Below are 124,985 nucleotides of genomic sequence, written 5' to 3' on the forward strand. Positions count from 1 at the left end.
GGATGACCCAAGTGTTTTCCATGTAAGTCTTTCTGATGAAATAACATGGCTCCTTATGCCTAACCCCCTCTCTGATCTCTTCCCAGTCTCTGTCTGGCCTCTTATTCTGGATGGGTGGAGAGTACCCCCTTCCCCCATTTCAGCCCATGTGTGTGGGGTGGAGGAGGGGAAGTGTCTCAGGAGGGGTGTCAGGCAGGGCTTCCTGGCAGACCCAGCTGTCCTTTCCAATCCACACTGCCTCCCAGCTCTCTCCCAGCAAGCACACCCAGCAGCTGCAGGAACCATCCAGCCTGGCCCACCTCTAGTCCCAATATCCCCTAGCTCAGGGGAAGTGGAGTTCAACCCGTTCTTCCCTGATGGCTCCTCCCAGACCTCCACTAGGGACCCGGACCCACCACAGCCTGAACCCAGGACATCCACTGAACCCTTCTCTCCTTCCTCACAAATTGCTCTGTCTTGAGGGTATTGGGGAAGGCTGCCACAAGCCATGTTCTCACCCCACTGCCCCCAGCCTGAGCCCCAAACCCAGCTGTCAGCTCCTGAGGTCACAGCCCATCCCCACTGAACACCATCCCACAGTGTGGGTGGGATCTCATCTCCACGGAGGCCAAGCAGCTGGCTGGACCACCTGCCTCAGGAGAGACCAAATGGAAGGCCGAAAGGAAGGGCAAGGTGGGGGAGGCTCTGAGGGAGAGGAAGCAGGGGTGAGAGGGCTGGGGCCAGGAAGTCTAGGCAGTTAGAGTTGGAAGTGATCTTAGTGATCAACCAGTGCAGTCTGGACATTTTACAACCCTCCCCACAGAGTCAGGGCATCTGTGGAAAGTGCTCTCCCTGGCCCACTGTAGTCCCCTTCATTATGGGTCTTCTTCCAGGATTTATCTTTCTTTTTATTTTTAAAAAAGAAAATATATTTATTTTAAATTTATTTCTCTCTCTCTCTCTCTCTCTCTCTCTCTCTCTCTCTATATATATATATATATATATATAGATAGATAGATAGATAGTTTAAAATAAATAAATATATATATTATTAATTTCAGAGAGGAAGGGAGGAGAGAGAGATAGAAACATCAATGATGAGAGAGAATTATTGATTGGCTGCCTCCTACATGCCACACACTGGGGATCGAGCCCGCAAACCAGGCACGTGCCCTTGGCCAGAATCAAACCTGGGACCCTTCAGTCCACAGGCCAACGCTCTATCCACTGAGCCAAACCGGCTAGGGCCAGGAGCTTTCTTTATTAACTCTGCATTTCTCCTCCCCTATCACTCATTCTACTATTGATACTTAGTTCATTAGGTCATCTCACATTCACTCCATGCTTATACTTTTTGTATGTCTTTTTAAAAATGTATATATTTTATTGATTTTTTACAGAGAGATAGAGAGGGATAGAGAGTTAGAAACATCGATGAGAGAGGAACATCGACCAGCTGCCTCTTGCACACTCCCCACCGGGGATGCGCCCGCAACCAAGGTACATGCCCTTGACCGGAATCAAATCTGGGACCCTTCAGTCCACAGGCCGATGCTCTATCCACTGAGCCAAGCCGGTTTCGGCACTTTCTGTATGTCTTAGGAGTGTGTGTGTGTGTCCGTGTCCTGCCTCCAGCATCAGACGGAGGTTTTCTCCAGGACAAAAGCTATGTCTCTACCATCAAACTAGGTGTTTCCAGAGGACAAAGATGTCTCCCTTCCATAGAAGCATAGAAGCTTCCTGAGGGCAGGGGCCATCTCCCTCATTAGACTGGGGTTCCCTAAAAGCAGAAACTGAGCGTCCAGAATTCTTGTGGGCCTCCTTCTCACCTCCACAATTCTCATTAACAGAGACAGCCCTGGTGTTAGTCTCTGAGCCATGTAGCCTAGGACCTAAGAGCAGTGAGGCCCTTGGACAAGGAGTACCTTTTATTTATATATTTATTTATTTTAAAATATATTTTATTGATTTTTTACAGAGAGGGAGAGAGAGGGATAGAGAGTTAGAAACATCGATGAGAGAGAATCATCAATCAGCTGCCTCTTGCACACCCCCTACTGGGGATGTGCCCGCAACCAAGGTACATGCCCTTGACCGGAATCGAACTCGGGACCTTTCAGTCCACAGACCGACGCTCTATCCATTGAGCCAAACCGGTCTCGGCAGGAGTACCTTTTAGAGTCTGTGCCTAAAATGGCTAGAGGCACTTTGGGACATGACTTGGGAATTCTCAGACAGCTGTTCTCATTCCTTGCCCATCCCAAGATTCCAATCTTTTTTCTCACAGTAATTACCACCCTTGGTGTTCTGTAGCTCCTGTCCTCCTGGGCAATTCTCAGAAGTGTTGAAAGGAGCTCACCATACCTGAGCTGGAGACCCTGTGAGGGAAGGGAGACTTGTGGGGAATGAAGATGAGGGGAGAGACCCTTCTTCCTTCCCTTGGCCAAGGCCCCTGGCCCCTGCCCCTCACTGACCTTCCCTCTCCCACTTGCCCTAGCCTCACCTCAGCATGTCCCTGAAGAGTTGAGAATGTAGTTCAGGAAAGGCATCAAAGCTATCCCTCTCTAAGGAAATGGTCATAGTCTCCCTCCCTGTTCCTTGGAGAAGGCATTGGGATTTTTGTCACAGCTCCCATGCTACCAAAGTCCTAGTAGAGTTCATTCAGGAGCCTTTTTGATATTATTACCCTGAGCATTCAACAGCCCCGACCCCCAGCCTGAGCTAGGTCTGAGTGAATGCTTAAGAACAAAAGGACCTCAGCTCTGACCCAGAGGATCCTCCCACAGCCTCTCCCACACTGCGCTGGACCTTATCCTATACAGGGCACCTTTACAGGGTCATCCCAAGAACACATATGTAACAGGATAGCCAGCAGGGCTTCCTCTTCCACTCTCCATGCCACAGAGTGAGAGCACTTTGCGCATTTATACTATGTTTGTACATGTGGCTAATTCCGCCCCATACTAATAAGGATGACATCTAATGGCCAGGTCCTTATTTGCTTTTGTGGACTCAGCAGAGTTTATGGCATATGGTAGCCATTCAAGTTTGTGGGGTGGATGGATGGATACACAGACAGATAAAGGAACACAATCAGTACAATAACCCTATAAGGTGCATCGGACAGACCCTATCCCAACTTGTGGCTGTCGTGGATAAAAGAAGGCTCAGAGAGGTTAAGAAATGCGTCTAGGGCCCCACAGCTGGTCAGTGGAGCTGGAACACCATGCCAGGCTTTTTTTGGTTTCACTCTTTGTACCATATCCTACGGCAGCGCTAGCTTGGAACCAACCCAGGCTCCCAGACTCTACACCCAAGGCTCTGTGTGTGGGTTGAGCAGGTTGCACACTGGAGTCTCCTCACATTGGAGACTCTGTTAATGGCATCCCTCGTTGCTGCTGCAGGATATGACCTCTGTGGTGGCCTCCACACTCACTCCTCAGCCCTCTTTGTGCATATATTCAAACACTTGAGGCATAGGAACTCATCTCCTCCTCCTCTTTTCCTGCTAGCTAGGGTGCCAGCGGGAACGTGTGTGTGGTGAGGGAGAGGGGGGTTGGGGGGTGAGGGCCCCTGAGGAGTATACAGTACCCCTTCAGCTCCACTGTGTGCCTCCTGTCTCCCCAGGTAGAAGCACTTCTGTCAAATTTCACTATGGCCCCTATGGGCCCCTTACATGTGCCAAACGCCCAACTCCCCACACACATGTGCACCACACAAGCGAGGTGCAGGGCCCCAAGATCTCCAAGCTTCTGTCTGAGATTCAACCAAGCAGGGGGCTGAGGGCTGGGAGCTGGCCTCCTGTAGTGGAGCCCCGTCCCCCTCCACTCGTGTGCAGGGCCCTGGCCCCTCCCAGGGAACAAGGCTGGGATTAATAAGCGGCCGGGCTCCCTCCCCTAATGGGCTCCAGCTGCACAAACATTCCCAGAATTCAGAGCCGGCTCTGTCTGGGGCAGCCCAGGCCTCAGCCCCAGCATTCCTTTCCTGCCCCCCGCCTCCCACCCCCCAAGCCTGGGACAGCTGCTCCGGAACTCGGACAACTGGCTGGGGATCGAATCCCAATTCAGCTTTTCCAGAGGCGGGGGACATTAGAATGGCTGGAGGTAGCGTGGGGTGGGGAGGAGATTAGAAGGGAAAAGGTAAGCAACTCTGGCGGGACATCTCAGTTCCTGCCCTACCTGCCCCTCCCCCTCCTGCTCTGCTGCCCAACCTCCCCCAACACTGCTCACACTCTTAGCAGTAGGTACCAGGGGCCCAGTCAGTCTTACCTAATTTGTCTCACTAGGCAGTGCCCTTGGCTGGCAATGCCCAGGAGGAGGTGACAGTACAGAACTGAAGGAAAGATAAACATTTCCCCTTGTGTTTTAAGAGATCCAGCTGTGTCTCAGATGGAATCCATGGCCTGGCAGGAGTTTCATTCATATAGATTCTTATACAAGAAGGGGGAGAGGGGTGGCAATAGAGCAGGAAAAAGGTAAGTGGGGTCCTCACCCTCCCATCATGCACTCAGGGAGGGACATTTAGGGACCCGGTGGCAGAAGTCCTAAGTGGACAAAGATGTGCTGTGGTGATGACAGCCCTGAACCTGTCTGTCTTTTCTTTCCCACCTCTGCAGCAAGGGCCAGGACGGGCCATTCAGCTGTCTTTACCCAGTTGCCACCAGTTAGGCTTGTTTGTAGGACACTGAGGGCTTTGGCCAGGCGAGGAGACCTATGGCTTGTGTTTGTGCCAGGGTCCATCTGAGTGGGGGGACTAATGGATAGCATCGGTGACTCTAAGGAAGGTGTGTGTGTGGCTTTCCCTGTGTGCAGGTGCCTTGGTTCCCAAGCACCAGCAATTGTGTTAAGTTTGGAAGTGGATGAGCATGTGGGCACACACGCACGTCAGCCTCTGGTGTTCAGAAATGCTGGAAGTCCCACACTCACTAGGAGAGACTGCCTGCTGACCACCCCGGTTGGAAGTGACCCTACCATGGGCATGTGCTAGAGAGAAGGTGAGAAGAGAAAGAATGGTAAAAAGAAAAGAGAGGGCCCTGGTCAGGTACCTCAGTTGGTTAGAGAATCATCCCGATGCACCAAGATTGCGGTTTGATCCCTGGTCAGGGATCAACCAATGAATGCATAAATAAGTAGAACAACAATAACAACAAAAAATCTGTTTCTCTCTCTCTCTCTCAAATCAATTTTTAGAATAGAAAAGGGAGGTGGGTGAGGGAGAGCCTGTAACAGGCTGTGTAGGCAGCAGAGGGCACCCACTTGGGAGCTTAGAAATGTGGGGGTCCTGGCCTCATGAACCAGCTGGGGACTTTGGACAAGTGACTTCTCTGACGTAAGTCTTGCTTTCTTTTTTTTTTTTTTTTTCTTTTTTAAAAAAATATATTTTATTGATTTTGTACAGAGAGGAAGAGAGAGAGATAGAGAGTTAGAAACATCGATGAGAGAGAGTCATCGATCTGCTGCCTCCTGCACACCCTCTACTGGGGATATGCCTGCAAGCAAGGTACATGCCCTTGACCGGAATCGAATCCGGGACCTTTCGGTCCCCAAGCCGACGCTCTATCCATTGAGCCAAACCGGTTTCGGCTGGTCTTGCTTTCTTTATCTTAAATATAAGAAGGCTAGACGAGTGTCCCCTGAGTCCCTTCTTAGATTCTTTTGTGACTAGAGTTGGGTTTGAGGGCACAGGGGAGAAATGGGCTCTGGGCAAGTCACAAAGACCAGTCAGCAGGAACTTTGAGACCCCCTGGGTCTCCTGGCCCTGGAGGGGCAATTCGGAGGAAGGGGGATGATCCCTGCCCTGCAGAACCCCAATTTGTGGGTAGGTTGAGTACACTAGACATGGAGCCACATAACAGCAGATTCCCAACTGAGTGAGTTTTTGGTGGCAGCCTGTGTTAGAGGAAGAGAGGGCCATCAAGTAAGCATGGGTTCTGTTATCCCCTTTCCTTCATGTTTACATGGCAAAGACTCACCCTCCCTCCCCAGGTCCCTGCTGAGGAATACAGACAGACCTCCTGTGGGCCCTGCCATTTCTCCATGGAGGTCCAGAGGGGATGGCTGACTGATGGTGTCTAAGCCCTCTAACTCATCATTACCATACATCTCTACCCGAAGCTATAGGATCAGTTCGTGAGGTTGAGAGAGAAGGTGAAGTGAGGCTTTCTCCTTGCATGAATGGAGAAACTGAAGCGTTGTGGTTAGTGGCAGAAACTCAGGAATTGGACCCAATTTAGGATTCTCTCCAAATGAGTCTCATTAGTCATTCATTTAGCACTTAGCAAACAGCTACTTTATCTTTAAAGATAAAGGAATGCAAAGAAATAACATTTCCCCCAAGAGTATGAGGTCAGAATTTTTAAGAAAAAATTCCTTCCTGAGACTGAAGGTGGAATTGGAACCAACCCTGGGCTAAACCAAGGAAATGGTAACTAACCTGCAATTGGATTTCAGAGCAGTTGATGTGGGCACTGGGCAAACAATAGACAAGGACACCTGAACCTCCTAGACAGAAGTTCTGGATCATAAAGCTGCAGGTGTTTAGCAGATATATTTTAAAAAAGAAAAAGAAAGAAAAAGAAAAAAAAAAGGAAGAAATAAAGAGAGAAAAACAGAAAAGCAGCAGTCCATGGTATGGAACTCTAAAGTAGGGGTGCGCAAGAAAGGGAACTCCTAGCCTCTCTCCCCTGCCCCTCCCCATGTCTTCCGGTTATCTGTTGAGTAAGAACCCACCCCAAAATTGAGTGGCCTAAAATAAGAAAAATCTTTTATTTGCTCATGATTCTGCAATTTGGGCAGGGTTTGGTGTGGACAGCTTGCCTCCACTCCCTGTGGTGTTGGCTGAAGCCTGGGCAGCTCCACTGGTCCTGGAGCATCCAAAAGGCTTTACTAATGTGTCTGGCGCCTCTTCTGGCATGGCTAGGAGAGCTGGGCATCTCTCTTTCCCTTCAGACTCTCTCATCTTCCAAAGCTGTCTCACTCCCTCTCTTTCTACATAGCCTCTCCCTTTTCTGCAGGGTGGTTGGACTTCTTTATATTGTGGCTAGCTTCATAATGAGAACAGTTTTACCCATATAGTCATCACCCATCTACCTGTCCCTCCACTGGTTTTCTGTCCTACAGCATAAAGCCTGGCTTCCTTGATCTGACATTAAAAACATTCTACTACCTTCCCCCTGCCCACTTGCCCTTCTAGTATGTTTGGGGACTTACAGGTCATCCCATGTGGCTGGATCTCAGAGTACTCGAGTTTAGGGGAGGCTGTCAAGTTTGACCAGGCAGTCAAGGTGCTTTTGGCTTTTATCCTACGTAAAGTGAAAATTAGGTAGATTTTAAGCCAATGAGTGTGTGATGAGATTTGTTTTTAGAAAGAGAATTCTGGAAGCAGTATGTACATGCAGCTCTTACCAACTGGAATGCCCTTCCTCTCATCTGTCTGTCAAACCCCTACTTATTCTTCAAAACCCAAAATAAATGTCCTCTCTCTGAAGCTTTATTCATATCTCCAGGCAGAATTATTTTATCCCTCTTTTGTGTTGCCCGGTACCTTGAATCTTCCCCTATTAGCATTTTTCACTAAAATTTTAATAATTCAGTTACAAGTTTGCCTCTCCACTAGACTGAAAGCTCCTCAATGACAGAAATGGTATCATTCATCTTTGTACACCTAGGGGTGAAGCAGATAAAAGCATGTTGAAAGAACAAGTGAACAAATGGATAGATAGACTGAGAAAAGGATTTTCTTATATCTATTTCATGCTTAGTGCATACATTGTTTATACCCCAAAATTCCCTCAATGTGCAGTTACTGGCTATCTATTACTATGTAAAAAAAATTACCCTAAACTTAGTAGTTTTAAATAACAAATATTTATTATCTCATAGTTTCTGTGGGTCATGAGATTGGGCACAGCTTAGTAGCTTTAGTCCAACATATCCATTGAGGTTGCAGTTCAGCTGCTGGCTGGGGCTGGGGTCCCATCCAAAGACTTGACTAGGATAAGATGGGGAAAAGGAGTCTGTTTCCAATCTCACTCACATGGTGTTGGCAGGCCTCAGTCCCTCACCACGCAGGAAAGAGATTACACAAGGACATGAACACTAGGAAGCAGGGATCATTGGGCACCAACTTAGGAACTGCTGAGCACATGTAGTCATATAGTTTTTATAGTTTAAATGACATGAAGAAAGAATGGAAAAGAAGGACAAGAGAAATTCTTAGTGTAGGACCTTGAGTCAGGTTAATACCTTTGAAAGCAAAGATCCCGATCTCTGAGATGGTATCAACAGAAATTTTACCAAGCTCTGATGAAAATGAATGTGTGTGTGTTTGTGTGTGTGGATGTACACACCCAGAAGTCCTGAGAAGGAGCTAGTCATTTGTGTACATCTACAGTGAATGGCAGAGATTGAAACAGAGATTTTTAATACAGTGTCCTAGGAGGGGGGCAGGTATGGTGGTCCACAGGAAAGGGGTGTTGAGAGAAAAGGATGTTTCATTCTGTTGTTTTCCTCAAGAATTTGGGTAGGGCTTACTTGTTCCACAGGTGATATTAAGGATACTTGAGGATATTCAGCTGGTGAATGGCCTTGTCTGGAGGATTCAGAATGGTTTCACCCATATGTCTGGTGCGTTAGTAGAGATGGCTGAAAGGCTGGACTTAGCTGAAACTATTAACTAAGTGTTTTCATGTGGCCTCTCCAGCATAGTGGCCTCAGGACAGTATGACTTCTTACCTGGCAGCTCAGGCAGCTTGAATGAACAAGGTTGCAATTGCATGGGCTTTCATGACCCAGGCATGGAAGTCACAGAGCATCACTTCCACCATATGCAATTGGTCAAAGTAGCCCAGATTCTAGGTGAAGTGACATAGACCCCACCTCTCAACAGGAAGTGTCAAAGAATTTGAAGTTTGCCTGCTGGTGTGGCTCAGTGGTTGAGCATTGACCTATGGACCAGGTGGTCACGGTTCAATTCCTGGTCAAGGCACATGCCCAGGCTCGATCCCCAGTGGGGGTTTACAGAAGAAAACTGATCTATGTTTTTAGTGCATCTATGTTTCTATTTCTGTATCTTACTCCCCTCTCTCTCTCTAAAATAAATAAAAATATATCTTAAAAAAGAATATGAAATTATGTATTAAAGCCACCTTACTTTTGACCCTCCAGAAAGTTTATTATGTGAATCCCAAAGGGATATAGATGAGAGCATGTGTACACTCACATGTATATCCATCTATATACACATACAGAGGCACAGTCACACGGTCAGATCTGGCACATACATATAGCCACGCCTGTCCTTATCTCTAGCCATGTCTCAAGTCAGGGAGACCCAAAGTCCTGCCTAGAATTATTTCCCAGGAAGTTAAACTTCACTGACCATTCCTGTTGGTGTGAGAAGGGGGAGGGGGTGTTTATAGGGATGGAATCCAGTCAGTTGTTGATTAGAGAGAGGGCATAAATCCAAAACCTACTAACGTTTGGCTTTAACAAGTCCTTTGGTGTGTGTGTGTGTGTGTGTGTGTGTGTGTGTGTGGGTGGGTGTAAATGTCTCCTTATTCTGATTGGCTCAAATCACCAAAGAAATGAGATCTGGTGTTGAAAGCAGGCAGGGTTGGCTCAGACGTGTGCTGCAGAGCCAAGCCAGCGTGAGATTTAATTTTTGCTGGGGATCAGCCCAAATCCTCACTTAGATCAGCCCTGCCACTCTCCTTCACACTCATTCTGTGTCCGCACACTCTCCTTCTCACTGTTGTCTGATCATGCTGTGTTCTTCCATTGCTTCGCCCATGATGTTTGCTCTGCATAGAATGCCCTTGTTTTTTTTTCCTGACAGTCTCAGTGTCTGCCTCTTCTATCACATGATACTGCAATTATCTGCTTACATGTCCACTGTCTTTAAGAGTATAGACCAGGCTCTAGTCATTGCTGCATCTCCAGTGTCTGGCACGGAATAGTTCCCAACACTACCAGTTGAACCAATGATTAAATGAGCAGCTATTGCTCTCAGAGTCAACAACTATTTCCCCTTCACATCTCTGCACTGTCCAACTCCACTCCAATCCACCCAAACTCCCTGAGCTCCTATGAGAAGGGGCAAAGGTGCCAAAGGCTAGGGTGGATGGTTTGGGCTGGATTCCTGAGACCCCAGGGAGACTCAGAAAACAGGAAAAGACGTGGTGTTGAGTTACAGCAGTGTCCAGCAGCCCCAGAGGCACTCATATTCTTAGTGGGAAAAGTCAGAGAATCCTGCAAGGTTTTATAAGTGTGGGGGAGGATATCTCAAGTCTTCCTGCCTCAGTTGAAATAGTCTGTAAACCCACCTGGTCCTGTTGGGTTAAGTGTTAGGGCCTATTAGGAATATTCAGACCTGGGCCTGAGCCAGCACCTTCTTCGAAGATACTTCTGGCTGCTGAGGTGGGGGCAGGTGCAATTGAGGTGGAAGTCCCCTAGATGCATAGCATTTTAACTTCCCTGCCCACCCTCTGACTCACACTTGAAGGTACAAACAGATCCTCTGGGAATCTTGTTAAAATGCAGCTTCTGATCCAGTAGGTATGAGGTCAGACTCAAGATTCTGCTTTTCTAACAAGTACAGGGTTGGGACTGTTGGGGAGTCAGGGAGGACAGGGGCGAAAGGAGATGGAATCACACTTTGAATAGCAAAATTCTATAAAATTGGCAATAAGATCCAGACACTGAAGGCTCAGGGTTCAGGTCTTAAAGGGAGAGGCTGCTATCAGGAATGTAAAAAAAAAAAAAAATGTCCAGAAAATAATGCAGGTGACAATATAAAAAAAAGCCAGCCTGACAAATACCTAATGTGCTTGCCAACCTTTACATTCTTTTTGATTCTGTGACCAGACATCACTACTGGATTTCAGCACTATCTCCCACTAAATCAGAACTGAATCCAACTGAACACAATACTCCAGGAAGCCACTACCAATTATTACAGTTGGCATGTGAACAGACCCCATTTGTATTTCTGGTATTGTGGTTAAGAGTCTGATTGCCTTTGCTCTGCTCTGACTAGCTTAGCTAGATGCTCTTGGAACAGCTGCTTCCATGAACTTCAGTTACTTTAATATGCTATAATTTGAGGTAAAGATAGAACTCATTTCATAGTTCTTTTGAACATTAAATGCTATTATGAATATACAGTGCTTAGCACAGTGTCTAGCACATAGAAAGTATTCAATAAATGTAATTATGCTCTAGCCTATTTGGCCCAGTGGATAGAGCATCGGCCCTCAGACTGGATTGACGGGTCCTGGGTTCTACTCTGGTCAAGGTCACATACCTTGATTGTAGGCTTGATATGGTAGGCAACCAATCGATATGTCTCTCTCACATGGATGTTTCTCTCTTTCCCCCTCCTTTCCATTCTTTCTAATAATCAATGGGGAAAGAAATATCCTCAAGTGAGGATTAAATAAATAAATAGTAATTACCGCGTAGGGGGTGAATGGATTGGCTGTGCAATTAGAGGGAATGTGAGTGGTGGGATGGAAAAGAGGAAGGCAAGGGAGGGAGGAGAGAGGAACAAGGGTTGGGAAGAATGTTGGACAAAGGCTGTGCCAACATGGGGAAGGCTGGAAGCTATCCTGCTTTCTCTGGATAGAAAGGAGCTTCCTACTGACACTAAAGCTCATAGGTTGGAAGGTATGCATAGCACTTGTCATCTTCAGGTATCTGAGTTTAGAACTTCTTATTAAGGAAAACTGTTAAAGGACTTAAAAATGGTCAGAGAGAAGACTGTGTCCTTGCAGTTTATCTCTGAGTTTTATTATTGTACAGTTATTTCACAACCCAGACAATTGATAATGAAAATGATTTTTGTCCATAAAAATATAAATTGTGTCTGGTAGAGATGCAATTGATTATTGCCCACTGGATATTACCTGCTTTTAAATTAGGCAAATTTATTTTAGTATTCTTGATGGCCTAGCTATGTTTCTGTTCTTTGAGTTCTCCTTTGAACATCTTACTGTTTCCTTCATTAATGAATGAGTTAAATAAAAGTTTTGATGTGTTCAGTGTATATTTGTATGAGAGTAATTATTCTGCCTTGTAGGAAAAAAAAAAAAGTCTTTAACATTCTCATCAGCAGTGAAGATTAAACAGAAGACTTCCAGGACCCTCTGTCCTAGACAATTTCCCCACATGTTCCAAACACTAGATTACACATGTCAAGTTTATAAGGGATCATCCTCAATTTCATTCCTTGTTTTACACTATCCAAATAGATTCATCACGATTCCATGTTTGAGCCTGGACACACTTTCAAACAAAACACATACCAAACAGCTCTGGGTGGTTAGCTAGGTTGCTTAGAGCGTCGTCCTGATATGCCAAGGTTGCAGGTTCCATCCTTAGTCAGGGCACATATGAGAATCAACCAATGAATGCATAAATAAGTGGAAAAATAAATCGATGTTTCACTCTCTCTCTTTCCCTTTCCTCCTCTCTCTCTCAATAATAATAATAATAATAATAATAATAATAACAAATGTTAAGAATTTAAACAAACAGCCTGACCAGCCAATGTGGCTCAGTTAATTGAGCATCATCCCATGCACCAACAAGTCATTGGTTTAATTCCCATTCAAGGCACATGTCCTGGTTTCCAGCTTGATCCCCAGTAGGATGTGTGCAGGAAGCAGCCTGTTTCTCTGTCATCAATATTTCTCATCAGTGTTTCTACCTCTCGCTTTTCCTTCCTCTCGCTCTAAAAATTAATAAAAACATTTTTTAAAGCCTCTAACGTTCATGAGCCCTGAGCAAGGGTACAAATTAATGAAGGCTTGCACATTAAAAACCAACAACTTAAACAAACAAACAAACTAAAGACACATATCAAATAAACTCAGAAGCACCACACCTGATACTTATCCATTCATTCATTCCACAAACTACAATAGATGATAAGTCTCCATGTGGGCAGGGGTTGAATTTGTGCATCTCTAGAGCTTAGCAAGTTCCTGACTCTTGGTGAGCAGTAAATACACATCTACAGAGCCAACACATAAATGAATAAGCTTAACTAGCAATTATTAAGCACTTACTATGTGCCAGGCACTGCTTTAAACATTTTACTTGAATTTGTTTAATTTCAAACCAGTCTAGCCAAGTACGTATAATTACTTTCCCTGTTTATAGACAATGCACAGAGAGGTTAATTAACTTGACCAAAGTCAATAGCTAGCAAGGGGCTGAAGCAAGATTCAAGCCCAGGTAGTCTGGCTACAGAGCCTATGATCTTGCATACCTATTATGTGCCAGGCATATTGCTAGGCTTAGGGAAATAGAGAGAAAAGACCAAACACAGACTCCCTCAAGGAGGTCACAGTTAAGAAAGGAGATGAGCACTAGCTGTTTGGCTCAGTGAATAGAGCATTGGCCTACGTACTGAAGGGTCCCAGGTTCACTTCCAGTCAAGGGCACATGCCCGGGTTGTGGGCTCAGTCCCCAGTAGGGGGCTTGCAGGAGGCAGCCGATCAATGATTCTCATCATTGATGTTTCTGTCTCTCTCTCCCTCTCCCTTCCTCTCTGAAAGCAATGAAAGTATATTTTTAAAAAAGAAAGAAGGAAAAGGTGACGAATAACAATAATGGGATGTGTTGTCACAAGTGAGAACACAATGTGGGGACAGGATAAAGGCTATCTATAGAGGGGCCACTTGGCCATATGTAACTTCTGAGGCTCCAATAGCTAATGGCCAGGCTAGGGAAAGGGAAGGGCATTGGGGCCACAGGAACAATATGTGCAAAGTCATGGAGGAACATAAGAGTTCCAGAGGCTGGCACATACAAGTGTAGGGAAAGACATGGGACATTAGTCTAGAGAAGTAGAAGCCAGATCCAGATCTTGGAAAGCTTTATGTGCTGAGTGAGGGAGGGGCTGAGTGAGGGAGAGGCTGAGTGAGGGAGGGAGTTGGAACACTTCTTGGAGGCCTGGTATGATTTTAAGCAGGAGTGTTAGAAGCTCAAACCCCACAGTCTGCCCCTTCCCCACCCTCAGGACACTAAACCCAATACTCATATTCAGAATTCCCTAAAAGCCACATTTGTCCCCAGAGAGTTCCCTGGGAGGCCTAGACCTAGAGGGAAATTCACTTTGAGTCTGGGACACACGCAGTGCCACCTGGGAGCAGTGGCTGAGAATCCTCTCACCCTCCCGCCCCCACAATTCCTATTATCACCTCCCACCCCCATCCCAGCATGGCCACTTCAGACCTACTCCTCCTCTCACATTTCTCCTGAGAGTAAGGCCAGCGATGAGAATTAAGCATCTTTACTTCCCTGCCCACCCTCTGACTCCACCATCTTAATCAGCTTCAGAGCCTGGCACATCCTAGGCCCCAGTCATCGGAAAAAGAATAGGGACCGGGGAGCTTCCTGGGGGAGCTGTGGCTCTGGGCTCTACCCTCCCTTCCACCAGGCTGAGGCTGGTGATTAGCTGGGTTAATTACATCCAAGCCATTTCCGATTGGCACAAGCCCACCCACCCACAGAGCCTGTCCAGAAGGCCAGGGTCAGGATGCCAGGGCACCAGCTACTCTGGAAGGGGTACTGACCCCTGCGATGGTCAAATGGGAGTGGCTGTCCTGCCCCTAGCCTCACCAGGACCTCTGCTTCTCCCCTCACCCCAGGTTTTTCTCATCCCCATCCTCCTTTTTGTAAGTCCCCACACAAATCCCTTCCCCTCCCTTCTTCCCCCAGGTTTGGAATGAAATCACGGGGCTCTGAGTTCCGCACGAGGCCCCGACATAAACATTCTGATTGGGGCTAATTACAAGGGCCAGGTTGGGAGGCTGGAGCCTTCAGAAAGCTTGGCTTTCAAACAAAGGACCCAGGGCTCAGCCCCCAGCCCAGGCCGGCTCCTCTCCAGGCTTCATTAGAATAAGGAGGGGGCCTGGGGCCATAGGCGGCCCTCTCTGAACCCAGTCAATGGTCTCTGAGCTTGTTCCATGTCCCAAGTCCCATCTTGTCCTTTCTTCCGGCCTCCAATCCCGGCCTTTCCCGTAGAACCTGGAAGCACAGCACGTCTGCATTAGAAGGCAAGGCAGCTCAGGGAGGGGCACTCGGGCTGTGAGTCTGGGGACGGGGCAGAGCAGGGGGAGGGGGAGGCACCGGGGAAGCCAGCTGTGACAGCCCTAGCCCTAATTAGCCAGCTTCAAAGCCAGCTGGAGAGAGAGCCCGCCCACCTTCGTGCCCTACGCACTCAGGCGGGTAAGACATTTCTGTCCTAATCAGGGGAGAGGGGGAGAGAAACGCGGCCCACTACCACCCCAAGGAGCCTCCAGACTGGGAGCTGGCACCCTGAGTCAAGTAGAAAAACTGGAAGCGCAGAAAATCATTCTAGTCTATTAAAACTGCCAGGAACAAAATAGGTTAAAAAGTCCTCAAAGAATGCACATCCTTTGACCCAGGGATTCTCCTGTATTTTTAGGAGTTTATCCTAGATCGGAAGAGTGCTAGAGTTTGTTGAGCTTCTACTATGTACTGGCTTCTGTAGGTGCACCATCTGATCTAATCTTTGCAACAACCTTGCTGGGACAGTCACTCTGGGTTTTTTTACAGATGAGGGCTGGGACTCAGAGCTGGGCACTTTCTCATGTCAAAGCCTGTACTCTACACATGGCTGGTCTGTATGTTTCTGTCTTTCTCCTATTTCTTTTCTCTCGCTACACATATTACACACCCATCCCACTGCTGCATCTAGATAACTTGTTCCCGGTGAGAGAAACGGGATCGATGAATAATCTGGTTTCGGTGGTCCTGGTTTTGTAGGCCTGATGGCTTCCCCTGCTACATACCCTTTCCCCAGCAGAGGTGATTGGAGAGTGGGAACACGAGCCTGAGAAGATAAAAGCTGCCCCTTGGAGAACTGGAGATACCCAGTAATCAGGACTAGGAAATGTCTAAACTAGGAATCAGAAAATTTGGAAAACTACCTTTGGGGCAGGGTATTGGGGGGGTGGGTTACAGCTAGAAGGTCCATAAACTCTCTAAACTTAAATGCAAACTTGTGTGTTCTTGGGGGGATCTGACCATTTTATCCCCAGAGGCCCAAAGATTTTTCAGGTGCTCAGAGGGGTTAGTGGACCCCAGTTCAATCCATTTAGAGGAGAGGAGGGTGGGTCTGGAAGAGGAAGGGCCCTATTCCAGTGAGCAGTGGAATTACCAAAGGACAGGGCCTAGGAAGTGGCAGGAGCTGGGACTGGGCTCCCCTAGCCAGACATGTGCCTCCTGCACCCCGGGACAGCATCTCCCCACTTCTGGAATCCATCCCAGGCCTGAGGTCCCCAACACACTCTTGGAGGGGCTTTAGAAATTACCCAGGAGGCAGCAGCTCCAGATTCTACCGGTCCTCGTTCTTTGGAGATGTTCAGAAGAGTTTTGTTTTGGAAAACTTTCCCGTCCTTTCCTGTTGCTGGCTCTTAAAGGACCAAGGGTTTGTAGCTAAGGAGCTATTTTTTCAGGAGGGGAGTTTGGGGAAGGGGAAGAAAAGCCCAAGTCTGATCAGTGAAGGCGGAGTCCGGAGACAGATGCCCTGAATCTTGCGGACGAGCAGCTTTGCTGCTTTGTGGGAGGGGAGGGGAGGGGAGGGCAGGTAGAAAGCAGCTGTGGTCTGAGATCTGTCCCAGGCCCGGGGCCTCAGGTGAAATGTTTTCCTTCTGGGGTTGAGAAGAATAATCTTTACCAAAACTCTCTCCCTCTCACCCCTACTCAGGGAAGGAAGAGGTCAGTGTGGCTCATCTGCCATCTCCTGCTGATAGCACGGGTGTCCACTGACAAATGCCCACAGCACACAGAGCTGGGATGCTGAGGCCTTAGAAGTGGGAGCCCCCCCCCCCCCCCCCCGCCCAAATCTTCAGCGCTCCTCTTCCCACTGGGTTCCATCCAGTCACTGCAAAATCCATCCCCTCCCCCCATACACACACCCCTTCACAGGCTTTCACCATTCTTTCCAGGAGGGGCACGAACAATTTGTTTGTAATTTAACTCTTTCCTGCAGGCCTTGTGGGGTTCCTTTAGAAATCCTGCAACAAATGGAGCTGCAGCCCGGTGACACCCTACCCGCATATTTCTTTGATAGCTGAGGGAGTCTTACGTTGGAACTTCGCATATGCCCTTAGGGGAAAAGCTAGTTTTAATGTAGGATTCTGGTCATCGGCACAGACGGTTTGGGAGAAGGTTCTGTATTTTGGGAAAGGGGCTCAGCTGAAATCCTCAGACTTCATACAATTCCAAACAAAGCCCCACATACGACTTCAATTACCACCAAACATTTCCAGATCCCCTCCCCCAACATAAACTAACACTTGGAAGTAGGGGTTCTAACTTACTTTCTCCCTTGTCCCAAACATTCAACAAAGGGTAGTCAGGCACCATTTTCCCCCTCAGCATCTAGCGAAAACAGCAAAACCCCAAGCAGGGGGCCTCTTCTCTCCCCCAGCCCCAACAGAGCAGTTGTGGGTAGAGGGGAGGGGGAGGTGTGGTTTGGTTAAACTAATAAAATGTTACAACCCTGTTAAATACAATTAAAGGGCTAGATCTCTAGAAGATAATTAAATGCACTTTATTATTATGATTATTAGCTTTTAATTTGCACTATTACCAAGAAACAGAAGATGGTGAAAAATTGAGTTCTGTGGCATACTTGGCCCACCCACCCCACTTGGTCCTCAAATCAATCCTTTAGAATTAAAGTTCTAAAATATTCCAAATAGTTGAGGGAGAGGATGTGTATTGGAAACTGCAATTCTCATACCAGTGTCAAAGATACTTTTAAGAAAAAGTCTTGACTTTTATTTGAGGGAGGTAGGGGGAAGATAAGAAACATCTGTTATAAACATTCTATCAATCTTGCGATATAGAATGTCATGTAAACACTCAACCCCACCCCCACAGCCACAAAGAGCCTGCCCAGAGCCTCCTTCCAAAGCAAAGTTACCCACCTCCCTCCCCCCTTTCTGGACAAGTTTGAAAAGAAACCAGTCTTTTGTCAAAAGAAAACTAAAAATCCCACCAGCCCATCTCAGCCCATCTGTCCCCTCCCTCCAACCCAACCCATTTTTTATTGCTTTTAGAAAAAAAAATAACCCTAAACAACAAAACCCCACACATAACACACAAACCACCCCACAAACCTGAAGCTAGGGAAGGTATTTGGTTGAGGGAGTGGGGTTGAGGCACAGTCTGCGGGGGAAATGAGGGGAGAGATGCAAGGGCATCAGCAAACCTTAACGTTTGGGAGCTAACGCCCCCCCCCACCCCCAAATGTAAGGGTTCAGGATGGGTACTCAAGGTAGTGTGTGTGTGGGGGGGAGGGGGGGTTATTTCAAAACACACTTCACAAAGCACTTTTGGCTCACTCCAAGGACTTGGAGCATCAAGTTGAAAAGAAGAAAAGTTGAGGAGGAGAAAGATCTTCCTGCCTGCAGGGGAGTGGGCCGGCGGGGTGGAGGCCATTCCGCACACGCTCTCCGCCCCTCCCCACCACCCCACCCGTTCCAAAGATCTAGTGAAGGAAACAAGACAAGTGAGGAGAGAAAGGGGGGAAGGGAAATAAAACAAGAAGAATCCAAGCCTTGTTAAAAAAAAAAAAAAAATCCACCAGCTTCCCCAGACCCAGCTTCAGTGAGAAGGCCCACCAATCTGACGTTAGAAGCTGAATGAAACAAACTAGCCAACACCTCTTCCAGCAGGCTCAGCCCTGCCAAATCACCAAAAACTCGGAACCAGAGTGCGGCGTAGTGTTTGAAAGGCAAGAACTCCCTTTCCCCTCAGTCCTCAGCCCTGGCGCCCATTGCTGTTCCTTTTTTTTTTTTTCTTTTTTTTTTTCTTTTCTCTTTTCTTTCTTTTAAATAGAAAATATATAATTAAATTTACAAAGGCTATTTACAATTTTAATTACAAACCTGGCGGGGGGTGGGGTGGTGGGCAGAATGATCTTTAAAAAGCGACCTAAAAAATAAATGGTTTCGATTGTTCTTTATTTAAAAAAATAAAATAAGGAGTCTGTAGGAGCCCCCATCCCGGAGAGGAGGGAAGCGCGGCGTGGCCCCGGCCCCTGGGACGCCCCCCTCACACGGTGGTCTCGCCGTGCCGGCTGTTGGTGAGGCGGGTATAGAACTTCCTCCACGAGTGCAGCGTCTTGCCGGACCAGATCCAGAAGCCCGACGTGATGCCCACGATGAGCGTCATGAGGTATTTGATCATGTAGACGGTGAAGTCGGGCGACATGCGCGGCGTGTAGTGCGCTGGGCACGGGATGGCCAGGCTCTTGCAGTGCTGGCTCACCCAGGAGCGCTCCCAGTGCTCGCGGAAGGCCTGCTCGTAGAAGTAGCAGGCGATGACGATGGTGGCGGGCACCGTGTAGAGCACCGAGAAGACGCCGATGCGCACCATGAGCCGCTCCAGCTTCTCCGTCTTGGTGCCGTCGTGCTTCATGATGGTGCGGATGCGGAAGAGCGACACGAAGCCGGCCAGCAGGAAGGACGTGCCGATGAACAGGTACACGAAGAGCGGCGCCAGCACGAAACCCCGCAGCGGGTCCAGGCTATTGAGGCCCACGAAGCACACGCCGCTCAGCAGGTCGCCGTCAATCTGGCCCATGGCCAGGATGGTGATGGTCTTGACCGCCGGCACGGCCCAGGCGGCCAGGTGGAAGTACTGCGAGTTGGCCTCGATGGCCTCGTGGCCCCACTTCATGCCGGCCGCCAGGAACCAGGTGAGCGACAGGATGACCCACCAGATGGAGCTGGCCATGCTGAAGAAGTAGAGCATCATGAAGAGGATGGTGCAGCCCTCCTTCTTGGTGCCCTGCACCACCGTGCGGTAGCCGTCCTCGGAGAAGCGCTCGTTGCACACCACGCGCTCCTGGAGCACGAAACCGGCGATGTAGGCCACCGACACCATGGTGTAGCAGCCGGACAGGAAGATGATGGGCCGCTCGGGGTAGCGGAAGCGCTGCATGTCCACCAGGTACGTGGTGACGGTGAAGAAGGTGGAGGCGCAGCACAGCACGGACCAGGTGAGGATCCAGAGGCGCGCGAAACGCGTCTCCTCCTGCGAGAAGAACATGGAGCCGTCGGGTCTGGCCGGCTCGCAGGGCGCCGCGCAGTCGCGCTCGCCCAGGAACTTGTAGCTGAGATAGGACGGCACCTTGAGGACACGCGGGCAGTGGAACGGGTGTTCCAGCGTGGCGTAGCGCGGGGGCGAGACGCCGCCGCCCGGGCCGCCGGGGGTGCCCCCGGCCCCCGGCTGCAGGCCCGGCGGCGGCGCCGTGGTGAGCAGCGCGGGCGCGCCGTCTTCCGAGTGGTTCTGGCCCACGCAGATCTGCTCGGCGCCGTGGCGCGGGAAGTGCTCGCAGCGCAGGCGCTCGGGCCACTGGAAGCCGAACTTGTTCATGAGCGCCTCGCAGCCCTGGCGCGCGCGCTCGCAAATGGAGCGGCACGGCGGGATGGCCTGCTCCAGCACGGTGCACACGGGCGCGTACATGGAGCACAGGAAGAAGCGCAGTTCGGGCGAGCACTGCACCTTCACCAGCGGGTAGAACTGGTGCACCTCCAGCCCCGCGTCCTCCTGGTTCGTGTGGCCCAGAAGGTTGGGCATGATGGTCTGGTTGTAGGCGATGTCCGTGCACAGCGGGATGGAGATGGGCTGGCAGAAGCCGTGGTCCGGGATGGAGATGCCCTTCTCTCCGTGGAACTGGGCTGGCCCCGCGGCGGGCAGCAGCAGCAGCGGCAGCAGCAGGCGGGGCAGGGCGCTGCGGGGCCGCATGCTGGCCGCCGCCCCCCACCCGGCTCCGGGGCGGCCCCCGCCCCCGCCCCTAGCCCGGAGACCGCGCGCCTTCCCCGCCGCCGCCTCGCCCCAGCCGCCGCCGCCCGCGCCTCTCTGCAAACTTTGCTCGGGGCCTCGGAGTCGGGGAGGCCGGGCGGGGGAGGGGGCGGCGCGCCTGCCCGCTAGCTCGCCTCGGTCTAACTGAGCAGCTGGAAGCACCGCGCGCGGCTGTGCTCTCTCCTCGTCTTCCTCCTCCTCTCGCCTCTCCCCTCCCTTCTCCGCCCAGCGACTCCTTTGTGCCTTCCTCCGGCCCTCACCTCGGCCTCTCCGATCCTAATTAGTCGGTTTCAAGGGGTCCCCGGCCGGCGGCCCCGCCCTCGCCTCAGCCCCCCAAAAAAGGGAACCTTGAAACCGCCCCGTCGAGCTCTAAGCACCATCCCAAAATGTGCTCTGGGCCAATCAGATTTAAACCCGAGGACCAGCCCCGAGGGCTGGATTGGTCGACCACAACATAATGAGATCAGAAACCAGATGCCAACAAAACTTTCCCCCCCCCCCTCCTTTTGCTTTTTAAAGAGACATGCTATTATATTAAGGGCTGTTTGCCCAGCACGGGGTTCTATCCCGAGTCGCGGAGGCGAGGTCCGCGGACACGCATTCCCCAGCGCAGCCGTGGACCCAAGCCACTCTCGCTTGGATCACTTTTTCCTCCGGGGGGCCAAGGCGCTCTCCAGGGTAGGGCCTCTTTAAATCCTTGCCTCCGCCCCTGCTTCTCAACCCCACCTATTCCAGTCCAATTTTACAGATCAAGTGAAAAAATTTCAAGTTAAAGATTTGTTTCAAAAGAGAGACTTAAAAAAAAAAAAAAAAGCTAACAGTTAATAAAGACTTTACTCTCAGCCCCTTCTCATGAGTCCAGACAAAAGTTTCACTTCACCCAATAAGTAGACCCCTAGGAGTTTTCCTCGCCCCTCCCCTACACACACACCCTTAAATAACCCTCTGAAAAAAACGAGAGCCTGTCTCTTTAAGAGGCTCTTAAAGGGGCCTGGACTCCGGGGCGTAATTGCCCCGTAGCGAGCACAAAGAAGCCCATTATGGTTCTTTGTGTTCGGTGGCACCTCAAAGTGAGAAAACTCAGGAACTTAGAGGCCCAGAGCTGGAGGGTTCGGCGGGGGTGGGAGGAGGTGAGGTGAAAGAGAATGGCCGGGAGCTGCGGCTTCTCCCTCCCCCTTCTTCCGAGGCAAATCTTAATTATGCAAAGTTTAGTTGCCATAACGAGGAGGTCTTAATCGAAAGTGGGGGGTGGGGGGTGACGGGCAGTTTTAAGGGAAGAGATGACTTTCTTAGGCCGTTTGGGGGAATTTTACTCCTCTCTCCCCGCTCTGCCTCCGCCCACTAAAAGCTTCCAGATACCGTCTCCTGGGAAGAGAGTTTTACCCAAATCTTAAGTGATTCCACACCAGAAAGGGATGGTGTGAGTGGGGAGGGAGGAGGCTGGGGTTGTTGTGGATTATCACCCCCTCCTAACTCTCACCTGGTTTGGGGTGGGTGACGGTGGACCAGCAAGGTTCCTGCTAGTTTAAAAGGGTTTTCTTTTTTTCCCCTTCTGCGATTTTAAATTTAAGTGGGGAGAGAGGGGGTCTGAGGAGAGGGAGGATTTGCATGTAAATCTCCTGGGCCTGGTACTGGATGATGGATCAATTATTTCTATTGTCTCTCCTGAGGGAAGGGGGGTCATTTAAAAAGGAGAAAGAAAATTGAGTTGAGAAAACCCCTTTGCTTCTCAGTATGGGCCAAATCCTCCCAGCCAGGGGAGCTATTTCTTGCTCCAATCTAGAAAATGGTTGCTTTAAAAACAAAAGAACAAAATGAAACAACAAAAAGAAATGTAAGGAAAGAAGAAAAGAGTAAGGAGAAGGAAAGAAAATTTTACTGGATGCATAGAATGGATCCAGGTTTGACAGGATTTCATTTTTTTTTTCTTAATTGAATGATATGCAATACAGATTTCCCAGGTTCTTTACAATGTGACAATGATCCTTATTGTATCCTTGAGAAGTTGCCTTTTAGGTACTTTAAGAAAAATGTTTTCTTTCAAAACCAGGATAGTCCGCTTTTGTCTCCAAGCCATCTGGGAATGGGAAGGTTGTGCTCTCCAGCCCTACCTGGTCCGATCGAAGCCCAGGAACTGTTCCTTCAGCTCTCCCCTCCTCCCTCACCTCCTCCAGGACATCTTTAGAGTGGGTGCCAAGCCTCAGAGCTGAGCAGTGAAAACAAAAAGAATAAGATAGGCTCCTATACTCCACCCAGGAAACCGACAACAAATCTCCCATGGAAATGCAGCATCTTCAATTTCCTTCCGTGACAAGCTTGTTTTCCTGCCCTACGGCCAGGCTTGAGTGACAGTTACCCTTCCCCAGCCACCCCCAACTCAAAGGGAGAGCTGGACCTGGAACAAAGAAATAAAAGACGTTATTTCATTCACTCAGTCCACCTTCCCTTCCTTCAGCACACTTTCACTGAGTTTCCTGACCTCAAACCACGGCGGTAGATTATGAGGGATGTAGAGATAAATGGCAGCATCCTTGCCCTTGAGGAGTTTATGGCATTCCAGAAGGAAGTGATCCTATGAAGATCTCCCATTGATCTAGCATTTTAAAAAAATATATATTTTATTGATTTTTTATAGAGAAAAGGGAGAGGGATAGAGAGCCAGAAACATCGATGAGCTGCCTCCTGCACACTCCGCACTGGGTATGTGCCCGCAACCAAGGTACATGCCCTTGACCAGAATCGAACCCAGGACCTTTGAGTTTGCAGGCTGACGCTATATCCACTGAGCCAAGCCAATCAGAGCTTATCTAGCATTTTTACATGAAATAAGAAGCCATGGTATTTCATGATTACTCTGGCCTTTCATGTGAGGGGTTTGAGCGTGAACAGGACCAGAACCTGCATCTTCAGACTATAGACCTACCCAAGCACTTTCCATTTCACCAACTTGCCTTTTGATTAAAGCAGGTCTGTAACGAAAGGAAATTAACATACTCTCTGTTTAAACATTTCATGATATCTTTTTATTGTGCTGTTGTTGTTTTTTTTTTTGGGGGGGGGGGGGTTGAGAGAGAGAGAAACATCAGTGTTAGAGAGAAACATTGATTGGTTGTCTCCTGCACGTATCCCAACCAGGATTGAGCCCAAAAGCCAGGTTTGTGCCCTGACTGGGAATTGAACCCAACAGATTTTTAAAATATGAAACTACAGCCGAAACTGGTTTGGCTCAGTGGATAGAGCGTCAGCCTGCAGAATGAGGGGTCCCAGGTTCGATTCCGGTCAAGGGCATGTACCTTGGTTGCGGGCACATCCCCGGTGAGGGTGTGCAGGAGGCAGCTGATCGATGTTTCTCTCTCATCGATGTTTCTGGCTCTCTCTCTCTCTCCCTTCCTCTCTGTAAAAAAATCAATAAAATATATTAAAAATAAAATATAAAACTACACAGCCAAAATAATTTCTGAATGACAAAGTTAAATGTCATAATAGTAAAAAAAAAAAAAAAAAAAAAAAAAAGTCCCTTTCAAAACACGAAGATACATGAATTACTATTCAATCAGCAAAGCTCCTTGGATTCATAAGGTAATTGCTACCATTCATTGAACTCCTACTGAGCACTGCACATACATTATGTATATGCCTCCAAAGTAGGTGTTACATTTTGTTTGTGGATGAAGAATTTGACCTCAAGTGAAATTTGGCCACTTTCTCACCGTCATATAGTAAATAATAGAACTAAGATTTAAACTCAGGCCTGTTTGGTCTTAAAGCTGTGTTCTGCCCGGCTCCAGTGGTTCAGAGATTGAGCCTCGGCACATGAACCAAAAGACTGAGGTTCAATTCCCAGTCAGGGCACATTCCTGGGTTGTGGGCTTGATCCTCATTAGGGGGCAAGCAGGAGGCAGCAGATTGATTATTTTCTCTCATCATTGATGTTTCTATCTATCCCTTCCTCTCTCTGAAATCAATTAAAAATTTTTAAATTTCTTTATTGATTAAGGTATTACATGTTAATTTTTTTTAAAATACCTGTGTTCTGTCTCCTACACCACATAGCCCCTAATGTCTATAAGAATTGTGTGCTTTTATGCACTTAACAAATATATGTTGACTGCCAGACCCACCCCTGTTCTGTGGAGCTTATATTTTAGTGGGAGAGGCATTCATCATACAGTCACTTAAATGGGTGTAAAATTGCCCCAGGTTTCAGTGCTATGAAGGGAAAGTCCATGGTGCTGGAAAAGCATAATGGGAGAGGGATCTGAGTGGGGGAGGCAGTGGAGGCCTGTGTGGTTGGAATGAGGAGTAAAGCAGGATGAGGGAAAGAAAGGCCAGTGGGTATCAGACCCATGGGGCCTTACAGACCTTATGTGTAAGGTGCTAGGTGTAGAAATATGAACCCACCATCTCAAGGCAGGGAAAGGCATTCCGAACACCGGGAACAGCGTGTGCAAGGGCATGGTGGGTGATAAATGGAATGAGAGGGGTCACAAGTATTTAAGTATTTGGGTCCTGTTAGAGCCCCATGTACATCAGGGAGTAATGGCAGAGAAAGTTTTAAATAAGCAGGGACCTTATATACCATGTTCACAATCTGGACTCCTAGAGATAGAGATATATACACTAGAGTGTTTAGGGAAGGGAATTGGTTACAGTTAAGTTTTAGACAGTGCATTTGGGCAGCTGTGAGGAGCATGACTTGGCTGAGTCAGAGACACCAGTTAGGAATAGCTTGCAAGACTCCAGGTGAGAGATGGCAAGGGCATGAACTGGCTGTGGCAGTGTACACGGAGAAGAGAGGGAGAAGGGAGAAAGCCCAACAAGGTTTCTGACCAGATGACCTGATATCATTAACCAGGCTGGGAAACACAGGGGCAGGGTGAGTAGTGAACATAATCAAGCCAGCCCAAACCCATGGTATGTCCACGGGCAGGTGTCCAGAACACAGATAGATCTTTCTGATCCAGTGCCCGGGAGGAAGCTCTGAGCTAGATTTAGATCTGGTACATTTAGCCTATGATTGGAGCTGTCAGAATGGCTAAGATCACCTAGGGATTGGGTGGAAAGACCAAAGCTTTGGGGATGCCAACATTTAAGGACCATGAGACTACTGAGGAGGGAAAGGGAAAAGGAGTGGGAGCGCCAGAGGAGAATGTCACAAGGCTTGTTATTCCTGGTCAAGCCTCAAATCAGAATTGTTATTTACCTTGCTTCAGTTGTGAGCATTAAATGATATAGTGTATAGCACTCACTTGATCTGACCCGAAGCTGAAAGTTTGGTAAATAATAACTATTATTTTTATCCAACAAATTATTGAGCACCCACTGTATACAAAGCAGACAAAGTCTGCAGAGAGAGACCTAGGCTCCAGCTTCTGGAAGCTTACAGTCTAGGGGGAGCCACAGTTTGCTGGCAAATCTGGGCCACTATTCTCCCGTGATAAACATTTCTGGTGTCTCCTACTGTGGTCTGGGCGCCGAGGTGTCTCCAGTACCCAGTGCCAATGCCACTTCTTCCCCAAATCCTGGGGCACTACTGTCAATCATATCTCGGCTTACAAATCTCATATCTGGCATCACTGTTGAGTGCCCACAGTAAAGATGCTACATATTCCATTCCATGGGAGAGTCTGCAGGAGCAGAAATGTCAACCTAACAGGAGAGCAGACCAAATGGAAACCTGATCTGGGGCTCAGAATATCCAGGCTGCAGGCTTGGCTCCATCCCATACCTGCTGAGTGGCCTTCGGCAAGTCATTTTTCCTTCCTTAGCGTCCACTTCCTCGTCTGTATAAGAAGATCATAAGAACGTTGATTTTAGCTTTGGGCCAGATGTAGGGGGCTGTGGGAATAATGTGTATGGACCATTGAAACTGTCCTTGCTGAATGCCACCTGAACAAGGTGAAAGGCTAGTGTGTTGCTGATGAATACAATGACAGCCTGTCAGTAACATCCAGCACACCACAGGCATGCTCAGAGAGCATGGGGAACTCCTCCCAACTAAGGAAATCCGGGAGCTCTGCACAAGGCTCTCCACTCTTCTGCAAAAGTCCTCCTGTCTGTGGCCTTTCCCTTTGCCAAGGGGGTGAGATCTGTTTAGGATGGGGAGAGGTGAGAAAGAGGACATAATTTCAGGTACTTTGAGATCCTCAAATGTTTTATTCTTTGAGTAGCAAAACACTCTACTCTGAATGGGGTAGGTCCTAGACACGTTGTGGAACAGAGGTTGAGCCTTCTGAGAATCTAGTTGGCTAACCCCTTCCTCAGCCCACAAGGTAGTCCTCTCCTCTATAAGAATCTCCCCTTTCCTGCTCCCTCCCTGATCCTGGCCACCAAGAGCTGGAATCTACCTTCAGGTGAGACACCAAATTCCCTCTCCCTGAATGCCATCCGCCTTTTAGCTCTCAGGGAGCAGGCCCTTAGAATGGGCCGCAGAATAATCAGGTCTGGGAATCCTGGGACCCCTACTTCCTGCTCACTGTAGGCCCCTCAGTGCACCTCATCCCGCCCCCTGCCAAGTTCCAAGGCTGCTCCAGGTTCTGGGGATAGAGGGGGAGGGGGGTTAGCAGAGAACAGTTGTTATCCCCTTTATCGCTTCAGCACCCTTCCCCAAGGTCTCCGGATGGCAAAATGAGCCATAAAAGGATTAAACCGATAGAACAGATTATCTCTTAATTAAGGACTTTAATTAGCCCAGGCCTAGGTCAAGCAAAAGCAAAACGTGAGCTGCTCCGAGCCGACTGAAGAAAACAAAGCTGAAAAATGAGTACTGTGTTTGGTTAGCGAGGTTCTGAGGGGTGACTATGCCTTGTTGGCCCCCAAAATAAGCATCTCTGGGAATGTATGAGTCAAACATTTTGTCTCATGGAAACTTCTAGAACCTAAGGCCAAGAGAAGAGGCATGGGAGAGCTTGGATGTCAGACTTGTAGATGTGGAGAGATCCTCAGGTGTGGTGAGTGTGGGGGTGCTCCCTGAGACAGGTTTGCTTTCCAGTTGGGGTCCCCTCCTGCTCCAGCACAGCACAGGATTTCATTCCGGGCTCTGCACCCAGCTCCTAACTTTCTTTCTTTCTTTCCTTCCTTCTTTCTTTCTTTCTTTCTTTCTTTCTTTCTTTCTTTCTTTCTTTTTTTTCTTTATTTTCTTTCTTTCTTTCTTCCTTCCTTCCTTCCTTCCTTCCTTCCTTCCTTCCTTCCTTCCTTCCTTCGTTCCTCTCTCTCTCTCTCTCTCTCTCTCTCTCTCTCTCTCTCTCCCTCCCTCCCTCCCTCCCTCCCTCCCTCCCTCCCTCTCTCCCTCTCTCCCTCTCTCTCCCTCTTCCCCCCTCTTCTCCCCAGTCCCCTTTGCCTCTCCCAGAATTTCTCTCCTTTTCGTCCAGGCTGGGCCACTCACCCCCTCCCCTTCTCTTTCCTGTAACTTAAGCTGTTGTTGGGAGCTGGAGGAACTGGGCTGGTTTGAAAGGAGGCCCCACTGCTTTTCCGTGAGGAATTGAAACCATGGAGCTGGGGGTGAGGGAAGGCAGGGGGGAGGGGGGCGACTTAGAAATCAAAGCGGCTGCAGCTCCATCTGGGAAACCAACTTTGATTTACTAGCAAGGACCTGGCTCTCTAACCACCATCCTTCCCTCCCACCCCCCAGCCCTGCCCACTCCCCTTCTTCCCTGGACTTTGCTTTGTGGCGTTAACTGGGCGGGGGTTTGTGGAGGGGGGACGCTGACTCCCTCCCCCAGCCTGAAAGCCTGTTTTTGTCCTGGGAGAACCAGCCCCGAGAAGCAAGGCCTGGGGGACCCCGGCTAAGCTGGGCTGCAGATGCTTCTAAAGGGGCCCTCGGTTTCAGGAGCTGGGTGTGGGGAGGGACCCCCGGGGGAAGGAAAGCCCCTCCACCCAGACAGCCTGGCCCCACAGCCTCAGCCCTGCTCTGGCTTGAGGCGACCCACTTCCCCAGACATGTGGGGCGGGGTATCCAGAGGAGGCCAGGACTTCTTCGTCCGTCTATGGCCTTCCTCTAGAACTGGGGGGCTGGGACCAGGAGTAGAGAGAAAAAGCCAAGAACAGAAAATGGCTGATAAAAATAATGAAATTCTATTTGAATAAGACTATTTTTTAAATTTAAATTCTCACCCAAGGATATGTTCATTGATTTTTAAAAAAAAAATTTTTTTTTTAGAGAGGAGGAAGGAAGAGAGAGAAAGAGAGAGAGAGAGAGAGAGAAAGAGAGAGAGAGAGAGACATACATCGATGTGAGAGAGAAACACATCGGCCCGAACCAGGAATTGAACCCCCAGCCACCCAGGCAGGGCTTCATAGATTCTTTTGTGTTGCGATGCAGTGTGGGGCTATGGACAACAGTGGGTTCCAGCGGGGACTAAGGCCATTTTGGATGTGCAGTTCTCTCTTCCGTTCCTCTACTGTCCCATTTCTGTTTCACTTTGCTCTTTCTCTGTCAAATCCTTAAGCTCCCCAAGGTTTAAGGTGTCTCTAATGGGAACTCTACGATCAAAATAGGGCCCTGAATGTCAGTGCCAAGGGCCAGAAGGGAGAAGGAAGCGGGCCGAGACTGCAGGCAATGCTTGTGCATGCTGTTGACTAACCACCTCGTCCTCCTCAGTGAAAAGGTGATGCTTTAAATCCCTGAACGCTTGGGTCCCAGGCAGAGCCCCCTCCCGCCCACCTCACTGGGTATTTTTCAGGGATCAAGCATTCAACCTTCAGGACTAGCTTTGAGGAAGGAGAGGAAGGGATCAATTCGGCATGTGCCCTCTACAAATCAAACCTTTTTAGAGCTCACAGCTCTATGTGAGCTCCTACCCTAGGACAATGTTCTTGAGAGCTTAGGGTCCATGCATTAGAATCATGGGGAAAGGGGTGCTGGGGCAGGGTTCGCCTATTAGGAATTCAGACTCCTGAGTCCTCCCAATGATCTGAATTCATAATCCCCAAGTGATTATTTTTTTTTAAATAGATATATTTTATTGATTTTTTTAGAATGAGGAGGGGAGATGGATAGAGAGTTAGAAACACCAATTGCCTGCCTCCTACACACCCCCTACTGGGGATGTGCCCTCAACCAAGCTATGTGCCCCTGACTAGAATCAACCCTGGGACCCTTCCATCTGCAGGCCAAAGCTTTATCCACTGAGCCAAACTGTTAGGGCCCAAGTGATTCTTATACACTAGAACTCTCTGCTTTCCAGATCACTCTTTTAACTTTCAGAGCCCTGGTTAATCCTGGCAGCTGCCCAGTCCTGCTCTGCTCCTTACTCCAAACTCATTCAACCACCCTTCAAAATCAAACCCCAATGAATCTTCCCAGCATGAGCTCCTGCACTCGCCATACAGCAGTGGACAGAATGAACTGCATCCGTCCCACTCCCTTCTAGGTGAATTCCTGTAAAGCAGAAGTCTGGAAGCCAAGAGTCTCATCTCAGCCTCTCTGGCAGCTAGAGTTCAAGATGCAAAAGGCATTCATTTGATCCTTGGAAGGTGGAGGGGACACGAGGTCATGTTCTTGCTGTTCTGGCTATTTCTGCTGGGAGAGAAGGTCCTGGAACGGGCTTTTCCTGGCAGCGGCACCAGTGCTCAGTGTTCGTGACAGCAGTGGCACATGGCACTGATTCCCACGGGGCTATGGGGTTACATCCTTGACCTTAGTTCCAGTGGCAGCCTTCTGATTCTCCCTGCCTGAGGGTGGCAGAGGCGGTAGCTCCTCCTGGAGGACCATCTCCATGGCTTCATTATAAAGTTTACTCCTCCAGTCCATCCAACATTTTTGCAAGCACCTAATTCCCCATTGGCTTAGTCGAGTGGTTGGCAAACCACGGCTCGAGAGCCACATGCGGCCCTTTGGCCCCTTGAGTGTGGCTCTTCCACAAAATACCATGTGCGGGTGCACACACAAACAGTGCGATTGAAACTTTGTGGCCCAGGCGCAGAAGTTGGTTTTCGGCCTGGGAGAGTCTATTTTGAAGAAGTGGCATTAGAACAAGCTAGGGGCCAAAGAGCCACATGTGGCTCTCGAGCCGCAGTTTGCAGACCACTGGCTTAGTCTACTCGGGCTGCTGCAACAAAATACCATAGGCTGAGTGGCTTACACAACAGACATATATCACCTCTGTTCTGGAGGTTGAAAGTTCAAGAACAAGGTGAACTTCTTCCTGGCTTAGAGAAAGCCTTTCCCTGGTGTGTGAGTATAGCAAGAGAACTATCTTTCTCTTTTTCTTCTTATAAAACCACCAGACTAGGGTTAGGACTCCACCTTTATGGCCACACTTCACCTTAATTACCCCCTAGGAGCCATATGTCCAAATACATTCAAATCGAGGATTAGAGCTTCAACATATGAATTGAGGGCTGCACAGTTTAGTCCTCAGCACCTGCATTAAATATCCTTCTGCACAAAGCACCTAGAATGGTTTCTGTTTCTTGTACCAAAGCCTGACTTTACCAGTGAACTAGATAGAGCAGAACACTTGGTACTTTCATATTCCATGTCCTTGCTCCAATGGGCTGTTTTAGAATGCTCTCTACCATGGTAAATCCTTTAGGGCTCCTTTTTTTGTGGTTACCTGATCCCCTCCCCCCACCCCTTCCTTTCTCTGGGTTCATGCTTATGGCATTCAGCATTTGGTATATATTATTTATGTATGTCTAACAACCCCCCCCCCCACTCTCAACAAGATACTCTTGAGAGCGGAGGCTATATCTTAGTTTTTGTGTACACCCTAGTGCAGTGGTTCTCAACCTTTCTAATGCCATGACCATTTAATACAGTTCCTCGTGTTGTGGTGCCCCCCAACCATAACATTATTTTTATTGCCACTTCATAATTATAATTTTGATATTGTTATGAATCATAATGTAAATATCTGTGTTTTCCGATGGTCTTAGGCTCTGCAGCAGCAGTTCTCAACCTATAGGTTGCCCAAGACCGTCGGAAAACACAGATATTTACATTACGATTCATTAACAGTAGCAAAATTACAGTTATGAAGTAGCATGAAAATAATTTGATGGTTGGGGGGCACCACAACACGAGGAACTGTATTAAAAAGATTGAGAACCACTGCCCTACTGTCTATAATAGGTGATATATAGTAGGTGCTCAGTAAACATTTATTAAATAAATCAATGTCCTTTACAAGTAGGGCAGGGCCTGACGAACTCCCTACGTTGGGTAGTCTAGAGACTCAAACATCTGCCTTAGATGCCCAGCCTGACTCCCTGACTGCTTGGTCCACCTCTGGAACCCACACTTAGGGAAGGGGAGAAGCTAAGCTCTGAGGAGGGGAAATGAGCAATCCAGGTCTCTAGGGTTCAGGTTTCAAGCCTCCTGTTTGTCAAGATTATCCAGTTCCTTAAAGCCATATTCAATGCCAATCTGAGAAGATGCGAAGGAAAAATCAAATTTAATATCCTGGGACCCTACCTGGTTTGGCTCAGGGGATAGAGCATCAGCCTGTGGACCGAAGGGTTCCAGATTTAATTCTGGTCAAGGGCACATGCCCAGGTTGCAGGCTCAATCAATGATTCTCTCTCATCATTGATGTTTCTATCTCTCCCTCTCCCTTCCTCTCTGAAGTCAATAAAACTATATTTTTAAAAAATTTAACATCATGGGGAGATCCCATGGAGTGGACCAAGGAGATCTGAGTGCTTGGGCCCTGGCTTTGGCACTTACGAGCTCTCTGACCTTCAGTGAGTCATTTTGCTTCTCCTTCTCTGAGTATCGGCTCCCTACTTCCTCACCGTATTCCCCTGAACAGGTCAGGTCACTCAAGCTCTTCGAAGGTCAGACCCTTCATCTCTAAATTGCAGGTGCTAACCTTCCCTCTCAAAGGGTCTGGAGAATCAGGTGAAGTGGCAAGTGAGCAGTGACTTCGATTAACAGACAGACACTCAAGTCTTTTGTATTTGTTTGTCCTCCTCTCCCTGGAACAGGTAGAGGCAGCAGGAGAGGAGGTTTTCCAGGGAAACTGGGCAGGTGACAGACTTCTAAGACCCGAGAGCTTCAAAAAGCTTCCCCCCTAGCCCCCCCAACCCCGTCCCTGGGCTTGGTCACTCTGGTTAACCTCTGAGGAATTCTGTGGCCTGAGAGCTGGGGGTAAATATGCTAATATTTGGCTAGATTCAAAATCGATAGATGAATTCAGTTCTGGGGATAGCAACACAAGGTCTCTTTGAAGCTGGGGCTGACCCAAGTCACTCTCCAGGCATCTCTCTTTTGACACCTTCCCCAACTCTTTCAAACTTCTCTAATCATCCCCAAACGAGAGAAGCTGACTCATTAGGAAGCAAAGAAAGAGAGAAAAACCTTAGCTGAGCCCTAACTAATTTGGCTCAGTGAATAGAGCATCGGCCTGCGGACTCAAGGGTCCCAGGTTCGATTCCTGGTTGCAGGCACATCCCCAGGTGGGGGTGTGGAGGAGGCAGCTGATAGATATTTCTCTCTCATTGATGTTTCTAACTCTCTCTCCTTTTCCCTTCCTCTCTGTAAAAAAAATCAATAAAATAAAATAAAATAACCCTTAGCTTATCCCTCTGAATATCTGCTTTTGTTGGGAGGGAACTTAATGTTGAGGACAGAACTGGGAGAAGCAGGTTTACCTCGTGGAAGGGAGTCATTGAGAGGAGAAAACACACTTCTCTCCTCTCTCCAGGAAGCTCTCCTTCCCTGCAGCTGGTGCCCCAAGGATCCCGCCTCCCCCCACCCCCTTTTCCATCCCAAGCCTTTCCTTAGAGAGAGCCTGCTGAGCCTGGAATGAGAAGAATCTGAACTACAAACAGACCTCCCAGAGGCACCCCCAACTCTCCTCTAACCACTCCAAGCCAGCAAAAGGCTGGCTTCCTGGAGTGGAGACTAAGAGGCAGGGCTGGGGTTTGGGCTGTGGAGAAGGGGCCTAGGTGGGGGGTACTCCTTTCCTGGAGAGGGAGGGAGGAAAGGAAGGACTGAGGCCCCAGCTGGTTTGGCTCAGTGGATAGAACATCGGCTTGCAGATTGTGGGTTTGATTCGGTCAAGGGCTCATGCCCAGGCTGCGGGCTTGGTCCCCAGCGGGGGCATGCAGGTGACAGCTGATTAATGATTCTCTCATCGTTGATGTTTCTATTTCTCCTCCCTTTCCCTCCCTCTCTAAAATCAATAAAAATATATTTTAAAAGGCAGGGGGTTGGGGGGGGGGGAGAGGAGAGAAAGAAAGGAACTAGGCTATACGATGACCATATTTTCTAAGCCAAAAATCAGAACCAGTAAAAGTGTTCTTGCTGGGACCATGGGTTTTTGGGGGATGAAGTCAACCTGTCCTAGGATACTGTGTTTCCTACCCTAGGAGTGGCAAGCAGACACCCAAATATAACCAACCCAGGAGGAGAGAACCCAATCAGTTCCCTCCGCCTCTCAGCCCCTCCTGGGCCGCTCTGCTTGGCTTCTCTCTGCCTCTGAAACAGTCAGCCAGGGAGGGGCTCCTGGTCCCTGCAGGAGCCGGGCCCCTCTGTCCTCAGTCTGGGCAGCATAAGGGAGTCTGAGAAAGCTGTGAATGAGCTCTGAGGCGTTGGGGGCAGGGGCTGGACTCAGAGGAAAGGTGGAGAGACCAGCCAAAAAGACTGAAGGCACAGAGCCAGAGGGGCCCCTCCTGCCTGCCACACTTCCCCAGACCCTGGCCTCCTGCCCGCCGTCCCCGGTATCCGCCCACCTGGACCCAGCCTGGGGCTTTGATCTGAGTAAGCCCGGGCTGTTCGTGTCCGCGGACGGCCAGGCAGTGGAGCGGAGGGGGGACCCTGGGGAGGTGACCGGGGAGGAGAGGCCGCTGGAGCTGGAAGCTGCCTCGGGCAGGATGACCTCTTTGCGGGGGCCGCTCTCTCCAGCTTGTAGAACACAGCTCCTGCCAAGGCTGGTATAGAAAGGCACAGAGCCCTCCGCGGGCTGGGGAAGGCCGCTGAAAAGGCAGCTTACGGGCTTCCTGCTGGGCGAGATGGATTAGGGGCCAGTGGGGAGAGAGCCAAGGAGGGAGAAAGGCACTGGCCCGGAGCCAGAGCGCCTTGGCCGAAGGCCCTCTGGGATCAGGAGCCCCTGGGTGTCTGGCGGGGAGGCAGGTGGGGTGGGGGAGCACTCTCCTCCTGGCCGAGGAGCCCAGCCAGGGCGACATACTGGAATGAGGAGACACTGCGGAGTCCCCAAAATAGAAGGGAGTAGGAAGGGGAGGAGACACTCCTGGTAAACCAGCAAACTGCCAGGAGGAAGAGGAGGAGGAAACGGAGTGAACTGACTAACCCAGCTGCTGCACCCGGGTCTCCCTCCCTGCTGCCTCCCGGAGAGAAGGCTTCGTCTCAGAGGTTCCGGGGTGGGCAGGGAGGGGACCACCCTTCCTACTCTCCAGCCAGCCCTCCGCTCCTCAGGGACCCCGATGTGGAACAGAATGAGGGGGAGCCAAGATGAACGGTGCAGCTGAGAAACGCTGGGTGGCGTCTGGACTGAGACAGCCAGGGCTGGTTTCACTCGGGCCTTGGGCTCCACTGTTTTATCTGAGAGATGGGACCGCTGAGCCACGTGGTGGAGTGCGATGAGCACTTGGGGGAGAAGCCCTGGGATCTGACTTGCCCTCTAAATTTTGAGGTCACCAAAAGAAAAAAAAATCTATTCCACGTAGCATATTGTCAAGAGCTGACGTGCATTCTGGAAACTGTAAAGCACTATAGGAATGTGAAGTATCAAGATGTCATTATCCCTGGAGAGAGAGAGCGAGAGAGAGAGAAGAGAGAGAGAGAGAGAGAGAGAGAGAGAGAGAGAGAGAGAGAGAGAGAGAGAGAGAGAATGAATATGGGTGTTCCCAGAAAGGGAGAGAACACACTGAGAACCAGGGGCTGCTATGTGGGGTGCTTTTCATTTCTTTATATCTTGACAAGGACTTTGAGAGCATGATATCATTGCCTCCCCGCTGCTCCCCCCCTCCCCCACATTTTATAGATGAAAAAACCAAGATGCAATAGATTGTGTAATTTCTTGCCCAAGTTTATAGAAACTCATAAAATGGGGCATCCAAATTAGAAGGCAAGACTCTCTGGCCCTAACCAGTTTGGCTCAGTGGATAGAGCGTCAGCCTGTGGGGTCCTGGGTTCGATTCCAGTGAAGGGCACATTCCCCAGTTGTGGGCGTGATCCCAGTAGGGGGAGTGCGGGAGGCAACCAATTAATGATTCTCTTTCATCACTGATGTTTCTCTCTCTCTCTCTCTCTCTCTCTCTCTCTCTCTCTCTCTCTCTCTCTCTCCCTTCTTCTCTGAAATCGATGGAAAAAAAAAAAAAGAAGGCAAAACTCTCTGGTCTTTAAAGGTGCTGTAGCCCCAGGCTCTGGACGCATTATTCCTACGTTTAGAGGATTTCTCCCGAAGTTTGATTTCTTCTCCTCTCTGGCTGGGCTCAGGCAGGAAGCTGGCTTGACCCCTCCCACTCCCCACAGCACAAAATGCTGTAAGGGTTGGCAGAGGGGACGAGGAAGCCCGAAGGGGGGCCTAGCTGACCAGATAAGGTACACGTGGCCACTGCGGCCGTTCCCAGGGGGCAAGGGCTCTGCCATGGGCACCTGAAGCTTTGGGCATCCCTGGATCAGCACTGCCCAGTCTCCCAGCTCAGCTGAGCCAGCCCCCTTCTTTGTGCGCAGCTTTTTCCCACAGCCTGGCCAGGCGGGTGCTGGGATCCCAGGCCCACCTCCTCCTGCTGGGGAGCACCCCACCAAGCCCCACCATAGAAAGCCTGAGCGTGGAGGGAAGGGAGCTGCCCTCACTCCGAGGAGGCCCGGCACCCTTCTCCCTTTCTGGGGAACAAGAAGCTTGCTAATGGGTTGGGCCCCTTCTCCAGCCCCTGGCCCCAGCCCTGGCTCCCCCAGACAAAAAGCTGCTTTACATGAGAAGAGCAGGCTGGCCTGGCCTTACCCGGGCACTCAAAGAGGCGGTAGCCCCTGACAGCCGAGAGACTGCCCCTTCCCCCACGCCGAGGCCTCATTTAGTTGCAATTAGCAATTCTTTGCAACCCACGGGGCTGAGGGGACAAATGCCCTCACCTCCCAAACCTGGCCTCTGGGCCTCAGTTCCTTATCCTCCTCCTCTCCCCCCCTCCCTTCAGCCCCTTCTCACTGCCCCACCCCCCGCTCCTGGACTGGTGTGTTGGCTTCCTTGGAGTTGCCCAAAGACTGAAGCACCCAGAGAGGCCAAACCAGCGGTGGGGGTGGGGTGAGGCTGCGCTGCCCCTCTTCAACCCACATCGCCCTTTCCCTCTGCTCGTCCCACTTGCCACCCCCTCTCCAAACCAGGCCTAGTGGAGGCGACAGATGGAAGGAAGAGAAGTTTTCAGAGAGCTGAGGACAGACAAGAGGGTGAGCTGGTGGTATAGGGCATGGGGGGTGACGGAGGGGAGGAGACTCTGTCTCAGATGAAGTCAGGACTCACCTCTTTTTCTTCTGCCCTGGCTGGCCTGACCCTCGATACTGCAATTTGGGCTCCCCCTTTATTCAGGGGGCCTTAGAGTAGGGCTGGGGGCCTGGAGCCTTGATTCAACGGCAGCCAGGCAGCTTGGAAAATGAGAAAGTAGAGATAGAACCCCAGGGCCCTTTTTAGGCTCCCACAAATCCACTCCTTGGTGTCTGTTCTCCATAGGGAAGGGGTGGGGTACAAGTGAGGGGAGAGGTCTCCAAACACTTTATTCCCCGTTTTTTATTGTTTAAAGTGTTTATATGTCTCCCTTTCCCCCCATGGAGCCCCTCCCCCCAACCAAGGCCCACCACCCCCCTTAGTAGTTTCCAAAGTCTCTGGTGGGCTTTTTCTGTCACCACCAGGGGGAGTCCTAGGTACAGAGGGGGCTCTCAGGTGGCGTGGGGAGATCCTGCTAGGTGAGCACACTTCCCAACACCCCCTGGACTTCCTTTCCCCATGGAGGAGCGTGAGCATCCCTGGCTGAGAAGAGCCCATGTTCTAAGGGGGTTCTGTCCCAACTTTAAAGGGTATGTGGGGGTGAGATGAGATGTCCAACATGTGGTTCAGCTGGTGATCAAGGAACAAGGTGAAGTTAAAGGACTAAGACTCCCCTGGAATCACCTTAGCACCCCCTTCCCTGCAGGGCTCTTTTGGGAAGAGTTGGGGATTCCTGGTTGGAATGGGGGGGCAGGGGCATCTCCTAAGGGTCTTCAGGATTTATGAGAGGAAGAGGACAAGGGGACTTAGAGGCAGAGCAGGAGGTTCGTGGTTGAGTTGAGATGAGCTGGGTTGTTTTGGGGGGTCATGTTCAGTATTGATATCACACCACCCAGGTGACTGTGGAGGGGGGCACAGTTTAAGCTTCAGTGGGCTCTCAAAACTCCCATCCTTAGACCCTCACCTCACAGCCAGGGAGGAAACTGAGGTTAGATGGAAGCCCCAGGTGTTTCTAGGGAAGGAATCACCGAGCTCCCCTTTTCCTTCAGAAACCCCCCAATCTCTGGAAAGAAAAAGTGCCCCCAAATGAAGAAGGGTTGTGAGTTCCCACTCAGAGCGTCAACAGGCCAAAGGAAAGTGAGGTCCTTGCCCCAGGGGAGAGCCGGGGTTGGACTCCTCCACAATCTGTCCCAGAGGAGTTCCCTGTCCCGCCTGGGTTCCGGGTCCTCAGAAGGGCTGGGGAGGCTAGGTGTCCGGACACCTGGGATTCTGTCTTCTTCAGCTGCTGATGTGCTTGGGTCTCTAGACCTGCAAAGCTTGTGAGGCCCCCGGGGCACCTACCTCCCCTGGGAGGAAAGAATTTAATGGGGGTCAAGTGCTGGAGCTCCGAGCAGGAAGCAGTTGTGAGCCAAAGGCAGGAAATGCTCCTCAAGAGCCATCCTCCCACAGCCAGCCGCCTCTGAGTAGCTTGTTCGCTGCACTCCCCTCCTGGTGCAGCGAGGAGGGGGACCTGGAAGGGGAAAGAAATTGGGTGGAGGAAGAAGGAAGCAGGGCCTGCCACTCACTGCCCCACTCCGCTCCCATCCCTGCTAGAGCCTCTTGCTGGCAATTTCCCCTGTCCCTCCAGGCCCTTCCCAATCTTGGGTGTCTGAATTCCATCCTGCCAAGAGCCTTTGACCCCACAGTCAAAGCCCCCCCACATCAGAGGCCTGCCCCCTTGGCTTCCTCTACTTACCCTGGGAGCACTAGATGCCCCATCCTTCCTGGTTGACTTGGGGGTCCCTCTTCTTTGCAGCTTTGGCCTCTGCTGTCCCCATAGCTTTTCTCTCCAGGGCCAAATCCTACAGACCCTTGAAAGCTGCCTCCATGGTGAAACTTCCCTGGTTTCCTATGCTGCTTTGTCCTCACGTCTCAGGGCACAAACCACACGCTCCCTTGCTTTAGAATTATTTGAGATCCTGTCTTTCCACTGCGCTGAGGGCTCCTAGAACTCCACCCCACAGAAACAGAAGGTGAGCCACTTTATGCCATTTAAAACATTCTAGTAGCCACATTTTAGAAAGTGAAAAAGAAGCAGGTAAAAGTAATTCTAATAATGCTATTAAACCAATGTAGCCAAAATCTTATATTCAAATTAAGTCTTTGGAATTTAGTGTGTATTTTACTCTTACAAGCACAACTCAGTTCGGCTTAGTCCTGTGCTCAACTAGTCACGTGACTAGTAGTTACCATATGGGACAACACTATATTGAGATCAGGAATGGAGGCCCAGGTTTACACTAAAAGTCCAGGTAGCATCTGTTTAAAAAGCCCAGTTGTGCCTTAATCGATTTGGCTCAGTGGATAGAGCATCGACCTGAGGACTCAAGGGTCCCAGGTTCGATTCCAGTCAAGGGCATGTACCTTGGTTGCCGGCACATCCCCAGTAGGAGGTGTGCAGGAGGCAGCTGATCAATGTTTCCAACTCTCTATCCCTCTCCCTACTCTCAGAAAAAAAATCAATAAAGTATAATTTTAAAAAATAAAAATAAAAAGCCCAGTTATTGGAACAAGATAGTTTGAGCTTGAGTACTAGTCCAACCACTGTGTGACCTTAGATGGATCCCTTAACCACTCTGTGCCTTAACTGCCTCGTCTATAAAATAGGTCTTAACAAGCCCCACAGAGTTGTTGTGAAGGGTATGTGCATAAAACAACAGCTGGCACATACTAGGCACTTAATAAAGAGAATATGAGGTGTTCTTACTTAATAAAGGTTGCGTTGTCTTCCTCTCTGTATGCTGCTGACATCAGCCCCAAACAATTAACTGAAAGACTAAATGAAACAATTAGTCCTTTGCTCTGCAACAGATTGCGGCAAAGTGAGCTGGGTGGAGTGAGATTCGTCTGGAGAAGTTGGAACAGGACTGAGAAGGAAAGGCTGTGGGTGGCTGGCAAAAAGCTCCGTAGAGGGCCAGGTTTACAGATGTGCTGCCATGGAATTTGGAAACAGTAACAGAGCAACATAAGGCTGGGATGATTCATTGCTGAAATGAAGCTTCTGGGGTTCCAAGTAGGGAGGTCTGGAGCCCTGGAGCCTTCACAAAAGGCCCCACAGAACAGGGTGAGGTTTGGAAAAACCAGCCGGCAGCGGTGATGGGAGTTTGCAGAGTGCGTGGAGAGAGGAACTAGTGGAGACAAACTATAGTTTGATTGGAGTCAGGCCCACACCCCTGCCCCTCTCCTCCCTCCCTTAGAAGAGATCTCCTCGAGGGAAGGGACTGAGGGCTGCATTTTTGAGGCAACAGCGCCCTCTGCTGGATTTGGAGACCTGGGGCGGCAGCAAAAATGAGCGGTGCTGTAGTTTAGGGGAGGGGGTGACAAAATTCTGTACAGGGAAAAAAAATCTGTGTCAGATACAGACCTTCCTCATCACCAGACAGTCCCGAGAAGTTCACACAATCAAATTAATAAAAATTTGGGAAATTTATGCAAAATGAGCAGTCCCTGACGGTAATTGCCTATTGGATCATCATTATTTGCTCAGTTGTGGAAGATAAATGTGTACTATATTCATTTTACCTCGTAATCCTTTGGAGTTTATAGTGCTATGAGTTAGAGGCAAATAATAATAATAACGGTGATAATAATAACAACAACAATAATAGTAGCAAATGCTTATATAGCCCTACTATGTGCCAGGTACTATGCTTTTATTGTTTTATAGATGATGTACTAAGGCACAGAGAGGCTTACATCACTTGCTTCCTGTGACACAGCTGACAGATGGCCAAGCCAGACTGCACACTCCGGCTCCGGAGTGTGTGCACTGAAACGCCACGCCACCTACTGCTTCTCTGAGATCATCAAGACCACTTCCTCCCTTACGTGAGAGATGGTGCGTCTAGGTCAGTGGTCGGCAAACTCATTAATCAACAGAGCCAAGTATCATCAGTACAATGATTAAAATTTCTTTGGAGAACCAAATTTTTTAAACTTAAACTTCTTCTAACGCCACTTCTTCAAAATAGACTCGCCCAGGCCGTGGTATTTTGTGGAAGAGCCACACTCAAGGGGCCAAAGAGCCACATGTGGCTCTCGGGCCGCAGTTTGCCAAACACAGTCCTAGGTGCTCCATGAATCTAGACCTTTCTAGTTCTGATTCTGATTCTCTGAACACTGCTCAAGAGTGTTTTGGTTTTTTTTTTAATCAGGGTTAACATTTGTTGATTTTGTGTGCACTAAATACATGCCAGGCACTGTGCTAAGCATGCTGTTTGGGTGATCCCACTGAGGCTCCATAATGGCCCTATGAGATGATTATTTCTTACACCTGATGGGCAGGTGTATTCAATTTCTATAGCTACATAACAAGCGACCACAGATTCAAAGGCTTACAGCAATACTCATTTATTATCTCATAGTTCCTTTCTTTCCCCCCCCTCCCCCCCCCCAATAGATTTCAAAGAGGAAGGGAGAGGGAGAGAGATGGAAACATCAATGATGAGAGAGAATCATTGATCGGCTACCTCCTGCACGCCCCCTACTGGGGATTGAGCCCACCTCCTGGGCATGTACCCTTGACTGGAATTAAACCCAGGACCCTGAAGGGTCAGTCTGTGAGTGTAGGCTGACGCTCTATCCACTGAGCCAAACCAGCTGAGGCTATTAGCTCAAAGTTTCTATGGTTTAGAAGTCCAGACATTCTCATCACAAGGAGAATTTTTTTCTTTTATTTTTCATATTGTATCTGTATGAGAAGATGGATGATAGCTGAAACTCTTGTGGTAATCATTTCACAATATATGTAAACGAAACCATCATGGTGTATGGCTTAAATTTATGCATTTATGTATGTCAATTATTTCTCAATAAAACTGGGAAAGAAAAAGAAAGTGCAGGCATGGCTTAGCGGGTCCTCTGCTCAAGTCTCACAGATGCAATGTAGGTGTTCTTATCTAAGGTTTGACTAAAGAAGAAATGTTTCCACATTTAATCAGATTATTGGCAGTCATTTTTCCTCCAGGGCATAGGACTGAGGACCCTGGCTTCTTGCTGGCTGTCAGCTGAAGGCAGTTCCTTTCTACCTGGAGAATAAGCACCAGGTGTGTGTGTGTGTGTGTGTGTGTGTGTGTGTGTGTAAAAAGGTATTTTTATTCCAAGGAATTGGCTTTGGCTGGCAAGTATGAAGTCCACCCACATTACCAAGAATAATCTCCTTTGCTTAACTGATTGTAGATATAAACTGATTGTAGATATTTTTTTTAACAAATAAGTGATTTTATTTATTTATTTATTTTAAATATATTTTATTGATTTTTTACAGAGAGGAAGAGAGAGGGATAAAGAGTTTGAAGCATCGATGAGAGAGCATCATCCACCAGCTGCCTCTTGCACACCCCCTACTGAGGATGTGCCCTTGACCGGAATCGAACCCGGGACCGTTCAGTCCGCAGACTGACGCTCTAGGGGTCTTCAAACTACGGCCCGCGGGCCACATGCGGCCCGCAGAGGAGTCTGATCCGGCCCACCAGGTTTTTTGGCAGTGAGCGCAGCCGAGGTGTTACAGTAGGAATTAGTAGTTCATATAGTCCGGCCCTCCAGCTCTCTGAGGGACCGTGATCTGGCCCCCACTTTAAAAAGTTTGAGGACCCCTGTCTGAGCCAAACCGGTCTCGGCTGATTGTAGATATTAACCACATCTATAAAATATCTCCACAGCAACACCTAAGTAAGGGTGTGATTAAATAATTGGGTACTACAGACGAGCCAAGTTGCCGCATAAACACCTGACATCGCTGCTGGCATCACCAAGCCAGCAACTCACTCTAGAGTTGCGAGTTCCCTTTGCCACTGCAGCATCAAACCCCTACCAGCCCCAAAGGACCTCTTTCCTAGAGCTGGAAGCTGTTGGGAGAGGGAGCTTCCAGTCTGGAAACCCCATTTCTGAGATATTATCCTGGGGGCAGGTGAGGAGTCCCCATGGCCTTTGCATTGCCTAGGTACGACGGTAGGTGGCAGCACACACATTCCCATTGCAGCCCTTGGAGCTGTGCGCGCACTTCCGGGTTGGGACAGGACCTAACAAGGCACAAAGGAATGTGGTTGCCTCAGATTGGACCTCCTTTTAGTCCCCAGTGCCCGAAATAGAGTGCGGTAAACAACCTCCCCTCCAACCCTCTCCCTGTCCCTCTTCCTCTGGGCATAGTGTGAGGCAATCCCCAACAAATTCCAGTTCCAGGTCCAGCACTGCTTTGCGGGACGTCTGGTCACCTTAGCTTTCTTGCCTGCTTACTCTTTGCCCTTTCTGTACCACCTGTTGAAACGCTCTCCCTTTCATTCCACTCTCCTAATCATTCTCAGCTCAAAAAAAAAAAAAAGGTTGTTGTTCTTGTTTTTTGAATTGGTTACCATGATCTTAAACTTTACATATGATAATGAGTGCCAAAAAAAGTATGACAAAGAAGAAAGTGAGCATTAACACAAGCATAGCCTTAGCCAGGTTGTCTCAATGGTTAGTGCATAGGCCTGCATACTGAAGAGTTGCAGGTTTGGTTCTGGTCGGGAGTGTATGAGACACAATCAGTGGATGTGTCTCTCTCACATTGATGTTTCTCTCTGTGTGTCTCTCTCCCTCCCTCCCATTCTCTCTAAAAAAAAAATCCATGGAAAAAAATATCCTTTGGTGAGGATTAACAACAACAACAACAAAACAAGCGTAGAATTCTGAGTTCAGAGCCCTGTTCAGTAGGCCTGTGCCTCTGCCTGGAACTGTCTGGCCCAGTTTACAATACCCTGTTCTCAGCTCAAATGTCACCTCTTTTAGAGGTGTCACATGATTGTTGCTGAATTTAAAGTAGCCTCACCCAGTTCCTCTCTATTGCATCACTCTATCACATCATCTCCCCAGTACCTGGCTGTGTCTGAAATAATCTCACTCACTTGTGTATTGTCTGTCCTCCCTCAACCCTCTCCATGAAGGACCCTTCCTGTCATGCTCACTTCAGCATCTCCAGCATTCAGAGCAGGGCTGTTTCAGCTGGGCACATAATAAATATTTTATGAATAAAGGAACGAATATGCTGAAGAATGCACTCCAGGAAGCTGGGCTAGCGTATTGGACACCTACCACATGGCCAGCAGGTTTTCCCCTCTGAATTGTATTTTAATGCCGTTGGGCATTCTAAATACCATAGGCTCCTTTATTCCCACTGCCTTAATTCGATCCCAATTCACACACTTAAGTTCCTGTCTCTCCTCCAGGTGAGCAGGGATGGACAGGCCACGTTAGAATCTGATTAACTGTGTGACCGTAAACAATTTATGAGACCTCTCTGAGCCTTGCTGCTACATCTGCTCCAGGAGGGTAATTATGCTACCAGCTATTTGGATTATTTCCAGATTAAATAAAACGACACCCACAAACTGCATGTAAATACTAAAATGTTTACGAAATGTCATTATTACTAGTTTAAGAGAGGCAGTGATGAATGGGAGGGATACAGGTTCTGGTTCCAGCTCTTCACATACTATCTGTGTGACCTTGGCCAAGTGACTCTACCAGCCTGACACTCCCTGTCCTTTTCCACAAAACGGTTGTGATAACAGTGACGGCTATTTCACAGTATTGTTGGGATTACCAGAGAAAGTTCGAGATGAACATATGAGGTGTTCTTACTTTTCCCGGAGGGAGCACGGGGAGGGGAACATAGTAGGAGCCCAGGGACAGCCCCACATGGGGCATGTGGTCAGTAGGGGCCTGTTCTCATTTGCATTATATCCGGACTCCCCAGGAGACAGAGCTAGTTCCACGGGCCCGAACAGAGACAGCCCTGCCTCTTTCCCTAATGAGAAAGAACAAACGTCTGATTTCACAGATAAGCAAGTTACCCCCCCCCCCATATGTGTGTTTGTTGTTGTTGTTTTAAAGCTAACCTTTGTGCCTTCCAAGATGTGCAGCTGAAGGGTTCAGACCATGTTATCTCCAAATATGGCAGTGTGACATATTGCATATTTCAAGCTGAAGGAATTTAAGAAATGGCATGTGCAGGACTTTCTGACCTTCAGGTCATAAAACTTTCATGTGAGAGGTGCCTTCTCTATGCCAGGAAGAGAGGAGCACCCTTATTTCTGAAAACCAAGGGGCACAGAGAGGAATCTGAATGAACAGATCTTGCTTGCTAACTTTCTCCCAGTGTACTATACTTACCTCATACTCTTTGTCCTGTCACAACTTTCCATTCTTAATCCAACCTCGCTTAAAACCACTCAGGTTTAACCATGCCTTTAGGTTCTCATTTCCTTATGAAGCTCCCATACCCCTTAAAACTTATACTATGTAAATGTGTGTGCTTTTCTCTTGTTCATCTGTCTTTTGTTACAGGGGTCCCAGTCAAGAATTTAAAAGGGTAGAGGAAAAAGATAGTTTTCATCTCTGGCACAGCCCTCTATCCACACTTATTGATCCTATACTTTTGTGGGCTGGAGGTTCATAGAGTCAGTCCTACTCTTGCCATTTGGCTGCCAAGAGTCTGACTTTGGGTGAGGGGTGGGGATGTCTGGAAGAAAAATGGCAATTCTAAATTCTTTCCTTTGTTCTTCTTACCACTGATTCTTGTTATTTGGAACCAACCACTTTCAACCGCCTCCCCCGTCCCATCGCCCCCATTTGCTTAGTTTTGTATATTCTTTCTTTCTTTTTTTTTTTTTTTAAAGATTTATTTATTTATTTTTAATCAATCTTTATTGTTCATATTATTACAAAGGTTCCTCATTTCTTTTCTTTTTTTAAAAATATATTTTATTGATTTTTTACAAAGAGGAAGAGAGAGGGATAGAGAGTTAGAAACACCGATGACAGAGAAACATCAATCAGCTGCCTCTTGCACACACCCTACTGGGAATGTGCCGGCAACCAAGGTACATGCCCTTGACCAGAATCGAACCCGGGACCTTTCAGTCCGCAGGCCGACGCTCTATCCACTGAGCCAAACCGGTTCCGGCTGTATATTCTTTTTTCTTTTTTCTTTTTTTTTTTTCTTTTTAATATTTTTAAATTTATTTCAGAGAGGAAGGAAGAGGGAGAGAGCGTTAGAAACATCAGTGATGAGAGAGAATCACTGATCTGCTGCCTCCTCCATGCCCCACACTGGGGATCGAGCCTGAAACCGGGGCATGTACCCTGACCAGGAATAGAACTGTGACCTCCTGGTTCTCAGATCCACACTCAACCACTGGAGCCACCAGCTGAGCAAGTAAGTTTTCTATATTCTTATCACTGATTCCTCTCTCTCTCCCCTGACACACACATTCTAGAGAGGTATAAATCTCTCTTTCAAACTAGATATTACATCAGATTTCTTTTTGTCTTGTTAACACTCTTCCTGGGGCCTCTGTCCTCCCATGTCCTCCTATTCTCATCCGGACTGGATTTTTTAAAAAATTTTTTAGGCCTACTGTACAGTTGTTATCCTGCAGGTCTCTACATTGTCACCCTGGGAATTCTCTTTGCCTTTCTGTCAGGTTCTATCTCTGCTTTCTGGATCTCAAGTCTCCCCTTTTCTTATCTTACTCCTTTGTTTTGCTGTAGAACATTCTCTAGTGGCTTCCAAAGAATGAATAGGTGGGAAATGTTCCTTTTGAGTGCTTGCAGGTCAAAAATATCGTTTTTCTCTTTCAAGTTTATGAATAGTTGACTGGATATACTGTAGTTTCTAGGTTGGAAACCATCCCCTCTTAAAATTTTTAGGGCATTACTCCTTACTCTCCTTCCCTCTGATGTTTTAGAGACATCATTTCAAATCCCAGTCCTTTATTTGTGACCTACTTTTCCTGTGTGGAAACCTTCAGGGGCTTCTCTTTGATCCACGTGTCCTGAAATTTCACAACACTGTACCTAGCAGAAAGTTATTTTTAATTCGTTGTGTTGGACCTTCTCAATTTGGAAACTCAGGCCCTTAGTACTAGAAAGTGTTTATATGCTATTTAAGAAAGAACACATATATACTAGTAACCTGGTGCATAGATTCCTGCACATTGAAAGGAAATTAATTAGAAGGTGGCCAGCAGGATGGGACTGAGCGAGATAGACCGGACACACCCTAAAGCCAACATCTGCCAGTCCCTCCCCTGCTGACCACACCTGGGGTGGCACAATGGCTCAAAAGGCACCTGCAGAGTGAGTGGGGTACTTCAGCAGATGGGGTCCCTTGGCCTGGCTTGGATTGGGCCAAAATTGGCTCTCCTACATCCCCCAAGGGGTCCTGGAGTTTGAGAGTGCACTCTGCAAAGTTGCTGTTGTACAGGGTGTGGAACGCAAACACAACTGTGCAGTAAACCAGATTCAGGGCCAACAGTACTCCAGCAACAACATAACCCATGGCTGAAGGTGGAATCGCATGACCCTGCAAGAAATGGGGCTCCTTCCCCTTTGGTTTCAGGATGCATCACCTGAGAACTGCCGCTGCCAAGTCACTGCATCTCAGCAGCTCCTGCATTGAGTGTCTTCCCCTTGGTGGTCAGTGCATGTCATAGCAATGGGTTAGACGGTTGGACACTTAGCATATATATTTATATATATTTTTAATTGTTTAAAGTATTACATATGTCTCCTTTCCCCCCGATTAACCTCCCTGCCACTTCCACCCCCTATATGTTATTTCTTCAATATTCTCTTCCTTCCATTTCCCCTGTTCATTCTGGAAATTCTATTATTCAGATATTGAATCAATCCTCCACATTTTCTTACCTGTTATTTCCCATTTCCCCTCTTATCCTTATTTAGTGACCACTATGTGCTGTTCATTATTCTAAGTGCTGGGGATATAAAAGGGAACAAAACTGAGAAAAGCCCCTGCTCTCATGGAGTCTAAATTACATTTTAGAAAGCGATAAGTATTATGGAGAAAAATAAAATTAGGGAAAGCCCACCTGGTATGGCTCAGTGGTTGAATGCCAACCCATGAACCAAGATGTCACTGGTTCGATTCCAGGTCATGGTGGCACATACCTAGGTTGTGGGCTGGATGCCCACTAGGGAGCGTGCAGGAGGCAACTGACTGATGTTTCTATCTCTAGTCCTCTCTCTGTCTCTCCCCCTTCCTTTCTCTCTCTATATCTATCTATCTATCTATCTTTATTTCTCTATCTCTCTATCCCTCTTCCTCTCCCTCTAAAATCAATAAGAACATATTAAAAAATAAAATTAGGGAATGATAGGCAGAAAGAACAGCATATACATAAACCAGTAAGTGGAGCAGGTTGATGCAGGAACAGTCCCATGGGATGAAGGTAAAGCCAGTGAGTCCAGAGAGGTGGGAAGCAGAATGCAGAGAGGAAAATGAGGTCTGAAAGGTGAGGTGGTGGTAGGTGGACTTTACTCTGTGAATGATAGGGAAAGCTACTGGAGGTTTGGACTGATGTGATCTGACTGACCTTTTTACAAGATCACTATAGCTCCTTTGTTAAGTGTAGGAGGTCAGGGTGGAAGCAGAGCACTTAGTAGCTATTGCAATAAAGAGAAATAACGATGACTTGGTCCACCTTTTTACTGTTTTCTGGGAGATTTCCACAACTTTATTTCTTTATATATATATTTTAAGTATATTTTATTGATTTTTTACAGAGAGGAAGGGAGATGGATAGAGAGTTGGAAACATCGATGAGAGAGAAATACCAATCAGCTGCCTCCCGCACACCTCTTACTGGGTTTGTGCCCACAACCCAGGTACATGCCCTTGACCGGAATCGAACCTGGGACCCTTCAGTCCACAGGCTGAGGCTCTATCCACTGAGCCAAACCGGTTTTGGCTCCCCAACTTTATTTCTATTCTTCTATTGAATTTTTTATTTCTGCTTGGGAAATTTGAAATTCCATAACTTATTTTTTTCCTTCTTTTTTTTATCTTCAAAATTTTTTTTTATTGTTGAAGGACCAGAAGCCCCTTACAAGCCCAAAAGCATAAGAATTAAATAGAACAGATAACTTTTATACACAGTTTTCTATACAAAAGTTTAGGAGGGGGTTAGGGAGCAGAGGAGCTGCAGGCCTGCCCTTCAGCCCCAGAGCGAAGGAAGGGTGGACTCTGCACTGAATCTGCCAGCAGAGCCAAGTGCAGGGAGAGAGCAGAGGCCACCTAGGAGCCAGCTGGGCGGTGGCCGTGGAGACAGCTGGTGGTGAAGGCTCAAATGCCTCAAGAGAGTCCTGGGCCAGGTATGAACCCAGGCTGGTGTCCTGTCTGCAGTGTCCTGCCTTCTACCTCAGAGTGGCTGGTGCCCAGGGGGACTGGAGACTCTGACCCTGAGGAGGCCCCATTCCCAGGCTGGCAAAGCTCCCATGGAATGTTTGCAGCCAGGGCCCCTGGGTTCTTACAGCTGGTGCCTCTGCCCCAGGGGGTCATGATTCTCACCTGTTTCCATCTCTAGTTGACTTTCTATTGCCAGCAGTTATGTTAAATACCCGCACTCATAGTCACATGATATTTGCAGGGGATTTATGTGCAGGAATTTGTACCTGAGATGTCTCTCGGGAGGGGAAGTGCCTGATAAAACCAGGCAGATGGATGTCCCCTTGCCTTGGGACGTAAATGATCACAGCTGTGAGCTGGGCAGGTAGCACTGGAGCTGGCAGGTCCACCACAGCATTGTGCTCACGCCTGTCCTTCCCCCCGCGGGTGATGGTCTCTAAGTGGGTCCGGTCCTGCTGAACTGAATGGGGCCCAGTGAGCCATCTCCACTATCCCTGGAGCTTGGCGGCACTCCCTCAGATAATCTGAGGCACAATTGTTTCAGAAGCCTCCTCAAGAGGCTCATTGATGGGGGCCTTTGCTTCTGGGGAGCCTCATTTGAGTCGTGTGTGTCATCCTAAATGCAAAGCTACACTGAACGGTGTCTGTCTGCAGCTGGGGATGAAACCTGGGGGTCAGGGTCCTGATGTCTGAGGGTTTGTTTCCAGGGTAGGTGTCCAGGGGCAGAGCTGAGGGTCGGAATGGCCTGGAGCCCTGACATATGCACCCTCGTCTCTACCTGGAGCCCTGTTTTTCCTGTATTCCCCGAGTGTGCCAGAAGGTTTCAGATCTCAGTGCATACAGGGCATTGTGGGGTCTCCTGTAGGGAAAACTAAGTCAGAACCAGCTGACACGTGCAGCCTGTTTGCTGTGTGAGGTCCCATCCCTGCTGTGTGCATCTGGTGCCTGGAACAAGCATCTGGTCTCTCGGCCTCCGTTTCCTCATTTGCAATGGGTGATGTCTACCGTTTCTTCCTGGTCAAGGATGTGAGAAACAGCTAGCCGGTGGTCCTGGCCATGGACCCCGCATCATCGGCTCGGGCACCTCTCCGCAGCCCTGCGCGACTCTGCGCTTCTTCAGCGTCCTCTCCGCAGCAGAGCTCCAGCAATGGCCACCCTCATCATCTACTTTTTTCCTTCTTATTGAGTCTATTGGGGTGACACTGGTTAACAAAATTATACAGGTTTCAGGTGCACAATTCTACAACACACAACCTGTACACTGTATTGTGTGTTCACCACCCCAAGCCAAGTCTCCATCCATCCATCACCATTTGCCCCTCCATAACCTCCTCTACTCCCCACCACTCATTTCTGGGCAATCAACCCACTGTTGTCTGTGTTCACGAGTTTTTTTTTCTCTTTTGCTCTATCCCTCCTTTTAATCCTCACCTGAGGATGTTTTTATTGATTTGGAGGAGAAAGGGGAAGGGAGAGGAGAGAAAGAGAAACATTGATGTGAGAAAGATTGATCAGTTGCCTCCTGCATGCACCCTCACCAGGGATTGAATCCTCAACCTGGGTATGTGCCCTGACCAGGAATAAAACCCGCCATCTTTTGGTGCAGTGGATGATGCTCCAACCAACTGAGCCACACCAGCCAGGGCCCAAAAGTTATTCTATTTTTTGCATCCCTTGTTCCCCTGATGTGCTCTTATGGTTTTGAGAATACTGATTCTTTTTAAAAGATCTTTCATTTTATTTATTTGTTTATTTATTTATTTAGAGAGGAAGAAGAGAGAAAAAAAACATTCACGTGAGAGCAAAACATCTATCAGCTATCTCCTGTATGCCCACTCCTGGGTATCGAGCCCACAACCCAGTCATTGGCATGTGCCCTGGCTGGGAGTGAGACTGAAGTACACGGGAGGATATGCAACCGACTGGGCCACATTTTCAGGGCTGATTATAATTTTTTTAATGGTTTCTTTGTATGCTTCCATTATCTCTGACTCCTCTGAATTCCTTTTCCTGTTTGGTTTTGGGGTGTGGGTGTCTTTATCTTTCTCATTACAGGTTTCCTTTAAATGTCTGATAATCCTTGGCTATCCATTCTTTTTATTTTTTTATTTGTTTAATATATTTTTATTGATTTCAGAGAGAAAGGGAAAGGGAGAGATAGAAAAATCAATGATGAAAATCATTGATCAACTGCCTCCTGCACGCCCCCTACTGGGGATCAAGCCAGCAACCCCAGGCATGTGACCTTGTCCAGAACTGAACCTGGGACCCATCAGTCCACAGGCCGATGCTCTATCCACTGAGAAAAACAGCCAGGGCTTGGCTATCCATTCTTACATAACAAACAACTGAGTGGGAGCTCTGTGTAAATGGGGCTTCTTGAATGATGGACTCTTCTGTGGACTATTAGGGCAGGAACATGACTTTTATGTTGGGGAGACCTTACCTTTCACTCCATTTTTCTGTTACGTTTTTTCTTTGTAAGCCAAGTTCCTAGAGAGGGATCCTGTGGCCTCTTGTTGGAAGAAACACCACTCTCTGACCATAATGTGGGCTGTTACCGAATCTTCCCATTTCAGCATGGTATCTCCTTCCTTTACTGTGCCAAATATGTTAAAGGTTTAGCTTTTCCCAGCAGAGAACCCTCCAGTCTGCTGGGCGAGGGATTTAGATTCTAACTGCTCTCCAAACTGCCTTGTAACTAATCCTGTTTTCAGCCCCATCTACACCCTCAAGGTACCTGGTGATTCCAATTCTTGAGCATTTCTAGTATACCACAGCATTAATCAACTTGTTTCCTGGTTTCCCCACTCAGGAACTTCATTTTATGTATTCTGTTAAAGCCATTTCCATTTACCTATGCTTTTCAGCTTCCAAAATGTTGACATCTCTTGTCTGCTATTGTCCCTTCTTCAGGTCTCTGTCTTTGTGAATTTATACTCTTTTCATCTTTTTACTGTCATTTTAGTGGGTTGGTAGAGGGAAATGGGTAATTTTGTTTTGCCACATCAATCTGCCTCATTTATCCTCAAGTCTCTTTACAATATATAAATTGTGTGTTGTGCCTCTTCTTAGTAAGGAGCTCTTTTCACTACGTAGAACTGTATTCTGTTTGGACTGGGGTAAGATGAGGCGGCGGGTAACAAAAGATACACACCCTTCCTCCAAAAAATTACATTTCATTCGACTCTCTCAGGGTAGGTAAGGGCCATTTTTCCATTGTGTGATTTCTCTCAACTACTATTTTCAAAAGTAGGGAAGTCCTGCTACCCATCCTGTGTTTTATATATTTTGGCTAAGAGAGCAAGAAGGCTGGGTGGGATTCTCAGGAAGGTCATAAAATAGGAAAAATTGATTCATAACCCATACAAAATTAGTGCTGGGCGTGGGCAGTAGAGAGTACCAAATCCAATTTCCTTACTTCATAAAAAGAAAACTGAAGCCCAGACAGCTTTAGTTCATTTGGATCAACTTCAGTCATTCCAGAAGTAACTCCTCCCAAACGATCACTTGAAAAATGCCAAGTTCTTAGCTGTCATTGGGTCTTTGGTTTCCTCTGCCCTAAGACGTGAACTCAGGGGAAAAGGTCGTTTCAGAGGTCGTCCCTATCCTCACTGTACCTAGTCTTACTTCATGTAGCACTCGCTAATACCCGAAATTATGTAATTATTTTATTATTTATCTGCTATTCCTCACTGGAATGTGAAGCCCTATGAAAGATGTTATCCTTCCTGTTTCGTTCACAGTTTAATCCTCAGGGAGAACTGGGATTTGAAACTAGGAAGTCTGGCTCCAAAATCCGCGCTTTCAGCCACTCTATGATGCCACTATTTGACGAAGAAAGCAAAGGCGGGGCTTCTGCAAACAGGAGGTTAATGAAAGATACACACAGGAAAATCAGCAGGTGGAAAACATCCGGAGGCGTGCGCGCCGCGCCCCCTGTGACCTTTCTCTCCGGAAGCACTTGCCCTCCCCGGCGCGAGTGCGCATGCGTCGTACTGGGGTCACCCAGGGAGGTGCGCCCAGCCGGCCGCGAAAGGGGGAAGGCTCCGCCTCTCGGGCTGAAGGGCGCATGCGTCTCGGGGGCTCCGCTTAGGACCCACCTTCTCGCTTCCTCCCTCCCTCCCTCGCGGCGCGCGCTGGGTGGGCGTGGGAGGAGGCGGGGACCTGGGGAGGGGAGCGAGGGGGCGGGCGTCGCGGGAGAGAAGGAGCGAACCGGAGAGCGTCGTTCCGAGAGCAGTGAAGGCGGCAAAATGGCGGACCGCTTCTCCCGCTTCAACGAGGACCGAGACTTTCAGGTAAACACGGGTGTCGCCGAAGATCCGGGCGAGGCGCCGGCCGAGCGGGAACCTTCTCCTCTGCTCCTGGCACCCTCTCCGTCCAGGTTCTGCTCCGGCTCGGGCTCGCTCCTCTCCGCCTCCGATTCCTCCGGGGGGGCCTCCCAGCTTGAGTCGAGGCCGCATCTAACCCGGTCTTCTGTTGCCTCTTCAGCTCAGGTCGCCGTGTTTGCGGCTCTGGCCTGTTTGGGCTCCGGAGCCCCGGCCTGACCGCCGGCGGGGTCCGTGCTTCGCGGGGTCTTCCCTGCCTGGGCAGGCGCCGGGCTGGCGCCCCGGGGAATGGAGGGTTGGGTCGGAGGGGCTGGGAGAGTATTACTAGACCAGAGCTTCCGAACCCCCGGGCTGTGCTTGCACGGCTATTTTTTTGGGGGGGGGGGGGCGGTGGGGGGGGTGTCCCTCCTCTCTTTAATGAATAAATTACTTTCATTGTCTTTCCAATTCCTCACCCGCAAAAGGATGCTTTAGTTATTAGACGCTTTCTTAGTCAAAAATTGAGGTTTCCCGGGCCTAAATGTTTTGTTATTAGTATTAGGCCGTTAATTGAGCCTGAAAAACAGTAAGTTATAGGACCTGAGTTTCGCCCCAAATTTTACCTCGAAAGAAGATTCATAAGAAGCAACATCATGATGGACTGTCCAAGCGTGTGATAACGAGTGCCAAAGCTTGATTTTTCGTTTCACTTGCAAATGCCGTATAGAAAAATGCCCTTGTGCTGGCAAGCATTATTGAGGGGGGGAAATAAATAAAGGCAAATTAGAAGAACTCATTTTTCGGCTGTTTAAAATACCTTCCTGGTGAGCATTGTTACCACAGAAATCCGGGCTTAAGTGGAGATTTAGTAGAGATTGGCTATTTCTAGGATAAAATATAATACATCCTCAGAGTCTCAAAGAAACCACTGCATTACTACCGCATATCCTGGCAACAGCGATTTGAGTCAGGGGATGAACCTCTGAACTCAAGTTTTTTTCCTGCTGCAGATCTTCCTCAAAAGTAATAAGGGAATATTCCAGATAGTGCTTCAGAAAGCAGTTTGAAGGGTTTGGATTCCCTGAGGTGATTGGGTTGGTAAATAAACAGGTTAACCCAACACTGGACAGTTTAGTGCATAGAACGCTTAAGAAGTTTTTGCAGCAGTAAGGGATCTGGGGGCCTTTGAAAAGCCTTGTGAGCATGCGCCTGCTGTACAGCTAGCTGCAGCACAATACAGGATCTCGGGGTGGGTAAGTAGGGCATTGGAAATGAAACCTTTCAGACAATTGCAAGATGTTAAAAACATCTGCTATTGATCACTATTATTACTTATACAGATTATATAAAGTTCTTGGGTAATTTTTATAGTTTTATTATGACCTTTAAGATAATAGGTATTTTTCTCTTTACCATTCACTATTATCATAGCTCCTTTCAGTAGAAATCTAGTGCAGCCTGGCCGGTGTTGTGCAGTGGTTGAGCATCGACCCATGAACCAGGAAGTCACAGTTGGATTCCTGGTCAGGGCACATGCCTGTAATGGGCTGAATCCCCAGAAGAGGGTGGGCAGAGGCAGCAGATCAATGATTCTCTCATCATTGATGTTTCTATCTCTTTCTCCCGCTCCAGGAAGGAAGGGAGGGAGGGAGAAAGGGAAGAAGGGACTTAATGCACAATACATTCAGAACATGATGTAATGAGAAGCTCCTTTAAATCATCAGTCTGCTGAAGGTATACAAACTGAAGAACATCTCCTCACTAGTACTGAGCTGCATTACCACTAGTAGCTGTGCAACCACTAAATGCTAAGCTGTATATTTAACACAATACTGTTGTAAGTCACTGTATAAGCAAAACTTTCTTTAGTGAACCTACTAGTCAAAGTGTTGAATACCATCTATATCCTAAATTTTAGTATGTATTTTCCTATAGTTTGCATAACATTTCAATCTGTAAATAATATGCCTTAACCTGATAAATGTAGGCAAAAGTCATATCTCATTCAGAAACAGGACAGACTCTTAAAGTAGTTAAAACTGATCAATAGCAAAGTCATATATTTTATGTGAAAGTTTGTAGGATTCCTCTTTTTTTAATATATATTTTATTGATTTTTTACAGAGAGGAAGAGAGAGAGAGAGAAACATTGATCAGCTGCCTCCCGCACAAACCCCACTGGGTATATGCCTACAACCAAGGTACATGTCCTTGACCACAATCGAACCTGGGACCCTTCAGTCCACAGGCTGACGCTCCATCCACTGAGCCAAACCTGTTTCGGCTATAGGATTCCTCTTTGTGTTTCCTATATGATATCAGGATGTTACCTTCAGATAATTCTTACTCGAGACCATTAAATGAGGGTGTTTACAGTTTAACAATACTTACGTCACAAAAGTGTATCAGAATATTTTCTTTGTGGTACTATAGAGTTGGCACTCTGATTAAGGAGGCATGCTAGAGATGACACATGGGCAAGTGCTCTAATCTCTGTTTTCTGGGTCTCCCATGATCTGAAAGAGACACCGTTAGCAATGAGAATCAATGTTAGCTTTGCTTGAGATACTACAACTGATGCAAAATCAATTCTATTCTCTTTCTCATGCATGGTAGGTGGAAAGAATTGGAACAAAGGCCATTCAGATTTCAAAATACTGATGATGAATCAGCATGATTATAAACAAATTCAGAATTATTGGTTACTATATTTTCAGGGGATCAGTAGTGACCAAATAAGGTCAGCATAAGGAAAGGCTCCCTGGTGGTGATTTGAAGGGTAAAGGATACATATGTTAAAGATAGAAGGCACTTAAAAACATGGGACATATCTAGAAATAACATCAGAGAGAGAGAAGTTGTGCTGTTGGGAGAATGGGGTTGACAAGAACTGCTTATGGGGCTGCCTGTGCTGGTATGCTTGTTTTCAAGGTGGGCATGAGAAACCAGAGCTAGACAGAAAAACTTACTATTATTAGGCTGATTATTACAGGGGCTGTCCTAATGCCATCAACGTTATAGAAAAAACGGCTGTCATGTTTACTTGTATTTTATATTTGTCACACAATTCTCATTAGAGTACTGCAGAGATACTTTTTTTAAATCACATTTTCTTATGTCTTTAGAAGTTACATAACCTGAACTAAAACTTGTGACTTACATTTATAAAAACAACACATATATAATTATCCTGATTCTGCTACTTCATGGCTGAGATACATTTCCATATAATTTCTCTCCATTTGGGTACATTATAAAATGAAATAAGAGTTTTCTGGAGGTGGTCAAAATTACAATTTTCTGAAAAGGAATAGCAAAAGTTCATGAGATTTTGATTATGGATTTGAAATCCATGTAGAGGTTTCATCTTTGTTCTTTTGATTTAATAAGTTTCTAATATTTTATTAATGAAAATTGATTCCAGCTTGAGGTAGACATCCAGTTCATGAATTCTATTAAAATTCCTTCCCTGAAACAACTTGATACTTTTGATTTTTGGTATGTCTGGCATTAGTTCTCTTTTCATATTAACATTGCCATTTAGAATTAAGTGAAAGCTGACTCATTGTAATTACCAAAGGAATTACAAATGACCACCACAAATACTGAAAGAAGTCATTGATTTGCTATTGCAGTGAATACCAGAAGATGTTGTAATGGTTTCCCAGTTATAAAAAGTGAATTGTCTGTTTAACTAAGGAAGCCTAATCAGATGTGCTTAATGCATATTGTATTAGTCAATGCAGAAATTTAAATATGCTCAGGCTGAAAGAAAAAATACTGTATTGTCTTGCTTATATAAAATAATTTCCTTGGGATTTAACAAATACATTTAATATTTTATACCTAATTTAGGAATGTATTGAAGAAAAGGTATATAAAATTCCTTTGGCATTGTACATAGATTAATAGCACATAGTGTTTTAGTAAGTGCTATAAATAGGAAGAAATTACAATTAGGGCCAAAACACGAGTTTCCTGTTAATTTGCTTTAATTCTTTTTTTTTTTTTTTTTTTTTTTTTAACTGACAATGCTGAGATAAAATAAATCTTGCATTGTGTGTCACTCAAGCAACCAGAAACTATCTTTTTTTAAAAAAAAAAAAAATATTTTATTGATTTTTTACAAAGAGGAAGAGAGAGGGATAGAGAGTTAGAAACATCGATGAGAGAGAATCATCGATCAGCTGCCTCTTGCACACCCCCCACTGGGGATGTGCCTGCAACCAAGGTACATACCCTTGACCGGAATCGAACCCAGGACCTTTCAGTCCGCAGGCCGACGCTCTATCCACTGAGCCAAACCGGTTTTGGCTATCTTTGTAATAGTACATTTTGTCTTGTCTCACAAGGTATCGATTATTTATTGTCATCCTTGCTTTTGGCAATTGCATTGATTTCAAAGAAGGATTTCAATTTATGTCTGTGCTTTATAGAAGTAAAGTACAAAACAGGTTTTTTTGTTTTTGTTTTTGTTTTCTTTTAAATATATTTTATTGATTTTTTACAGAGAGGAGGAGAGAGGGATAGAGAGCTAGAAATGTCGATGAGAGAGAAATATCGACCAGCTGCCTCCTGCACACCCCCCACCGGGGATGTGCCTGCAGTCAATGTACATGCCCTTGACCGGAATCGAACCCGGGACCCTTCAGTCCGCAGATCGACGCTCTACCACTGAGCCAAACCGGTTTCGGCCAAAACAGTTTTTAAAGTTGAAATAGAAAAAAGTCATTGATCATGTTTTGTGGCTGACATTTTAAATAATGATTGTTAGAAAAGCCAGTACTCATATCTCATGTAACATTATTTTTTCAGAGTTGATGAGGGAACAGAAGTCGCATTTTTTCACCCTTTTTGTAGGAAGTACTGATCAAAAACCAAGAAATTAATTTCATACTCTAAAGAGATACTACTAGCAATGAAAATCAGTGTTAGCTTTGCTTGAGATACTACAAATAAGTCTTGACTAAAGAAGAAATTGAGGCTGATGCTTGTGTTTTATATGCTGTGCTATCAGTAATTTCCCTTGTTGCTATAAGTAGTATGAGATATCTCAACAGAAAGAGTGAAAATGGTTGAAAATTTAGTTGGTTTAATACTACTTTAAGGTATCATTTGCACAGGAGATACCAAGGGATATATTTACCTCGAGATTATTTTCTAGAATATAAAATAACTTTTGAAAAGATAAGAGAAGTATGTGTGAGTATCTCTGGGGGAAGTTCACTAAATGATGTTTTTTAAGGAGCTTTTGTTATAAATGGAGAGAGAACAAAAATAATAATATTTAGTTTATTAAGACCAACATGATTATCATATGAATAGTGTAATGTAAAACTCGAAGGAATGGAGAGAACCCTTAAAGTGGTGATTGGGCATGCCTTTATGAAGAAATGAACATTTAAGCTGGTTTGAAATGTGATGGGAGTGTATCCTTGCAAAGGAAAAGAGTGGGAGGCATTCAGTTGGAGACAATAGCCAGGGCAAAAGTACAGAAGTGGAACAAGCAAAATTGGGTTTCTTTAGGACAGTGAATAAACCATTGGACATAGGGCAAAAGTGAAAGTTAGGGCCACAAAAGTAAGTTTTATTTTAATGCTTTAAGCAAGAATGTACTAGCTATTAAGGTATTAAACGGGGATAGACTTCAAAGCAATTTTTCTTCAGGAATATTAGTTCAGGTATAATTGTGTTAGATGTGCTATACATACAGTTATAGCTGTGATACAGTAGAGTAAGGACAAGGGATGAGGGTGTATACAACTTAGTGATTATAATAATGAACTGTCTGATTTTGAGCTTGGCAGGGAGATAGGTGAGGACTTTGGTGTTGAGGGGTAGGGGTGGCAAGAAAAGTCGGATGAAAGGATTGTAGGTTTTGATGGGGTTTAAGAATTGGAGTGGAGGTATTAGAGGAGACGATCTGGAAAGACGGAAGGTGTGGTTGGAGAGCACAATGTTTGAAATGGAGGTTATGGGAAGGCTGAGAATATTGGTAATGACAATGAGAGTGAAATGGCTACATTAGAATGGACAACAGGATTTTTCATTATAGGAAAGGAAATTAAGAAACTGGGGCACCAAGATATTGTAAAATCATCTAACCTGGATATTAGAATGGTAATGCAGTAGAACCTCATTTCTCAAACCTAATTCATTCTGGAAGGCTGTTCAAAAACTGAGTCATTTTTTCTCGTTAGAAATCATGTAAATTAAGTTATTCCAGACCCCCAAATGATTCCCTATTTTAACTTTTCTTATATACAGTACATGTCTATTGTACTGTTTAATCTATAAATGAACACTTTAAAAACAAAAAGGACAAATACAAATGAAAATTTAACAAAAATGAAAATGTTACAATAATTAAAAACAGCAACAAAAGCAAAATAAAACACGAAAATATTCACAGCACAATATCCTGAGATTTTAACAGTGGTAAACTGACTCATATTTGCACATTCTCTCTTTTGTCACCTGAGAGATGCATGGCTCATCATACAGGTAACAGCATGAAGGGTTGTCAGGTTGAGAAGTAAATTTTTCGAGATGGGAGATGTTTTGAGAAACGAGGTTCCACTGTATAGTTTTATACTCTTACAGTTTACTAAGTGCCCTTACATACATTCTTATCTAATTCCAGTAACTCAGTGAGGTAAATGGAATAGAATTAACTCTTATTTTATAGATGAAGTTGAGGTCCAGATAAGTTATTTTGCCTGCTATAGAGCTGGGTTTTGTACTTTAACTTTCTGATTTCTTTAAAAAAAAAATTTTTTTAATTAATTTTTTACAGAGAGGAAGGGAGAGGGACAGAGAGCCAGAAACATCGATGAGAGAGAAACATCGATCAGCCGACCCCTGCACCCCCACCACAGGGGATATGCCTGCAACCAAGGCACATGCCCCTGACCGGAATTGAACCTGGGACTCTTCAGTCTGCAGGCCGATGCTCTATTCACTGAGCTAAGCCAGTTTCGGCTCTGATTTCTTTTGTAGTGTTCTTTCTGATTTGGTATATACATTGGCCTCTTTTCAAGGAGATGAGTGCTGGTATTGTCTATAGAATATAAAGCATTGTTTCTCTTTAATACATAGCAGTATTTTCTACCAGTTAACTAACTGGTAGGACATAGTTAGTATGCTTATCATTAAATATTATATAGTTTTTCCAGAGACATCTCAGTGTTAAAGGTTTGATTGTTTAAATCAGTCAATTTTGTTCATTTGTTCCAGTACAAAGTAGCAAGGAGAGGAGAATGGTACTTCCTTGAGACTGTCAAATTAGGGTACTATAAATTTATCCTTGACCAATATCAGAATCAAAAGTTAACTACTGTGATATCTAGTGATGATAACAGCTACTATTTGTTGAGTATATATTACAATCTAGGCTCTGTGCCATGGCATTTTGGACATATTTAACCCAAGTAACCATCCAAACCAGGTGGTGGTATTTTAGAGATGAGAAAATAAGCTTAGAGAAATTGAGGCCACACAGATAGTAAACTCAGATTTAAACTTTGATATCTCATAAGCTGTGACTTTTCTTGTGGTTCCTGATTGTTTCAAGAATAAGATCCAGCTGAAACCGGTTTGGCTCAATGGATAGAGTGTCAGCTTGGGGACTGAAGGATCCCAGGTTCGATTCCGGTCAAGGGCATGTACATTGGTTGCGGGCATATCCCCAGTAGGGGGTGTGCAAGAGGCAGCTGATCGATGACTCTCTCTCATCGATGTTTCTAACTCTCTCTCCCTTCCTCTCTGTACAAAATCAATAAAATATATTATTTAAAAAAAAAAGAATAAGATCCAGCCCTAACTGGTTTGGCTCAGTGGATAGAACGTCAGCCTGCTGACCGAAGGGTCCCAGGTTTGATTCTGGTCAAGGGCATGTACCTTGGTTGCGGGTACATCCCCAGTAGGGGTTGTGCAGGAGGCAGCTGATCAATGTTTCTCCCTTATCCTTTCATCCGATGTTTCTAACTCTCTATCCCCTTCCCTTCCTCTCTGTAAAAAAAATCAATAAAAAATTATTTATAAAAATAGGAATAAGATCCAAACTCAATAACTTGGTTTCTAAGACTTTTAAGCATCCTGAATCCCTTGTAATAGGTATATCTTTTTCCCCCTCATCCTGCCATCCAGCAGTTTCTATTTGGATCAGCTAGGCTCTTTCATTCTTGTTTTTGTGTATGTTCTTACCTGTCCGGAATTCCTACTATTCATTCTTCAAGATTCAATTTGATGTTATCACTGACATCTTTCCTAGGCAGAGTTAGTTGTTTCATTTTCTGTGCTTGCACAGCACTTGGCCATATATCAGTACCAGCACTTTTATTAGTAAACAAAACAGAGTGCTTACTCTATTAGGAACTATGTTATGTACCATTTTCTCATATAACCCCCAGTAAGTTAACTTCTGTTGTTCCCGTTTTACAAATAAAAAACATCCCATTCACATAGCTAGTTGAAGAGATAGCTTTCAGGTAGTTTGGACTGGTCTCAGCCTTTAACCACTGTGATGTTTTAACTTTTCTACTATATACTTTTTATATATATATATATATATATATATATATATATATATATATATATATATATATTTTATCTCATCTCACTGAACTTAAAACTTCTTGAATGAGAAGCTTTCTTGTTTTTGTTTTTCATTTTTCCCAGCATTGGGGTGAGGTCGGCACCTAGAAGTTGCTCAGACATTTGAATTAATGGTTAAGTAAAAGCAGGTATATATGTAGGCTTAGTAGAGGCTGAGAAGAATGTCCAGGTGGGAGACTCAGCTTCCTGCTGTGCTGTGGGTTATTTGTGGTGTTATTTCTGTGTGTTACATTGTACATACATTTGCTTTTCTGTGAAAAGTTTGTTAAACCTCTGCATAGAGATCTATCATGTCAGCCAGTGGTCAAAGAAATCATTTGCATTACTATGGGCCCCAGAGGAATTGCCGACTGTTGTCTCCCTACCTTTTTTAATGCCTCAGGAATTGTTTGCTCTCTCTTGCATGCATTTCTGAAAAAGGTTGATTTCTCCTTTGGTGTTTTTAAAAATTACTAATTTTAAATCTAGTGTTCTTTTGGAAACATCAATCAGTGCCTCTTGCACACCTCCTCTTGCGGATGTGCCTGTGCAGCCAAGGTACATGCCCTTGACTGGAATCGAACCTGCCACCTTTCAGTCCGCGGGCTCATCCGTCAGGGCAGTAAAAACATATTTTAAAAAAATAGATCCACTTAGTGACATTAGAGCATGTCGAAAGGAATATTGGTAAATACAGTATAACTGGTAAGTGTCGGTAGAGAAGATTTGGAGCGGAGAGAGACAGGAACGTCTATAAGATGCAGTTTAATAGAGCCAAGTGCAAAAAAATAGGGTTAGAATGAGTAGCAAAATATACTGCCAAAGAACCTAGTTGGTTAGAGCATTGTTCCAATACACCAAAGTTTCAGGTTCGATCCCTGTCAGGGCACATACAAGAAGCAACAAGTGCATAAACAAGTGGAACAACAAATCATTGTTTCTCTTTCTAAAATCAATTAAAGTGTGTATGTGTGTGTGCGCGCCAAAAATACAACTACTTTAAATATCCCTGATACCTAGACTAATGGGAAAAATCAGACAGGATTTAAAACTTTAGTCTGTATAAGCCTTGTGTTAATGACTTAATCATCAGAAACTTTGGATCCACTGACTTTGACTATGAGTAATATTTTTCATTAAATTTTTAAAAGAAATTGTATTCAATTTTAATGGCCATAGGAAGATGGAAGAGATTGTCACCTCTTTTATGGTATTAAGTAAATGTGTTTTGCTATTTGAGGTAGTGGGCTATTGGTTGTCATTTTTAGAGAATTGTGCTGATAATTTCCTCTTCTCTAGCTTTAATTTTCCCTGTTAGTTACTATGTAGTTAATCGATAGAAAAGGTCCGGCTTATGTGGGTTCCCAAATCAGCACATACATGGATAAATTTAGGGCAGTCTCTGACTCTTTTGTCTCTCTATATTTAAATGATCACTACAGCTAAATTTGTATTACAGAAGTTTCCACATTTGTCCTGTACTTGGAAGCAGAATCCTTGACCTGTAAGAAACTAGAGCTACAGTGTATTTTAATGATGTGCTTGTCAGCTAGGTTCTGTTCATTTGTAATTTGACCTGCTAGGAATTGAAGCCCCCCCCCCCCCCTTTTTTTTTTTTAAAGAAGAGGCAGTTGAAGAAAATTCAGCTGGCAGTATGTATAAGTGTGTGCATTTTAAATCTTTAATGCATTTTTTTTTTTTTTAGAAAGTGAATTTACTTTTTGTTTGATCCCTTTGAATTTAAATTTCTCATCAGTATAAATGAAAAGCTATTTCAATTCTGAAAGCAGATAGTATTTAGAAAGGAAGAGTTCATTTAGAAATGGAGAAAGTGTTCCAATGAATCATTATTAAACTAAATTTTAGGAGTGCTCTAACATAGAATCTGTGAATTTTCACTAGAATGTTCCAATTTATGCCTTTTGTCCTGGTATAGTTAACTACTAACACTCCCTTTTACTCTCAAAGTGTCCAATACGTTATCTATATGATCATACTAGCTCTACATGAAAGTTGAGAGATCCAAATGAGGTTTTGAAAGCAGGGTAAAGCAAAAAAAAAAAAAAAAAATCAAATCCCTGTTGAGGCCTTTAGATCAGATGCAGTACTATTTTTGGAAGGAATGATCTTATTAAGCCTTAGTTGATTAGAGTGACTTGAAAAAAATTTGTGAGGAAGGGAGAAAGGCAAAAAATGAAGTATTTATCACTACTACCACTACTTCTACACTTTGTGCACTTGGGATTGAAATCACATTTGATATTTATTTTTTATCCTCTCTCTTAAATTTTATGTTTTGCTTTTGCAGTACAGTATTTAAAAGGGACAGATGGCCGAAGCCATTTGGCTCAGTGGTAGAGCGTCGGTCTGTGGACTGAAGGGTCCCGGGTTCAATTCCGGTCAAGGGCATGTACCTTGGTTGCGGGCACATCCCCAGTCGGGGGCGTGCAAGAGGCAGCCAATTGATGATTCTCTCTCATCGATGTTTCTAACTCTCTATCCCTCTCTCTTCCTCTCTGTAAAAAATCAATAAAATATGTTTAAAAAAAAAAGGGGGGACAGATGAATAAAAGGATTCAGAGCAAAAAGTAAACTACTTAACCTTCTCAAAAACACTGTTTCTAATTACATGTTTGTTCTTTCAGAGATTTATGCAAACATATTTTTCAGCACTTTGATTTTTCTCTGAATAATATGAGTGGAGATTATCCCATAACAAAAAGTCTTTCATTTTTATTTTAAACTCATTTTAGATTGATAGCATAGTTGCAAAAATAGTATAGAGTTTTGGTTTACCACTCACCCAACTTCCCCTACAGCAGTATCTATATAATAACCATAATATAATGATCAAAACAAAGAAATTGAGTTTGGTACAATAATATTAACTAAACCATAGATCTTACTTTTAATTTTACCACTTTTTCCTCTAATGCCCCTTTTGTGTTCTAAGATCCCATCTAAAAAAATCACTGCCATAGGCTAATTGATATGAACAAGAGTTAAGTTCTACGGCATGGATTGCATTTAGTTATTTTTTTGTTTCTAATCTGTAATAGTTCCTTACTCTGTCCATGTCTTTTTTTTTTTTTTTAATATATTTTTATTGATTTCACAGATGAAGGAAGAGACAGAGAGAGAAACATCAACGATGAGAAAAAATCATTGATCAGCTGCCTCCTGCTCATCTCCCACTGGGGATAGAGCCCGCTACCCCACCATGACCAGGAATCAAATGGTGACCTCCAGGTTCACAGGTCAACCTCAAATACTGAATGAGCCATGTGGGCCAGGCTGTCCATGTGTTTTGTGATAACTAAGTTTTTACTATCTCTGCTTTCTATAGAGAATATTGTTTCAGAATTATAGAAGCAAGGTTATTATTTTTTAATCTTTGGTTTTTGTATAGTGTAATACAGTGGGAAAATGGTACTAAGAATCAGAAGCTTTTGTGAATTAGTGACAATTTTCTGTGATGCTTATTTGTAAAATAGCACTGATAGAAAGAGTCTCTAAACTCTGTACAGTGAGTCCTTGCTGAACGCCATCTACAGGTTCTGGGATGTTAAGCAAAATAACCTTTGAAGAAACCACAGTGATATTCACCCAGTGTGCCGAGGCATGCTGGTGTGCCACGAGACACATTGATGTAACACCAAAAAAATGTAAAACGTGCAGTACCTGACTATTTAGTTAGGGGCACTGATCTTAGATTGTAGAATTAAAAAATGACAACAGCCAGCACAACAGTGGCCATCTGGTATGAATTAATCAAAATTATACTTTTTAATTTATTTACTAGAAGCCTGATGCATGAAATTCATGCAAGAGTGGGGTTAGGGTTAGATGTTTCTAACTCTCCCTCTCAAAAAAATCAATAAAATATATATATTTTTTAAATTTAAAAAAAATGGACATATTGTTTGGAAGAAATACTTTAGAAATATTGACTATGGGTTGTGCAAATTATTAACTTTATCTTTTTATTGTTTACTTTTTTAAAATAGACTTTATTTTTTAAAATAGTTTTAGATATACAGCAAAGTTAAGCTGAAAGTATAATTTCCATATATCCATTTTCCTCTTCATATACATAACCTCCACCTAGTTGGTCAATTCAGGACTCACAGATCCTCATGCCCTTATCTTTGTAACAAGAAGGGAACCAGAAAATTGGTTCTACTTTAAAGCCAAATTACTAGTTCTTCCATTTCTGATGAGAGAGAACCTCAAGCTGTCTGAACCTATCTTCATCTTCAGTTCAGCTGTTTTGGTTTATTCCAGTGGCAGTGATAACTTGCCTGATTGTGGCCAAATATGGCATTATACAGGCTTGTTTATCTCTTGGCAAATTATTTGAGGAATAGCTGCATTTGAGATACTTTGTCCAGAGATTGTGTTTTTTAATTCCTTGAATCTTGATAGTTTAGTTTGGTGGTTGAAAATGGAATGTTTTAACAGTTTCAGTATAAAGCAATGTTATCAACATTGAACAGTATAATATTGGTTTTATTTGCATTCTATTACTATGATATATTTTCTTCAGTACAAGATTGTTTATGAAAATAAAACAAAGTATGGCCCTTGGTTTTTAAGATTCGGTAGTTTTTCTAATATGGTTAGTCTAAGAAAGCCGATATCCCAGTGGTTGGTTGCTAGTGTTTTAGTTAACAAGTTCAATGCTTGCCATTGGGAGGAGAGTTCATATTACTATACTCCTAATAAATTGTTTAGATGTCTTTAAAAGTCTGAATTTGTGCCACAGTTTTGATTGTCTACAAAAGAATGAAAAATTGTAAATAACCCCTCATTTGATTGCTTTTGAAAAAAATAACTAGTCTTTTTTTTTCTTTTCAGGGTAATCACTTTGATCAGTATGAAGAAGGACATTTGGAAATTGAACAAGCATCACTTGACAAGCCTATTGAATCGGTAAGATGATCAGTGCTTAATTTTGGGTCTAAGCTAGTTAGTTAGGTAGTATTCGTGTGACACTTGATGTGAGTGAAGTTAAACTTATTAATAACTTATAGTACAGGCTAGAGTTGTTTTCTTGCATGTCTGACAGTAATCAAAGAGAATTTGGGATATAATTTAATATGTTGGGTTATCAGTCTGAAATCTAAAAATAATTTATAATTTTGATGAAAAAATATCATTTGGCCCACACTGATATTCTGTTAAAGATAGCAAGTTAAAAGTTTAGTGTTTTGATAAATTTAATAAAGGAGTAAAATGTATTTTGATCCTTTAAAAGCTTCACCTTTCCTGGGCAACACAACCATATAATGTCCTATTAGGAATAGTTAAAGACTAACAGATTTTACTTACCAGACAGACTTTGTAAGACGTAAATTTGGTTTCTGTAGCTTAAGAGATGTCTGGTTTTTGTCAAAAGTTGACTATCCTATCTCTTTACACAATTTAGTTTTGGAGATTGATAGCAAAGCAATACAACAAGGAGATTTCTCTTTTTGACTCTTAAATTTTTTAAAACCTTAATTTTTGAACATTGTTTCCATTTTGAGAAGCCCTTTATTTTCAAAATACACAGTCCATTATTAAAATGTCTAAACTTGTCATTATTTAATATTTCTGCTAGGGTATACATATTAAATAAGCATTCGGTGAGTTCAGCTTGAATGAAAAATAAAGAGGGAATCTTAATCTTGATAACAACAGTCAAGACTTCCCCTCTCCCCCTCAGGAAAAGGAGGCAATTTAGAGAGCACAGTTATTGTAACTTCAGCTTTCATTTTCACATCTATAACATAGTAAAGGATCAACATATATTTATGTTCCTAAGTTAGGTTGGTGTTGTGTGTTTGTGTGTGTGTTTAGATGTTTACAGAAATTTACACAACTTGGGGTGTTCGACATTTTTCTTCCACAGCAGTTGGCCCATATTAGCTAAGCAGCCATGATCTGGTTTGTATTGCACGGTCTGCCTTTTTTTAATTTCCTCTCTAGGGTTTCTTTCTCCCCCACTTCCCCCTATTTCTGTTCTTCTGGTCCAGTGAACACTGCATATAGTACCTTCTGTCTTAACGTGCTGGCATGATGCTAGACTTAGGCATGGCAGTAAATGATGACGCATGTGATAATGCTGCAGAGGGAGAATTCACGTCTGATGTTGTACTAAAAGCCCAGTCTTGTGCTTGACTTAGGATAAAATGCCAAGCCCAATTTGCTCAGTTTAAATAATCCCTGAAGTTTTTGCCTTGTTCTGTATCAGTTTTCTATTTTAATTTAAATGTGTCTTTGGGTCAAAGTTTAAGAACAGAGAACTGTCAGAAGTAGGCCCAAGTACCATATTCTACATGTTGATTAATATAATTCTGTGGGGACTCTGATTAAATAGTAGCAGGACATTTAATTAGACTAAATTTGCAGCCTAGTATTTATTATCACTTGACGCAACAAAGATTTTTTTTAAAGCAATAAATTAAATGACATGACATCTTTAAAGCCTTCTTTTAGGACTAATTTTAAGGGTTTGGGGACATTCATTCCTTTGGCATGTGAGACTAATGATCTTTTTCCTCTCACACTGTCCAGGGTTTTTTCTAGCACATGTCGTAGGGATAATATCAGAAGACAGTCTGACTGAATAATCAATATTGAGTAATGTCAGTGAATAGCAGTGGAATTAATATATGCCTTCTTTATTAAATAATAGTGTCTTCTCCATTTAAAATAGTAAATGATATAGCACTCAGACTGGATATTTAATTTTTTAATAAATAGGTATGTGATCAGAGATATATATTAATAAATTATACTTCTAATATAAGTTTAATCCCAAAATACATAAATTTATAAATGTATGCATTATTTGTGCTGTGGTATTTAGGTAGGAGGAAGAGGAGCTTCATAGCCTACATTATGCTAGATAAAGGCGGGACACATAACATAGGGGAATTTTATTTCTGTTATCAACTCATTTGGAGATAAATTTTAAGTTCTTAAAGACACTCAAAATGATTAGCATTAAGTGTGGTGTGTCTCCCCTCACCCCCAACAAAGAAGTGCCCTCTAACCTAAGGAACCCCCACCAAGTACATATATGTTAGTTTTATGGCTGGCTGAGTATATTGAGTTGTCTTATTCTTAAGGGGGAAATGGTTGCTTTTAAGACACAGAAAGAGTATCTGCTGAATTAAAATCTTTCTCTGCAGCAATATCTATTGAGAGGTGCTGACTGTTTTGCTACAGCATGCAACTCAAAAGTGGCTGGAAATATGCAGCTTTGGGAGTCTACAGATCATTGCAGGAGCTAAAGGTCTAGTCATTTTTTTTTATTTAACAAAGGTAATCTGCAGCAGCTGGTAACCGTGGAAGTCTGCACAGGTTTGTGCCAAGAATATGCCTGTTTGAAGGGTTATTGTGAGTATAGGATTAAAACTTTTGTTTTGTTTTGTAATAGGGTAAATTTGTTGCAAACCAACAAGATGGGAAATGAAACACAAAGATGCAATAATGCATTATGCTTTCAGTAAACTTGTGAAGCTTAGATTTGTTAATGAAATGATACAGGAATTTTAATTTCAATCAGGAAATGTTGAAAACACTTAAAAATCTAACATTGGTAAAGTATTTCATAATCTTTACTATAAAGTTATATTTCAACCAACTAAATATTTTTGAATAAAATTTCTAGTTAAGAATAAAATGCTGTTCTAAGAAAATTATGAAAGAACCACTAAACAACTTGATTATACTAGTATGAATTAGAGAGAAGGTAGAAAGTATTAACATTTTACCCTTATTACAAAAACTTTTTAAAGCTTGAATTTTAAGTTATTGCTTTAATGAAAGTTTTAGGTCCCAGCCATAATAATGATGACCGTCACATACTTAAAGATAAAATATTTAGAAAACAAAACTTAGTCTACAACCATAGATAGCCCAGTCTAGGATTTTGCCATAGTTCCAAGAATTGATCAGTCATTTAGGAAATATGGTCCTTTATGACCTTTACCATAGAAAGAAGATGACAGATCAGAAGGGAGACTGATTATAAGCTATTCATAAGGCAAAATGCCTGCGTCATAGACTTAAGATTTGTTGTCATTATTGCAGTTGGAAGTAAAACTACCCATCAGCCATTGGTTGGTCTCTTTTCTACCTGACTGATTAAATCCTATCTTTATAGTTGTCAGGTTGACCAAAGAAGATTTAAAAAATTAATGTTAGTTTTTAAACTTCAGTTGCTGATGTTCATTTTGCTCACTAGGGTTTTAGAAGTCTATGTATAATTGTTTTTTGTCCTGTTAAATATCTGTTTAGATCTGTGGACTCCACTAGTTCCAAACTGTAACTCTGTAAGACTGCTGATTTGACATTTAGCAGTGACCATATGTGGACTGCACTATAAATAATGTGCTTCTTGGAGCTGAATGGTGTAGCATTACTATATGGCTTTTCTCTTCAGTCTTCATTGTGTCATCTGTAGTGAGCTATAGATTTTTTGTTTTGGGAATTTTTACAACTTGTTTGCATGGGTTCACCTCGTAGCATTTGGTTTTTGCTTATAGAGTCTTTAATACACAATCAGCAAAGCTTACAATCCACTCAAGAAACTTAACCATTTTTGTCACTGTTTAATATAGATTAAATGTAATAAATTGAATGTGGCTGTCAACTAAAAGAAAATTCAATGTGAAATTAATACTCATCCAGTCATTGGCATAATTATATAATTTCTCTTGAGACATGATTTAATATTCTATTTCTTGCTATAAAAATTTTGAATGAGCCCCATACAAAAAAGCAAATTTTTATGTGTTTTGGCAAACTCCTATTTACACAGATTGGTGGTCACAATTGCCAAAATAATTATTGTTACTTTGAATGGTATATAGCTTTATGAAGCAGAGCAGTTTCCTGGGGAAATTTTCTACCTGATAGTGGCAGTCAATAAACAGAATGTTAAGGAATGACTGAAACAATTAATAATGGGTGTTTTGTTTGTTTGTTTGTATTTTCAGCATATTGGTAGTTGTTTATAATACATTTTTCTTTCAAAGATCTTATTTAAAAATTATATCCTCACACATATATTGGAGGGGAACAAAGGATAAAAATGTAGCGTTTTAATTATACATTTACGTTTGTGTGTCTCCTCCCCCCCCCCCTTTTTTTTTTATATGGTTTCAGAGAGGGGAAGAGAGAGAGAGAGAGAGAGAGAGAGAGAGAGAGAGAGAGAGAGAGAGAGAGAGAGAGAGAGAGAGAACATCAGTGATGAGAGAGATTTATTGATTGGCTCCCTCCTGCACACCCACACTGGGGATCATGTGCCCTGGCTGGGGATTGAACTATATGACCTACTGGTTCATAGGTCGACATTCAACCACTGAGCCACACAGATTGGGCAATTATATACATTTAAGTTTTGAACTAGAAAAAAAACGTTTTAAAAGCTAACTAAGGTAAAAAATAGTTTGTCAGCTCAGCTTCAGACCTTTTAACTAGAATTAAGAAGAATTGTTTATGCCTAATCGAAGAAAATGCCACCCTGCCACCATTTAGGAGTCTCGTGCATACAGAGTAACTAATAGGTTGTGGGGAACTAGCTTTTTGTCTACTGCCCTTGAAAAAAATTCAGTTGCTTTATTATTTTAAAATTAGTATTTCCCTGTAGTTCTTCCATGTGCATTGAAATTAGGCTGTCATGCCCCCTTGTTAGTCATAAGCCAACTGTGTTAAAAAAAAAAGAGAGAAAATCCATTTATTTTTCATTCTATGAGATTATAATTAAATTCCCAATCATATATTCTTTAAAAAAATAATACATATATTTTTAAGCTTTTTAAAATTTATTTTTAGAGTGAGAGAAAGGGTGAGGTAGAGAGGGAAACATGGATGTGAGAGCACAATATCGACTGGCTACCTCGGCCTTCCCCCTATTGGGGATTGAGTCTGCAATCCTGACATGTGCCCTGAGTGGGAATCAAACCAGCAGACTTTGGTGCATAAGGTGACGACCAACCAAACTGAGCCACATCAGCCAGGGCCACATTACATATTTTATTTAAAAATAAAAAACTGAAAGATACTTAGTCTCTGTGGTGACTGAAATAGTAATTGTTACTATTTTAGAAGTTGAATTTAGTGCTCATTGCTTTTGTTAGGTCTAGATTACCTGTTTGGGCTATAAATAACGTCCATGAGAATAATTGGCAAAATCACAGCCCTAAACAGAGAAAGAAGATTAATTATTTTCACAGGCTGGCGATTGAATCCCTTCTTCTTTTACAGTGAAAGTTCCATGAACATTTTTATCATTTCAGATGTAGATAAGTCTGCTTTGTTCTACTTTGTATAAGGCTTTTTGGTGTGCCTTCCTGTGCTACCATCATCCTCAAACCTATTGGTTTTTTGACGAGTGTTTATAAAACCTTTTTTCTTTTTTTCTTTTTTCTTGGTAGGAAAAGAGACCACACTGAATACTGGCCCTTTCTGCAGAGTCACAGAGCTTCCTATTTTCCTCCAAAAGCTGGTAGTCTGGAACGATAGGAAGGGTCCAGATTTTTGCTATTAGTCATTCACTAAATTTAGGGGGTCGGTGGACCTAAGAGGTTCTTGGATATATGTCTGTTGTTTCGGTTGCCTTTTTTATAATCACAAGGACATAAAGTAGCATATTAATAATTTAAATACTAATTTCGTTTGTTCCTGACATTTCATTCCTTAGTCATACTTGGGAAAGTAGATTTAAAGAGAAGTTTTCACCTAAAGTTTTAGAAGAGAATGGCCACTTCCATTTTGTATCAATAGCTTTTTGAGAAGGTGACAGCCATCTTGAGTGGTTTTGTAAAAGTGGTGCTAATGTGTATAACCCTAAATTTTTCTTTTTCTCCCTTTAACATTTGCTTTTCCTTTCACTGTTGTCAGTCACAACACGCTGCTCTTGAACCTCTCAGCTGGTCTTGACTCGTGAATTTACTTATGCTTTCACTCTTTAGTATATAAATTAATTGCAAGCAGTGAATTGAAAACAAGACAAAAAAAAAAAAAAAAAAAAAAAAAAAACAACCATTAGTGAATGGACAGTTTCTTACTTTGTGTTACATTTAACTGTTCTTTTGACAGCCCAGTTTTTAAAGCCAGGTTCGTATGGAAATGCTTTCACTCCACTTGCACTGCTTTTGGAAATAGCATACTGCTTCATCTGTCTGTTTATTTTAGTGCATTCATAATATAACACAGTCAGCATAATGTCTCATCTCCACTTAGCCAAAGATTTAGTGTTTTTTTAAATAAAAAAAGGGGGGCAGCAATTTTTGTCAGCATTGTTTAATACCCCAAATCTCTGTGCCAAGTACAATTCTAACTTTAGCCTGTTAAAAGATTAAACAATAATTTAATCAACTATTTAATCTTAGAGTCATTCTGCTTTCTTTGTCCTTTCTGTAGTTATTTAGTTGTAGGAGTTATGATATAAAATAAAGATTTTATGTACAGGTAAGTTTATTTTTATAATCGTGTAATAAAGGTTTCTTTACCTTTTCATATTTTGCTAACACTGCTTGTACTAAGACTTTTAATTGTTACTTATTTTCTTTACAATGAGATTATTTATAAATATTTAGGCAGTCAGTTCTGGTTAAAGGGATGCTTTTTCTGACATTTCATTTGTAAGGAGAGAAGGGAAGAAGAGGCAGCAGTGTTAGATTAAATGTTCGTGATGTTTAATGACATGGAAGTTATCACCTTGGATAACACGTAACAATAGCACTTTCTAATTCTTTCAGTTCCTAGCAAAAGAATTTCTAGTGACTTTTTGTGTACCATAACAATTGTGAGTATGTGTGTGTGTGTGTGTGTGTGTGTGTGTGTTAAAGCAGTAGTATCTTTTGTTTTAGAAACAAGTTTTTCATTGCTTCTTAAAAATATATATAGTTATTGATTTCAGAGAGGAAGTGAGAGGGAGAGAAAGAAACATCAGCGATGAGAGAGAATCATTGATGGGCTGCCTCTTTCCTGCCCCACTCTGGGGATTGAGCCCACAACTTGGACATTTGCCCCAACTGGGAATAGAACCATGACCTTGTTTATAGGTCTATGCTAACCAATCAGCTGCCTCCTGCATGCCTCCTACTGGGGATTGAGCCCGGTATGTGCTCTGAGTTGGGAATAGAACCAGCAACTTTCAGTGCATGGGATGATGTCCAACCAACTGAGCTGCACAGTCCAGGGCTCTCCTGATCTCTTTTCCCCATCAGCTGCTCAGCCTAGTTTTCCAGTTGGTATGCTGTCATAAACTTATAGAAGGAAATTGTCCTTTAAAAAAAAAGATATATATATATTGGGGAGCCTTAATCTTCCTCTTCTAACTTTCTGTCAGAGAAGGTAACTGTACAATAATGTATTTTTTATAACTCCAAAGAGCATTTTATCATTGATATGGAGCTAAAGATAAAGAAGCTTCATATGTATGTTTGATTTTTATATAGAGATTTATGGTTTTGTTAGCTTTATGAATTGATTTCAGGAAATAATGAGTAATACCAGATTAGTACTATAATTAACTTTAGTAGATATAGAACACTTTAAAAATAATTTTTAAGCGTCTTCCTCTGGATAAGCAGCATCATTTTATCTGACACAGTTAATGGTTATTTTAGCTTTGTCTCTATACTGGACAGTATTTGTAAAAAGCAAAGAATTGGACAAAGGTATGCAGAGGTTTCTAAGATCTTGACTCCTTACACAAAAGCTGACATTTAATTGTTGTTTCTGGTGTCTTTTCATACAGTTTATGTTGAAATGCCTTTTTGGTGTGCTTTTAGGAAGATGAGACATTATGTATATTGTTTTTCCCCCCTACATGCACTAATGGTTCTTTACTGTTAACTTACTGCTAGGCCTGTTTCATTCTAACATTTTAGCATTTTTGTTAGATTACATGTTGAAATGCATCACTCAGTCTGTGCTTGAGCTCATTTTATTTTTCTGTTTAATCAATTTAATTTCTTGTTTTACTAACCTCACTGTTTTTTCGGTTTAATATTGGCTGCATGCTAGTTAAATATTTACATTTTATATATATATATAAAAACCAATCAAGTCTAGCCTGGATTTTGCTCTGATTGTGTTTTCATTTCTAGTGGTGGGGCAGTCTTACACTTACAACTTACTTTGTACCATGAAAGCCTGACACACAAACAAAATAACTAAACACAACATAGATTTTCTTTTTAAAAAATCTTAAAGTGGTGCTGTCTAGGTGGTGGATATGATTGTATAAGTACCTTGATTTTATGCTTTTTTAATGTTAGTTTTAAACTTCATAAATGTATTCTTCCCTCTTTACCCCTTCCCGTTTTTCTCCTTTTTAAAACGTCATGTACAAAAGTTGCCCAGCACACCATCAGAAAGGACTTTACCCCCTATATTATTTTCATATGAAATACTAGCCAGCATTTCTTTTTACATTAATGTCCCTTTATTGGGCACATTTACCCCCTATTATTAGCACCTTTTTGCATGCATATATGTAGACTTATCTCTTGCTCATCACCTGTTTAAATGTCACTAGGAAGGGAAGAATATATTATTGGAATATTTTTGGTTTGTCTTTCTGTTCTGTCTGTCAGGATAATATTGGACATCGCTTACTCCAGAAACATGGGTGGAAGCTGGGCCAGGGATTGGGAAAATCTCTTCAGGGTAAGTTTTTGAAATATACAAAAAGAAAGAAAACGGTGTTTCTGATGCAGATCTTGTGCCTAAATATATTTGTTGTCCTTTTTAAAAAACTTTGTTTCTTTCCCGTCTCCCTTCCCCTGCCCTGCCCCCCATAGTCTGTTTTTCCTGTGACTGTATGTTAAGCTAATAATTTATAAGAGTAAGCTGCTGTGTCGTGAATACTTTCTGGTAAAAAATATTGTGTATGGCTCCACCAGTTTTTAAGGTGTTTTTTGGTGGAAGTAGTCAGTGAATGGGATAAAAGAAATACATAGCAGCAGGGTATTTGTGTCGTTGAGTTGTATTGTGACTTCAGTATTTTAAAGAGAACCGTTCAATAGCAGGTTTTAATTTTTGTGCTACCCTGCCTCTCCCTCATTCTCTCCGTAGCTGGTTATTGCCTTGGCTCTTTTTTCTCTGCAGTCATACTCTATGTAGTAGTAGAGAGAAAATTATCCCATTTTATATAAAACATAATGGAAATAGAGGTTTATTTTGGTTTTCTGAGCAGAGAGGCCATTTCTCAGATTCCGATCAGACTGTAGAAAATGTATGGCTTAAAGTTTCCATTTCATTTATTTTTTATTTTAACTGTACTATCATTTGGATAAAAACAAAATATTTAATATTTCTACTTCTCTGAGTATTTGCTAGTTGGAAACCAGCCAACTTCATTCATCTTTTTTTGCTCTCTGCCATTCAAGAGCTATTGCTTATTGTTTTTTGTTGTATTGTTTATTCTTTGCACATGTGAACACTCCTTCAGAAATGATGGGGAATCGTACTTCTACATCTTGTCATGAAAGATCTCATTGTAGAAAGGGATCTTTGGCGAGAGGTGTGCTACTGTTGACAAATTATTTGCATTTTGGAAATAGATTTCCGTAAAGTAAGTGTGTGTGTGTGTGTGTGTGTGTGTGTGTGTGTGTGAAGGACTCAGAGGAATGATGACTGGGGAAGACTTTATACTGAAGTCCTAAGGAGGGAGGATAATGGCTATTACCAAATATAAGATGATTATATTTGGCAAACAGTAGATATGGCTGGTGGGATCAGATAATTCCCATGGGACAGTGGATTTTATACTTTATTTTTTTAGCATAAGAATCTCTCCAGCCGAAACCGGTTTAGCTCAGTGGTAGAGCGTCGGCCTGCGGACTGAAAGGTCCCAGGTTCAATTCTGGTCAAGGGCATGTACATTGGTTGCAGGCACATCCCCGGTAGGGGGTGTGCAAGAGGCAGCTGGTCGATGTTTCTCTCGCATCGACATTTCTAGCTCTCTATCCCTCTCTCCTACTCTCTGTAAAAATCAATAAAATATATATTTTTTAAAAAGAATCTCTTCAAAAATTTTTTAAATGTTGAACCTTAATAGATAAAGGGGAGGAGGAGGAGAAACTACAGTTTTGGATGAAGTAAAGTTCGAGGTTGCCAGGACTAGTTTGGAAACCATAACTAGAGGGCAGTAATGGGAAATTTGTTTGAATAGGCACAAATCTAGTGTTTACTATGTGCTAAGCACTTAACAGATATCTCATTTAATTCTTACAAGAAGTCTGTGAGATAATTACTGTTGTTCCCATTTTGCAGAACAAGAAACAGGTTTAGAAAAGTTTATTTTATTTTATTTTAAGACTTTTTAAAAAATATATATTTTATTGATTATTCACAGAGAGAAAGGGAGAGAGACAGAGAGCCAGAAACGTCGATGAGAGAGAAACATCGACCAGCTGCCTCCTGCACACCCCCTACTGGGGATGTGCCCGCGACCAACGCACATGCCCTTGACCGGAATCGAACCCGGGACCTTTCAGTCCGCACACCGACGTTCTAGCGCTGAGCCAAACCGGTTTTGGCTAGAAAAGTTTATTAAGTTGATAAAGAATAAGCAATCATTTGACTCAGTGATTCTACTTCTAGGAATGTATCCTAAGAAACTAGAAACACCAATTAGGAAGGATATATGCACCCCTATGTTCATAGCAGCACAATTCATCATAGCTAAATTTTGGAAACAGCCTAAGTGCCCATCAGCAGATGAGTGGATTAAAAAACTGTGGTATATCTACACAATGGCAATTTTTTTAAAATATATTTCTTTATTGATTTCAGAGAGGAAGGGAGAGAAAGAAACATCAGTGATGAGAGAGAATCATTGATCGGCTGCCTCCTGCATGCCCCCTACTGGGGATTGAGCCCACAACCCAGGCATGTGCCCTGACCGGGAAGTGAACCATGACCTCCTGGTTCACAGGCTGACGCTCAACCACTGAGCCACCACATCCGGGCAAGAGCATTTTTTTTTTAAATGTATTTTATTGATTTTGTACAGAGAGTAAGGGAGAGAGATAGAGAATTAGAAACATCGATGAGAGAGAGTCATCGATCAGCTGCCTCTTGCACACCCCCTACTGGGGATGTGCCCGCAACCAAAGTACATGCTCTTGACGGGAATGGAACCTGGGACCTTTCAGTCCCCAAGCCGACGCTCTATCCATTGAGCCAAACCGGTTTCGGCAAGAGCATTTTTTGATTAGAGAAAAGATATAGACTTCACAGCAAGAAATATTAAAGATAATGTAATCAAGATTTATTTTTTTAAATATATTTTATTGATTTCTTACAGAGAGGAAGGGAGAGAGATAGAGAGCTAGAAACGTCCATGAGAGAGAAACATCGACCAGCTGCCTCTTGCACACCCCCTACCGGGGATGTGCCCGCAACCGATATACATGCCCTTAACCGGAATCGAACCTGGGACCTTTCAGTCCACAGACCAACGCTCTACCATTGAGCCAAACCGGTTTCGGCTCAAGATTTATTTTACAGATGAAGTAATTTAGGTTTAAGATTCCAAAGTATGTTAGAGATAGTGCTGAAACCAAATCCAAATATTCTGATCAAAGTATATCTGAAGATGAAGATGGAAAACCATTTAGAAAAAGTTGTTTCGGTTTGAGTTAAGGGTCTAAGATAGAGTGATAGCAATGGTAATGGAAAGGGAGGTATAAATATAAAGTATAACACAAATCAACAATGAAACACAGTGTACAGTCAATTTATATATGTCTAGCAAAACCTTGTTCCCTGGGTTTAGTGTAAATCCTTTTTTTTTTTTTCCTTAATCCTCACCATAGGACATTTTTTCCATTGATTTTTACATAGAGTGGAAGGGACGGAGGGAGAGAAAGAAAGAGAGACATTGATTGGTGTCCTCAGGAATCAAACCCTTGATCCTTCAGTGCACAGGCCAACGCTCTAACCATCTAGCAACACAGATCAGGGCTAGTTTAATCCTTTGTAAGGATTTATTAAATGTTTACAGAGTGTACATGGATTACCTAACTTGAGTCTTCTTTGTGATGGATATCATTCTTGTTTTACAGATGAGGAAACTGACATTCTGAGCAATACTCTGCCCAAGATCTTAAAAAAAAATGCTATAATTAACATGCTCTAATGGATATAAATTCTGTCTCCTAGAAAGATGTGATGTTGGTGAGAAGTGCAGGTATTACAGAACTGAAATATACAATAGTTAATTCTGGCTCAAAACATTGGAGATAGCTTTGAATATGATATTTTTTTATTTTTTTATTTTATTGATTTTGTACAGAGAGGAAGGGAGAGAGAAAGAGAGTTAGAAACATCGATGAGAGAAAGAGAAAGTCATCGATCAGCTGCCTCTTGCACACCCCCTACTGGGGATATGCCCGCAACCAAGGTACATGCCCTTGACCGGAATCGAACCCGGGACCCTTCAGTCCCCAAGCCGACGCTCTATCCACTGAGCCAAACCGGTCCCGGCTGAATATGATATTTTTACCTTAGGGTACTTGAAGCAATCATTTATATTCTTCATGATTAATATAAATTTGTATATATTCATTAGAAACTTGAGGCTAGATTGAGCATTAAGAACCTTGTCCTCAATTTTAGGGTTGGTTTGTAATTGGTCTCTAGGGAAAAAGAAAATACTGTCATTTCATCACTTACTTTTTTTCTTTATTCTTTACTGAGGCCCGGTGTGCGAAATTTGTGCACGGGTAAGGTCCCTAGGCCTGGCCAGCAATCAGGGCCGATCTGTGGGCAACTGGCAGGGCAATCGGGGGACCCCCAGCTTACACCTACCTTGGCTGGCCTGGGGCCTGCGGGCTGGGGGCAGCTCCCACATTGAGCATCTACCCCCTGGTGTCAGTGCACATCATAGTGACCGGTTATTCCATCGGTTGTTCGATTTGCATATTAGGCTTTTATTATATAGGATATTTCCTGTGGCATTTTTATGCTCTACCTTATATAATTTATGTTTTATGTATCTCTTAACCTTCGTTAACTATAAACTCCTAAATGCTAACAATTGTGATGGATTTACATGTATCTATTGTTGCTTTTCATATGTTTTTTATTCTGCATATTTATCGAATCCTTAGAATGTTCCAGATCTGTACTAATTCTTAGGAGTTCAAGGATTAATATATAGCCTCTGCCCTCCAGAGGCTCATGTCTAATAGGGAGACAAATGTAACAAATAAATGGAATGCAGTATAATTGTGAAGTTAAAAGTATAGTGGGGGCTGCAGAGCAGGTTGGACATGTGAAATTTCAATTTATTTCTTGAATGATTTTACAAGTGAAAAAATCTCAGAATGTGAGAACAAGGAAGCAAGCAACATCACAACTTCGTTCGTAGATATATGGAATCTCCTCATTCTTCCATATAGATGCACTTATGTTTTAAAGTAGGATCAAATGTAAACATCAAAAGAATTCAGCCAAAACCGGTTTGGCTCAATGGATAGAGCATCAGCCTGGGGACTGAAGGGTCCCAGGTTCGATTCTAGTCAAGGGCATGTACCTTGGTTGTGGGCACATCCCCAGTGGGGGGGGGGGGGGGGGGATGCAGGAGGCAGCTGATTGATGTTTCTCTCTCATCGATATTTCTAACTTTCTCTCCCTTCCTCTCTGTAATAAAATCAATAAAATATATATATTTTTAAAAGAATTCAAAGTAAAAAGTGTGTTTTATAAGAAATTTATTAAAGAAAAAGGCTAAAAGTATTTTCATTAGAATGGCTACCAAGATATGAAAAACAAGTTATATATTTAGAAAAGAAGACAGGACGTGAAGCAGGACATTTCATTGTACAAAACCTTTGCTTTTTGAATTATGCAAATTCTATTCATTGGTAACACAAATGAGATGTTTAATATGTATATTTCAAATTAATATTTATTAGTAAGCATTAACCTATTTGGGGGGGATAGAAATAGAAATAACTTTTTTTTTTAATTAAGGTTTTACTTTTTTTATTTTTTTATTTTATTTATTTATTTATTTTAATATATTTTATTGATTTTGTACAGAGAAGAAGGGAGAGAGATAGTTAGAAACATCGATGAGAGAGAGTCATCGATCAGCTGCCTCTTGCACACCCCCTACTGGGGATGTGCCCGCAACCAAGGTACATGCCCTTGACCGGAATGGAACCTGGGACCTTTCAGTCCACAGGCAGACGCTCTACCACTGAGCCAAACCGGTTTCGGCAGAAATCACTTCTTGATAGAATTTGTTCCTTCGGTTTGCATAGTTTTAAGTGTTGGGTTGAATTGAATGGAGATGATTGCTCATAAGAAAGTCTGAAGACTGGATTTGATCTTTCTCTGCTATTTGAAACATCTTTTTCCCATACAGAGATGCCTGGGAGCATGGTTAATGTTGCTCTCTTAGTTCAGGCACACAGGAATTAAAATTTGGAGGCTCTTCTTAGGAGCTAGCTAATCTGTTTGAATCCCAGAATGTTTCATTGTAAGCACCATAGACTTTAAAGTACAGCTAGAACCTGGAGAAAGACAGGAGTGATAGAAAATTATTATTAATGTTTTAAGAAAACTTTAGAATTTTGGTTCTCTTTAAATGTTGAGCTCTTTTGAAAAGAGGAATTAGGTTTTTACCCATCGTTTAACTTCATCTCCATGGTAACAGGTATAGAATAAGCACGCAATGACTCATAAATCCATTATTCATTTAAATACAAGAGAGCCCTGGATAGTGTGACTCGGTTGGTTGGAGCATGGTCTTGGACACAGAAAGGTTCAGTTCCCGTCAGGGCGAGTACAGGAGGCGATCAATAGATGTTTCTCACTTAAACGTCTCTCTCTTTCCTTCCCCACCCCTCCCTCTACTGCCGCCACCCTTCCCTCCTCTAAAATCAATAAAAAAATTATTATTATAAAATAAAATCCAAGAGAATTTTTCTTTTTAGTTGTGGCTAAAAAAAAGTCAAATTACCATCTTAACCATATGTTTTTATTTTTTTAAAGTCTAGTTTATTGATTTTTAGAGTGGGATGAAGAGAGAGGGAGAGAGAGAACATCAATTGGCTGTCTCCTGCACCAGGGGGAATCAGGGATCGAGCCCACAATGTGCCCTTGACCTAGGAATGGATCGGCAACCTCCTGATGGCATGGATGAGCCCAACTAACTGAGCCACCTGGGCCAAGGCCATCTTAACCATTTTTTAGAGAAGAAGGGAGAGATAGAAACATCAATGATGAAAGAGAATCACTGATGAGCTGCCTCCTGCACACCTTCTCCTGGGGATAGAGCTGGCAACCCTGGGCATGAGCTCTTGACCAGAATCAAACCTGGGACCCTTCAGTCCACAGGCTGATGTTCTATCCACTGAGCCAAACCAGCTAGGGCCATTTTTAAATTCACATTGTTGTGCAAAGCCCATCTATCTGTTTTGAATGGCTAGTACAGTGTCTTCACCCTTCTAGATGAATGGAACCCTTATTCTGTTGCAACAATAAGGGCTAATTTTAATTGTCTTATAAATGGCTCTTTTTTTTTTTAAGTGTCATATTCTACAGTGTACAGGCATTATGCTGGTTTCTCTTACATAATTCTTTCTGTAATAACCACATGATTTGACCTAGAATATAGCCACATTTATGGCATATTGAGATAACTCATTACAGATTTTTTTTTTAATTGAACCAATCCTTTGCTATAAATAACCACTGAAGAACATCTTGTTCTCCTAGTGAAAATGATAATGCCACCTTAGTTTTACACAGACTAGTCAATGCATAGACTTTCTAGACTTGTGACTTTTTAAGTTCTTTGTGTTTACTAGTTTACTGTTAACTTTCAGTTCTTTTTAGTTGATTTTAGGGCTCTAACATCTTTAACATGTAAACCTGATACATGTATCTTCAGGATATTTTGTTAACATTTAAAATTATTTTGACCCAGGCATGGTTTTGGCAAAGAGTGAAAGTTGTTGGAACTACAGTGCAGATATCTTGTCACTAGATAGATTGGGGAATCGGGCATGCTAACTCAGGAATGAAATTACCTGTGGCAAGATAGAAAACTGTATTTTATAAAATGGGTTTATTTTTGCACTTGAATTTCCCTTATTATTCAGCTTTTGTTCTTCCTTTTTGTTTATTAAAATATTTCAAAAGTTAAAAAAGTAAGAATGGGGTCTTGTATTATTTTATATCTCATCCTGTTTACAAGGTTCAATCAATAAGACAACCAACAAATATTTATTGAGCTAATAATATATTTTAAGCTATATCAGCTATTACTCTCATAAGCCATGGTTAGAGTAGATCAGACATCATTCTTGCCCTCAGGGTTATTTTGCTTTTTATTTTCATTCCATTAATTAATTTTAGAGAAAGACAGACATCTGTTTGTTGTTCCACCTATTAATGCATTTATTAGTTGATTCTTATATGTGCCCTATCTGGAGGAAAAGTATATTTCCTTTAGGTGATTTTTATTAAACCCACAACCTTGGCAGATAGGGACAACACGCTAACCAACTGAGCTACCTGGCCAGGGCAAGTCTTGTGATTTTTCTTGTTAATCCTCACCGAGGATTCCCCCCCCTCCCCCCATGGATATTTAGAAAGAGTGGGAGGAAGAGATGGGGGGGGGGGGGGGAGATAGGAAGGAAAGGAGGGAAACATCAGTGAGAGAGAGACATCTGTTGGTTGCCTCCTGCACTCACCTGCCCCAGGCCGGTATTGACCCTGCAACCCACCAGGTATGTGCCTTGACCAGAAATCAAACCCAGGACCCTGCAGTGCTCAGGCCGATACTATAACCACAAGCTACACAGGCTGCGGTCAAGTCTTGTGTGTGTGTGTTTGTTTTTTTGGTTTGTTTGTTTTAAGACAGTGTATTTTAAAAATATTTTTATTGATTTCTTGCAGAGAGGGAGAAGGAGAGAGAGTTAGAAACACTGATCAGCTGCCTTCTGCACACTCCCCACTGGGTATGTGCCCGCAACCAAGGTACATGCCCTTGACTGGAATCGAACCTGGGACCCTTGAGTCCATATGCTAATGCTTTATCCACTGAGCCAAACCGGTCAGGGCCCAAGTCTTGTGTTTAATTACTGTACTCCTTTGAAGATTTCTTGAGGCTAGAGACCTTGTATAGATCACTACACAGTTGTGAAAGTTTATTCTTGTATTATTATTTATTAATTATTACATTATTTTCCATACTAACAACTGTAAAGCTACTTTTGCCCCACCATGTTTTGAGACCCATTATGGACATGTTCATTCTCTTGTCAACAAATACTTTTTAATTAAATGCTTCTCTGTCCTGATACTGTGTCGTTTAGGATACAAACATAAGTAAAACTGAGGGCACAAAAGTGTTTCCCAACTTTTTTTTTTCTCCAAGGACCTAACATTCTTTTCCCCATCTCCCCTAAGTCTCATGTTTTGGATTATTTATTCTGAAAATCTATTTATTAAATTAATTTTCCATTTAAAAAAGAAATTGATCTTAGCATAATGGTTAGCATGAGACAGCCTTCAGTGAGTTGATATAATTTTTCACCAAACCAGTCTTATCTGGAGCAAAAGTATATTTCCTTTAGGTGACTTTTATTTTTTTAATTGAAAGTGCTCCTGAATTCCCTTTATTACCGCTCCCATGGTTTGACTATCTTTTGTTGCCACTGGACAAGATATCTTTTCCTGGCTTAATTAACATTCTGATGCCATAATACTTGACTAAAGTCTTTTTGCCCCTTTTCTGTCCCTGTTCATTGACATATTAGATTATATGATTAAAATTGAGCTACCTTATCCTAGAGAGCAGCTCTGATACTTTGGAAAGATGAAAGGATGGAGATTCTTTTAGGTCTTAGTTAAACTGTGCCCTTGGAAAACGTCTATATTTGTCCAGCAAGCGTGCCTAGTGGTTAAGCATTAACCCATGAACCAGGAGCTCAGGGTTTGATTTTCGGCTAGGGCACATGCCTGGGTTTTGGGCTCAATCCCCAGTAGAGGGTGTGCAAGAGGCAGCCCATCGATGATTCTCATCATTGATATTTCTATCTCTATCTCCCTTTCCCTTCCTCTCTCTGAAATTAATTTAAAAAAATAAAATAAGACATCTATATTTGAAAATAAAATTAATCTAGTGGTTGTATAGATCACCAAACAGGCTATGACAAGAATATAATTAGTTTTTTCATATTGGAAAAATTGAATTGTTCTGATTAGGAAGTCTTTTTATTTTTTTTCTTTCTTTTCCTTTTTTTTTTTTTTTTTATTAAGTAGGAAATAATTTTTGTGCCTGGTATTTTCAGTTTATGTTTATTGAGAGGTAGTATATATTATGTTAGTTACTAAGAAAAATATCTCAGTGATGCTAAAAGTATCATTGTTTTTATGCTATGAAGACTATCAATTTCAGAAGTTTGCAGAAGTGAATGAAGCTTTTTTTAGAAATAGATGTACCATTTTTTACTCAGTGTTTCTCAAAATTCTATGTAATTATTCTAAATGGAATTATATTTAAATGCACTAACATATAGCTTACTATAGAGACCTCTTTTGGATAGTTTTGCAAGTATTGCAGAGAATAGTCATCATCCTAGTTTTATATTACTCTTGATTTTCACATATGTATTTAAGTCGCTTAAAGTAAGAAAAAATATATTTAAAGTTGTTAGCTCAGGTTTTTCAATTAAATGCTTTATTAGGTTAGTATTTAAAAACTATTTTAGCTGAAACCGGTTTAGCTCAGTGGATAGAGTGTCGGTCTGCGGACTGAAAGGTTCCAGGTTCGGTTCCGGTCAAGGGCATGTACATTGGTTGCGGGCACATCCCCGGTAGGAGGTATGCAGGAGGCGGCTGGTCGATGTTTCTCTCTCATCCCTCTCCCTTCCTCTCTGTAAAAAATCAATAAAATATATATTTTAAAAACTATTTTAGACATCTTTAAAGGACAATTTCAGACATTTTTAAGCCTTCGAATCATATATACATTGGTTCCACAAATGTTCTGTGTCTCGCCCCCACCTCTCATGCCAGAAGTTTAAAGTGATAAGATTAAATATCTGTAATAAATATTTGTTGTTGAATGAATCTTAGTAAATGGAAAGGCAGTAGAGATAAATTACATTCTTACATCTGTTGACTATCCAACCAGTTTTTAATCACTTTGAAAGCTGCTTCATTTCTAATTTATTTCTATAGGAAGCCATGTGCCTTCAGTGTAGATAATTACCAGATTTTGATTGTCCTTTAATATGTTTTTCCCAATTGTTCTATTCCTGGATTTAAGAGTCACGTTTCTCAAAAGAAAAGAAAAATAGTATTTCTCCACATCCCAGGTCTTTGGGGCCAATTTTAAAGATCGGTATATCTTTAACTTTTAAAATCAAAACTAATTTATGAGGGTTTGTTCTCCGAAACAGAGGGGCAATCAATGGATTTTTATTTTTGGCTTTCCTCTATAGTTATAAATCATAATGCCTTGATATTTTAGCAAGAGATGTGTGTATGAAAATTTACCATTTTTGTCATTGTAGAAGTAAAACTGCCCTTTAAAATATAGAAAGTACAATTCTAGTTGGTCAATAAAACATCATTTACAGGGTTTTTTTCTCAAAAATTTTTATTGAGATACTCATTATATCTTAGGTGTATAATATAATTTGATATGTGTATATTTAAAGTTTTTAAAAATATGAGTATCAGTTTTTCCCTCATCACATGAATTCAGTATTGGCACATTCTAGATTTGATATGTTGTGTTTTTTTTTCTTTCCCTTCTCTAGTTGGCCAGATCAAAGTCATAGCATCTATAGATCTTTGGCTGAGGAAGACAATTTCTTTGTAGGAAAGTATTTAGTATTTTGATTGAAGTTTCCTTCTTTGGAGTGAAATAAGCAAAATGTTCTTAAAGATTTTAAGAAATATTTGCCACCTTCAAAAGAAACCAAGAAATAGGGAATCTTGATAGAGAGTACAATTTATTTTAAAAAGAAGTTGAATTTTCTAGAGAATATCATATTAGCAAACATTCTATTGCTACCTACTTTTTGAAATTCATCACTAAGTTGTTATGTGTTCCACCACGGTGTTCTTTAAGATAGGATTTAGCATTGATCACAAATGAATAAATTGAGGGGATTTTTTTTTTTTTTTTTAATGCTATAACTTCTTCCTGTATGTATAGAACCTCTTAATGGAAAGACATTACTACTTGGCCTAGGCAGTAATGTCACTTTCAGATTGTTTTTAAAGCCAGCCTTTTTCTTTTCGATGAGTCACCTCTGAGTGGACTAACTGAAATTTGAGCGCCCTTTTGATGCCACTTTCTCTGGAGTTCCTTGTCTCATTCAAAGCTTGACTTTTTTTATGCAGAATGATGTTGGCAGGCCTGGGAAGACTTCATTAAAAGACAAAAAATTCTAATGAAAACTAATTCAAGAGTTTTACTCATTCATAGCAGAACTCAAATGCATGTAGTTTTCCAGGCACTGAAGATCTAAGGTTATTTTCCAGACCTTTACTCATATCTATATCTATAGATATACATATAGATGTATTTTTTAGAAAGGTCTTGATGACTCCCCTCCTACTCCTCAAATCCTCTTAGCGTTCTTTAGTGAAGCAGGTGACCGTCACTGTCCAGCTGATCTCTTTGGTATTATTTCTTTAAAGACCCGCCTTGGGCCCTGAATACTGATTTAGTTAAATGAGAAATTGGAAACTAGAGTTAGTTCTCTCACTTTGAGCGAACACCTTCTTGCACCCCCTGCATAATTAAAGAGGAGGTTGTTTATGTTCTCACACCCTGGTCCAGTATGAAAATAACTGCCGCGGCACAAAGTGCCTTCCTCTGTCCTCACTGAAACTGGGGGAGGGACAAAGCCCAATTGTTACTTTACCCCATCCCATCTGCCTGCTAGAAGGCCTGTTTCCTCCCCTGATTGGTTTCTGCCTAACAAATGGTGTTTCTTTTTTACAGCATTATGATCCTGGACTTGTTGTGGTGATGGTAAACTTAGCAGTGGTAATTTTTATTTTCAGACTGAATACTCCTTTTGTCATCAGTGCACCAATATGTTAGGCTTACTTTCTCTGTTGTAGCCTTCATCCTTCTGCTTGGTCTTTTTCATTTTCCTTTCCTTTCCTTATGCAACTTGTCTGATCCTCGTTCATTAAAGGGTAATGTTAAGAAGGGATGTATCTGTGTTAGAAGTGAAAAAAATCAGTTAAAACATTAAATTTTAATACTGTCAAAACTTGATTTCTCCACAATGTAATGGGCACTAGCACTTGCTACTGCAATTTATAAATAAATTAAAACAAACTTTGACTGCCTTAGAAGGCAAAAGTACTAATGCAGAGTTTATAAACAGGGGTTTACAGAGGTAATGAATTTATACCAAAACTTTCTTGATTCTTACATAACAAATTCTGACAGACCAAAAAAGATACCAAAACAACAAAAAAAGTAAATTCCTTTGTTGCTGTTGTTGTTTTTCAATTCTTTTATTGGACCATTTGTTTTTACCAGTAAATCCCTGATTGAGACGTTATGAAAGTGATATTGCACCTAGGAAGTCATTTTTATAACCTGTCTTAATTTGGTCCTTTTGCTAAAGATTGCAGTCACTGCTTATTTATTATACCATTGGGCATAAGATAATAATGCATTTCATTTTAACTGGCAGTCTTTGAAAGTATCTAAAAGAAGGCTGTATTTTAGAACATTTTTCTGGCATTAGAGGCTCTTTATTTACTTAAACTTTTTTTCACTATAATAATTATTCCTAATTATCTCCTTATTGTTTAAAACGTAATGGGATATTGGTGATAAGTAAACTTCTGAATTTGTTTTTATTTTTATTTTTAATAAAAACTAATTCCATAGTTATAGAGCAACTAGGTGCAAGCGGTTGCTGGTCCCTTTGAAAACAGTTTCTTCTTTTTTGTCCAGGACCAAACCTATTCATGATCATGGCATCTGTTGTTACTTTTTAATTTGATTTTGGTAATAGCTCAAATTTAGCCTGACAAAACTTAACTTTTAGCCCAAAGGTATAATATACATGTGTGTATAACAAAAACAAAAAAATTAATTAAAAAAAAGACAATTGTTTACACCAGGCCGAGTGAAATGATGAGGGAAGTAAACATTGTGTTTTTTCACTAAAGGTGTACAACGGATAAGGTAAGTCCTCTTATCAGTGGGCTTACATCACAATAAACAGCGCAAGTTGTGATGTAAAACAGCTGTGGTAGTAAAGTGCTTGTCTGCCCCATTTTGCTTTGTTTGGCTGGTTATGAGTGGATTAAATATACATTTTTAAAAATCTTCAGCATAGATCGACTAGATTAAAGTCAATTTTCTTCGCAACTAGTCCTTTTCACAGCTTACCGATTACCACAGTCAGGTTAAGTCCATTTTGGAAAAGGGGACCTCAGTGCAACAGTTCAAAAGAAACTGTTCTTGTTTCTACGGGCAACTAACTGTTGTTGCTTATTTAAATTTTTCATAGCCCCACTGAACTGGAAAGCATCTTTTGAAAACAAAACAAAAAATATTAAACATACTGAGTTGTAATTACAGTTTTCCTGTATCATGTTTGAAACTGCTTCTTTGATTTAAGCATATCAGTTGAAATATTGATTCCAGTTTTAAAAGTGTGTATGGGAGGATGTCAGTGAATAATAAGAGTGAAGTGATTCTGGATGAAAACTTATTTTAAACCTCCTGGGGCCATTGCTTAGAAGTGCTTTGCATTACTTAATTTTGTCACAGTAATCTGGAATTATTCTCACTGGAAGGACAATCAAGGTGGTTAATTGCGCTTAAACTGGGAGAGGTAGATTTGGTTGTAAGCTGTGAGAATGGCTTGTGTTTGGTTCACTGTAGCTTTCTGGTCTCTGCACTCCAAGGCAAGATCTCTAACCACCCAAACCCAATGTGTAAAGTGAGCTTTTGGCTTGGCTTAGCTTTGCATCTTAACCTTGATTGTGTGTTCCTGTTACAGGGAGAACTGATCCCATTCCGATTGTTTTCAAGTATGACGTCATGGGCATGGGTCGCATGGAGATGGAGGTAAACTGATCTCATTAGCTCACTCGTTTTATGGAATATTTAAAATTGATATTAATTCCAAATTCAGATGCCAGTGCAAGAATACATTTATTAGATAGAATGTGGTTTTAATATTTTTCTTTGGAAATTTAAAATTACATTTTACATTTTTACTTAGTGCTGCCATTGAGGTAGGTAGGTGGCAAATAATAACTCTGTTTTAATTGAGGCATAGAGAAATTCAGTGTTTTGTCCAGGATTATGCCACAGACCCTGGTACTCATTTCAATAGGCAGTGTTGCTTAACTCTTAAAATATTTGCTATGGTAGAAGATTTGTCCCTTAGAGATGTGTACAACTGTCGTTTATGGTATCTTCATCAGCTAAAATATTTTCTCCATTTACTCCTAATTCTTTGACATAGACCTCTGAATTAAAGTCTGTTATCGTTTTTTTTAAAAATGTGCCTGTTGCCGAAACCGGTTTGGCTCAGTGATGGAGCGTCGGTCTGCGGACTGAAGGGTCCCGGGTTCGATTCCGGTCAAGGGCATGTACCTTGGTTGCAGGCACATCCCCGGTAGTGGGTGTGCAGGAGGCAGCTGGTCGATGTTTCTCTCTCATCAACGTTTCTAGCTCTCTATCTCTCTCCCTTCCTCTCTGTAAAATATCAATTAAAAAAAATGTGCCTGTTGGGAACCAACAGCATGCATGTAAGGATTAATGATTTCCTGCAAGCTATTTTCTCTGTGGGTGACAATAAAGCAAGAGGTTACTGAGCAAAATACAGAGTTTTTTTTCATCCAGTACTGTAGTTTGTGCAGATGACTTTTAAATTGCTAATTGGGGAATCGTTAGGAATTAAGACTAATTATATCTTATTTTGTTAAGCTCGATTATGCCGAAGATGCTACCGAACGGCGCCGTGTCCTAGAAGTGGAAAAAGAAGACACGGAAGAACTAAGACAGAAGTACAAGGTACTTAAAAGAAGCTTTTCTTGCATGTGGGGTGTTCACACTGAAAGATATTTTCAGTGCGAAGGATCTCTGTTGACAGCACTTGTTTGGCATTTGGTGGTGATTAGTAGTAGATCTCATCTGTTATTACAACCACTCACAAATTGCCCCACCAACTTACCCCTTATGCTTCATTCAGCTTTTACTTGTGCCACTAAATTTATGAAAAGCCCTTTTTTTCTCTTCAGATAAGACTACTTCTTTACAACATTCACTTTAAAATTCTACCAAGTTCATTTTTTGTTTGTATTTTGTGGTTCTTACAGGATTATGTTGACAAAGAGAAGGCAATTGCTAAAGCATTGGAAGACCTCAGAGCCAACTTTTACTGTGAACTCTGTGATAAGCAATATCAAAAACATCAGGAGTTTGACAACCATATCAATTCCTATGATCATGCACACAAACAGGTGAGGAATAGTTATTTGCTAACAAAGAAAAATATACTTTATTTTTTGTTATAACTATTGAATTTTGAGTGGACGCCCCAAAATTGGAGACTATGGTTTCTCTGGTTTCTTGTATCTGCCAGTCTTAATATGAAGTCATCTGACTTTTTTTCCATGACAGAAGTCCTGACATAGACCTCCCCCTTCCAACTTATGTAGAGTGAAGAATTGTGAACTTCATAAATGTTGCATAAAATTTTTGTTTGACTGGTTCTTAAATTTGTATTTGATTTGGTAATTCAAGTAAGGATCACTAGGAGCTTTGTTTTTCTCTCTCCCTCTTTATGAACTTGTGAAACTTTGAACAGTTATCCCAGGCTGGTGGTTTCATCTTCTGTATAGACGAGTTCTTGCTTTATTAGGCTACTCTTTCTTATTAGTCAGTCATTTTGTTATACGGTACTCTTGGAAGGTAGGTAAATCCTAAGAAGGAAAATAAAATTAGATGCTATCTTAACTTCAACAAAAAACTGATGCTGCTCCTAAGCCATTTGGCTCAGTGGATAGAGCGTCAGCCCTCGAACTGAAAGATCATGGATTTGATTCCTATCAAGGGCCACATGTACCTCGGTTGCGGGCTCCGTCTCCAGCCCCAGTCCAGGCCTCTGCAGGAGGCAACCAGTCAATGTGTCTCTCCGTCAATGTTTCTCTTTCTATCTCTGTCTCTCCCACTTCTTTCCAAACTTCTAAAAATCAATGGGAAAATATCCTCAGATGAGGATTAACCAGAAAACAAAACAAAAAAACTGATACTACATGTTGAAAAGTTTGCTGAAAAATAAATTACACTTTCTTTGCATTCTTTTTTTAAAAATTTATTTAGGGGATTAAAAAATCAGTACCTAATGAATTACTGGCATAAAGAAAGCAGCAATACTCCTGAGGGATTTTAGAAGGAGAAAATGAATCTTTATATCTATAGCACAGTTCTGGCTTATTAAAAGATTTTGAGCTATTTGATCTTGGGTGACTTTAGCATAACTTGTTCCGTTTGGGGGGGATACATAGTTGTATTTGTTAGGTTTGTAAGATTTATGGGCTTTGCTGGAATGCTCTCTTAAGCTGAACCTGTTCAACCAACATTATTTTAAACCTTTGCTTCATTTTTCAACCAACCAAAGATTTCAGAGCACAGGTTAAAGAGAGGCTTTGCCTAAGCTTTACTTTTACTGCCAAGGGGTACTTTTCAAGGTGGTTGAAGTATACTTTATGCAACAAGCTCTTCCACATTTAACAACACCTAACCAATTTAAGATTATTTTACTGATAGAGTTTTATTTAAGACAGATTTTCAACAATTTATACACATTTGGACATTATTTTAATATATTGTTAGCTCTGCCTGGTTTAAAAAACAGAAATTGAGAGAGCTTAGACAGGATGTGGCAAAAGTGGGTTTATAGTTGTGTTGTGTTGTGTACGAAACACAGAATTTATTCTTTTTTAAAAAGTATATTTTATTGATTTCAGAGAGGAGAGGAGATGGAGCAAGAGAAACATCAATGATGAGAATTATTGATTGGCTGCCTCCTGCACACCCCCCTCTAGGGATTGAACCCACAACATAGTATGTGCCCTTGGCCAGAATCCAACCTGAGACCCTTCAGTCTGCAGGCCGATGTTCCATCCATTGAACCAAATCAGCTAGGGACAGAATTTATTCTTGTGTTATATGTTATTATTTTCCATATGAACAACTATAAACCTACTTTTGCCCCAACCTGTATATGAACAAAATACATTGGCAGTTAACTTACTCCTTTAAAGAATGATCTGCCAAGAAAGAAGAATGCAATAGTGAATAATACTTATTCAGTAGCTTTTGGAGCTTTTTCAGTATATATGTAATTCAAACTTTGGGGTTATTTTTTATGGATTTAAGAAAGACATTTTATACCTAAGTACATCTTTACCTTTTTGGGCTTTTGAGAATTTCTTCAATTAAGTAGTCTCTCATTAGTTAAAAACATTACAGAAGAAACTTTAGGCACCAAGTGGACATTTAGAAAAGTTACATTTTAATTAATGAGAAGTCTCCTGAGTAAAGTTTTAATTATAAGAGAATAAACCAGGAAAAATGTAATTCAAATTTGAATAATGTGTACATGCCTTTTAAGGGGGAAATCCATCAAAGCAAAAGCAAAACAGATTTACAATTAAATGTAGAACTAATAAAATTCACATTGACAACATTAATATGATGGATGATAATGTTTTAGTGATATTTCTTTCAACTTGAGAGAAGTAGATATTGTTACAGCTCTGGTTCATTTGAATTTGACCTGTTTATTCTCCTGTGCACTTTGGTTTAACTCAGTTTTCTCACCACTTTCCTGTTGCAGTGGTTCTCCACAGGGGGAGATTTTGTCTCCCAGGATATACTTTGCTATGTCTGGAGACATTCTTTGTTATCACAACTAGGGGCATCTGGTGGTGGAGGCCAAGGGTGCTGTTAAACATCTTAAAATGCACAAAAAGTTCCTTGCAACCAAGAATTACCTGGCCCCTAATGGTTGAGAAACCCGTTCTATAGGACAGGGGTCTTCAAACTACGGCCCGCGGGCCACATGCGGCCCGCAGAGGAGTCTGATCCGGCCCGCCAGGTTTTTTGGGCAGTGAGTGCAGCCGAGGTGTTACAGTAGGAATTAGTAGTTCATATAGTCCGGCCCTCCAGCTCTCTGAGGGACCGTGATCTGGCCCCCACTTTAAAAAGTTTGAGGACCCCTGTATTAGGACAACTGAAAACTTTCAAATATATAGGTTTTGTGATATCATTTGACTTTTGTTTGGTACAAACAAATCACTATCATTTTAACTTCCCAGTTGTCAATATTTACAAAGCGCTCTTTAGATTATCTCAAATATTCATTTATTACTCTTTTTTTTTTTTTTTTTTTTTTTTTAACCATCAGAATGAAAACACAAAATTAATTTATGGATTACCTTATCCATTAATATAGAGTACTAGACGCCCCGTATGTGAAATTTGTGCACAGGTAGAGTACCTGGAGCCATGGCTGATGTGGCTCGGTGGATATAGAGTGTCAGCCTGCGGACTGAGGGGTCACAGGCTTGATCCCCACTCGGGGACGTGCAGAAGGCAGCTGATCCATGATTCTCTCTCATAGATGATGTTTCTCTCTCTCTCCTTCTCCCTATCTATAGTAACAAAAAGCCAGATATCATGGTCAGGATGATCAGTCGATCAGTTGCTATGAGGTGCATTGACCACCTCTCAGTCCCACCCCTCAGCCCACAGGCTCCCTTTGCTGGATGGCCAACGGGGAACCACAGGAACCGGGCTGGGTGGCAGCAGAGTGGGCCTGGGGACTGGACTTGAGGGGCAGCAGCAGCGTAGCGGAGGGTTGTGGGGCGGTGGCAAGCAGTGTCACGGGGCGGCGGTGAGCAGCTTCGCAGAACGTGGCAGCGAGCAGTGTTGCAGAAGGTTATAGGGTGGCAGCAGCATCACAGAGTGCCCGGGGGCGGTGGCTGCAGGGTCACAGAGCAGCAGATATGGCTGTGATTGTGCACTGGGCCTCTAGTAAATATATAAACAGAAAAACACGTGGCACTAAATTTTTATATAGTTACACTCTTCCCTGCACTTAAAGTTTCTAAGGAGCCTAGCTGGTTTGGCTCCATGCATAGAGCATCGGCCCGTGGACTGAAGGGTCCTGGATTCAGTTCAGTTCAAGGATACTGAACTGGGTTGTGGGCTCGATCCCCAGTAGTGGGTGTGCAGGAGGCAGCCAATCAATTATTCTCTCTCTTTAAACATAGATGTTTCTATCCTATTTTTCCCTCTCCCTTCCTCTCTGAAATCAATAAAATCCTATCTAATAAAAGAGTAGCATGCAAATTGACCATACCTCTGCTACACCCACAATCCACACCTACCAACCAATCTGGAGCAAGTATGCAAATTAACCCAAACAATATGGCTGCAACCACAGAGCAAACAGGGGGCTTGAGTTTCCCTGGCAATGGAGGAAAAGTTTCAATTATAGAACATAAATAAATCCCAAATGCCAAGGCCTCTGCTTGGGTTGCCAGGGGCATGGCCGACCTGCAAACCACCATAAGCCCCTAGCCCAAGTCGCCTTACGCCCCAAGGGAACCCCCACCTTGATTCAGGACACCCTTCAGGGCAAATCAGCTGGCCCCACCCTTGCATCGGGCCTCTATCCTAGCTAATAAAAGTAATATGTAAATTGACCATTACTCCAACACAAGATGGCCAGCAGGGGAAGGAAGTTGGGAGGGATGGAGCCAGGAGGGGAGGGCAATTGTGGATGATCAGGCCAGCAGGGGAGAGCTGTTAGGAGGTACCAGACCTGCAGGGGAGAGCAGTTAGGGGTGACCAGGCTGACAGAGGAGGGAAGTTGGGGGCAACCAGGCCTGCAGGGAAGGGCAGTTGGGAGGGAACCCAGGCCTGCAAGGGAGAGCAGTTGGGGGTATCAGGCCTGCAGGAGAGGGCAGTTAGAGTCAATCAGGCTGGCAGGGAGCGGTTAGGTGCGATCAGGAAGACAGGCAGGCAAGCATTTGGGAGCCAGCAGTCCTGGATAGTGAGAGGGTTGTCCAACTGCCCATTTAGGCCCGATCCTGGATCCCAGTTGGAAATTCCTCGAGGGGTCCCAGATTGGAGAGGGTGCAGGCTGGACTGAGGCGCACGCAGGCGCGCGCACACACGCATGTGCGTGAATTTCATGCACCAGGCCTCTAGTAGATAATATAAAATTCCTAAGGAATCTTTAATTGACTGTGATACAACACAGTTAAGTAACCCCTATGGGAGGTAGGTCCTATTTATTATTCTTCTTTGATAGACATGACCCTACCATACAAATGGACCTACCATTTTCCAAATTTATGCTTTAAAATCATAAAGACAACCCTGTCTTGTCTTCCAGGAAGGCACACAGGATTTTTATGAATCTGAGATAACAGGTAAGTACATTCAACCCTATGCTAGTAATCCCTAGTTTGCATCTTCCATCAGATTTTCACCATTAAATATTTTTAGGATGGGCAGATTCTGAATGCCCATGTCTTCATTAAGCACAAATAATCTCTCAAAAGGGGGCTGCGGAGCCACCCTCATTTGTGGGGTTTTTGTTTTGTTTTGCCTCTCACTATTCACTATTTCCTAAGGCATTTTGTGAAGGAAGTCATTAATACACAGATATCAAGAACCAGCATGATCTTCAAAGATGAAAAAGCTAATTGGATATTTTGGCTCTTTTCAGTAGTTTAACCCTTATTTTAAAGTAATCATTTCAATACATTTTGAGGTCTTAAAGGATATGCCTTCCCATTCTTCAAGAGATAACCGGTGATTTCTTTTTATATTGTAAGTTCATTCTGATACCCGAGTGCTCAGTAGGCATTAGAAGATATCTTCTACCTTTGCTGACTGAGTTATATTAAAGCTGACTTTGAAACTAAACATTTTTCCATCTCTATCTCCCTGCCTCTTTAATTATTTTGCATGTCTTAAAAAAAAAACAACAAAAAAACATGTCTAGCTGAAGCCAGTTTGTCTCAGTGAAACAGGCCTGCAGACTGAAAGGTCCCAGGTTCGATTCCGGTCAAAGGCATGTACCTTGGTTGCGGACACATCCCCAGTAGGGGGCATGCAGGAGGCAGCTGGTCAATGTCTCTGTCTCAGCGTTGTTTCTGTCTTTCCCTCTCCCTTCTTCTCTGTAAAAAAATCAATTAAAAATATATATTTTTTTAAATAAAAATAAATAAAACACATCTGGCCCTACCCCGTGGTCAGCAGACTGCAGCTTATGTGCCACATGCGGCTTTTTGGCCCCTTGAGTGTGGCTCTTCCACAGAATACCATGGCCTGGGCGAGTCTATTTTGAAGAAGTGGCATTAGAAGAAGTTTTAAGTTTAAAAAATTTGGCTCTCAAAAGAAATTTCAATCATTGTACTGTTCATATTTGGCTCTGTTGACTAATGAGTTTGCCGACCACTGACCTAGACCATTTGGCTCAGAGCATAGAGCATCTGCCTGCGGACTGGAGGGTCCCAGGTTCAATTCCGGTCAAGGGCACATGCTTGGGTTGTGGGCTTGATCCCCAGTAGGAAGCATGCAGGGGGCAGCTGATGAATGATTCTCTCATCATTCATGTTTCTCTATCTCTTCCTCTACCTTCCTCTCTAAAATCAATAAAAATATCTATATATTTTAAAGACTTAATAAATACACAACATATATGTTAATTGATATGACAATGGAAATTACTTTTTTTAGTTTTCATAGGGCTTAAATTTCAAAATCCAAAGAACATTTCCCCCCCCCCCCCAGAGGTAAATTTACAGCAGCACAACAATAGTCAGTGCCTTATTTTTTATTATTATTAATTTCCTTATTGATTAAGGTATCACATATTTGTCCTCAACCCCTCATTCCAATCCCCCACCCCATCCCCACTCATGTCCCTACTCCCCTATTGTCCTTGACCACTGGTTAGGCTCATATGTATGCACATCAGTGCCTTATTTTTGTTGTTGTTTTGCTTTTCTTTCTTGGTGCCTTGTTACCTACTCTGGATTTTTCCAGTCTTACTCTATTTGTGCCACTAAGGATCTCCTCATTAGCCTCCAGTAGATAAACCAGAGACATAAATTATCCCGTAGATGTATCTGTGGTGATAGTTTTCCCCCTTTGATCTCAGTTGGTTCCCAGTTTTTGAAAGTGAGACTTTATAGCCCAGCCAGTGTCGCTCAATTGTTGAACGTCGACCTATGTTCCAAGAGTTCACAGATGGATTCCTGGTCAGGCCACATGCCCGGGTTGCAGGCTCAATTCTTCTATAGAGGAGTTCGTGCAGGAGGCGGCCAATCAATGATTCTTTCTCATCATTGATGTTCCTAACTCTCTCGCCCTCTCCCTTCCTCTCTGAAATCAATAAAAAATATATTTTAAAAGTAAAAAATAAATAACAAATGAGACTATATATAATTCAGGCTTTGGCTTATTTTGAAAAATTAAGATATCTGAGAACATTTGTTATACATTTCAATATAACAAACAGTTGGCTAAAACTAGTAACTGCTATCGTCAAAAAGGCATGCATATTCACAAACTCTCCAATTAACTCTGGTTTCCACTTCATCTTCCCTCTTGTGTCATCCTGTGTGACTCGTTATATTACTTGCCAAACTACTCTAAACATTTGAGGTTGTGACCCAACCTTACATCTTTCCCTCCTGTCAACACACAGGCTCCCACAGTTTCTAGTTGACACTAGGAAAGTAGCACATTGAAAAGCTGCCTTAGCGTTGGGTCTAATTTTCTAGCATTTTTATAACCATCTATGATAGTGTCATCCAGTGATCAGAATCTAGTATTGTAAAGCAGCTTTGAGAAAATTCCTTTAACTTATAAAATCAATATCTCGGTCAGAAGAAAGAGTGCTTTCAGCTAAATGACTTCATTGTGAAAGCCCTGACAATTTTTTATTTTTTGAAAAGATTGAAATTTTATTTAATACCAAGGTCTATTTTGGCTATAAAAGCAATGGTTTTCTGAGCTTTAAATAGCTGAATTAAAATTAAGCCTGTAGCAATCATCAGTAACTTCTCGATTCTAAATTGTATAGGATAGAAGATATTACTGTATGATTTAGTTAACTTTGTCTAAACTGTTACAGTAACAGTTTTAAAGCATTGCATACTTTTTTTTTTTTTGGTTTTCTGAGCACAAGTTTATTCAACACAAAATAATCCATCCAACTTTACTGAGGTGGCTGACTACGTCCATGACCAAATCCGCCTCTAAACTGGAATTCGGTTGCTGACCCAGCCCCAGCCTCAGCTTTCTTGTCAGCACCAGGGGGCACAGCACTCAGTCTGTAGGTGTCTCTGTCGGCTTCCCCTCGAGTGAGTGAGTCTTGCAGGTTGCTCGCCCTCCAGACCTTTGGGCCTTGGGCGGCCAGTCTCAGGCCGGCTGCGGCGCAGTGTGGCGGGCACGATCTCAGGGGGCAGGTGGAGGTAATCGCGGAGGTATGGATGCCCTCGTTGGTTAGGTACCAGTAGAAGTGTCTCCGGGCAAACTGCTCCTTCACGTAGCCCCGGGACTTGAGAGACTGCATGGCCTTCATGACGTGGAGGTTGGGCACGTTCTTGTCTGCCAGCTCGGGGTGCTTCGGCATGTGCACATCCTTCTTGGCCACCATCACCCCCTCCTTAAAGAGGAGCTCGTAGATGGTGATCCGGTTCTTCTTGGGCATCAACATCTCGGCAGCTCGCATTGTATACTTTTAGTTGACTACTTCACTACCCAAGAATGTGTATTATCAAGGAACAGAAATTTTAGAGTTTTTCTCATTACTCAAAAATGAAATAAGTTCTGACTTTATTTTCTGAGACATTTCATAGTGATCAAGAAAGGAATAATCACATGGATTTCATTCAGCTTTGAGGGGGTTATTTCCCACTTGAAGTCTCATTGTTTACTGGCTGGATTTTTGTCTTGAGAGATATTTTACTGCATTCTGCCCTCTGTGTGCGTGGCACATATGGCATCAGGAACAAAAGCACATCAAAACCAGTTGTACCTCTGGCAAGCCACTGCAGCTCTAAATAAATACGGACTGGGTTCCTCTTTCAGTGGTACTTTGATATTCAATTGGGGGTGGAGGGGAACAACACAAAAAAACAAGGCAAGAGAAAATTTTAAAACTAAAGTAGAAAGTAGCAAAATCACTAAGATCATATATCAATGAAGATATTCCATAGATGCTCTATATTTTGGGTCTTTATAGAAAGCTTATCAATTAAAAAAACCATAAGTTGTTATAAAGATGTGAAATAGGTTAAGAAAATTATATAGTATTTATGAATGCCAAAGCTTCATAAATGTTGACTTAAACAGCACAATTTACCTCTTGAGATTACACTTCAAAACAAAGCAATTGTGAAGAGAAGTATACATCTTAAAACTTGAGCATGTTGTAAGTTGTGTTGTTTTTAAATATATTTTTATTTACTTCAGAGGGGAAGGTAGAGGGAGAGAGAGAGAAACATCAATGATGATCTCCATGTGTCTTTGGGACCTGTCACTGTGGCAGTCTCCCTTCCTGGCCATGGAAGAGCATTTTCTTGTTTATTGGCAAAGCTGTCACCATCTGATTGGTATCAGATTCTGACTTGCACCAGTAACATTCTTCACCTGTAAAGCCCTGAGGGCGCTGGGTTATCGCACAGATGTTTCTCAGTGTTTCCGCTAAGTTGAACTAATTGCTTCAATGGTGATGGAGACAAGGGATGAGAAACCCATGACCAGTGAAGTCTCCTGGAACTTCCTGCAGTGCACAGGATTTCCAAGGCGCCAGCTCCAGGTTGGAGTGGGAAAGGTGATGGGAAAATAAAGTTCTGGAAGCCACAGAGGGAGCATTTTCGGCACAGCCTGAATGTTTTAAGTAGCAATGAGTGTATGCTTGTTACAATTAAATAAAGTGCTTGGTTCATCTGCAAAAGAAAGAAAGAAGGAAGGAAGGAAGGAAGGAAGGAAGGAAGGAAGGAAGGAAGGAAGGAAGGAAGGAAGGAAGGAAGAAAAAGAAGGAAGGAAGGAAGGAAGGAAGGAAGGAAGGAAGGAAGGAAGGAAGGAAAGAAAGAGAAAGAAAGAGAGAAAGAAAGAGAGAGAGAGAGAAAGAGAAACATCAATGATGAGAGAGAATCATTGATCAGCTGCCTCCTGCATACCCCACACTGGGGATCGAGCCTGCAACCCAAGCATGTGCCCTGACTGAGAATCAAACCGTTACCTCCTGGTTCATAGGTTGGTGCTCAACTGCTGAGCCACGCTCGGTGGGTAAGCATGTTGTAGTTTTAATAACCTATAGCGGAGAGATTAAAACTTTATGTTCAGTGATACTTTGTACCACTCTGGATGCCATTTCTTTGGGAATGTTTTGCTTAATAAGAAAATTTACATCCTTTGACCTGTCTTCTAAAACTTGAGCATCTTTAGGCTTTTCACCTGTTCAATCTTACCCCCTCTGCTTTGGTTGGGAATACACATCTTACACCCCGCTCTCACAGCCTTGGAAAGCTCGGCATCTGTGTAGGGAAGCTCTCTGCCTTTGTGAGCAGAAATAACCCTAACACAGACCTTCTTAAGAGCTAAGGTTGCTGGTAAAATCCTGTATTCTCTCACTATGAATGTCTCACTCCATTCTTCTTGGCACACGATCCAGATTTGAGTAAAAATGATTTTACCTTACGGTATTTAGGTTCTTGGAAATCGAGACCTTACGCAAAACAAAATAAAACCAATTTTACCAGAGGCTATAATATAAACAAGCTAAGTTCCTATAGCATATTTCTTATCACAAACATATCACCAAACTTAAACATGGAAATAAATGTAAGAGCTATACATACATTTAAGAAAGATTAATAAAAACAAATGAAGTAATTGTTTTTCACCCTGATTTGAAGGTAATCAGAGCCTCTCCCAACAGCTCAGGGAGCAAGGCCAGGATATCCATTGTAGCGTGCACCATCCACACCCTCACACTCACTCAGGTAGGGACAGTGTATAGACACAGCAATTCTTCCAGTGTGGGAGGAAACGAGTAAGCAGAAAGAAAAACAAAAGAAAACATGTAGACATGGGGAGAATGTGCAAACTACAGACAGTAGCCCGTGCTGGGAATTAATTTTTCTTCCCCTCTCCTTAACTTTATAATGAAACAACATTATTCAAGGACCTGCTTATATTTATCAGTGTTGCACAGTGGTGGAGATTCTAGGCTAAGGCCGTATGTTGTATTAACTAGTCAGAAAAGTTAAATTAACTTACGGACTAATGAGAAGTTTATGAATGACAGTGCTTTGAACTGGGATGCTGCTGCACCATTTGCTTTGAGCTCAGGCAGCTCTTATGAATTATAATCCTTCAAATTTTACATAGAGGACAAATGTTTGCCTCCAGATAGGACCTAAAGGGCTATATAGATATACTTAATATTCGTTATCCACAGCCCTGGCTTGTTTGGCTCAGTGGATAGAGAGTCGGCCTGTGGAGTGAAGGGTCCCAGGTTTGGTTCCTGCAAGGGCACATGCCAAGTTGTCGCTTGATCCCCAGTAGGGGCATGCAGGAGGCGGCTGGTCAGTGATTCTCTCTCATCATTGATATTTCTCTCTCTCCCTCTTCCTTCCTCTCTGAAATCAATAAAAATATATTTTAAATAAAAACCTTGTTATCTACAAAAACACAATGGCAAACCATTTCACATGTACTAGGATGTCTAAGTATTAGAGAGGATATGGGGAAATTGGATCTCTCCTACATTGTTAATGGGGTTGGAAAACAAAAGTTTGGCAAATTCTCAGAATGTTAAGTTACCATATGGCCAGTATATACCCAAAAGAAATGAAAATGTACTTGTAACAAGATTGTCCATAACTTCTTTATTCATAATAGCCAAAAAGTGGAAACAGTCTGTCCATCAGCTGATGGATGGATGAAGGGATATCCCCTGCGGTGGGATATTTCACATTTAAAAGGGATGACTTACTGGTAAATCCACGTTGCACAAACCATGGAAATATTATGCTAAGAAAAAGAAGCCAGTCATAAAGATGCTCATATTGTATAATTTAATCTGTATGAAATGTCTAGAATAAGCAAATCTATATGGAATGTAGGTTAGGTTTCCAGGGCCTGGGTGGAAGGAGGCAACGGGGAATGACTGCTAATGAGTATGGGGTTCCATTTGAGGTAATGGAAATGTTCTGAAATTAGATAGTAGTGGTGATTGCGCAACTCTGAATGTACTATTCCCACCAAATTTTATACTTTAAATGGGTGTATTTTATGGTATGTGGATTATATTCCAATCAAATTACCTTTAAAACCTCATTTTTCCAGCTTAAATGTGTGTGTGTAAAATAAAGCAGACACACCTGGTATTAAAGAATATGCCATACATGTAAAGCCTTTTGCTGAATTCCTGAGCATAACAAAGCATCCATTACACAGAGATTTTTGTGACAATTTGATATTCACCAAATAATATTAACCCTTTGCACTCCGAACCATTCTGGACATTGGCTACCAGCTACTCGACGCTAACGGCGGAAACGTGCGTTGAATTAACTCAATTCCCCGTAATCACTAATAAACTGCAATGTCCCCTGAGAGGGGACATCCGAGTGATATGCTAGAATTCCGATGTCCCCTGAGAGGGGACAGTGGAGTGCAAAGGGTTAAGAGTCATAGTGTTACAAAATCACTGGGCATAGAAGGTAAGTATTGCCCTAAATGACTAATTAGTACTACTCTTAAAGGAATGTATGCTTTTCCCTCTGATTTTTTTCAGTATCTATAATCAACATTAGTGTTTAGTTTTTTTTTTCTATTACCAACATTTCGTTTTCTGTGTTACTGAATAAAATTCATTTCCACCACTTACTGATATGCAGAGCTAAAAGAAAGGAATTTGCATCTATCTAGTAATTTGGACTTCCTTAATCATTTAACTATAATCTTCCTCCTCTGAATACCTGAATGCTGAAACTTTGTGTTCTCTCCTGGTGTTCGCGCTCTCATCACAGAGTGATGTTCTGGATGGTCTCATCCAGAGGCATCAGACACAGACTTGAATCAGAGTAACCTGGCCAAGTAACAACCACAGTGTGATTACTCCAATTTGGGAGAGGAAATCCACATTAATCTTATGTTATGAGAGTGAAACAGGAAACAGTGAGGAGATGAGGACATGGATTTGGGGTATGCAGGATTGTTAACATAGAGGAAAGGAAGTGATTGAGGTTCAGAAAAGACCAGAGTATGCTTAGCCAGAAAAAGATTGAGGTGCTGCATATAACCACCCCTTCTTTACTCGCTGTTTCCCATCTCTGTTTGTAACCAAAAAATAATACATAAAGGTATATGTGTATGTTTCTTCTCCCAACTCATTTTAAAACTGAACATTTGATAAATATTTATTGAGCATTTCTTGTGCCATAAACAATGGTTGTGTATATTGCAGAGTTAGTAAAAAAGGGAGTCCCTATTCTGGGACAGTGTGGTTGCTAGCTAGTAAGAAAGATAATCCTTTGACCCTAAAGAGACAAAATCAGGTTTTCTCTTTAAAGTTGAGTAAATATTAGAACATAGGAATTTAAGTGGCAATAGGAAATACTCTCTGGCTATTTTTTGATGCCTGCAATTTTTTTCACATGGAAACAATTGTGTGTGTTTTTTAGATTGAGATAGCAGGTGTAAAATACTTATACTCAATAAACATCAAATTTTGTTTTGATAGGGAAAAGAAGAGTAGCATTAAAAGATTACAAAATTATTTTATTAGACTCAGACCTTTATATTTTGTTAGGGAAAGCTGTAAATAAGTATCTTTATCTCATTCGTTCCCCACTTAAACACAGTGCCATTCCTTGCTATTGACCTTCCACATTATTGATGATGTGGGCAAATTTATCACCCACATTAAAAACTGATATGAGCCAAAACCGGTTTGGCTCAGTGGATAAAGCGTCAGCCTGCGGACTGGAGGGTCCCGGGTTCGATTCTGGTCAAGGGCATGTACCTTGGTTGCGGGCACATCCCCAGTGGGGGGTGTGCAGGAAGCAGAATGCTTCTGACTATCTCTCTCCTTTCCTCTGTAAAAAAATTAATAAAATAAAAAATAAAAATAAAAAAAATAAAAACTGATACGATTTACCAGATTTGAATTTCCCTATTTAATTTGTTTATAGTTGGGTAGTGGAACAGTACTTTGTTTCTGAAATAGACTTTTTTTTCCCCCCAACACAGTGATGTTTAGCTGTGTTTAAAGAACAGGGATGTTATTTACATTTGAAGTGGTCTTTAGCCCAAATAGCCATAGTTATTATGTAGATGGATATTTCAAGCACTGGTTGTTTAAGGTCTTCCCTACTGGTCTTTTGAGAAATTTAGTGGAAACCCCTGCTACCATGTGATTCAGAATCCATGAGAAATGTTTCTTCCCTTTGTGCTCTATGCCACAAATGTATACATAGAAACATGCTGCTGTTTGTTGTTGTTGTTGGTTGTTTGGTTGTTTTTTCAGGAAAACAGGGTCTTCAGAACTTTTCATTTGAATGGGGTCCAGTCTCCTTTTCTTGAATAAAATATTTTCCAGCTAAAAATGTGTTATTTGGCTTAACTTTTTATCAAAAATCATTAATACTTCAAGAAATAAGCAAGTTTATCAGCAACTCTTCAGAAAGTATACTTTATAAGTTTAGAGATAAGGACATATATTGGCTTTGTAATAAGCTTAAATGATTAATTGTACCATTCAGATTAGACTGTGTCCCAGTTTGGAATCTAACTTGAACTTTTGTTTAAGATATAGAATTTGTTCAGCCTTTGAAAAGAGTTTTGGATTGGTGGTACCTCTATAGTTTTGTTCTCCTTACATGAGCTCTTTCTCTTTAATAGATGAGTTGTTTTTCTAGTCACACCTTGAAGAAGTTATATGAAGTTGTAATTCTCTTTAAAACTAAGAGGAGCCGACACCGGTTTGGCTCAGTGGATAGAGCATCAGCCTATGGACTAAATGGTCCCAGGTTCGATTCCAGTCAAGGGCATGTACCTTGGTTGCAGGCACATCACCAGTAGGGGGTGTGCAAGAGGCAGCTGATTGATGTTTCTAACTCTCTATCCCTCTCCCTTCCTCTCTGTAAAAAAATCAATAGAATATATTAAAAAAAATAAAACTTAACAGGAAAGTAATTTATTCACAGAGAATAAATTAGATTCTCTCTTTCTCTCTCTCATCAGTAGTGAAACAATCCATCCTTTTTACTTGCAAAGGGGGAGCAGAAAGTGACTGTTTTTAGGGCATTTACAAAGGATTTTCTTCACCATAAGAAGAAACTGAATAAAATAGGTTTTGTATCTTTTTATAAAAATTACTTTTTATTTAGGAAATTGAGAAGTTTCTGGTTAGGATCTTTTTTGGCATTTGGCCCAGTACTGTCCAGAAGAAAAATGACTTAAAATTTTAGATTTTTTGATTCTCTGAAGAATGAAACTCCTTATGATATGAGAATAATAACTAGGAAAACCTTATTATAAAACCTGAATCATGTCCCTACTAGAGATATGAAAAACATTTCATAATTAAAGTTTCCTACATAAAAAATTATATGGGGAAAAGACAAGGATCCAATGTTTAAGCCAACTATTCGCGAACTACTTAGACCTTTTGTAGATGTAGTATTGCTCTGTGTACTTTAAGTTTGATTATAAAGATAAGGCTAGTCCTTGCCCAAATAAAGATGAAGGGGAGAGTCAGTATTGTGCTTCACACTTATTTGACCATCTCCTAAGTCTGCTAGATAGCCCTCTTTTTCTAAAGGAACCAGAGTTCAAAAAGGTGAAACCACTTGGCTAGTAATTCATGGAATTGAACCTAACTTTTCCACTCGGAAACTTTATACCTACCACCTTTCTGAAAGGTTCGCTAAGTATAGTCAGAGCAAAGTATCGTTGGTCGCTAGATGAGTGTTAGCACAAAGTGCTAATAGGACAGTTCAAAAAAAAGAAAAATCCGGTCTTATGAGCGATCGGTAGAGACTTTGGGAGGGATCATTTAGTTTGATCTTGAATAGAAAGGAAAAACTGGGTTAGGAATTCATTTTTATTATCAGTATGCCCTTCTCTGATAGAGACCTCAAATATATTTTGGATTTGAGGCAGTTGCTAAGCCCTGTCTCGAAGGTTTGGTTTAGAATCCTAGTTAGTTCCCAGTTCTACTTTTGAGACTCCACTAAAAAGTTAGTAAAGGTGATAGGAGTATTTGCTGCACCCTATTATAGTACCAAGATTGCTTTGCATGAAAGGTTATGCAATTTGAGTTTGTTTTATTGACAGCATCTCATTTTTTTCCCTTCCTACCTCCCATTATGTTGTAGGAATTTGAGATAGAAAATCTTCAGGATGATGTGGACATAGTTCTATCCCCATCAGCTTCAAAGTCACATGAAGTGGCTTGCTGAATAATTGGCTTTATGAACTGTCTGACTTATCCTGGAGACTCCAGACTTTGACAAAAATGCTCATTCTTTTACTTATTTATTTTTATTTATTTTTACTTTAGACTTACTTTTGCATTTATTGGTTGATTCTTGTGTGTGCCCTGAGTGGGGATCAAATCCGCAATCTTGGCATGTTGGGACAATGCTTTAACCAACTGAGCTACCTGGTCAGGGCAAAATGCTCACTCTTTTAGACACTGTCCTATAGTTTGAAATAACGCCTAAAAGTGATGAAATATTTATAAGAGGAAAGGTAAGGAATAGACACCCGTAGATTTTCCAGACTTATTGGATGGCTGAGAGAAAATAGCAGATGTGAAAATAGCATACATTCTATTTAAATCTTGAGAGCCTAGTAAGTGTTTGGGGAGGGGGAAAACCAACTCGATCTGCCTGGCTCTAGTAATCATCTAATAGTCTGACAGGCTTTTCCTCTCTGCTCATTTTCTTGAGAAAGAGGAAATTGGAACCCATGTTTATTTAAAATGCTGATCATCCCTCTTAAAGTGGTTTTTATAAAAATCATAATTCTGGGCAACTAGCCTCAGTAAAACAATTTTGCCCGCTGTTGGTTACTTGAGCGTCCTCAAAACAAAGGTAAATGAAAATAAGACTAATTGCTTTTAGGCATCAGTGGTCTTTCCTTGAGCTCTATAACTATTTTTTCCTGAAAAAAATACAGTTCTTCCATTTATGTAGGAAGGATTGTTACTATGTCAAGTCTGTGTAAATGTACACATATCTGTGTTGTACAGGTGCTTCCTTTCTTCCCACCCCTTTTAGAGTTGATGGTTTTGTCCCTGATTGCTCAGTATAATAGTGTGCAGATTCTCTGAGAGCTTGTGTAGTAATGCTTCTTTTTTTTTTTTCTCTTCCACTCTTGTTTTATTTTACTTTTTTTTCTTTGTGATGTGACATTTTCAGCTGATGTATTGAAAGCAAATCCTTCTAATTTGGGAGCCCAGATCACAAGAGTGAGTTTTTCTACTAGTGTCTTTAGCTGTATATCTCTCTCTGTGTGTGTCTTTCCACCCTTTTCCCTTCCCAGTTCAAAAATACTCAAAACACATTTCATAAATACTAGCTAAGAAAATTCCTTTGTCTGTTGAACATCATGACTTTCCACAAAGCAATGTCCACTTTATATTGGGTCAAATTCTTTTTCCCAATGCTGTTGTAAAAACATAGGCTATTGTATGTGTTTTGGTTTCTTTTGGTTTTAATATTATCTAGTGTGTTAAAAATAATTTTAATTCTGTCTTCATTGCAGATAAATATGTCTGGACTCTGTTACCAGGGTGTCATAGCACTGTTCTTTTTTGGTTCTTGTTCTTTTGTTTTAAGGAAAAATATATAATAGCTTCTGAGAATAAAAGATCCATTCTTTTATTAGGATTTTAAGTAATAAATTATTTGATTTATCTCTATTCTCCCTTCTCATCTCCTGGATGTTCCTCTCAGGGCCATGAAGCAATGAAAAGCTACACATATTACTGTCTAATTTCACCAGACTGATCGGGTGAAACGTGATTGGTCAAACTGGTGAGCTCCGAACATGCTAGTAGCATTGGAAAATGGTTTGTTTGATAGTCGCAGGAAAACTGTTCATGCTAAAAAGAAATAATAGCACCTTTTTATGGTGAAATAAACGTATGCTTTCTCTTTGTTAGTTCTGATTCAAATAATCTCCCCATGTAAGCTGTACATTGCTTTTTAAGATCTTACACCTGAGTAACTTTCTGTACTAGTTTAACCCCTTTCTGTTTTCTTTGACTTGTGTTATTACAATTTATCTCATGTTCTATTTGTCTGGTTTTGCATCCTGGAAGAGCAGGTGATTAAATAGTTCCTTTTCTTTCTTCCTAGTGTTCTAAAATTTGCTCATTGCTTCTGACATCATTTAAGTTTTCTCAATAAAGCAAATGGTATGCTGTTGTAATTAGAAATGCAGATACTACAAGTGTGATACCCAAAATAATCAGCCGTTGTGTTTTCTATTACCAGAAGAGAGTATAACAGTGTATTCTACACTAGCACTATAACCGTTGATTGAGGGTAAATTTTAAAGGCCTTGCTTTCAGGATCCCCAGGTTACTCTAAATCATCCTCCCTCTCTTCCCTTCTTTTGTTAACCCAGAGATTGAAAGATCTCAAGCAGAGAGAGTTTGCTCGAAATGTTTCTTCAAGATCCCGCAAGGATGAGAAGAAACAGGAAAAAGCCCTTCGGCGTCTCCATGAGCTGGCAGAGCAAAGAAAACAAGCTGAATGGTAAGGACATTTTCTCTCAGAGGGTCTATGGATAATTATAATCCTTAAGATTTAAGAATTATAATGCTTTAGTTTTTAATAGATTCCTCTTTCAACCTAAAAGCATATCTATACTTAGAGTATGCTATACTGACTAAGTAGATGTTCACCTGAGGCCATATTCTACAACCTGTGTGACCTTAAATTATCTAACCTCTGTGCCTCAGTTTCCTTATCTATAGGATGGAGATGGTAATAACAGACTAATCTCTATAGTTGTGAAGAGTGATTAAGTCACTACATTAAAAGTGCTTATAAGAGTGTTAGTACATATAAATTATGCTCGGTAAATTATGCAACTATTATTGTTCCTATCTCCAACATTCATTCTTATGCAAAAAATCACATTTGTTACATTATTGTTTTATAACTAAAAAGTACTGCAGCACAGATTCACATGTAGTAACTTCCTTTTTTCCAGTAGAACCAAAACCTCCTGAGCCCCTTTCAGTGTCGTCCAAAACTTGAACTTCCTCTATTTCTGGATAAAAAAATCCATTCACAAATGGCAATTCGGTCACCCTTTTTTACTTCAAATTTTTCTTTTCCAAAATTAAACAGTACAACACCAAAATTTCCTCTGTAATCTACATCTATAGCACCAGCTCCTATCAAGTGTTTTGCAGCCAAGCCGGAACGTGGAGCTCCTTTCCACAGCACCCAGAGGAAGAGCTGTCTGAATGTCGGCTTCACAGGGTTTTCTCCGAGGGTGGTACTGGTAATCAGGGCCCTGTACAGCGGCACGCGGGCCCTTGGTGGGGGCGGTGGCGTGCTCAGAGAGCCGCCCAAAGCGAAGCCGCAGGCCGCCCTCTGCAGGCCTGGCCGCTTGCTGGGGGAGACGGCCAGTGTGTCTTCAGAGCATGTCATGGCCGGGCTGACCACAGGTGGAGGCGGTGTGACTGCCTTGTAAGTACTATAAGTTAGTACAGATACTATGAAACCTAGGGAGTGCTCTAAGGTTCCTCCTGCTTAACAGTTTGGGGCTGGTATTTGCCTTAGGTTAAATTTTTCCCACTTAAGGCTGAATTGCTAAGCAATTAGACTTTGGGGACCCAGTCTTTAAGCATCTAAGGATTCATGAGGTATATGCTCAATGAGAAGGTCTGGGCCCCCATGTTTGTTTGTTTGTTTGGTTTGGGTTAAGTTTATGTTTTCTCCCTCTTTTTTTTTTTTTTTTCATACCATTTGTCCCCCATAGAACCTCTTCTACCCCTTTCTTATCTGTTTGTTTTGTTTTTATTTATTTTTAATTGATTTCAGAGAGAGGAAGGGAGAAGGAGGAGAGAAAAATAAAACTGCCCTCCTGGTTCATGGATCAACACTCAACCACTGAGCCACACTGGCTGGACCCCATTTTGTTTGTTTAACTATATTTTTATTGATTTCAGAGAGGAGGGGAGAGAAAAATAAAAACATCAGTGATGGGAGAGAACCATTGAACCATTGATTGGCTGTCTCCTGTCACTAGGGATTGAGCCCACAACCTTGGCATGTGCCCCTGACCGGAATAGAATCCAGAACCCTTCAGTCTGCAGACGGACACTCTGTCCACTGAGCCAAACTGACTAGGGCCCCATGTTTATTTTTAATGGCTGACCAGAACCAAAGGAAGGAACTGGTAACAGTTAAAAGATAAACTGGTCATTCTTATTAAAAGTTTACAGCCTAGTTCCTTGACTTAATAGGTTTATTTTTGTCTCTGGATCCTTTTTTACTAATTTACTTCTTTTATGTTTTGGAGGCAGAAGGAAGGGAGAAAAAGCACGTTAGTGTAAGTTTCGAAACAATTAACCTGAGCCCTAATGTTGAGTGAAACTGTGTATAGATTGCTTCTTTAGCAGCTCTTTATGTAGTAAAACACATTCCTCTTGGACCTGCTGCAAGGGCAGCTCCTTAAAAGTAGTTCAGGACATTTTTAATACATGTTTTTTCTCAGAGGTAGCTTTTAGTTCTCACTTTTACAAACAAACAGCTAAAAGATGACTGAGTAATCTCATGGGGGAAAAAAAGAAAGTTTCGAACCCTCATCAGGTATTTATCCTAGGAGTGATGCATGACCCCATAGTAAGTATTACTGAAGTAACATGGCAAAGACTAAGCAAGTACCAAAATAAATCCCCTTTTTATTCAGTTTGAGGTTTTCTTTGCTGTGTGGTAGGTTTTATGACACAGTGTAAGTATCTGCTGCTATCCAAATCTGTTGGGTTTCTATCTTCCAATAGCAAGGATTACCACGTGATCCAAATATATTTGATTCCTGAGTTAAAGACAGCTAGTAGTAGAGTTCAGATAATGTGGACTTCAAATAGATATCTAATGCTCTTTAGCTTGAGAGATGCCTTTATAGTGGGTCGGCAACTAAGTAATTGCGGATTTTTTAAAGAAAATCAAAGACAATTTTTTCATGGAACTAAATAACTTTATTCTGTAATGTATTGCCCATTTTGATCAATGACCTTTTGCCATCTTTCAGGCAGCATCATAATCCCACGTTCAAAAAACTTCTGGTTTTTATTAGCAAAAAACTGAATCAGGTACGATTTGACATCATCATCATTATTGAAATTTTTACCATTCAAGGAGTTTTGTAAAGATCGAAACAAAAAGTAATCAGATGGTGCAAGGTCAGGACTATATGGTGGATGTGGCAAAACATCCCAACCAAGCTCCATTAATTTTTGCCGAGTGACCAAAGATGTGTGTGGCCTTGCATTGTCATGATGGAATACAACACCTTTTCGATTTGTCAATTCGGGCCGCTTTTCTTCAACTGCATTGTTTAATTTCGTTAGTTGTTCAATGTAGACATCAGAATTGATCGTTTGGTTGGGTGGTAAGAGTTCACAGTAGATAATTCCTTTGTAATCCCACCAAACTGATAACAAAACCTTCTTTTGATGAATATCAGCTTTTGATGTTGTTTGAGTTGGTTCACCTGGCCTGCTCCACGATCTTTTCCGCTTGATATTGTTGTAAACAACCCATTTTTCATCGCCAGTTATCAGTCGTTTTAAAAATGGATCATTTTCATTACGTTTCTTTAGCAAATTGCAGCTGCTAATGCGTTGCGTTAACTGTGATTCTTTCAGTTCGTGAGGAACCCATGTATCGAGTTTTTGAACATAGCCAAGTTGTTTTAAGTGATTTTCAATGCATGTATGTGATACATGAAGCTTCTCTGCAATCTCACGTGTTGTACTGTGACAGTCCGAATTGATTATTGCTTTGATTAGGGCGTCATCAACTTCAACTGGACGACCAGAGCGTTTTTCATCTTTGAGTGAAAAATCACCAGAACGAAATTTGGCAAACCAATTTTGACACTGCCATTCTTTTAAGGCTTCGTCACCATAAACAGAACATAACTTTTTATGAGCTTGCGATGCGTTTTTCCCTTTGAGGAAATAAAAAAGCAAAATATGACGAAAATGTTCCTTTTGATTTTCCATTTTTCAACGAGCGCCAAACGAAAACTACAAAACAGATCAAAAAACTTTTTTTACTGATTAACAGCTGAATAGCCAACTATCAAATAACAAAATGTGTTTTACATTTGTACTACGTCTGCAAACCTAAAAATTCAACTGAAGCCATATATGTGTGAAACCCGCAATTACTTAGCTGCCGACCCAATAGTTGATATACTATAAAGATTTCAGGCATACAGGGGTTTAAAATGCTGGTTTTGAGGCTCCTCGGTGTTCCTGTTTTCAAACCTAAGAAAGTCCTTAGTAGTATCATGATCATTGTATGTAATGCCCAGAAAGAATCAAAACCAAAGCAGCTGGCCAGTGTGGCTCAGTGGTTGAGCAGTGAGGAGTTGAGCAGTGAGGAGGCTATGGTTTAGTTCCCAGTCAAGACCCATGCCCAGATTGTGAGGTCGGTCCCCAATGGGGGGTGTGCAGTAGGCAGTTGATCAATGATTCTTATCATTGATGTTTCTAGCTCTCTCCCTCTCCCTTCCTCTCTGAAATCAATTTTTTTTAATATATGTTTTTTATAAGTAAATGCTTAGATGTGTGGGGCCCAGGAAATAGGCGCAGACCCTTAGTTTCTAAAATAGACATGCTAGCCACAGACTGCCATAGAGTAGCAGCACTTTGGAGGTTTCTGATTATGTTTAACGCAGAGAACATGCACATTTTAAAAAATGACATTTGAGATGCCTTAGAAGAAATAGTAACTGACTAGTTTTGGAAATGTAGCTTGATAGATTAACAAACACTATGAGACTGCCTAACCTCACTGGGAGTTCTCTTCATTAGCACAAGGCTAGGGAATGACCATACTCAGGGTCTTTTAGGCCTCCCTGTGAAGAATGATAGAACGTGAGGTAAGTATTTTAGAATACGTATGAAATGTGCTCCTCAACCTGAGTTTGTTTCTTTATTGTTTGTTTGTTTTTTGTTTTTTGTTTTTTTAAATCAATGTGTAGTGCACCTGGAAGTGGTCCTATGTTCAGACCCACCACAGTGGCTGTAGATGAAGAAGGTGGAGATGATGATAAAGATGAATCAGCTACAAATAGTGGTGCAAGTGTCCCTGCCACTTGTGGACTAGGATCTGAGTTCTCCACAGATAAAGGAGGCCCTTTCACTGCAGTGCAAATCACTAATACCACTGGACTGGCACAGGCTCCTGGCTTAGCCTCCCAAGGTATCAGCTTTGGCATTAAGAATAATCTGGGCACCCCATTGCAAAAAGTGGGCGTGTCATTTTCTTTTGCCAAGAAAGCTCCTGTCAAACTCGAATCAATAGCATCAGTTTTCAAGGACCACGCAGAGGAAGGGACCTCTGAAGATGGAGCCAAGGCTGATGAGAAGGGTTCTGACCAAGGACTGCAGAAGGTGGGAGACTCTGATGCTAGTAGTAATCTCGATGGCAAAAAGGAGGACGAAGACCCTCAGGATGGAGGGTCCCTTGCCTCAACATTATCCAAGTTGAAAAGAATGAAGCGAGAAGAAGGAGCGGGGGCCACAGAGCCAGAGTATTACCACTACATCCCCCCAGCGCACTGCAAAGTGAAACCCAACTTTCCCTTCCTCCTCTTCATGAGAGCTAGTGAACAAATGGAAGGTGATAATAATCCGCACCCAAAGAACGCCCCAGAGAGCAAAAAGAGCAATTCTCCCAAGCCCAAACGCTTCAGCAAGGTGGCAGCAGGCCAAGGAGCAGAAAAGACTGTTGGTGAAGTCTCGGAGCAGCAGGCGGAAACCAGTGCGGCTGAGCCCTCAGAACCTGCAAGCAAAGCTGAGACAAAGAAGGCTTCAGGAGGGGACATAGGTGAGCAGAGTTTAGAGAGTCAGAGTCAGAAGTCTTCAGGTATCCAGATTTGTGAGTCTAACCCTTCCAAAGAAACCTCTCAGCCCGCCCCTCCCGGGAAGGAAAGCCGGGAGGGACCCAAACATCCCACCGGTCCCTTCTTTCCGGTTTTGAGCAAAGATGAAAGCACTGCCCTCCAGTGGCCATCAGAGCTGTTAATTTTCACCAAGGCAGAACCCTCCATTTCCTACAGTTGTAACCCTTTGTACTTTGACTTTAAACTTTCAAGGAACAAAGATGCCAGAGCTAAAGGGACAGAGAAACCAAAGGACATGGGAGGCTCCTCGAAGGACCATCTCCACGGCCACGGTCCTGGGGCGCCCGACAGAAGGGAGGAAGGAGGAGAGAGAGCAGAACAGTCCTCAGGAGGTAGGATGGACGCGCCTGCCCCAGGGTCTTCTTGTCGCGGCCTGAATAAGCAGGAGCCCAGTGGCAGCCATGGATCGGAAGCAGAAGACGCAGGGAGAAGCCTTCCCAGCAAGAAAGAACGATCTGGGAAGTCCCATCGGCACAAAAAGAAAAAGAAACACAAAAAATCCAGCAAACACAAACGGAAACACAAGGCTGACCCAGAAGACAAAGGCTCTAAGGTGGAGTCTGGGGAGAAGTCTAAGAAGCGCAAGAAACGAAAACGGAAGAAGAATAAGTCAGCCCCGGCGGACTCTGAGCGGGGCCCCAAGCCGGAGCCCCCCGGGAGCGGCAGCCCCGCCCCGCCGAGAAGGCGGCGGCGAGCCCAGGACGACTCCCAGCGGAGGCCCCTCCCGGGTGAGGAAGGCGGCGGCGGCAAGAAGGAGGAAGGTGGAGGTGGCGGCAGCTCTCAGGATCACGGTGGGAGGAAACACAAAGGTGAGCCTCCGGCTTCATCCTGCCAGCGCAGAGCGAGCACCAAACGGAGCAGCCGGTCCAGCCACCGCAGTCGACCCAGCAGTGGAGATGAGGACAGTGATGACGTGTCCTCACGCCGGCCGCACCAGAAGTCCCCATCCCAGTACAGCGAAGAGGAGGAGGAGGAGGAGGAGGAAGACTCGGGCAGTGAGCATTCCCATAGCCGCTCACGGTCTGGCCGGCGCCATTCCTCACACCGGTCCTCCCAGCGTTCTTACTCAAGTAGCTCAGAGGCTTCTTCCGACCAGAGCTGCTATAGCAGGCAGCACAGTTATTCTGATGACAGCTATAGCGACTACAGTGACCGATCGCATAGGCACTCAAAGCGCTCCCATGGCTCTGACGACTCGGACTACACCAGCTCCAAGCACCGGTCCAAGCGGCACAAATACTCATCTTCTGATGACTACAGCCTCAGTTGCAGCCAGTCCCGAAGCCGGTCTCGGAGTCACACCAGAGACCGCTCAAGATCCCGGGGCCGCAGCCGCAGCAGTAGTTGCAGCCGCAGCCGCAGCAAACGGAGGAGCCGTAGTACCACAGCTCACAGCTGGCAGCGAAGCCGGAGCTACAGCCGGGACCACAGCCGCAGCACCAGAAGCCCTTCCCAGAGGTCAGGCTCTAGGAAAGGATCGTGGGGTCACGAGAGCCCTGAGGAGAGGCGTTCCGGCCGTCGAGACTTCATTCGCTCTAAAATCTACCGCTCCCAGTCTCCTCATTATTTCCGATCTGGTCGAGGAGAAGGCCATGAGAAAAAGGAAGATGGCAGAGGAGATGATAGTAAAGGGACAGGCCTACCCGCTCAGAACAGCAGTGTTGGCACAGGAAGGGGATCGGAGAGTGACTGCAGCCCCGAAGATAAGAACTCTCTCACTGCCAGGCTTCTGCTGGAGAAGGTCCAGTCGAGGAAAGTGGAGAGGAAGCCCAGTGTGAGTGAGGAGGTGCCGGCCACCCCAAATAAAGCTGGGCTCAAGCTCAAGGACCCGCCACAGGGTTACTTTGGGCCCAAGCTCCCCCCCTCTCTTGGCAATAAGCCTGTCCTTCCACTGATAGGGAAGCTCCCAGCTACCCGAAAGCCCACCACCAAGAAATGTGAAGAGTCTGGCGTAGAAAGGGGGGAAGAGCAAGAACAGTCAGAGACAGAGGAAGGGCCTCCAGGGAACAGCGATGCCCCATTTGGACATCAGTACCCCTCAGCGGAAACAGCTGGCTCCCGACCAGACCCACCTCCAGAAGAGCCGAAATCTGAAGAAGCTACTACTGCTACTCACCCTGTGGCTCCACTAGGCACCCCAGTGCACTCTGATGGCTATCCTGGGGACCCGGCCATCTCCCATAGCTACCTCCCGGACCCCAGCGATGGGGACACCCTGGAATCCTTGGAGAGCGGCAGTCAGCCAGGCCCTGTGGAAGCTAGCTTGCTGCCAGGAGTGCCAGAACTTGAGCACTTCTCCGGTTATGCGCCTCCCAGTGGGGAGCCTAGTATTGAGTCAGCTGATGGGGCAGAGGACGCTTCCCTGGCCCCCCTGGAAAGCCAGCCCATCACCTTCACTCCCGAGGAGATGGAGAAGTACAGCAAACTCCAGCAGGCTGCACAGCAGCACATCCAGCAGCAGCTTCTAGCCAAGCAAGTGAAAGCCTTTCCAGCCTCTGCTGCCCTGGCCCCAGCCACTCCAGCCCTGCAGCCCATCCACATCCAGCAGCCGGCCACGGCCTCTGCCACCTCCATCACAACTGTTCAGCATGCCATCCTACAGCATCACGCCGCAGCAGCTGCTGCTGCCATTGGCATTCACCCCCACCCTCATCCCCAGCCACTTGCCCAAGTGCATCATATTCCCCAGCCCCACCTGACACCCATTTCCTTGTCCCACCTCACTCACTCGATCATCCCTGGCCACCCTGCCACCTTTCTCGCTAGCCATCCCATTCACATCATTCCTGCCTCAGCCATCCATCCTGGACCCTTCACCTTCCACCCTGTCCCACATGCTGCCCTCTATCCTACCCTGCTTGCCCCACGGCCCGCTGCAGCAGCTGCCACTGCCCTGCACCTTCACCCACTTCTTCACCCCATCTTCTCAGGTCAGGACCTGCAGCACCCCCCTGGCCATGGCACATGAGTTGGGGGAGGAGAGCCCAGGTAGGACCAGGGAAGGTGACCCATAAGTCTTCCCTTGGGGGTGTTGAGCCATTAATACCAGCAAGTAGAAGCTGGACGGGCCGTGTCTGATAGCCAAAGAATTAAGTTTTGGCTTGCAGGGGTGGTTTTAGATTTGAGGTTTGCTTTGGGTTTACTATCAGGGATTTCCCCCATTTTCCTTGTATCCCTCCCCCTCCTGTGTTTCCAGGCTGGGAAACACCAGTAAGTGCTACCCGCCCCTCTGCAGCAACATTTCCAGATGGTCACGTTTATATACTCCCCTCCTCCCTCTACTGTTTAACCTCCGCTCTTCCCTTCTGTAAATTTTAAAACCTTTCCTCCTCTCTGGCCGGCGGGTTGTCCATCTGATCCTGCCTTCCCAGTGTCTGACCATCCCTTGGTGACCTTGTGTTATCCTGGGTGAGGTGGACAGGGAGTCAGACCTGGAGTCAGATGTTACTCTGTTTTTGGATCCACTTCCCACATAAAGAGCCTCGTGTCCCTCATCCCAGAAGAGACATCGGACTCCCCCAGAAAAGAAGATCCGATCATGATTACAAGCTACGCGGAACACAGTTTTCATGTGTTTCCCCAGAGAGGAGCTTGTATGTCTGAAGGGTGTATTTTCTTCTGTCATGTTGATGTTTCCTTCTTAATTTATAGGATTTTTTTAACGTAAAAAAAAAAATTGCACTGAACTCTATAAACGCAAATGCTGCTTTTTGTAGCTCATAAAAAAGGTTCCATATTTGTAGTATACTGCAATAATATTTTTTACATCTAGCTCTTTAAGTGATCCTTGTTCTGGTGGCTTTGTGTAAATATGTTTGCCTAGTTGAATTAAGAAACTAAAAGTTATAAGATGAAAGCAAAAAATAAAGTATTTGTTTTCTGCTAGATGCAAAAATGACTAAGCATGTATATTTTATCAAACTCATGTATTTTTTGAAGTTATGAACTATAAAAATGTTAGAGCAAAAAAGGAACATTGTTTAACGTTTTTGCTGGGACAGAATGTTCAGTAATTTGCATTAAGTGGTGCCCCCACACTGGGGTTTTTGAAATACTGAGCATCACTCAGCTGGGGGTTCAGGAATACTCATTTATGGCAGGCTCCTTCATACACTTCGTTTTGTTGTTTTTTACAGAGAAACAGGTGGGCCCACAGAGGAGGAAAACGTTCAGGAGCTTTATTTGAAAGCAGTGAGAGTCAGAGTGATTGGGGGTTTCTGATGCCTTGTTCTAGGCAGTCCATTTGCCTTCCTAGTACTTCGCCTCCTCTGATAATTTTTTTTTTTTTTTTAATGTGCCTTTTTGGTTAGCTAGAAACAAGTAGAAGTAGACGGGGCGATGGTAGAGTTCCGTTTTCTTCCTCCTCTTGTTGGGACGTGAGCACATTTATAGATACTGCACATTCTTTTCTTCATAGTTTCCATGCCTTCAGCCCAGTTGAGCGTAAGCAGTAAAGATTCCTTTTCTCTTCTGTGACACCATGGTACGTACCAGAGGAAATACCACCTCGATTCCTCTTCCTCTTCTTGCTTTTCCCCTGGGTTACAGCCCTGACGAACACACTGACCCAGAAGAGTTTGTATTGCAGTTCTCGCCCTCTTTGGTGTAATTAGCAGATCCCCGTTTGGCATTTCCATGCCTTTTCCTGTGGCTAGAATTGGTTGGGTGGTCATCTGAAAACCCTGCTTACCTGGGCAAGGCTCTGTTCTGCCTTTCTTCTTGAATTCCCAAATGAAAAGGGTTTTGCGTTTATGAGCAGCAAGTGCTGGGCAAACAAGGCTCTGGACTCGGCCTCCTACCTGTTTCATGCTCCTCACACGATTCAGAAGCCTCATTTTTTTGATAACTAGCACTGGAAAAATGAAACGTCTTTGATGTGAAGGGACTCATTTTTCTTTGCTTTCAGCCCATGTAAATAATTTAAATAATACAGTATTAACATTTTTGTGCTATTTCCCTTCCCATTAGCTTGTAGATTGAGCCATACTCTGGCTGCCTCTGCCTTTCTGGGGGCAGTTTTCTTTAACTTTCAGAATAGTGATTTTAAAACTTTAAAAAACAGTAAAGAAGAACAAGATAGCCTATCCTTCCTTACAAGCATATTAGATTGTATTTAACTTTATCGCATATGATAGAGGTATCTATGCTGTAAAATTAGGGAAGGAACTTTCCAATAAACCAGTGATTTGTGGAAACGGAGCAGAGTCTGTTGTGGTTGTTGCCCCATCCACGCGAGTGGGGAGGGATGGAGTTAGGGTTACAAATAACAGACTGTTCGAAGTGATCAAGGGACAGACGCTTGAGAACCAGCTTTTCTGATGTTTGGAATTGTGCTGCTCAGGCTGCCGGGGAGAGAGAAGATGGTGATGTGGAAGAGCGTGCAGTAAAGTTCCTCAGTCTTGGGTAGGTGCTTTGGAATGTGCACCCCTTTTCCACTCTTTCCCACAAGAATTTTCTATTTCTGCCTTACTTCCTCTTAGGTATGTAATCTGTGTGTAATACAATGTACGGCATGTAGGTGCTCGCTAAGTAAGTGGGTTTGGAATTTCTGAGTTTGATTTTTAGGATTTTGGATAAACTTCAGGGCAGTGGAATTAACAAGTCATCTGCCTGGCCTTTGCCCTCCAGATGTAGTTCTGTACCAGAACCGGCCTTCAGTTATTCTCCTCGACCCTTTAATACAGGACAGAACTTGAGAGCTACCTGGTGAGAGGAAATAGGCCTTCTTACTGAGCTGATAAAAGCTCTGCTGTATCTAAAAATCACAAAGGGGGAAAGTTTGGCATCAGCTAACCATAGATTCGCAGGGATAAATTAGTTTCTCTCCTCGGCCTTTCAGGAAGGAGGAGGACAATGTCATTTCTTTCCTACTCATAACAGCTGTGTTCTCCCCTGGACTGAAGAGAAGCTATTCAACATGGACTTTGGGTTGGATGCTCAGATCTGCCTATTTTCCTAAAATAGCAAAATTCCTGCCCAGAAAGGATGTTAAAAAATGAAAAGTATGCCCTGACCGGTTTGGCTCAGTGGATAGAGTGGCAGCCTCCGTACTGAAGGATCCCAGGTTCGATTCCGGTCAAGGGCATGTACCTTGGTTTCGGGCACATCCCCAGTAATGAGTGTGCAGGAGGCAGCTGATCAGTGTTTCTAACTCTTTATCCCTTTCCCTTCCTCTCTGTAAAAAAATCGATATATATATATATTTTTTAATTTATTTTTTTTTTATGAAAAGTAATGTTCTGAGTAGGCAAGGTGCCAGTGAAAGAAACAGACTGGCCTGTAGACAGAGTACCTGCCTCAGCCACCTGGACTTGCAACATGGATATGCCTCTTCTATATCCTCAGTGGCAAACCCAGGCCTGTGAGCCATTTCCATTCTTATTTACCAGAGACACCTTCACTTCCTCTTTATAGTTCATATCTGAATGTTTGCTGTATTTCCTGGCTGACCTCCTTGACTATTGGGATATAATTCCCTGTCCCACGTAAGCTTACTGGCTTTTCAGGATCTGAGTGCAGTTCATTTTGTGTTCACTGCTTCACAATACAATTATAAGTTCTTGGAGGATGGGGCTTAATTCTTATACTTTTTTTTTTCTTCTTAATCCCTTAGAGCAGTGGTCGGCAAAATCATTAGTCAACAGAGCCAAATATCAACAGAACAATGATTGAAATTTCTTTTGAGAGCCAAATTTTTTAAACTTTTAATGCCACTTCTTCAAAATAGACTCTTCCAGGCCATGGTATTTTGTGGAAGAGCCACACTCGGGGCCAAAGAGCCGCATTTCTTGGCTCACAAACCCCAGTTGGCCAAACATTTCCTTAAGAGTGTTTTACAGAGTTGAACACATAGTAAACATTTTGAATATATGTCCAAGGAAGATTTGAGCAAAATAAAATACTACTGAAGATTATGCATCAGGGTTTAGAAAGGAAACCAAAGATGATAAAATGTTTTTCTTTATGTCCACATCACCTAGCTCAGTGCCAGCACCTAATAGGCGTTCAATAATTGTGGACTAAATGACTTCTTAACAGAACTTTGAATTCATTGAGGAATTCTAGCACCCTGGTGGCTGATGGGAAAGTGGGAGCAGTGTGTCAGCAGCACTCCTGCCTACAATCTCAGAAAGGAGATTAACCCAGCTCTGACCCCAGCGGAACACGTGAAGAACAGAATTCTTACTGAATACCACACTCCCTTCCCAAAGCTGATGCTCCACCTGTTTCCAATTTTAGTTACTGGTACCATTGTTCTACCAGCCAACAAGGCACCAAAGCTCCGAGTTACTTGACACTTTCCCACCACAGCCAGTTACTGATTGTGTAATCTCTGCCATCCGTACCTGGGTTTAAGCCTCTCCATCACCTTTAACCAAAAGGATTGTAGTTGTTCTCCATCTGATCTTCCCAGTAAGTTCTGCTTTTTCCAGTTCCTTCTATCCACAATCAGTGTAATTGTCCAAATCAGAGCACAATTAGTATATCTCTTATTGTCAGACTTGAAAAGTCTTTATGATTTTCCATATTCTCAGATTAAAGTTCAAATTCCTTTATAAGGCATTCAAGGACCTCAAGTTGTTGACCCCAGCCTTCCATTTCACCCTAATGCCCACTCTGTCCTCATGCCCCAGGCCCTTCCCTATAATTGACCTTTATGTCCTGCCTCTCTTAAAGAGAGTGCCTAGAACTTCATTCTCTGACAAGAGTGTAATGAACAAAAGCATGATTTTAGCCCTAGTGGGTTCGGCTCTGGATAAAGCGTCAGCCTGAGGACTGAGGGTCTCCAGTTCAATTCCGGTCAAGAGCACATGACTGGGTTGAGGGCTAGATCCCCAGTAGGGGGCGTACAGTAGGCAGCTGGTCAGTGATTCTCATCATAGATGTTTCTCCCTCTTCCTCTTTGAAATCAAAAATACTTTTAAAAAACATGATTTTAGCCTTGGCCTGTTTGGTTCAGTGGATAGAACGTCACCTTGCAGACTAAAGGGTCCTGGGTTCCAATTCCGGTCAAGGGCACATACCTGGGTTGCAGGCTCGATCCCTGGGGCACATTTGGGAGGCAACCAATGTGTCTCACATTAATATTTCTCTGTCTCGTCCACTCCCAACTCTGAAAATCAATGAGAAAAATATCCTCGGGTGAGGATTAACCAAGAAATAAAATCCTTTAGAAACAAACATGAATTTAAGCACAAACATGTTTGGATTCACACATTGGTCATGTAAACTTGGGCAATTTGCCTGTAACTCTGTGCCACAGTTTTGGCATTTATGAAATGGGCATAATACTACCTATTTCATAGGAGTTGTTATGAGGAGCATATGATATAAATGATTTCAGCTAGACATAATCTCCACCCTTTTCAAGGCATGCTTTACTCTTCCTCTACTGCAGTTGTGTGTTCATGTCTTAAATCTCTCTTTAAAGATCCTTGTTAAGGGACCTTTGTATCCCTTACTACTCAGTGCCTTGAACAGAATAAATACTTATTAAAAACTTTAGTGACATGTGACTTAATTTGGGGCTGCACAGAATACACCAGTAATTACAGTGCCGCTCAGTAGAGGATAGTGGGAAGGTGGTAGGTAAGTATAAAACTGAGTTAAGTATTCATTCTAATAGATGCATTACATGCCTACTGTGGTCCTGGGACTGAGAAATCAGCAGGGAAGAAGGCCTGGACTAAAGTTTAAAGAGCATCTAGCCTGTAAGGGGCAGGATTTTGAGCTGTGTGCTGAGGTGGTGAATTAGGAGATTCCAAGATAAGATGGTTGCAATTGATCAGAAAATAGAGCAAAGGAGAATGGCCATGTTCCTGTGCCTTGGCAGATCTTAAATTTCCTTCCTGAGAACCTGTTTTGGGGAGGAGATGTGTCAATAAGACTTGGCACTCCTCTTGCTCACATCCACAGAAAATGACCTTGCCTTTCTACTCAAAACTATTCCTTCCCTTTCCATGTTTGCATCTTCCAATGCTCAGTGCATGCTTCCATTCCGTCTGTCAGCAATACCTATTCCAAGTTGGGCTCTCGGCTAGACTCCAGGCTGCAGTAAAGAACCTTGCTCTCCAGGGACTCATGGACACGATGAAATGAACAGGCCATGATAAACTGTGTGTCAGTTCCAGGGTGCCAGCCTGAAAAGTTGGAGGAGGCTTCCCATTGGCAGTGACCCCACTAGAATCAGTTCTTGATGATTGGACAAGAGCTCTCACCAGAAAGAGTGAAGGGGCCTGCTTTCAACTGGACAGCTGGTGCATAATCACAAAGCCTCTGAGCCAGAATGCCCTGATCTGACTCCACTTCATCCCAGTCTCCCTTAGCCCTTTGACCAACATCCATTTGCCATCCCTTCCCCAGCCCTGGCTGCACTGCTTGACCACATTAAGA

At 43.1% G+C, this 124,985-nt stretch overlaps 2 protein-coding genes and 2 pseudogenes across 10 annotated transcripts; 1 reads left to right on the plus strand and 3 right to left on the minus strand.

Moving 5' to 3' along the window:
- Positions 1-18,892: 18,892 nt before the first annotated feature.
- Positions 18,893-20,867, minus strand: FZD2 (frizzled class receptor 2). The gene has a single exon (XM_084864041.1). It carries the CDS (start codon positions 20,769-20,771, stop codon positions 19,074-19,076), a length of 1,698 nt encoding a protein of 565 aa, XP_084720167.1. The 5' UTR covers positions 20,772-20,867; the 3' UTR covers positions 18,893-19,073.
- Positions 20,868-53,436: 32,569 nt separating this feature from the next.
- On the plus strand, positions 53,437-119,487 carry GPATCH8 (G-patch domain containing 8). Of its 7 annotated transcripts, XM_084863385.1 has the most exons (11): positions 53,711-53,734; positions 67,196-67,270; positions 68,232-68,266; positions 73,433-73,450; positions 75,940-76,012; positions 88,335-88,379; positions 90,367-90,434; positions 91,302-91,388; positions 91,694-91,837; positions 110,064-110,194; positions 114,669-119,487. In XM_084863385.1, exons 7-11 carry the CDS (start codon positions 90,408-90,410, stop codon positions 118,558-118,560), a joined length of 4,281 nt encoding a protein of 1,426 aa, XP_084719511.1. In that variant the 5' UTR covers positions 53,711-53,734; positions 67,196-67,270; positions 68,232-68,266; positions 73,433-73,450; positions 75,940-76,012; positions 88,335-88,379; positions 90,367-90,407; the 3' UTR covers positions 118,561-119,487. The 7 variants fall into 7 exon arrangements, with proteins under 7 accessions (XP_084719507.1, XP_084719506.1, XP_084719508.1 ...); XM_084863381.1 differs by lacking the exon at positions 88,335-88,379 and having other exon boundaries at positions 53,437-53,734; XM_084863383.1 differs by lacking the exon at positions 68,232-68,266 and having other exon boundaries at positions 53,609-53,734.
- On the minus strand, positions 99,565-100,158 carry LOC311611428 (small ribosomal subunit protein eS10-like; annotated as a pseudogene). Its single transcript has one exon. The product of its transcript is annotated as a small ribosomal subunit protein eS10-like (transcript).
- On the minus strand, positions 110,208-111,100 carry LOC311611429 (deoxyuridine 5'-triphosphate nucleotidohydrolase-like; annotated as a pseudogene). The gene has a single exon. The product of its transcript is annotated as a deoxyuridine 5'-triphosphate nucleotidohydrolase-like (transcript).
- Positions 119,488-124,985: the final 5,498 nt, after the last annotated feature.

This window comes from Pipistrellus hanaki (assembly GCF_964339955.1).
Source record: "Pipistrellus hanaki genome assembly, chromosome: 16".
Taxonomy (NCBI): domain Eukaryota; kingdom Metazoa; phylum Chordata; class Mammalia; order Chiroptera; family Vespertilionidae; genus Pipistrellus; species Pipistrellus hanaki.

What these genes read in the sequence shown, in the direction of transcription:
- FZD2 (XM_084864041.1), bottom strand. Translation starts at nt 20,771, where the DNA reads ATGCGGCCCCGCAGCGCCCTGCCCCGCCTGCTGCTGCCGCTGCTGCTG.
- GPATCH8 (XM_084863380.1), top strand. Translation starts at nt 53,690, where the DNA reads ATGGCGGACCGCTTCTCCCGCTTCAACGAGGACCGAGACTTTCAG. An exon ending in ACGAGGACCGAGACTTTCAG is followed by an intron (nt 53,735 to 67,195) that starts GTAAACACGGGT and finishes TTTTCTTTTCAG; the next exon opens with GGTAATCACTTTGATCAGTA. An exon ending in ATTGGGAAAATCTCTTCAGG is followed by an intron (nt 76,013 to 90,366) that starts GTAAGTTTTTGA and finishes TTCCTGTTACAG; the next exon opens with GGAGAACTGATCCCATTCCG.